At 38.3% G+C, this 144,179-nt stretch overlaps 4 protein-coding genes and 2 long non-coding RNA genes across 9 annotated transcripts; 4 read left to right on the forward strand and 2 right to left on the reverse strand.

The window, feature by feature from the left end:
* Positions 1 to 16,185: 16,185 nt before the first annotated feature.
* Positions 16,186 to 21,802, reverse strand: LOC110805682 (mediator of RNA polymerase II transcription subunit 11). 3 transcript variants are annotated; one of them, XM_022011307.2, is made up of 5 exons: positions 21,283 to 21,798; positions 19,627 to 19,832; positions 19,396 to 19,512; positions 18,405 to 18,594; positions 16,186 to 16,564 (listed from the first exon to the last, which is right to left on the reverse strand). In XM_022011307.2, exons 2-4 carry the CDS (start codon positions 19,687 to 19,689, stop codon positions 18,418 to 18,420), a joined length of 357 nt encoding a protein of 118 aa, XP_021866999.1. In that variant the 5' UTR covers positions 19,690 to 19,832; positions 21,283 to 21,798; the 3' UTR covers positions 16,186 to 16,564; positions 18,405 to 18,417. The 3 variants fall into 3 exon arrangements, with proteins under 3 accessions (XP_021866999.1, XP_021867000.1, XP_056699817.1); XM_022011308.2 differs by lacking the exon at positions 21,283 to 21,798 and adding an exon at positions 20,577 to 21,220; XM_056843839.1 differs by lacking the exon at positions 19,627 to 19,832 and having other exon boundaries at positions 21,283 to 21,802.
* Positions 21,803 to 27,367: 5,565 nt separating this feature from the next.
* On the forward strand, positions 27,368 to 28,153 carry LOC130471683 (uncharacterized). The gene has a single exon (XM_056841945.1). It carries the CDS (start codon positions 27,368 to 27,370, stop codon positions 28,151 to 28,153), a length of 786 nt encoding a protein of 261 aa, XP_056697923.1.
* Positions 28,154 to 48,034: 19,881 nt separating this feature from the next.
* Positions 48,035 to 50,366, forward strand: LOC110805684 (uncharacterized). Its single transcript, XR_002538078.2, has 2 exons — positions 48,035 to 48,448; positions 49,666 to 50,366. It is a non-coding gene; the product is annotated as an uncharacterized lncRNA (long non-coding RNA).
* Positions 50,367 to 57,366: 7,000 nt separating this feature from the next.
* On the forward strand, positions 57,367 to 65,461 carry LOC110805679 (transcription termination factor MTEF1, chloroplastic-like). The gene is made up of 2 exons (XM_022011305.2): positions 57,367 to 58,719; positions 64,867 to 65,461. The coding sequence occupies exon 1, from the start codon at positions 57,503 to 57,505 to the stop codon at positions 58,682 to 58,684; it is 1,182 nt and encodes a 393-aa protein (XP_021866997.1). The 5' UTR covers positions 57,367 to 57,502; the 3' UTR covers positions 58,685 to 58,719; positions 64,867 to 65,461.
* A 4,466-nt stretch (positions 65,462 to 69,927) lies between these two features.
* LOC110805683 (transcription termination factor MTERF2, chloroplastic) lies at positions 69,928 to 74,154 on the forward strand. Of its 2 annotated transcripts, XR_008918469.1 has the most exons (3): positions 69,928 to 71,215; positions 72,894 to 73,049; positions 73,766 to 74,154. XR_008918469.1 is itself a non-coding variant. In XM_056826466.1 (2 exons), the coding sequence occupies exon 1, from the start codon at positions 70,010 to 70,012 to the stop codon at positions 71,180 to 71,182; it is 1,173 nt and encodes a 390-aa protein (XP_056682444.1). In that variant the 5' UTR covers positions 69,928 to 70,009; the 3' UTR covers positions 71,183 to 71,215; positions 72,894 to 73,389. The 2 variants fall into 2 exon arrangements, 1 of the variants encoding a protein (XP_056682444.1); XM_056826466.1 differs by lacking the exon at positions 73,766 to 74,154 and having other exon boundaries at positions 72,894 to 73,389.
* A 34,546-nt stretch (positions 74,155 to 108,700) lies between these two features.
* Positions 108,701 to 109,158, reverse strand: LOC130472455 (uncharacterized). Its single transcript, XR_008932737.1, has 3 exons — positions 109,029 to 109,158; positions 108,855 to 108,923; positions 108,701 to 108,768 (listed from the first exon to the last, which is right to left on the reverse strand). It is a non-coding gene; the product is annotated as an uncharacterized lncRNA (long non-coding RNA).
* Positions 109,159 to 144,179: the final 35,021 nt, after the last annotated feature.

The following is a 144,179-nucleotide window of genomic DNA, read 5'->3' on the forward strand; positions in this document are numbered from 1 at the left end:
CCTCGTTTCGTGTTTCTGTTTTTTTTTTGTGTATTGTGAATTGAAATTGGGCTTTATTTTCGGATTTTCAGCAAAATGGCACACTTGTATGAGGATGGGTTTGCTGATCTTAGGATTAAATTAGGTGGGGAATTTAGGGACTCAACATTTAAAGGCAGGCACATTGTGGAGTATGGGGGGGGGGGGGGTTGTGTTTACTTAAAACCATATGTTTGTATTCAAAACAAGGGAGTGAGTGGGCTTAGACAGATTGTAATCGAGGGGTTCAAAGTCTCTAATCTACCTATACCATCGGATGTGAGGATGTTTTACCAGATGAACGGGCGGTCATTAACCACTGGGAAGGTTGAAATTAGCAATGAAGAGGACATTTTAGGAGTTTTACAGACTAAGGACATACATGGGTATGTTGAGATTTTAACCTTAGCAACATTTGAGCGACCCCAATTACCACCACTTCCTGTAACTCCGTTGTATAGAACCAAACTTCCCGGGTTTTCAGATATTTTAAGAGGGGAAAGGAGGCCCAGAACCAATCTGATCAACCCATTCAGACCTCCTTCCCAAACTGCCCACCCAATTGAACCCACCACACACAAATCAGCCCAACCCAATATCTCTTCCTTACTGAAATCAGCCCACCAAAAACATTCACAGTATAGAGCAAGGTTGAGTGAAGATGAGGGTTGCAGCAGCCAAAACACAGGGTTTGATTTCAGTGGTATAGGGGGGAGAGTGAAATTGTCTGCTAGGAGGAGCATTAGAAAAAGTGCAGCAGTTGGTTCTTCTTCCTCCAGTTGGGCAGAAGCTGCTGTTGTGTTGAGTGAAGAAGAGTGGTTAGCTAGCCTATCCAACAAACAGCCATCTCCACATCCATCTCCACAGCCATCTCCACAACCATCTCCCCAACCATCTCCAGCTGAAAACACACCCACCAAGACTCCAAAACTGAAAAGAGTTGCACAGAAGAAGAAGAAAGGGGAGAGAGGGAAGAAGGGTAAAGCTAAGAAGAGGTTGTTTGAAGGATCATCTAGTTTAGATCTGTCTGATTTGGATATAGATTGGGTTGCAGGGGAGGAAGAGATAGGCTTAGATGATGATGAGTCTTTGTTTTTGCAAACACAAGCCAATGATGATCTGTTTAGGCAGCTGAGACAAAGTATTGGGGGGAATGCTAACATTGGGGATGAAAGTGTTCAGAGGAATTTCAGAGACCTAGAAGAGCTTGAGGTGAATAACCAAGAGGAGGTTCATTGGGACAGTGATGAGCTGAGGAGTGTTGCTGGATCTGATGATGATTCAGATGTTGATTATTGCACTTTCAACCCAGTGGTAGACTTCAAAAGGGACATTCAATTGAATATTGGGCAAAGATTTTCTTCAGTTGCTGTGGTTAGGAAGGCAATTAGGGCACATGCTGCTGAGAAGAAATATGATTTTTACTACCTTCACAATGAGCAAAAGAGGTTAACTGTCCAGTGTAGGAATAGGTGTGCTTGTCCCTGGGACAGTGTTAAAGGTAGGAAACCTAACTGTGATTGTCCAAACAAATGCCCTTTCAAAATCCATGTGAAGATGTTGCCACAAACTGATTATATGCAGATTAGAACAATGAATCTGAGGCATACATGTGTTAGGACTACAGTTAATAAGAGTGTGAAGTCTGATTACCTATGTGAGAGGTATTTGGAGACTTGGAGGTCAGATCCTCATTGGAAATTGAAGCAATTCATGGAAAGGGTGATGCTTGATATGGGTGTGAAGATAGCATATTCAACAGCTTGGTTGGCAAGGGCTAGAGCTAAGTTGGCTATGTATGGTTCATCAGCTGAGCAATATGGTAGAGTGTGGGAATATGCCAGAGCATACTTGAAATTTAACCCTGGCAGCAGCTGTTATGTGTTGGTTGATAATAGTTTAGGGCCTGAGAAGCCCCTATTCATGAGGATGTACTGCTGCCTAGAGCCTTTGATGAGTGGTTTTAGGAATGGATGTAGGCCCATTGTTGGTTTAGATGGGTGCCACTTGAAGGGGGCTTATCCAGGTCAGATATTGGTGGCAGTTGGGAAGGATGGGAACAATAATATCTTCCCCATTGCTTGGGCAACTGTTGAAATTGAGAACACAGAGACATGGTGTTGGTTTATTGATCTGTTCATCAGGGACTATGATGGTGGAAATGGTGAGGGGTTGACATTTATGTCTGACAGAAAAAAGGTAAAGTATTTTGATTATGGTGTTTTTATTTATTTAATTACATGGACATTTAGGTTGCAGAAACTAATTCTAATTACATTTTGTAGGGTTTGCTTGAAGCAATTAAGACTGTGACTCCTCAAGCTTCCAACATATTCTGTGTGAGGCATATATGGGCAAATTTCAAGCTCAATTTTCCATATGGGCACATATGGGCAAACTTCAAGCTCAATTTTCCAACAGATTCTGTGTGAGGCAGATTCTGTTTTGGTGATTTTGGATGATTTGGGGAACGTAATCGTTCCCGAGTAGATTTTCACTAAAATTAGATATTTAGAGTCTTTTTCGTTCCCGATTAAGTATGTTTTGGTGATTTTGGATGATTTGGGGAACGTAATCGTTCCCGAGTAGATTTTCACTAAAATTAGATAGTTAGAGTCTTTCTCGTTCCCGATTAAGTATGTTTATATGATTTTTGCAGATGGACTTTGAAATTGCCATGGAGTCAATCAGATTCCTTGATGAGGATGCTTATTGCTACCTAGATGACATTCAACCAGCTCATTGGTGCAGGTGGGCCTTCATGACTGAACCCAAGTCTAACATGTTGTTAAACAACTTGTGTGAGACTTTTAATGCAGTCATCAAGGAGGCAAGAGACTAGCCAATTCTGACTCAAATGGAATGGATGAGGAGGTACATGATGAAAAGAAACAATGACAAATGGGAGGCTGCAAAGAAAATGCAAGGAAGGAAGCTAACCCCATACATAGGAACTGTTTTTGATGGGTTGGAGAAGTACAGCAGGGGCTGTATTGTGCAACAAAGTAGGGATGATCAATATGAGGTGGAATTAGGCAGTGATCAAGTCACTGTTGATTTGGCAAAGAGGACTTGTTCCTGCTTCTACTGGGATCTGACAGGCATCCCTTGTGTGCATGCATACTCCTGCATCATGGACAAAAGAGCAAATCCAGATGACTATGTACATGAGTACTACAGCTTGGATACCTACCTAAAAGCCTATCAGAAGCCAGTGAAAGCAATGCCTGGTGCTAAGTTCTAGGAGAAAGTTAACCTTGCTGCACCAGCACCACCTAGGTATAAGGTACAACCTGGTAGGCCCAAAGCTAACAAGAGGAGACTGGAAGCAGGGGAGAAACAGGGGAAAGGGAAGAAGGCCAAGGGAGACCAACCTACCCAAGCTGAGCATCCTAAAAGACCTAAGAAACAGAACAAGTGTGGGAAGTGTGGTGGGCTAGGACACAACAGAACCACTTGCAAGAGCACTGGTCCATCTGAAAAGCCAGCAAACAAAGGGAAGGGTGGTAGGCCCACATCCAACACTCCATGGGTTGCTGAACAGAGAAGAAAGAAGGAAGAAAGGGTACATAAGGCTGCTGTGGCTGCAGCTGCATGTGCAGGATCTTCAAGTCAGCCACAATCCCAAGTAACCCAATCACAACAGTCTCAACCCCATCAGCACCAGACTCATACTCATCAGCACTAGTCACAACCTAGGGATAAAATGCCTATCAGGAGGAACATAACTTCAGATTTGTAATTTCTAGTGTGTAGTTAGTAGCATTTGAAGAAAACAATGTCTTTAAGTGTACTTTTAGTGTTTTTTGAACAACCAAACAAATGGAGGTCTACTTTTAACTTAGTATTATGACAAGTAATGATAAGTAGTTGCTGCTGGTATTGTGTTCTTGTTCTTGCTGTTGCTGTTGTACTGTTTTAGTTGCTGCTCCTATTGTGTAGTTGTTCTTGGTGATGCAATTGTGTTGTTTGTTGTTGGTGTTGTTCTTCTGCTATGTTTAGCTGCTGGTGGTGTTCTTCTTGCTGCTGGTATTGTTGTTCTTGCTGCTGCTTTAGTTCTTCTTGCAGCTGGTGGTGTTCTTATTGCTGCATCAGTTCTGAATTGGCAACCCAACCAAAGTTGACTTAGGTTGACTTTGATCAGTCAACTTTGGTCAGTCAACTTTGGTTGGTAAGTTGTTGCTTAGGTTGATTTTAAACATGTTTCACTTTTAATTGTTGGCTTAAAGTTGACTTAAGTTAACAAAAGTTGACTTAAGTTGACTTATGTTCGTAATAATTCACTTTTAATTGTTCAATTCAACTCATTCTCGAGTTGCAATGACTAAATCTTTGATCGTTTACAATTCTTTCAAGATTGATCATTTCTTTTCAACCATTATTTCAATGTCGAATAATTGACGGGATTAGGAGAGGCCATACTCAATTTGAAAAGTTTTGAGTTGACGGAGTTTAGACCTAAAAGAACAGAAAAATGACCAGATTTACGACAATTGTAGCAACTTATTGTTAGGTTATGATACATATGACATTACATAGATCATGCGGAAACAACCATTAACCCAGGACAACATATTATTTACACATAATCATATAGCATAATTTAGATGCATACTCTTTGTTGCGTGCCCTCCCTAGCTGCGCCCGAACCGAACAAGAACAAGTCTTTAGGACTCCAAGTGTCGTCCCTCCGTAGATAGTCCACAGCACGTCCGGATCCGCCTTAAGATTGACCAACTAGAATCGCCCTTAAGGTACTAGAAAATTTCGGCACTTTTATGAGCAAGATGTGTGTTTTAATTTTCTCTCAAAAACTCACTTTTTGAATACTTTGAAACTTGTTATAAATTGTGAGCCCTAGCCTCATATTTATAGGGGTATGGAAAGGGAATCGAAATCCTATTCAGATACAAATTAATTAAACCTAGAATCCTACAAGAACTCTAATTTAATTAATTTATCAAATAGAATTAGGAATTTAATCATTAACCGAACTCTGCATGTTTTAGGAAACGTGCACGAACACAAACACTTGCACACACACGCACGGCAGCCACGATGGGCCCCCATGCGTGCGCGCGAGCAGCAGCCCACGCAGCGCCCGCGCGCGCTGCGCGCTGCGCGTGCTGTACACGCTGTGCGCGCTGCGCAGCCTGCTGGGCCTGGCCTTGCGCTGGGCCTGGCGTGGCTGTTTGTGCGGCGCGCTTGGCTTGCTGGGCGATGGCCTGGCTTCGTGTTGGGCCTCGTCCGGCAGGCCTCGTCCGATGCTTATTCGTACGATGCGCTTCTGATTAAATTTTCCGATTCCGGAATTCATTTCCGATACGAACAATATTTAATATTTCCGATTCCGGAATTAATTTCCGTTTCGAACAAATATTTAATATTTCCGTTTCCGGAATTATTTTCCGATTCCGGTAATATTTCCGATTCTGACAATATTTCCGTTTCCGGCAATATTTCCGATTCTGGCAATATTTCCATTTCCGATAATATTTTTCGATTCGTACCATGTTTCCGTTTCCGGCAACATCTACGACTTGGATAATATTTATATTTCCGATACGATCCATATTTCCGTTTCCGGCAATATCATCGTTTCCGGAGTATTCATTTCTTGCCTGTGACGATCTTAGCTCCCACTGAAACCAAGATCCGTCGGTTCCGAATATTCATAGATGGAGTATTTAATGCCATTAAATACTTGATCCGTTTACGTACTATTTGTGTGACCCTACGGGTTTAGTCAAGAGTAAGCTGTGGATTAATATCATTAATTCCACTTGAACTGAAGCGGCCTCTAGCTAGGCATTCAGCTCACTTGATCTCACTGAATTATTAACTTGTTAATTAATACTGAACCGCATTTATTAGACTTAACATAGAATGCATACTTGGACCAAGGGCATTATTTCCTTCAGTCTCCCACTTGTCCTTAGGGACAAGTGTGCATTTCCTAATTCCTTTGTCGCTCGATGCTTGCTCTTGAACATAAGGTAAGAGTTGTCATCCTTATTACGTCCAGAGGTGTTCCTCGGTTTCAGAGTTCAACTGATCAAATAAACAGATAATCATAGCCTATGATTCATCCGAGCACGGCCATGCATTTCACAGTTTCTAGCTCTCCGAGTGGCCTTGTACAACTTTTAAGCATCTCATCCCGATTTATGGGAGGACAATCCCAATCTTGCGATCTTGAGATTAGACTTCGTTTGATAGGTGATTACCTGAGCGTTGCCTTTATAGCCTCCTTTTACGGTGCGACGGTTGGTCAACGTCAAAGCAACCAGTTCTCAAACAAGTAATCTCAAATCACTCAGGTATTGAGGATTTAGTGTCTAATAATTTAATGAAATTTACTTATGACAGACTTTCATCTCTTACAGTAAAGTTTCATAGGTCTTGTCCGATACTAGTCTTCCCAAAGTAAGTATCTATGCAAATGATTATGACATTGCCATGTCCACATAGTTCAAGAAACAGAACTACTAGTCATTTTGCATTCTAATCGTCTAACGTTTTCTATGCGTCCAATTTTATAGAAAACTCCGATTAGGGACCATTTTCAACCTTTGACATTCAAGTTCACTTGATAGACATTTCTTAGTCACAGGACTGGTCCTGACAGTCTATCTTGAATATATCGTCAAATTGAAGGGACTCATGATTTAATACTAAACCAAGATTAAATGGAATATGAAAATACATTTCATATATGATAAATGTTCAACCCCAATGTTTTATAACCATGGGCCTCAAACCCATCTTCTAAAACAATTCATGGAATTCAAAGCTATGCTTGATTTCCAGTGCTACAACGTGAGTGTTGCTTCTCACTTGTTGCATAGGTTTAGTTATCATGCTTTGCCAATCTTAATATCCTTTTCATTGAATGTTCTTCGAGATATGATGATAAGATCTTTTCGAGTTTGTTTATTATGTGATCTAGTCTTTCTTACTTCGATGGTGGTTTTACTCACTTTGCAATGAAGAACCATCAAGTTAGCAGACGTTTTTCTTGCTTCAAGAGTGGTTCTACGCATTTTTCAATGAAGAACCATCAAGCCAGCAGATAGGTGATCTACCCAAGTTCAGTGAAGAACTTTAAACAACCCTGTTTTATTGCTTCTTAGGCAATAATCACTTTTACTTCAACTGTTTAGGTTGCTAGTGATGCTTTGTTTGGATTTGCTTATCCAAGCAGTTCACAGATATGTGGAAGACTTTCCAGCTATATCTTAGAACATATTTAATTTCCCACGCAACAACTCATGGTCTTCAATCCATGTTGCCATTTCAAAACACGATGCTCTTTAGCTCGTCCTTGTCAATGGTTAACTCCAAAGGGTCTTGCTTGATCCTTTGCCAGTGTTTATGCGTGTAGCATCAATATTTAGCATATCTTTATTTCCTTGAATCAAGAAGTAATCCTATGTACCTTTTCAGGTACCATAAGTTTTTCTTGATCTCAATCTAATTGGTCTTCACTTAGATCAATAGAGATTGGTATATGTTCGTCATGCCTAAAGTCATACGATACGTTTTTGGCGATCCTTATATTATATCACACATGATAAATTCTTTTGTAGAATAATTCCTAATTGAATTCTATTCATGTAACTTTAGCTCATTCAATTTCAGTAGATACTGAATCCAGCTAAATTCTTTGACATATAATATAGGTGAAGAATCTCATTAGATTCTTTGATGTTAACTTAGTAAATGCTTATACATAGTTCAAACATCCTTTACTTAGATTTATTCACATGGGTCGAATATCTCCAATGGAGACTTTCGTGTTTGATTTAGTAAATGCCATTACTTAATCCAAAATAATATCATAAGATCTTTGTAAATAGATCTTAATACCCAGTATGTACTAAGTTTCGCCATGGTCCATTATTGATGAATAATTTCAAATCTAAGTCATTAGCATTTGAATGTTATTTCACAATAGAGAGATATGTGTGTGATACACATAGGACCAATTAAGTTTTAAGTACTCCCACTAAACTTATATATCTATAAGAATCATGTATATTTTATGAAACTAAAATACTTATTAGTTTCACTAAAATACAGTTCCAATTCCCAATTGCTTGCTTAAATCTGTACTTAGATTTTATAAGCTAGCTTTCCTTTTCAAGCATTTATTTGGATCCACAAACTCTATGACATACCATGTACATATTATATTCCATCATTTGATTGAGGAATACGTTTTGTCATCCAATTGCCATATGTACCAATATGCAATCATTGCTTGAATTATAGACTTAAGCATTACGATTTTGCATGAGGTTTCAACACAATCCATGCCATGAATTTGCTTGTAACCTTTAGCAACTAATCTAGCTTTGTGTGTGAACACAATTCCATGTTTGATGGTTTTTATCCTTAAAACAAACTTGCAACCAATAGGTGTGAAACTATTCTTACGAATCAACAAAATTTCAATTTTGTCATCAAAACATTGAGTATGTTTTATGGCCTCTAACCATTTAAAACATTTGAGTCTATATATGGCCTCTAACCATTTTAGGGAATCTGGGTTTCGTCATAGCTTTCTTACAAGTCACAAACTCATTAATCTACATGATAATAGTTTGACTGTAAGTTGTAGGTTTCTTCACTATTTAATAGAAGAATCTCATAGTTTCATTGACCTGATCTCTATGTTTCTTCACTATCTAATAGAAGAATCTCATAGTTTCAGTGACTTGAATTCTATGCCTACTTGGGTATAGAACATCAAACAATAGAATATCAATAGCCACTTGAAAGTCCTTTGAATATTCTGTTCTCCTTGAAGCACTTGTAAAGTCTTCTAAGAGATATCTATTCTTTAAAGCCACTTCTAAAGTCCTTAAAGAATAAGTTCGGATTTTCTGAAGCACTTCGAAAAGCCTCCGGAATGTCCGTTTATGTTTGTTGTTCGCCTCGAAAACTTTCGAGGTCTATTTTCTCCCACTTGTCATTTTGGAAACGAATCTCCAAAAGGACATTATTTCGAGCAAACAAACATTATGTTCTCAAAAATTCGTGGTAGAAACAATACCCTTGTGTCTCATTTGAATAAATCACAATGAAACATATATCTATACTTGGGCCTTAGTTTGTTGAATAACAAACACTAAGCTCCCACTGAGTTTAGGAACTCTTTAGATATATTATGAAAAGATATTCTGAAATTACTTTTCAATAGCTTTGACGAATTTGGTTTAGTTTGGTGGTAGTTGAGCATTTTGTTTTAGAAATTATAGGAAAAGTCTTTATGATTCATCATTGATCGAATCAAGTACTAATTGACTTCGATCATTCCAACGTAGATATGCCATATCTTATGGACCTAGATTGTGAAATTATAACACACAATCATTGATGATCATATTTGGTCTCAAGTAATCATCAACATGATCTAACCTAGATCTTTATGATTTCTTGCCAAGTGGATTTTATACTTCTGAATCTTTGAACTAGCCAAACAGATTCAAACTTATATCAAATTGAGTAAATAAACCTATATTCACTCAAATCTGTGTGAAATAATAAAGTCATAAAATCTTTCTTTAGCTTTGAACTCTATTGTCTAGGCGTTCTAACAATAGTTCATATCTTTTGTTACTTTCAACAAGTAAGACTAGCTGTCTTAAAATGATCTAGAAATCAATCAACTTTCAAAAGTCCATCAAAATAGAGCTTATGAATGTTAACTTGTTGATATGGTCTAAGCAACAATGCCAAAGATTAGTGGAACTCAAATCAAAGGATTGATTTGAACCTAGTAAAGTTCTTTAAAGAGTTGTTTGTTTTAATCAAGCATATTGACTCAACCTGTAATTGACCATTTCATTCAAATAAACAAACAAACATTGTTTTTGTTTTTCTTGAATGTGAGTCTTTCTGTGTTTGAAAACAGAAATTTAGGTATGTTGATTATGGAACAAAATAGCCATTAAGTTCCAGCCTTTGAAAGGACTTAAAACAAACTTAGATGACCCTACAATTAATGTAGCATTGCCACGCTTCATTTCCCACTTGTAGGTCATTAGTGTATCCTAGCTTCCATTGTTTGAGTTATTACCGAAGTAAGAACCTCAAGCGGTATATGATACCAAGGAAGTTTGATTGCTAGGTCACTTCTCTTTAAACATAAACTTATAGGTAGAAACGGAATCGTAAATTCCTTTCATTTGTTCCTCGTTTTCCTATTTCTTGTACCTTTTCTCATAGGCTTAAGAATTAAATTCTTTAGTGTTGACTTTTATACTTTGTTAGACATGTCCAATGTCACCAACAAGGTTCTTTACCATTTTAATTTATGTTGAATATTTTGTTTCAACTAGATGATCTTACCAGAAGCTTCTAAAGTTCTCTAAGCATCGATCTATTCGAATGTCTAGGGACTAGACTCATTCGAGAATTAAATGGACAAAGATATTAGGTTGTTAACCATTGGTAAAGCTGAGCGTATTAAACTCAATGCTTCATGATTTCAAAACTACAGTGTATTTTGAATTCACAAGCACCAATTGGTTTGCCATTCGATTTTGATATTCGAGAACAACCATAAAAGTCGATATAAGAAACGTACATTTTAAATTGCTCACTTTCTCTCTTTTCCGTGAATCGTTCTTGGATTCACTACCAATCGAGGAAATTTACTGTTACCTTTCTAAAAGGATTTATTGCAGTGCAAGATATTTAATTATAAACAATAATTAAAACATACATTGAAGCATGCAAAGTCTAAACATTTATCATGAATAATAACTTGAAATTAAAGCAACCATGAAATTCAAACAAGTTATTAGCATTTTATTCGATTTTATTGTTCCGGCAGGTGTGAATAAAATGATTCCAAGATCCTAAAATCATTGAAGAACTAAGCACAGTTTGTCGACTTAATCCTAAAACATCTTAGGTAAGCAAAAGCCTTTTGCTAATAGTCTAGAAACTATTCTTGGTTGATAGGTACGTCTAAGAACTTATTAGGTAAACCTATCGATTTTGCCACGACATAAAAGGACTCCTTACTTATATCGTTGAGTTTCACCAAAACTAACATGTACTCACAATTATTTGTGTACCTTGCCCCTTTAGGACCAATAAGTAACACCTCGCTGAGCGAAAACTATTACTAGATTGATGTAAAGGATATCCAAGCAAGTGTATATTTTGGCATGGCACCTTTTAACTCAATTTTTAAGTTTGGAACTTAAGGCTCTTACTATGTTGGTTAGATTTTAAGTGAACTAAAATCCTTAATCATGCAACATAATCAAGCTTTTGATCTCATGCATTTTAAGACATATTTAAAAGCAATAAATAACTTAAAACATGCATAAGATAAATGTGATCTAGTATGGCCCGACTTCATCTTGAAGCTTTGACTTCAAAGTCCGTCTTGAAAATCTCCGTGGGAGGCACCATTTTCTTCAAATAGGATAAGCTATAACTAATTACAACTATTTGATGGTACGCAGACCATATTTGAATTGAAAAACAACTTTGGTACTTTAGACCAATTACATTCAAATTAATGGTACGCAGACCATATTTTCTATCCTATTTGGGCCATACTAGTCACTTCATAACCTGCAAAACAGTACATATACAATATATACCATTCACCCATTCATTATCATGAATGGCCCACATAGCTGGTTAGTAAAACACATTATGCATCACGTAAACATTTGCAGCAATTAATCAAGGGCACCAATAATCTACCAATTATTCAGTCCTTATTAATTCTAATCAAGTTGTTTTAACCTTAAGGATTTGTAGACCTAATCAAGAGTTTATGACTAAAAAGGGCTCCCACTTCAACAAATTAATCATAATTACAAATTAGATTGCATAATTAACAAGACTAGGCATTCAAACTTGTTAAACATATGCAGTAGGTCAATCAAAAATTCAAGATTTATCAACAAGAATCGCAAATATTTAATTTAACATCTTAAATTTACGAAATTTTGCATTCGAAAAACTAAAACCTTCGAAAAGTCATAGTTAGGCTTCGAATTTGAGAATTCTGGGTTCGGCAGAAAAATACAATTTTAGTCAAAATTTTAGAATGCCTTTTACATGCGGAATTGACACAAAAATCACTCAATTCGGATGAGTAACGAAGAAACTGCCGAAAAACTGCGTACGTATAATTAAATAAACGCAATTTGCAATTAATTAACAATTACGAAAATTAATCACCCCTTTTAATTCTTGCAAATTTGTAATATTTAACCATGTTCATGCAATTTAGATTATGAAAATAATAAGGGGCTCGTGATACCACTGTTAGGTTATGATACATATGACATTACATAGATCATGCGGAAACAACCATTAACCCAGGACAACATATTATTTACACATAATCATATAGCATAATTTAGATGCATACTCTTTGTTGCGTGCCCTCCCTAGCTGCGCCCGAACCGAACAAGAACAAGTCTTTAGGACTCCAAGTGTCGTCCCTCCGTAGATAGTCCACAGCACGTCCGGATCCGCCTTAAGATTGACCAACTAGAATCGCCCTTAAGGTACTAGAAAATTTCGGCACTTTTATGAGCAAGATGTGTGTTTTAATTTCTCTCAAAAACTCACTTTTTGAATACTTTGAAACTTGTTATAAATTGTGAGCCCTAGCCTCATATTTATAGGGGTATGGAAAGGGAATCGAAATCCTATTCAGATACAAATTAATTAAACCTAGAATCCTACAAGAACTCTAATTTAATTAATTTATCAAATAGAATTAGGAATTTAATCATTAACCGAACTCTGCATGTTTTAGGAAACGTGCACGAACACAAACACTTGCACACACACGCACGGCAGCCACGATGGGCCCCCATGCGTGCGCGCGAGCAGCAGCCCACGCAGCGCCCGCGCGCGCTGCGCGCTGCGCGTGCTGTACGCGCTGTGCGCGCTGCGCAGCCTGCTGGGCCTGGCCTTGCGCTGGGCCTGGCGTGGCTGTTTGTGCGGCGCGCTTGGCTTGCTGGGCGATGGCCTGGCTTCGTGTTGGGCCTCGTCCGGCAGGCCTCGTCCGATGCTTATTCGTACGATGCGCTTCTGATTAAATTTTCCGATTCCGGAATTCATTTCCGATACGAACAATATTTAATATTTCCGATTCCGGAATTAATTTCCGTTTCGAACAAATATTTAATATTTCCGTTTCCGGAATTATTTTCCGATTCCGGTAATATTTCCGATTCTGACAATATTTCCGTTTCCGGCAATATTTCCGATTCTGGCAATATTTCCATTTCCGATAATATTTTTCGATTCGTACCATGTTTCCGTTTCCGGCAACATCTACGACTTGGATAATATTTATATTTCCGATACGATCCATATTTCCGTTTCCGGCAATATCATCGTTTCCGGAGTATTCATTTCTTGCCTGTGACGATCTTAGCTCCCACTGAAACCAAGATCCGTCGGTTCCGAATATTCATAGATGGAGTATTTAATGCCATTAAATACTTGATCCGTTTACGTACTATTTGTGTGACCCTACGGGTTTAGTCAAGAGTAAGCTGTGGATTAATATCATTAATTCCACTTGAACTGAAGCGGCCTCTAGCTAGGCATTCAGCTCACTTGATCTCACTGAATTATTAACTTGTTAATTAATACTGAACCGCATTTATTAGACTTAACATAGAATGCATACTTGGACCAAGGGCATTATTTCCTTCACTTATTTGCCTCTTCATTACTCCTAATTAAAACAGAACGGTAAGACAAACATATTCATTCAATGATTCCAACGATATTACATTTCCGTCCATCAATTAAACGCAATCAATTCAACCATCGTTACACTAGATCATTCAATCATACCATCCTACATTCGGATCACTAACGACACCACTAATTCAAAAACTACTTGAATAAAATCACAACACCAAATACAATAACTACAAACATTAGGCAAGCCACGAATAACAAACTTTGATCTGCTCCTCCGTTAAGAATGTGCTTTTCCGGACCATTCATGACCCACCTTTTCGGGTAGCTCAACTCATCAAGCTTTTTTTCATGTCATTCATCTCAATTTGCATCAATCTTTTCTCCAACAACAGATTCCTTATGACATCCCTCTGCCAGAAAGTGCTCTCCAAATCAGTCCACCAAAAATACGAGCATCTCCGTGTATCGGTTTCTCGATCATAGAATTTGCAACCAAGGAATTTTCGACCCGGATTTTCGTGGGTCCAAGAAGTCAGCCTTGCCACAGGAGCTCCGCAATAACAATACTCTCGTGGACCATCAACCTGCAACAATCAATTGAGTTAAATTCCCCAAATTGCAAAACCCCCAAATTCAACAATTAAAAACCCTAATTTTAATTAACCTGTTTAAGCACGCGAACCATGTTGGTTTTTGGGGGAAAGTGCCGAAATTGGATTGTTGATGAATTGTACTTGATAATTTGTGAGAAAAATTGGCGAATTTTTGAGAATTTTTTGAGGTTGGAGTGCAACAATGGAGGTTCAGATTAAAAGGAAGAAGAAGAAAGAAAAAGAGGAGGGAAAATGAATATGGCCGTTGGTTGTGGGCCCCAGTAACGGAACATTTGACAGACGTTAGAAAAAGGTGGTGAAATCTAAAGTTTTGAAGATATAAGGTGGTTTTTAAAAAAAAAAAACATAAAAGGTGGTTATTTCAAAAATGTGAACTTTAAAAGGTGGTTTTATCCAAAAAAATCCTTAAAGTAACATGTTCATGTTGCCGCATTAAAGAAGCAATTACGAGAAACATAAACAAACATGTTCTCAATATTCGACAAAATCACCGACAAACAATTATGAAATTAATACCTTGCGCGGTTATTCAAGTTGTTGGTGGTTATTGATCGAGTATACAATCAATCAAGTCAAAAACAATTACAGCCAATCCAATGAACATGTAAAACAATTACTCTTACCAAAATCATGCGTGTATAATAACAAATATAATGTGTGATCATAGAACTAGTTTAAAAGCAAATCAGGAAAAGGAAAGTAAAGACGAGTAAATACCAAATAGTATAATAATTAATACGTAGTGATACTAACCGATAACGATGATTCTTGTAATTATTTTCTCATTTGTTCAATCGTGGTTTCCTTTGATTTCCATCAACGATTATCAATGGTGCTGATAACGTGTTATGAAATTAGGGAGAAAGAGAGAGAGGAAGAGAGAAACTAACTGTCGGTTATCATTTTATTCCAATCAACATAATATGTACATATACATGTATTATATAGGATAAGGATGCTAGGGGTATAATGGGCATCCACAATACAATACATTTATAACAAGGTGATAATTCTTAAAGTAGCAAATTTATTGGGTTGTATTCGGCAAATTTTCCTTATGAAAATACTAGTAATTATTTTTCCACATTTCAGCGTACAAACAAACCGCTGTGGGCTTAAAATTAATTTGGTTAATAGGGGTCACTTGTTCAGTTCCCAAATTCTTATATGAGACTGTCCTCACCATCAACTGATGGTAAGACCAGTTCACACTTGCGAATTTAGGTATGTTACTTCTATAGTTTAGACATGTTACTTTTTTTTTTTTAAAAAAAAAAAAAAATTTAGAGGAGGTACTTTTTTAGTTTAGGTCTGTTACTTTTTTTTATATAGTTTAGAGGAGGTATGTTACTTCTATAGTTTAGATCTGTTACTTTTTTTTATATAGTTTTAGGGGAGGTACGCTATTGGTTTCGCGCTCGTCACACCATCAAGTTGATGGTGTGACTGGTCTCACAGGAGACGCGCTGTGTTCAGTTATCCGAAACTAATGTCTCATTTTGATTTCACAAATTGGTTGTTCACATAACACTTGTCAACACATCTTTAATAAACTCTAGTAACCTCTTTTGACTTCTTACAACCTGAAAAAACATAACAAGCACTGACAAATCCAAACGCCACTAGATAGATAGAGGAGGAAGCAATTGTAAACCTCCCAGATACTGTTAACTAATACCATTGTTCCTCCAAAAAGCTTATTGTTGTTTAGTGTCAGTCTCTAATCAAGAATATCATTGCTAGGTCTTCTAAGGTGGTGTCTTATATCGGAAGAATTCAACTTATCAAGTATGTGTTGTAAGCCTCCCAAGGTTTTGAGAGATTTATCATGATTACTTTTGCCAAATAAAAGAAAATATTGAATTTGTATATTCCTGCATAAATTTTGAATCAATAGTACAAAATTGACACTAATTTCTGAGTCGCCAACAATTCACTGATATGTCAGATAACTACCCCAATAAAATGGGTAATGGAACTGAAATACCTAACATAAAAGGGTACATACAGTAATAATAAGTCTGAAAATAGAAGATTCAGTCTAATCTACAAATCTACAATTGTGTCGTCTGTTCCCTGGAACCAACTGGTTTTCTTCATCCATACAGCATTCTTCCTTGCAAACTGTAAGAAAGAGATCTGCAATCTTTCCATCGTAGCACGCAATGTTTGAATGAATGTACTTGTGCACTTCCAGCTTCAATAGTCTTCCGTCTCTTGCATGCCTACCTCGCACAATAAAACAGACGAAAAAAATTGAGATCAATAACTAGCCCCAAGTACCAAACAATAAAAGCCATCCAATCTCCAGGAAAACCAATGCACTAGAATGGGAACTAGGGACATATGCATGTGTCTAGATAAAACATGGGCTACACAAACAGCACAACATCATTAGAGAGCCACCAAGATGCAAGGAATAACGCAAGATTCCTTAGAGGGCCATCTTTAATTACATGCACTTCTTCTGATGTCTAATAATATGAGGATAGAGCAGCTTTCCCAGGCCAATCAATCAACACTGAGTTGGAGGTGTTAAAACCGTAAAAGTGATCATACAACAAATATCTCAAGCCTAATATAGTAATATGTGTTGCTGAAGACTATCCAGGTGAGGCCGTGAGGATCACAAAGTTGAATATATAATTTTAATGAGAAATTGGCTAAGGCAGTCCTGGTCCGAAAGAACAACACAAAACCTTATGATGATCTCTTTAAGAAAGTTACTAGTTCCAATTGCACAAATTTTATGTTTCATTATCCTATCACAAAAGGAGTTTAGAAAGTTACTCCCTCCGTCCCGGAATACTTGACCTGTTTTCCTTATCGGGCCGTCCCTTAATACTTGACCTGTTTCTAAAAATGGAAATATTCTAACAATATTATATTATTTCTCACTCCACCCCTATTAACCCACCTACTCCCTACTCCATACAAAAAATAATTAAAAATTCAACCCATACTCTCCCCAACCCCACCTCTTAACCCACCTCCCACTAACTACATTAAAATAATACCCCACTATCAACTACTACCTATTAAAATAAATAAGTCAATTCAAGTACCTTAAACTCTGTGCCGGTCAAACCGGGTCGAGTATTCCGGGACGGAGGGAGTACATCGTAGCTGGAAAATACCAAAGCCAACCATCATGTATTCAAAGTAAGTCTAACTGTTGAACTAAGTCATAGTTACTAGATTCAAACAGTACAATAGCATCAAAGTTCCTTTTTTATGAATTTTCATACTTCACAACTAGTGTTTAGCAAAGGCGAAATGGTAAATGAAAAAAAATTGGCTACCTAAATTTTGGTTAAGCTGTTAGGTACTGTGAGGTATGTGACGCTTACTAATGTATTAATTCTGTTAGGTACTGTGAGGTATGTGACGCTCACTTGTTGTTCTTTAGCCCATGCCAAGCACCTCTATAACTACAACCAAGGCAAAATCTATAGCTAACTTGCGGAGTATTTATTTAAGCAAACAAAAGTTGCATGCAAAACACATTCTTTGTAGTCTGAACAGAAATTGTGATCCCAAATTTGATTTAGTATCTGTTATCCTCTCCAACTTTTTTCTTACATCAATCACCATTTATATGATTGAATAATTCAATCCAAGATAATACCATGATTCATAAACTTAGAATAAACGGGGATTCAATAAACAACTTTGTCTTCGTAAGGCCACTGACTAGAGAACTAAGCTCAGTAAACTTTTCAAATTTGTGGATTTTAAGTTTTAACAATGTGAACATGCAGACATGTATCAATTTTTAGGCCTTCTGAAGCAATATTGCTCAACTTTTAAATACATAGCTGAATATCTGATAGCTCGATAATGCTGATACATAGAAGATTGCTAAATACTTCGTATAATCGTATATCATTAACATGACACTGCAACAAAGTACACTTGGCAATGCAGGACTACACAGATATTGCAACAGCAACTAAAATCCAAGTGATGTATCGATGTACGTCATAACCTAACTGATCAGTACATCATCCAAACTCAAATAGCCCGGAAAGCTCATATAGAGGTCAAAAAAACAAAGCAGCTTACCTTTTGGTCCTCGTTACGCAGAACCTTGATATTGATCAATAATCTCCTTCATCTTATCAAGATGAGAAAGGACATACTCGAGCTTCTTGCAAGAAATCTCACTTGATAATCTTGCACTGTAATCACACTTCTCAAAGGGTCGATACTCGCATGCACTCTTAATCTCTTCACGCAACGTCACTTGGATATCCTACTTACACATGAAAGCAAAGGAATTCATTTAGATTCTCAACATTAGCACCACTAGAAGATGAGCTTATCGTCCTAAACAACTAAATAGGATTAACTCTTGACATATGTTCCCTAAATGGTCACTTTGTAAAATGAATGAAATCATATTTTACCTAATGTCATACATCTAACCTTCCCCTCCCTCGCAATCAGATTAAAGAACACAGCGCAAATGCGCAAACGAACTACAAATCATGTCTAACCAAATTTTCCCTGGCCGAACGAAATTCGAATCTGGTAGGCGATGAAACAAAGAGGGAAAGAAGGTATAATCGTCACCGGCAACACTAACAAGCTCAGAGAAAATGCCACAAAATTATAAGTCTGTTTTCTGTTGGAACATAAAAACCCCAATTCAAATCAATTCTTCCAGTAAAAATCCTTGTTCATGGTCGTTCAAATTACGACAACTTTTGTGTAAGACCGCCTTACCGAAAATACCACTTTAATTGCTTAACTAATTGGTTACATTGCTTAACTAATTAGCTCCATTGGTTAACTAATTAGTTCTAGTGATTAACTAATTGGTTCTGTTGCTTAATTAATCAGTTCCGGTGCTTAAATAATTAGTTCCCGTGCTTAAATAATTAGTTCCCGTGCTTAACTTATATGACACCAATGCGGTCTTACCTATATAAAATTTTGTATTCAAATTAGCACAAAAAATAGTAAGAAAATTAAAAAACCTAATTATCTTTCGAGTTATGTAGATATAGAAGAATTAAATTAAACCAACGTATAAAAGTTAAAAAAATGAGACCTTAATTAGTTGCATAAACTCCCGACAATGGTTGTTGAGCAATTCCTTGCGAGGCCCAGATGGATTCGCAAGTTCATCCATTACTGCTCCAGCTAGCTCCAAAACCCTAACTACTCTCTGCATTTGAAAAAATTATTGTCAAAAAAATCATAAAATTGAGGTAATTCGATTTTGATAAATTGAATGAATTAGGGCATGAAAAAAATTATGAATTGGGGCATAAAAGTTTACCTTTTCCACATTTTGAAGGCGTTGGAGCGAAGTATTTTGACTCTGAGGGGAATCCACATTCATGGCGCCCTCTTTCTCTCTCTAAATCAGGTTATTGAATTCGCACCAAGGGAAGGGGAGAACGACAGTGAAGTCTCGTCCAGTAAATTGAGATTTGAGACAAGTATACCAAAATATGGACTCGGGTGTGCAATGCTCACTATGCCCTATTGTTCATACCAAAAGAACATATAGTCAATGAACATATAGTTCAAATCCATAGAACATATAGTTTAAATATTTCACTAGTACATGTACATTGAAAACGTTCTCAATGTTCATTAGATTTTCAATAAATGTTCAACAGAGTGTACAATGAGCACTGTGCACCCGGGTGTATAATCTAAATTGGGTTGTTTGACTAACACTATATAGCTATATTACTGTATAGTTAACTTGATTTCAGGTCGTAGTAACTCTCTTTTTTCTCTCTCTATGACGTCAGCTCCTTCCCACCGTGAAACCTCATCGGAGAAAAAAGACCAAACTGGTAGAGCAACGAAGAAATCAAAAAGGAAGATCAATCATCTCATTTTCAACAATAACCATCCACCCGAAAATTTGCCACCACAAATTGCTCAACCAAACCCACCGCCTCCTAAACCTATCGGTTTTGCTGGTAACTCAAAGGGTGTTTCATTTAGGGACATGGTGGCCACAGATCAAATTCAACCAATAACAGACGCAATTGATGATGAGGGAGACACGTCGGATGATGACCTCCCCCCTGAAAACATTATTGATGACCCGAGATGCCCTGTCATCCTTCTGTCAAAAGAGGAGAAGCAAAGACTCCGCCGGCCATGGAAACATGCTCTCATTATCAAGATGTTTGACAGTAAAATTGGATACATGTCACCTATGAAGAGACTTAAAAAGAAATGGGAGTTGACTGGAGGTTTGGTACTCACTGATATTGGGCACGAATACTTCATAGCCAGATTTTCCAATTTGGGAGATTACAACCATGTACTCACTCATGGACCATGGATGCTCGATGACAACTACCTCACGATTCGTAAATGGGTACCCAACTTCATCCCGGATGACTCTCCAATGAGATTCCTCACAGCATGGGTACGCAGTGGCGGAGCCAGGATTTCACGGATGGTGGGTCACCATTTTACGCCGCTCACCATACAATCATAAATCAATGTTTAAATTTAAAAAAAAATATTAATACTTAAAAAAAAAATCAACTATTTAAATATCAAAATCAACAAATTCCTAATTCCTCAACAATTCAATTCAACAATTCAATTCCTCACAAATTCAATTCAATTCTTAATTCCTCAACAATTCAATTCCTAATTCCTCAACAATTCAATTCAATTCAACAATTCAACAATTCAATTAAATTCAATTCAACAATTCAATTCCTCACAAATTCCCAAATATCACAATTCACAAATTCACAAATTCACAAATATCACAATTCACAAACAATATGTAAATAATCCAAATTCACAAATTCACAAATATCACAATTTACAAATTATCAACGTATTACAATTCACAAATTCACAAATCAAAATTCAATTATTATCAACATATCAATAGTGTAAAATTTATAGGTTTAATAATTAAAAATTAATGTTTAATAATTAAAATTATTACCTAAACTCAAATCTGAAATCCCAATTCACGATTCAAGACTCACAACTTCACAAGCCTAGGCAGAAGACACTGTCACACTGCTCGACGCCTCGACGGCGTCTCGCCGGCTCCTCCTCGAGTCCTCGCCAGTCGCCTCCTCCGCTCCTCCGTCGCCCGTCGGTGCTCCGTGCTCGGCTAGTCGCTGCTTCTCACTTCTCGGCCCCTCCTCTTTCTCTGTACTCGACGGCGAAGCTGCTCTGCTCGGTTCTTCTTCCCCGAATCCCCGCGACGACCACGGACTGTTCTGCTGGCTGCTGCGGTCTGCGGATGAACAGATCTGGGTTCGGTCTTCGGTGGTCGGAACTCGGATGACCTGGTGGAGACCCGTGGAGTGATGGGCCGGTGGCTGGTGGGCCGGTTGCGAGTGGCTGCGTCGATTCGTCGAAGAGAGAGGTTAGGACATTAGGTTTTGTGTTTCAGTGTTTTGTGTTTCAGAGAGAGGGATAGAGAGCGCGTCATTTTTTTTCAAAATTAACTTTTTTTTTTTTTTTATATATATATTAGTGGGTCACGTGACCTAGGTTGCCCAAGCCTAGGTCCGCCACTGTGGGTACGCATTCCACACCTCTCTGTGGAATACTTTGATAAAGAATTCTTACAGAAGGTTGGAGGGAAAATAGGGAAAGTATCAAGAATTGACAACAACACAGCTCTGGCTCAACGGGGACAATTCACACGTCTAAGTGTGGAATTGGACCTCTCAAAAACGTTGTTGTCAAAGTTTTGGCTGAAAGGTCGAATCTGGAGGGTTCAGTATGAAGGGCTAATGATGATCTGTTTTCAATGCGGCAAAATTGGACACCAAGGGGAACAATGCTCATCAGAAATTGACAAAGTCATAGAAATTGATCATGCTCAGGAGACTCGAATTGACAAACACCCGGATGTCATGACCCAAACAATCATCGAAGAGCAGGGTTTTGGGTCCTGGATGATGGTTAAAAAACCACCACCCAGACTGTAATAGCTCCATTTTTAAGCAACTCGTAATTAATTGATAATATAATCAGCTTAACTTATCTTAAATTGTGTTTTAAAATATTTGAGGAAATGGGTTTAAGGAATACAAATTTAAGATAGACTGATTAGTGTTTTAAAGATATTTGATATTGTATCAAATCTTAATATTTTAGTTAATGTAAAAAGACTATTTCACCCTTGAGTCCTTGTCAACCTTCCTCCCTTTCCTTGTATTGGTGTCAATCAAAGAGGAAGACACCAATCATCCATGCTGTCAACTCCTCCATGCCCCATATTTTATGAGTTAGTTTCTTAATTTGTCATCTCAATTAGAAAACCCAAAACCCCATCTCATCTTGTCTCTCCTCTAACTAATTACTTTTCAATCGTGACTTCTTCTTGATCAAATTACTCCATCATGCGTTCATGTTTTGCCAATATCTTGTTCATGAAAGTGGTAGCCCTTGAAAAATTAATCAGTTTAGGCTCAAGAATCACTCAATTTGGAGCAATATTCCAAGAGATAATCCCTTCTGAAACTGACTGTTGCTGTTGTTGTTGTGATGCCAGCACCAGAACCTGTTTCTGTTATTTAGACAATCTTCTGATCATTTTGAGCTTCTGTTCTCTGAAAAAGAACTGTATATCTCTTCAATCTGATGAATTTAGGCTCAAGAATTACTAAAATCGGAACCCTGAGCTAAGAGATACGGTCTTCCGAAGCTGACAGTTGATGCTGCCAACGTGTTGTTGTTGTTGCCCCTCTTCCTTGTTACTTCTCACTTCCCCAACTTCTTAGTTGTGTTGTTGTATTCTAAAGGGCAAGGTATCATTATTGTCCTATACTTTATTTTGTTAGTTGGGTTTAAAAAGCCTTGAAATTCAGTTTTAGTCAGGAATTAAAATAGTATTTGACTATGAGTTTCAATTCTTATTCGATTTTTGTGAGTCAAGTTATTGATTTCGTGGTATTGGTTGTGAGGTAAAGTGTTGGTGATTAATTTATGAAGTTAAGGATAAAATTGGAAGTCAAGATTATGAGTCATCTTTGGAGATTAAAGTATGGGATGTGTTCTGGAAGATTGAATTCGGATTTAAGCGATCGATGGTAATCGAGAAATGAGATTCTTAGAGGTTTGGGTGTGACGATTGAAGGTACACATTGTCCATCCATTTTGCTAAAAGTTGGCTTGCGTTTCCTGGATTTTAAGAATTATATGATTTACATTTGAGAATAAAATTTTGATTTATGTTCAAGTACAATGTTGCTGTGATTTGGAATTTGAGATTTCGGAAAGAAAGTATGAAATGTACATTTATTTTAACATTTCAAAGAACTTCCTATTTTGTTTTCAAATGTGAAATATATGATTGATATGAATGTGTGAATTGTGAAAGCTTGACTGTGAGATTTGTGAAAAGTAACGTGTGTCTTGGTATATGATCGGTGTCAGATTTTGTTGAAAATAGTTATGCCTATATAAGAATGATAGATATGGGTTGTGAAGTTATTAGTCATTTGCATTACGGAAAGCTATGGGCAAGCCTATGCTAGTGTAATTATGTTGGTATGTTTGATAAATAGTGTTTGAGCATCTTTCTAAGTATTCGAGCTATGGTGTGACAAATTTTGAAATAACCTACGGAGTACATGATTAGAAAATCATGAGTACGTGACTCATATATATTGACCTATTTTCGGGATTAATAAGGTTTATCAAGAACTACCAGTTGAACCATACGTGAGAGATAGATTTCTTTTGTACTCTTTGTTTTCTTGAACCATTATTTGAGCCATAAAATTTTATAACAAGATCTACAAATTATTTTTATGAGACTATTATTTTCTTTATTTATGTTATGATTAAAGTTATCGTTAAATGATAGTTTCACCAATATACCAGTTATTGTATGATTCTAGTCCGAATATGACGAAAATGATTGGTTACAACGAAAAACACTTTTTGAACTAAGTTTTATGATTTGAGTAATCATAGGAAGTAAACTAATTGATCTTCTAGAATCTAGTTTTTGAACTACTCAATATATTATGTATTTTAATTAATTACTTGATTTTCGAATTATGAAGTATGGCCTATATTTAGCAAGTTATCCTTTATCGAGTTGGGAAGCTCAACATTTTATTAAATTATTTCGTTTGAGATCTTTATATGGTTTTTTGTAAAGAGTATGTTTGAATTTGAAAGACCAAGATTATTCTTTGAATAAGATGAAATAATATATTTATATTTCAACACGATTAAATTGTGGATTTATATATCCGTTTTATACTTTAACCCTAATGAGAATTAGTTATAAGATCTATGTGATAGAGTTTTGTATGTAACCGTGTGCGATTGAGCATGAAGTTAAGTTTGACTAGTATGGATTGAGCTATTAAGCTTGGTTGGGTATAGTATTTTATTGAGAAGTCAGATTCATTTAGGATTACTTATAAGTGATCAGACTTTATGAAAATTACGCATTAAAAAGGTATGAGATTATTATGCTATTGTGATTATAAGCTAATGGTTTGGAGGTGTGATCTTTGTGTTACAAGCCAAATTGAATGTGCAATTGTGTAATTGAGATTAAGGATTTTGATGGATTAATAGTGATTTGAAAATTTGAGCTGGAGAGTATGATTTGTGATAAGTTTAAGAAATATGATTTACCTTGAAATATAATTTATATTCGAGGGTTGTTAAGAATATTGGACTTTATATATATACCATGTTCAAAATTGTTTTTCAAGAATTACGTATACGAAATTTGTGGAAAGTTTTGAGTAATTCATTATGATATTTAAGCGAATATTTTGGACAAATTTATCACTTTGTATAAGTATGGTTTGTGCCAAGATTTTCAATTGTGTTTAAGATTTCAGATGAGGTTTTGTTGTGATACCAGACTTTGAGTAAGTGTGAGAATATATATTTTCTCAATTTATTGGATAAGTTTTCAAATGTGTTTTTAGTGGGGAAGAAGCCGTTAACAACGGTCATGAACAACACTTGTGTATTTGTGTGTGATTTGTGTAAATGCACAACTGTGCATCTGTGTAAATGTACATCTGTACATCTGTGTGGGGACATGTCCTAAAGTCTTGCAAGCATGTGTGAAAAGGTTGGTGACGACCCCTAAAAGTTTGGAGACTATGGTTATTCAACCCGTCTCTATTCGTATTCTCTTCCCCGGATTAGTATATATGTTTGAAAAAAATATATAATGTGTCTAATTTTGCTAGAAGTAGCAATTGTGAAGCTTGTCAATGTGTGTGTGATTTGAAATGTAAATAATTTGCTAGAAAAAGCAAATATCTCTTAAATCATTAATTTTGTGCAAGCTTTGAATTCTAAAGGATTTCTAAGAAATACATGTTGATATTATTAGTTGATATTATTTCCAAAAAAAATTATCGAGAGCAATCTGTATTTGAGTTCATTGTTTTCAAAAGGAATATATATGTGCAAGCCTCAACATGAGATTTTGTTCATGTTGTATTAGGGAATGGAGAATTAGTCTTAGTTGAGTTGTGTTAGTTGCTTAAGCTCGGGTAGACTCTGAGATACAAGTTTGAGAATATATGATGCATTCATTCTCAAAACAAATGAGATTAGTTATGCTGAAAAAATGGATTTGAAGACTTATGAAAATATAAACCGTGCGATCTTTGGAAAAACACCTGGTGACTGAGTGCAAATCTTTTCTTAATTTATTTATCAATTATAAACACCAAAGTTATGTTCAATGTTTCATGTGCTTTAAATTATTGCAATTTGATTACTGAGCTTAATTTGAATATGATTTGATTCGTATTGAATCGGTTTTATCTTTGAATTAAATAACTCATGAAATTATGTTTTAAACCACTAAAATGAGTTTCAGGTTGCGCAATGTGTACTCAGTTTCCCTGAATTTGTTCTTTGAACGTGTCCTAGTGGGGGCAGATTCCTATTCGTGATTTTGCAGGTTTAGTTAATGCTCGAAGTTGAATAAGGGATCGCGAATGCGAAAAGGGATATGCTAGCTGAATTACATATATAAGGTTGTAATAGTTTTTGTATGATTATTCTTTAGTTAAATATGAAGAGTTATTGAAAATTATGGATTAATTCCTTGTGGGTTAAGAGCTAAGTTTGATCAATGCTAATAAGTAATTCTAGTTAACAACTCGTTAAGAATGGGTTGTTATACAGACGGCGGCCAATTAGACCGGAGAAACAACAATCTGTGGTCGGCAAAGAAACTTATGTAAAGGCTACAAATCAGGGGCAACACGATTCCAATCAAAAAGACAAATCTAGCGGATTGAGATTTTCGCTATTGGGGGCGAATTTCTTGTCGAATAATGAGGATAATACAGGAAAATCAAATCAATTAGAGGCCAGTGATGTGGAGTTAATTTCTTCCAATATGGTAACTGTTGATTCGGGCAAGACTTCCCAAGACCTCAATATTCTGACCAAGGAGAATCCCTTTAATATTGGTACATCAGCACAAAATCCCAGTATTCGTGCTCAATTTTTAGGAAACGCAAAGCAGTGGCAAACAATTAGGAAAGTTAGTAATATTCCCTCAAAATCTATCCTAAAAGACAAGTCTAATGAGATGGTAACTGAATCACACACAAACAAAATCCTTGTAATCCAGCCAGGCAAAGAAAATACCCCATTGATATTCAAAGCACACAAAGAAGTAAACCAAACTCTTTCTCTCGCTGCCCTTGACAAAACAAATTTGCCTTCCCCTCACATAGTCACTTCAATCTCCCATGTCTCACCCACCCCCAACCCCAATCACACTTTGGATTCCCCCGGAGAAAATCATTTGTGCAGGATACCCGATGACGGAACCATACATGGGCATAGCCGACCCCCTGACACACAAGATGGAGGTGGAGATACACTCATGGGTGGCACCGATGCAGGTGAACCCAGAGTTGATGATAACTCTGAAACTGCCAATTGACATTAAGATTTCCCTGCGCCATATTTACCGTGCCTATAAGTCTATGTTCCCAGATACAACTGATCCTATGAATAATACACACAACATTGATATTAATTCATTCCCCATAACGTGTATGGTGTGGAATGTGCAAGGGGCCGGGAGTCGGGAATTTATTTCGGTTCTCAAGGAAGTAATCAGATTACATAAACCAACTGTGCTTGCTCTAGTAGAGACTCATATGGGAGGAGAACAAGTTGTTCGAATAGCAACGATGTTAGGCTATAGTGGCCACACCCGAGTGGATGCGCAAGGGTTCAGTGGGGGGATTTGGGTATACTGGAAACCTGAACTAGTGACAGTTGATCCCATTGAACAAAGCAACCAATATATAACCATGATAATCACAAGAAGAGGGGAGGAGCCTTGGTACCTGACTACGGTGTATGCTAGCCCAGACCCTTCCAACAGACAAGATCTTTGGCGGGACCTCACTGACTTTGCTTCGAGAAACAACAAACCATGGCTCTTGGCGGGGGATTTTAATGAAACTAGAGCAGGATGGGAACGTAGCTCAAGTTGTGCCGAAACAACAAGGAGAAGTGAACGATTTAATCTATGGGTCGAGGACACTCAACTAATTGAAGTTGAGTTTTCTGGACCATCACACACATGGGCACGAGGCAACACAATGGAGACCCGTCGAAGTGCAAGACTAGATCGAGCATTATGCAATGCTGAGTGGGGATTATGTTTTGATAAGGCTAGAGTCAAACATCTGCCTGCTCTACAATCTGACCATTGCCCCCTTCTGATTTCCTCTAATGGTTTCGCTCCAATATCAGCTATTAATCGCCCATTCAGATTTCAAGCCGCGTGGTTAAGTCATGAGAAATTTGCTGAATTTATGACAGAAAAGTAGAATGTGTCTGCTCCTTTAATTCCACTTCTCAACTCCATCTCTTCTGACCTTCAATAGTGAAACAAAGAGATTTTCTACAATATTTTCTGAGAGAAAAAGTCCCTTATGGAACGCATCCAAGGAATCCAAATATCCCTCTCAATGGGTCGCAACTCGAGCTTGATCAAGTTGGAGGCGAAACTGCGACGTGAACTTGATACTATCCTAAACCAAGAAGAAACCTTGTGGTATCAAAAAGCAAGAGTTGATTGGCTACAAGACGGAGACCGAAACACAACTTTTTTCCACCTAAGTACTGTAATTCGAAGGTGGAAAAATAAAATTGTTGCAATCAAAGACAGTAATGATCAATGGGTTCATGATGCGGCCCAAGTTCAACAACTAGTTGTGGATTACTTTGCTAATTTATTCAAGGATGATGGGCAAGAAGGAGAGCATGACATACCTACAGGAGTTTTTACGGAGTTTTCGAACCAGGATTGGGACAACCTAAATCGCCCCTATACAAACACTAACATTGATTTTGTAGTTCAACACATGGGATCACTCAAGGCTCCTGGTCCAGACGGATTTCAGGCATTTTTTGATCAAAAAAATTGGGCCACAGTTGCACCCAATGTATATTCCATGGTCAAGAGTGTGCTAGATGGGAAAGGATTACCTGCTTCCTTAAATGAAACCTTCCTGGTTTTAATTCCTAAGGTAGATAATCCTGAACTTCCATCCCAATTCAGACCAATAGGGCTATGTAATGTCACCTATAAAATAATCACAAAGGCTATTGTCAACAGAATCAAACCCCTGCTGCCCATTCTTACCTCAAACACACAAACAAGTTTTGTTCCGGGTAGACAAATTACAGACAATATCGTGATTGTGCAAGAGGTTCTTCACACCATGAAGCATAAGCAAGGTAGAAAAGGTTTCATGACAATAAAGATTGATTTTGAAAAGGCATATGACCGGCTCAAATGGTCATTCATTCGAGACACACTCACAAAGATGAACTTCCCTCTTCGAATGATAAATGTCATCATGGATTGTGTGTCTTCTCCTTCGATGAGAGTTCTCTGGAATGTGGAGCAAACTGAAGCCTTCTTACCTTCTCGTGGCATCCGACAAGGTGACCCTTTGTCACCGTATTTGTTTGTACTATGTATGGAGCGACTCAATCAGGTTATTGAAGAGGCAGTTCTTGGCGGAAAGTGGAAACCAATCCATGCGAGTATAGGAGGCCCATTGTTGTCTAACCTCTTTTTTGCAGATGACATAATTCTCTTTGCTGAAGCTTCAATTGAACAGGCAACCATCATCCGAGATTTCCTAGGGAGATTCTGCAGTGCATCAGGGCAGCGAGTAAGCTTGCAAAAATCTCAGGTATACTTCTCACAGAACATACCTTCAGAGACACAAGTTGCCATCAGCGACTCCCTTGGCATGGACTCAACTGACGACCTTGGATGATACCTTGGTATGCCAACTTTAACTGGTAGATCACAAGAGGGACGTATGCACACCTATGCGAGAAAATAGATAGAAGACTCACAGGATGGAAGTCTAAGTATCTTTCGATGGCGGGCCGCATTACACTTGCTCAATCAACTATTTCAGCAATTGCCAATTACTCAATGCAGACTGCAAAAATCCCCAGAATAGTGTGTGACAACATTGATAAACGCACGCGACGCTTTATCTGGGGAGGAAATGAGGACAAGAATAAGGTGCACCTCCTTTCCTGGGACACACTACAATGTCCAAGAGAAATGGGTGGCATAGGCATCAAGTCATCTCGTCAAGCAAACTCCGCATTCTTGACTAAACTTGGATGGAGAGTACTAACTGAACCAAACTCACTATGGTCACGTGTGCTACGTTACAAGTATTGCAGAGGTAGATGTGACATAGATATGTTTCACCCTACGACAAACATGGTGAATGTGTGGCGAGGCATAACAGACAATGTGCAATGGTTGAAAAAGGGGTCATCAGTGGCTCTTGGAAATGGCCTGAACACTTTGTTTTGGGACCATTGTTGGGCTACTGATGAGCCTCTACGCTTGGAGGCTACGGGGGAGATCCCACCAGCAATCGAAGGAGCAACAGCTCAGGAACTTTGGGATAGTAACGTGGGGTGGAAATGGGATTTGTTTGCCCATCTAATCCCTGCTGCCTCACTGGGAAAAATTGCCTCTCATAAGCTAATTGTTGATGAAAATGCAGGTGATCTCCTTTACTGGAAGGGCTCGAAAACAGGAGGTTTTTCAATCAAATATTTTCTACGTATAATGAGGGATGATGAACTTACTCCTAGTTGTCACATGTGGGATTTGGCGTGGAAAGCTCCTGTGCAACAACGAGTGAGAGTCTTTCTCTGGTTAGTGCTTCATGACCGCCTTCTTTGCAACTCCAACAGACTGAAAAGACAGCTCACAAATGATCCAAGGTGCAAGAGATGCACTCGAAATATAGATGAAACTATGCTACATCTACTAAGGGACTGCCCATCAGCAAAAAATGCATTTGGAAGAGTGTAGGAGGTCTGGCACTCCATCCAGAATTCTATACTGGAGATCTCCAAACCTGGGTTACTCGTAATCTGAAGGTGGATGGACTGTTATGCAATGAAAAATGGATAATGTGCTTTTCCCTCACCTTGTGGTGGAATTGGAGATGGAGAAATTGTGTAAGCTTTGGGAAAAGCACTGAAATTCCCATAGACACTGGTGCTTTCTTGCGAGCCCGAGTTACAGAAGCATACCAAGCTAGGTATGGGAATGAAGATAATAACCCCCACACTGCAACAACCAAAAGAGAAATCAACATCAGATGGCTAGCACCTCCCCCGGATTGGTTCTGTCTAAACACTGACGGAGCTTCAAAAGGCACCCCAGGAATAGCAGGTGGAGGGGGGGGGTCTTGCGTGATAGCAGAGGAGTGTTCGTTCGTGGATTTGCAGCTAGCTTTGGTATCTGTTCAGCCTACAAAGCAGAAGTGGCAGCAGCAGAAATTGGCCTTATTATGGCCAAAGAAATGGGAATTCAAAGGCTAATATTGCAGATGGACAACAAGGCTTGTATAGAGGTGTTAAACAATGACGACTATCAAGGAGGGGAATGCTTCTACATGCTACAACAATACCGCCACATCATCTCACATTATGATTCTAATATCCGTATCTTACATTGTTATCGCGAAGGAAATAAGGTGGCCGATAAGCTTGCCAATGTAGGTGTCGTCCAAGAGGAAAAAATAGTCTATTTCAATGTGCCACCACATAAAATAACTAGTCTTATCCACGAGGACATCATGGGTGTCACTACACCCCGTTTGGTTGTTTAATTTTCTCTTTGCACGAGGCTAGCCTCTCATATGCACCAAAAAAAAAACTAACACTATAATTTGACATTTGCATTTAATGTTTTATCTTGTGTATTTCTTCTCTTCTTTTAAATGGCTCGCTTAATTTGTCATTTTGTTCCTTTACCATGTTTTTTTGAAGGAAAGCCACAAAGGCAAGTTAGTTTTCATTTCTCGAAAGATCAGATGCTAACAAAGAGGAAATACAAGGTGGGTAAGAATTTTCCCACACCTGCCTTCCTAACCTCCATGGCAAACAATGGGCAAGCTCATGCGCTACCCTGTTCCCTTTTCTACCTACATAATTCCAATCTACTACCTCTAACAAACTACTGACATGATAAATATCCTCAAGGATTAAATGAAAATGACTATCTCCCCTTTCTCGTACCCGAATTGCGTTCACCAAGTTCAAAAAATCACTCTCCATTACCACCCAACGGTGTCCATACTCCACCGCCACCTGTAGCCCCATAAGAGCGACCTTTGCTTCCCCTATCCTCAGGTCCCATCGGTCCGCCACCATCCAAACCCCAGCTAGCCTGACTTCCCCCACCACATCACGCGCAACCACCCCCACAGTCGAGCCTAAGCCATCCAAACACCCCATATCTGTGTTAAACTTGACCATTCCCTCTTCAGGTAGCGACCATTTCCCTGGCGAGTGCCCACTAACCAGCATGCTCTCCCCCTCGTCATCATGAATTTCCGCCATCAGCTTGTTTACATACTCAACCGAGCGATGGGGATCACACACCTCCCCTTCGAACACCCACCTGTTCCTCGCATCCCATACAGCCCAACACAAGGTCATGAACCTCCCATGTTCAGTCCACGGCAGCCTCTCCAAGCAAGCTTCTCCCAACTCCGCAAAGCTGCGCCGCTAACATCCCAAATGAGTCTTGCTATCACACACTCTTTCAAGCAATGCAACTCGGTCTTGTCCTCTACCCCGCATATACCGCATAGAGGTGTCAAAGAAACTAGCCGGCGGTGGAGCCCCTTCATGGTCGGTAGCGCACCTCGGAAAGCTCTCCAGAAGAAGATCTTCACTCTAGGAAGCGTGCCAGAGTTCCAAATTTTATTCCATAACCCCTGCCTTCCCGTCGACGAGGAAGCCACCATCTCTCTTCCTTCCTCGCAGAAGACAACCCTGTATGCCGATCTCACTGAGTACACACCGTTTTTCTCGAGGTCCCAATATAACGAGTCGTCAGGCAGCCGCGCGATAAGCGGGATGCTCAGAATTTGGTCCCTCTCTAACGGAATAAACAGTTGGTTGAGCAGTTGCACATTCCAGCTTGCCGATACCAAATGGATCAAATCGCATACCCTAAGACCTTCGCTAGCCTCGCCCCTAGGAGAGATGACCCTCCCACTTTGTGTGCCTGGTATCCAGGCGCTTGACCAGACCGGGATTCGAAGACCATCTCCCACTCTCCATTGAACCCCCCTCTTCACTACCCAACGAGCTCCCCAAATCCCCCGCCAAGTATAACTCGGATTGCTACCAAGCTCCGCCTCCAAGAAGGTCCCATACGGAAAGTACTTAGCCCGCAACAATTGGGCTACCAGACTGCCCGGGTGTTGCAATAATCTCCACCCTTGTTTGCCGAGGAGAGCCGCATTAAAAAGTTTAAAGTCTCGGAATCCCAATCCTCCTTCGGCTTTCTGGCTACACATCTTCCTCCAAGCTACCCAATGTATTTTTCTCTCCCCCTTCCGCTGTCCCCAAAAGAAATTGGAAACCAAAGAACGCAATTCGTCACAAAAAGAGTTAGGGAATTTAAACACACTCATCGCATAGGTCAGAATAGATTGGGCCACTGCCTTAATCAGAACCTCCCGACCCGCCCTAGACAAAGTAATCCCTTTCCACCCTTGAAGTTTCTTCCACACTTTCTCGCGAACCCCCTTAGTGAGAACCTTTTTTGACCTACCCACTACCGTAGGGAGTCCGAGATACCTATCATGAATGTCGACCGCTTTGACGCCCAATAAGCTAGCTAGCACGTCCCGTCGGTCCACCAAAACGCCCTTACTAAATGATACTGTTGTTTTGTCAAAGTTCACTAGTTGCCCAGAAGCTAGCTCATACACCTTCAACACCCTCTTAATCACGTCCACCTCCTCTGCATTGGCCCGGGCGAAGATTATGCTATCATCTGCAAAAAACAAATGGGATATCACCGGAGCAGACGGAGCAATACGAACCCCATACAGATTACCCTACTCGACCTCTCTCCTCAGAAGACCCGATAAGGCCTCGGCACACAAAATAAACAAATATGGGGATAATGGGTCACCTTGCCGCAGTCCCCTAGAAGGGCCGAACTGTTAGGTTATGATGCATATGAATAAACATAAATCATGCGGAAAAACCATAAAGCCAGGAAACATATTATTAACACATAATCATTTAGCATAATTCAGATGCGTACACTTTGTAGCGTGCCCTCCCTAGTTGCGCCCGAACCGAACAAGAACAAGTCTTTAGGACTCAAAGTGTCGTCCCTCCGTAGATAGTCCACAGCACGTCCGAATCCGCCTTAAGCTTGACCAACTAGAATCGCCCTTAAGGTAGTATGAAATTCGGCTATTATGGGGCAAGAGAGTGACTGATTTTTCTTGAAAATCTTACCTTTGAATACTTCAATTCTCTCTGTAAATATGTGACCCTAGGAACCTATTTATAGAGTTTATGGAAAGAAATTATAATCCTATTAGAATTCAAATCTATTTAATTATAATCCTACTAGGACTCTAATTAAACAAACCTTATCTATTAGGATTAGATTTAATCATATTACGAATCCTGGTAGCCTTAGGATTCCGAGTAACACACACGAGTGGCAAATGCAATGCACGCAGGCCTTACGGCCCACGCACAGCACACAGCCCACTCGTCGCAGCCCCTTGCTCAGCATGCGCGCTCGCCCAAGGCCTTGGCTGGGCCTGGCCTTCGCGTTGGGCTTGGTCTTGGCTTTGGCGTGTGTTTGCGTTTTGGCTTGCTGGGCGATGGCCCGGCTTCGTGCTGGGCCTTCGTCTGGCAGGCCTCGTCCGATGCTAATTCGTACGATACGCTTCCGATTAAATTCTCGATTCCGGAATTCATTTCCGATACGAACAATATTTAATATTTCCGATTCCGGAATTAATTTCCGTTTCGAACAAATATTTAATATTTTCGTTTCCGGAATTATTTTCCGATTTCGATAATATTTCCGATTCTGACAATATTTCCGTTTCCGGCAATATTTCCGATTCCGGCAACATTTCCATTTCCAATAATATTTTCCGATACGTACCTTGTTTCCGTTTCCGGCAACATCTACGACTTGGATAATATTTAAATTTCCGATACGATCCATATTTCCGTTTCCGGCGATATCATCGTTTCCGGAGTATTCACTTGCTTGCCTTTGACGATCGCAGCTCCCACTGAAACCAAGATCCGTCGATTCCGAATATCCATAGATGGAGTATTTAATGCCATTAAATACTTGATCCGTTTACGTACTATTTGTGTGACCCTACGGGTTCAGTCAAGAGTAAGCTGTGGATTAATATCATTAATTCCACTTGAACTGAAGCGGCCTCTAGCTAGGCATTCAGCTCACTTGATCTCACTGAATTATTAACTTGTTAATTAATAGTGAACCGCATTTATTAGACTTAACATTATATGCATACTTGGACCAAGGGCATTATTTCCTTCAGTCTCCCACTTTTCCTTAGGGACAAGTGTGCATTTCCTAATTCCTTTGTCGCTCAATGCTTGCTCTTGAACATAAGGTAAGAGTTGTCATCCTTATTACGTCCAGAGGTGTTTCTCGGTTTTAGAGTTCAACTGATCAAATAAACAGATAATCATAGCCTATGATTCATCTGAGCACGGCCATGCATTTTACAGTTTCTAGCTCTCCGAGTGGCCTTGTACAACTTTCAGCATCTCATCCCGATTTATGGGAGGACAATCCCAATCTTGCGATCTTGAGATTAGACTTCGTTTGATAGGTGATTACCTGAGCGTTGCCTTTATAGCCTCCTTTTACGGTGCGACGGTTGGTTAACGTCAAAGTAAGCAGTTCTCAAACAAGTAATCTCAAATCACTCAGGTATTGAGGATTTAGTGTCTAATAATTTTAATGAAATTTACTTATGACAGATTTTCATCTCTTACAGTAAAGTTTCATAGGTCTGTCTGATACTAGTCTTCCCAAAGTAAGTATCTATGCAAATGATTACGAAATTTCCATGTCCACATAGTTCAAGAAACATAACTACTAGTCATCTTGCATTCTAGTCGTCTAATGTTTTCTATGCGTCCATCTTTATAGAAAACTCCGACCAGGGACCATTTTCAACTTTTGACATTCAAGTTCAATTGATAGACATTTCTTAGTCAAAGGAATGGTCCTGACAATCTATCTTGAATATTTCGTCAAATTGAAGGGACTCATAATTTAATACTAAACCAAGATTAAATGGAATATGACAATACATTTCATATATGATAAATGTTCAACCCCAATGTTTTACAACCATGGGCCTCAAACCCATCTTTAAAACAGTTCATGGAATTCAAAGCTATGCTTGATTTCCAGTGCTACAACGTGAGTGTTGCTTCTCACTTGTTGCATAGGTTTAGTTATCATGCTTTGCCAATCTTAATCTCCTTTTCATCGAATGTTCTTCGAGATATGATGATAAGATCTTTTGAGTATGTTTATTTTGTGATCTAGTCTTTCTTGCTACATTAGTGGTTCTACGCATTTTGCAATGAAGAACTATCAAGTCAGCAGACATGTGATCTACCCAAGTTCAGTGAAGAACTCATTAATATAAACAACTCTGTTTTATTGCTTCTTAGGCAATAAGTACTTTTACTTCAACTGTTTAGGTTGCTAGTGATGCTTTGTTTGGATTTACTTATCCAAGCAGTTCACAGATATGTGGAAGACTTTCCAGCTGTATCTTAGAACATAGAAATTAATATTTGATTTCCCACGCAACAACTCATGGTCTCCGATCCATGTTGCCATTTCAAAACACGATACTCTATAGCTCGTCCTTGCCAATGGTTAACTCCAAAGGGATCTTGCTTGATCCTTTACCAGTGTTTATGCGTGTAGCATCAATATTTAGCATATCTTTATTTCCTTGAATCAAGAACTAATCTTATGTACCTTTTCAAGTACCATAAGTTTTTCTTGATTTCAATCTAGTTGATCTTCTCTTAGATCAATAGAGATTGGTATATGTTCGTCATGCCTAAAGTCATACGATACGTTTTTGGCGATCCTCATATTATATCATACATGTTAAATTCTTTTGCAGAATAATTCCCAATTGAATTCTATTCATGTAACTTTAGCTCATTCTAGTTTCAGTAGATACTAAATCCAGCTAAATTCTTTGACATATAATATAGGTTAAGAATCTTACTTAGATCCTTTGATGTTTAACTTAGTAAATGCTTATACATAGTTCAAACATCTTTTACTTAGATTTATTCATATGGGTCGAATATCTCCAATGGAGTCTTTCGTGTTTGATTTAGTAAATGCTATTACTTAATCCAGAACAATATTATAAGATCTTTGTGAATGGATCTTAATACCCAGTATGCACTAAGTTTCGCCTTGGTCCATCATTGATGAATAATTTCAAATCTAAGTCATTAGCATTTGAATGTTATTTCACAATACAGAGATATGTGTGTGATACACATAGGACCAATTAAGTTTTACGTACTCCCACTAAACTTCTTATATATCTATAAGAATTATGTACATTTTATGAAACTAAAATACTTATTAGCTTCACTAAGATACATTTCCAATTCCCAATTGCTTGCTTAAATCTGTACTTAGATTTCATAAGCTAGCTTTCCTTTTCAAGCATTTATTTGGATCCACATATCCTATGACATACCATGTACATAGTTATTCCAACATTTGATTGAGGAATAAGTTTTGTCATCCAATTGCCATATGTACCAATATGCAATCATTCCTTCATTTATAGACTTGAGCATTATGATTATGCATGAGGCTTCAACACAATCCACGCCGTGAATTTGCTTGTAACCTTTAGCAACTAATCTAGCTTTGTGTGTGAACACAATTCCATGTTTGATGGTTTTTATCCTTAAAACCAATTTGCAACCAATAGGTGTTTAATTAATCTATTCTTGCAAATCAACAAAATTTCAATTTTGTCATCAAAACATTGGTTATGTTTTATGGCCTTTAACCATCTAAAACATTTGAGTCTATATATGGCCTCTAACCATTTTAGGGAATCTAGGTTTCGTTATAACTTTCTTACAAGTCACAAACTCATTAATCTATATGACAATAGTTTGACTGCAAGTTGTAGGTTTCTTCACTATCTAATAGAAGAATCGCATAGCTTCAGTGACCTGAACTCCATGTTTCTTCACTATCTAATAGAAGAATCTCATAGTTTCAGTGACTTGAACTCTATGCCTACTTGGGTATAGAATATCAAACAATAGAATATCAATAGCCACTTGAAAGTCCTTTGAATATTCTATTCTCCTTGAAGCACTTGTAAAGTCTTCTAAGAGATGTCTATTCTTTAAAGCCACTTCTAAATTCCTTAAAGAATAAGTTCAGATTTTCTGAAGCACTTCGAAAAGCTCCGGAATGTCCGTTTATGTTTGTTGTTCGCCTCGAAGACTTTCGAGGTCTATTTTCTCCCACTTGTCATTTTGGAAACGAATCTCCAAAAGGACATTATTTCGAGCAAACAAACATTATGTTCTCAAAAATTTGTGGTAGAAACAATACCTTAGTGTCTCATTTGAATAAATCACAATGAAACATATATCTATACTTGGGCCTTAGTTTGTCGAATAACAAACACTAAGCTCCCACTGAGTTTGGCAACTCTTTAGATATATATTATCGAAAAGATATTCTGAAATTACTTTTCAATAGCTTTGACGAATTTGGTTTAGTTTAGTGGTAGTTGAGCATTTTGTTTAGAAATTATAGGAAAAGTCTTTATGATTCATCATTGATCGAATCAAGTACTAATTGACTTCGATCATTCCAACGTAGATATGCCATATCTTATGGAGCTAGATCGTGAAATTATAACACACAATCATTGATGATCATTCTTGGTATAAGTAATCAACAACATGATCTTACCTAGATCTTTATGATTTTTTGCCAAGTGGATTTTATACTTCTGAATCTTTGAACTAGCCAAACAGATTCAAACTTATATCACATAGAGTAAATAAACCTATATTCACTCAAATCCATGTGAAATAATAAAGTCATAAAATCTTTCTTTAGCTTTCAACTCTATCGTCTAGGCGTTCTAACAATAGTTCATATCTTTTGTTACTTCAACAAGTAAGACTAGCTTGTCTTGAATTGATCTAGAAATCAATCAACTTTCAAAAGTCCATCAAAATAGAGCTTATGAATGTTAACTTGTTGATATGGTCTAAGTAACAATGCCAAAGATTAGTGGAACTCAAATCAAGGGTTTGATTTGAACCTAGTAAAGTTTTTATTGTTAAAGAGTTGTTTGTTTTAATCAAGCATATTGACTCAACCTATAAATGACAATTTCATTCAAATAAACAAACAAACATTGTTTTTGTTCTTCTTGAATGTGAGTCTTTCTGTGTTTGAAAACAGAAATTTAGGTATGCTGATCGTGGAATAAAATAGCCATTAAGTTCCAGCCTTTGAAAGGACTTAAAACAAACTAGATGACCCTACAACTAATGTAGCATTGCCATGCTTCATTTCCCACTTGTAGGCCATTAGTGTAGCCTAGCTTCCATTGTTTGAGTTATTGCCGAAGTAAAAACCTCAAGCGGTATATGATACCAAGGAAGTTTGATTGCTAGGTCACTTTTCTTTAAACATAAACTTATAGGTAGAAACGGAATTGTAAATTCCTTTCATTTGTTCCTTTGTTTTCCTATTTCTTGTACCTTTCCTAATAGCCTTAAGAATTGAATTATCTAGTGTTGACTTTTATACTTTGTTTAGACATGTCCAATGTCACTCCAACAAATTTCTTACCATTTTATTTATGTTGAATATTTTCTTCAATTAGATGATCTTACCAGAAGCTTCTAAAGTTCTCTAAGCATCGATCTATCCGAATGTCTAGGGACTAGACTCATTCGAGAATTAAATGGACAAAGATATTAGGGTGTTAACCATTGGTAAAGCTGAGCGTTTAAACTCAATGCTTTATGATCTCAAACTACATTGTATTTTTGAATCCACAAGCACCAATCGGTTCGCCATTCGATTTTCATATTCGAAAACAACCATAAAATTCGCTAAATGAAACGTACATTTTAAATTTCTCATTTTCTCTCATTTCCGTGAATCGTTCTTGGATTCATTACCAATCGAGGAAATTTACTGTTACCTTTCTTAAAGGATTTACTGCAGTGCAAGATATTTAATTATAAACAATAATTAAAACATATATTGAAGCATGCAAAGTCTAAACATTTATCATGAATAATAACTTGAAATTAAAGCAATCATGCAATTTAAACAAGTTATTAGCATTTTATTCGAATTTATTGTTCCGGCAGGTGTGAATAAAATGATTCCAAGATCCTAAAACTCATTGAAGAATTAAGCACATTATGTATTTAGACTCAATTCTAAAATCTTTTAGGTAAGCAAAAGCCTTTTGCTAATAGTCTAGAAACTACTCTTGGTTGATAGGTGCGTCTAAGAGCTTATTAGGTAAACCTATCGATTTTTCCACAACATAAAAGGACTCCTTACTTATATCGTTGAGTTTCACCAAAACTAACATGTACTCACAATTATTTGTGTACCTTACCCCTTTAGGATCAATAAGTAACACCTCGCTGAGCGTAATCTATTACTAGATTGATGTAAAGGTTATCCAAGTAAGTGTTATTTTGGCATGGCACCTTTTAACTCAATTTTTAAGTTTGGAACTTAAGGCTCTTACTATGTTGGTTAGATTTTAAGTGAACTAAAATCCTTAATCATGCAACATAATCAAGCTTCAATCTCATGCATATTTAAGACATATTTAAAAGCAATAAATAACTTAAAGCATGCATAAGATAAATGTGATCTAGTATGGCCAGACTTCATCTTGAAGCTTCAACTTCAAAGTCCGTTTTGAAAATGGATTGGAAACTTCGTCTTGAATTTCACCGTGGGAGGCTCCATTTTCTTCAAACAGGATCAGCTATAATTAAACTAATTACAACTATTTGATGGTACGCAGACCATATTTGAATTGAAAAACAAATTTGGTGCATTAGACCAATTACATTCAAATTAATGGTACGCAGACCATATTTTCTATCCTATTTGGGCCATACTAGTCACTTCATAACCTGCAAAACAGTACATATACAATATATACCATTCACCCATTCATTATAATGAATGGCCCACATAGCTGGTTAGTAAAACACATTGTATGCATCATATAAATATTTGCAGCAATTAATCAAGGGCACCAATAATCTACCAATTATTTAGTCCTTATTAATTCTAATCAAGTTGTTTAACCTTAAAGGATTTGTAGACCTAATTAAGAGTTTATGACTAAAATTGCTCCCACTTAAACCAATAAATTCATATGCTTTACTAATTTTAAACATAAAATTGTATTTCTAGTCTAACCGGAAACATACAAATTTAATTAAAATTTAAAGCTCATATAAATTTATAATTGAATCCATTTATTTAATTTATTTTTCAGTTGAATTAAATGAATTTAAATTAATTCAAGGTTTAATTTTAGTAAAATAATTAGTATAAATAAAATTTATAATAATTATAATATTCAAAATTAAAATCCGAGAAAACAATTTAAATTATCAATTTTAAAATTAATTAAAATTATTTCCGAACTGAAAATCTCAAATTAAAATTCAAAACGATTCAATCGTAACACGACGAGCACTTGAGCTTGCGCCCAAGTCCCATCGTGTGAACGACTGGTCGCTGCACAAGGCACACATAGCTCCACGCAACACGCAGCCACAGCCCACACGCACACGAAGCCATCGCTGGCCACGCTGCGCGCAACCTCTGTGCTATGTCGCGCCTGCTGATGCTTTCCCTCGCGAGGCATCGCTTGCTGCACGCGAGCCATCGCTCGCTGCGCGAGGCAGTGCGCGCTGTGGTGCAGCTCGCTTGCTGTCCACACGCGACTGCTCGCTTTGCCCTGCCCCTCGCCCACGCCCATCACATAGCACACACGGCCAGCACCTTTGCTTCGCGCGCGCGCCATGCTATGCTGCTCGCTGCATTCGTACCGCACGGGCGACGAGCTCCCTTGCTCGTCATCGCGTGCCCGCACTATACAACACCCCTTAAGGGTAACACGAAGCTTCCTTTGCATTGTGCGTGCAACATTTATGAGCATTTTCATAAAAATTTAAATTTTTAATTTAAAATTAACGACAAATTAATAAATCATATTAATTTCATAATTTTAGGGCGAAAAATCGAAAATTTATTAATCAATTAATTTCCGATTAACATGGATTCAAATCTAGGTCATAAAAATTTAAAATTTAACATAAATTAACAATTTTTATGGTGGATTTTAATCATGGATACCTAATTAAATTATTAATTAATTATGAAAAACAAATCAATTCTAAATTATTCGAATTTCAACAAATTAATCATAATTACAAATTAGGTTGTATAATTAACAAGTCTAGGCATTCATAATTGTTAAACATATACTGTAGGTCAATCAAAAACTCAAGATTTATCAACAAGAATCGCAAATATTCAATTTAACATCTTAAATTTACAAACTTTTGCGTTCGAAAAACTTAAACCTCCGAAAAGTCATAGTTAGGCTTCGAATTTGGGTATTCTGGGTTCGGCCGGAAAAAAAAAAATTTGTCAAAATTTTAGAATGCCTTTTACATGCGAAATTGACACAAAAATCACTCGATTTTGTTGAGTAACGAATATTCTGCCGAAAAACTTCGTACATATAATTAAATAAACGCAATTTGCAATTAATTACGAAAACTAATCACCCTTTTAATTCCTTGCAAATTTGTAAAATTTAACCATGTTCATGCAATTTAGATTATGAAAATAATAAGAGGCTCGTGATACCACTGTTAGGTTATGATACATATGAATAAACATAAATCATGCGGAAAAACCATAAAGCCAGGAAACATATTATTAACACATAATCATTTAGCATAATTCAGATGCATACACTTTGTAGCGTGCCCTCCCTAGCTGCGCCCGAACCGAACAAGAACAAGTCTTTAGGACTCCAAGTGTCGTCCCTCCGTAGATAGTCCACAACACGTCCGGATCCGCCTTAAGCTTGACCAACTAGAATCGCCCTTAAGGTAGTATGAAATTCGGCTATTATGGGGCAAGAGAGTGACTGATTTTTCTTGAAAATCTTACCTTTGAATACTTCAATTCTCTCTGTAAATATGTGACCCTAGGCACCTATTTATAGAGTTTATGGAAAGGCATTATAATTCTATTAGAATTCAAATCTATTTAATTATAATCCTACTAGGACTCTAATTAAACAAACCTTATCTATTAGGATTAAATTTAATCTACCCTAGGCACCTATTTATAGAGTTTATGGAAAGGCATTATAATTCTATTAGAATTCAAATCTATTTAATTATAATCCTACTAGGACTCTAATTAAACAAACCTTATCTATTAGGATTAAATTTAATCATATTACGAATCCTGGTAGCCTTAGGATTCCAAGTAACACACACGTGTGGCAAATGCACCGCACGCAGGCCTTACGGCCCACGCACAGCGCACGGCCCACTCGTCGCAGCCCCTTGCTCCGCATGCGCGCGCGCCCAAGGCCTTGGCTGGGCCTGGCCTTCGCGCTGGGCCTGGTCTTGGCTTTGGTGTGTGTTTGCGTTTTGGCTTGCTGGGCGATGGCCCGGCTTCGTGTTGGGCCTTCGTCTGGCAGGCCTCGTCCGATGCTAATTCGTACGATACGCTTCCGATTAAATTCTCGATTCCGGAATTCATTTTCGATACGAACAATATTTAATATTTCCGATTCCGGAATTAATTTCCGTTTCGAACAAATATTTAATATTTCCGTTTCCGGAATTATTTTCCGATTTCGATAATATTTCCGATTCTGACAATATTTCCGTTTCCGGCAATATTCCCGATTCCGGCAATATTTCCATTTCCAATAATATTTTCGGATACGTACCATGTTTCCGTTTCCGGCAACGTCTACGACTTGGATAATATTTATATTTCCGATACGATCCATATTTCCGTTTCCGGCGATATCATCGTTTCCGGAGTATTCACTTGCTTGCCTTTGACGATCTCAGCTCCCACTAAAACCAAGATCCGTCAATTCCGAATATCCATAGATGGAGTATTTAAAACCATTAAATACTTGATCCGTTTACGTACTATTTGTGTGACCCTACGGGTTCAGTCAAGAGTAAGTTGTGGATTAATATCATTAATTCCACTTGAACTGAAGCGGCCTCTAGCTAGGCATTCAGCTCACTTGATCTCACTGAATTATTAACTTGTTAATTAATACTGAACCGCATTTATTAGACTTAACATTATATGCATACTTGGAGCAAGGGCATTATTTCCTTCACGAACTCCCCCGAAGGTGCCCCATTTATCAAGATCGAGAACGAGACCGAAGAAATGCAATGCATGACTCTTTCAATGAACTGATTTGCGAACCCCATTTTCTCCATTACTGCGCCCAGAAAGACCCACTCCACCCTATCATACGCCTTTGCCATATCCAACTTTAGCTCCATTGAACCCGAGCTACTCACCGAATTTTTCATGTAGTGAAACATCTCGAACGCTACCAGAATATTATCCGAGATTAGACGACCTGGAACGAAGGCACTTTGATTTATTGAGGTGATATCCAGAAGAAACAATTTCAACCGGTTTGCCAGTACCTTTGTTATAAGCTTATAGACCACATTACACAAACTAATCGGCCGAAAGTCCCCCATCCGTTCCGGATTTTTCTTCTTCGGGATGAGCACTATAAAGGTCTTATTAATGGACTCCGGAATCATCTCACCTCCCAGAACCGCCAAGACCAATGAGGTTACCGATGGACCCACAATATTCCAATATGTCTGAAAGAATAGCGGACACATCCCATCTGGGCCTGGAGCCTTTAGCGGGTGCATTTGCTGCAGAGCAACGAACACTTCCTCCTCTGTATATTCAGCACACGGGAGCTCATTCATTTCCCCCGAAATCCGTCTCTCCACCTGTAACGCCCCGACCTCTAATTCAATAATTAACACATAATTAGCAGCGGAATTAACCTAATTGGTCAGGGCATTACCTGCCGTAACTCCCTCTTGGGAATTACAAGGCAACCATCAATCATAAGATATTAAATCCCAAAAATTAATATAATAATCTTTAATATTACCAAAATAAAGGTGCATAAATTACTAAAAGTCTTTAATTAAACTATTAAAACTTAAGGCATAAACTAGGTGGGAATTATTAAAGTGAAATCCTCGCCACTACTCGTTCCCATCGTTCCCAGCGGTACCTAAAACAGAAAACAAAATAACGGTGAGCCGAAGACTCAGTAACGAACTATTCTAGCAACGTAAATTCATTTCAATTCATTTTATTTAATAACACAGGGAGAATGGAATAATGTAAAACATTTTATAAAGTCCTTTATTTAATTCATTTTCAACTTTAGGGTGCACATGCTAGTCGTGGCAAGTATGACATGGTGGAACGTCTTCCACGATGGACCGCTGTCCATAAACATGGGGCCTTGGCCCGAAAACATGAGAGCCTTGGCTCAATGGGCGGATGCCCCATGGGTACATGCATGACCGAGAATCGTAACCTGTGAACATATACTGCCAAACGGAATAGGAATTTCACTTTCATTTATCATGTTTCGTTTAATTTTACATTTTAGTCTTTTTACTTCAGTTGAAGTAACATAATTTCTTTGGATCATAAGATCAAACATCCTTTCTTTCCTGGTTTCTTATAACCAGCATTTTATAAGAAATTCGATCAATGATCATAGCATTTTATAATCAATCATAAAATAAGGAATAATTCCATCAAATCATATTATAATAAATTATTCAATAAAATCATATTTCATTTCCCGCAATTCATAAAACATGTCAAAACATTCATTTGATAAATCAATCATATGTTGTAATTTCATAATCACATTTATAAGGGAATTGCGGGTACTAGCAATAGCCGTTACCTCACTTCCGCGATTTGCTAAGGGTTTTCGTTGGTTCGTTCGTCCTGAGCTCCGAGTCCAATTTCTTTAAAAATATTAAATAATTGGATTAGTACCAAATTGATAAATAATTTAACTTAATAATTTCGAAACTTTATAATTAACCAATTTTCTAATAATAATGTTAAAAATAATATATAATTTCATAGTTTTAATGAAAATATAATTAAACGCCAATTTTAGTGAAGAATATATAATTAATTGAAATTTCAATCGAAATATATATATTTTCCTTAGTTAATTTGCACGAAAATCTTATTTAGATTTTGTCCTTGATAAATCCATTTAGTAACTGATTTTAGTTAAATCGATAATATACTTTAAAATCAATAGTTTATAAAATTATAGATTTATAATTAATAAATTTTATAATAAAGAGTTTTAATAAAATATACTCTTGAAATTTAATGAAACTAATAAATTAGGAAAATCTGAAATCATGAGTTGGTTTCTTACCCAAGGCCCAAATTAATTTGGCCCAATTGATTTTGTGGGTTTGAGGGAGGATAAGAATCAGGTTTCACAAAGAAACTGATTCCCCTTTTTTTTTTTTTAATAGCGCACGAACAGGGCAAGGGGAGGGGATGAAACAGGGGAGGCGGAGCAAGGAGGGCACGAGGAGGAAGGAGGAAAGGGGGGGTGAGGCGTCTGGCTGGGCGATGCAGCGCCGGAAGGCGACGGTGAGGGCGGTGGTTTGCGGTGGTGGTACAAGCGAGAGAAGGAGGGAGTGCGAAAATGAAGGGGAAGCAGGGGAGGGGTTGTGAGGGAGAGTTCTGGCGATTTTTGGGCGGAGCACCGGGGGTTTGTGTGGCGGCGGAGGTTGGTGTGTGGGTTGGTGATGGTGGGCGGTGGTGGAGTGCGATGGGGGTGGTGCTGCGAGTTGGAGAAAGGAGCAGGAACAGGGGAGGGGCAGGGCGTCGCGAAGGGAGGAGAGAGAGCAGGGGGAGGTACGGTGGGTGTGCGGTGGTGCTGGAGGGAGACGGTGGTCAAGGTGGTGGTTGGACGGAGGTGGCAGTAGTGGTGGCTGGTGGTTGCAGTGGTGTTTGCGGTGGTGGTTCGAATTAAGGAAGAACAAGGGGATGATTTTTTTCTCAGTTTTGTGAATTGATTTTTGGTAATGAAATTGATCAGAAATTGAAAGAAATTTGTAAGTTTTGTGAAGGATTCTAGAAGAGGAAGGCCTTGGGGCTCAAGAAAATGTATGGGGACTGATTTGAGGGAAGGTGGGATATGCGTGGGAAGCAAGGCAGTAAAGCAAAAATGGATTTTTTTTTTTTTTAATTAAATCCACAATATTTGGCAAAAATTCAGAATTTGGAATAAAATGTTTAATTAAAATAATTCCTTAAAAATAAATAAATTATCGTTAACGAAAATAAATAATTCGGTTTATAAATTTATCGTTTAAAATAATTCGTAAAAAACGAAATTCGATTATTCGTAATTTAATTAAAACGAAATTAAGTTGATAAATATTTTTAGTTTTAATAAATCGAGTTTAAAATTTTCGGGGTATTACACCACCCCCTCCAATGCAGCCCCCAAGCTTTCAGGCTGAGAGGAAGCAAATAGGTTCTCAAAGTAGAGTTTGGCCGTCTTCATAATCTCACTATCCCCCTCCCTCCTTGTCCCTCCATCATCCACCAAAAAAGCTATAGAGTTCTTCCTTTTGCGCTCGGTGGCCTTACGATGAAAAAATTTGGAATTACGATCTCCCTGGAACAGCCATATCGCCCTCGACCTCTGCCTCCAATACACCTCCTCGTGGTGCGACAACTCTACAATCTCCCTAACTAGCTTTCGACGCTCACTCACCTGAGCCTCTGATCGACCCCCCTTATTCATCGCAACCAGCTTCTTTCTTTTCTTTCTTATCTCTTTAAACACTTTCCCGAACTCCTAGTCGCTCCACTCCGACAAATCCGCCGCGCACATAGCCAGCTTTTGTTCCACCGTCGGCCCTCCTAGAATCCAAGCAGTCTCCACTACACCCTCACACGCTTCATTCTCGGACCAAAGTTGTTCAAACCGGAGGATTTTCCGCTTCCGATCCCCATCACTCTCCGAAGCATCCATCACCAGTTTAATAGGGGAGTGGTCAGACCATTCCTTTACCATGTTAAATAGCTGTTGCACTCAGATTTACATACCAAAAATATTAACGATAAATGTCAAAGAGTAGTTTTTAGTAAACAAACTACAGTAGCTTTCCTGTCAGACCGCCTGACAGCCACGCAGACGGCCGACTTCCTCACGCGCACGTGATATCACGCGCAGATATAAAATAAAATTCTCTCTCCTTCCATTTTTCATTTCGCGTTTCTGCGTCTTCCTCCTTTCATCCCTCAGGTTTCTCTTTTCTCTCTCTTCCTCCTCCCACCTTATTTTCTCCCTCTTCTATTCCTCCTTCCATCACAAGAGAAGCCATACATCAGCCGCCGTCTCCATAGCCTCTCCACCGCCGTTAACCTCGCTGCCGCTGCCCATCGATCTCGTCGCCGACATATCTCCCCTATCAAATTCGTCAGTGATCTCTCTTCCTCCTCAAGCTCAAGCTCAGCGACGATCTCCACCGTCTTATTATCTGACATTATCATGGTAGAGTTTTTTTTATTTTGATTTTGATTTAGGCTTTTTTATTTTAGGTTTTTTATTTAGGTTTTTTTCATATTCACACTCAAATCGCAGATCTAGGGTTTCGTTCCTTCGCATATATCTTAGGTCTCTTAATTACACTGATTTAGTTGAAATTATTCATTCGATTATGCATGAAATTGTTGATTAAATTTACAGTTTAGTTATCTCTTGTTTATTTTAGTTTTGATTTGTGGTACTTTAGTATGTGGCATACTTAGTTATGAATTAAATTAGTTAATGATTTCTCATATTTAGTTATTTTTTTGTTGCGTTTAGTTTTCAGTTATGAATTAAATTAGTTAATCAATGGTCATGTTTAGTTAAGAATTTGCTTTGTTTAGTTAAGATTTGTGGGAGTTGTACATCAGCTCCACCAAATTTGGATGTGCAAAAGCGTGATCGGGTCTGTTATCCTTATCTTTACTCGAGCCAATATCTTGTTCTTGTCCCCCTTCATGGCTTCAAGTCATAGTGTCTTACCACTAAACCCAAGAATATGCATAGTTGTATCATAAGATGGCCAATTCAGAAAGCCACGTTGTGACAGAAGTTGCAAAATGACTATAGTGCCTGGCATTAGCTAGCTAGTTAGGGGATTGATTTATTGTGTAGTGAATAATTCTTTGTTTATATATTCTTTGAAACTTTATTGATTCAACTCAGTCAAGGGAGACTCAAAACTAGATACGAGTGTTCATAAAATTGCAAGTCAGGCAAAATACTTTTATAGTTTTGTGATTCAAGTTGTGATTTGGGGTTCTTTAGTTAAACTTTTGTTGTATTTAGTTAAGAAGTAGGTTGCTTTAGTTTTGATAGTTAAATAATTTTATAGTTTTGTGATTCAAGTTGTGATTTGGGGTTCTTTAGTTAAACTTTTGTTGTATTTAGTTAAGAAGTAGGTTGCTTTAGTTTTGATAGTTAAATAATTTTATAGTTTTGTGATTCAAGTTGTGATTTGGGGTTCTTTAGTTAAACTTTTGTTGTATTTAGTTAAGAAGTAGGTTGCTTTAGTTATAGTTACCAAGCTTATCAACTACCTTGTGGAACTAATCCGATTTGTTCTGTATTTCATACGATCCCCTTGCTTCCCTTCAATCATTTAACCTACCTTTCTTTAGTTAGTGAGGTATTATATTAGTCATACAGTAAGAGAACTTTTACACTGAATTTGAATGCAGGGATCTCAGGAAACATGAAATCAAGAGTGGAAGACTATGGATCATGCTTGAATCTCACAACTTGAATCACCCCTGGCTCATCTTGCTCAACCCACTCCGTTTCAAGCTCACTTGCGTTGTTAACTGAGACATCATCTCTAGATGAGGTGGTTCTCAACACAGGTTCAGCTTTAAAGGGCTTGCCCACTGTGCGGATGTTGTTGGAGTGGTATGTGATTACCACTTTGTAGTTGAAGAGAAAGTGTAGCTAAACGATTGAGATGGCTATGGTAGTGGACCAGTGGTGTTGTCTTAGATACAAAGGAAATTAGCATCGTGAAGGGTCCTGATTTCAACTGTTGCACGGTTGCCCTAGCCCATGTTTGTGTAAGAACCTTCTTAAATTGTGATCTTTTGCTCGAGGAGGATAAGCACGTGAAAAAGAATTGACATTTGATATTCAATCATGGGTAGTTTTGAGTTTGTTTTTCCTTGGTTATTATGTTATCTTTGCGTTCTTATTAAATGCAAATATTTATTTTCTTGTAAACACTCTGTTGAATGTATCAAGTATTTTCAATATCAGTATTGGTCCTATTTGAATCAAGGGAGCACAAGAAACATAGTCAAAAAAATGCAGATCAATAGGTGTTGAGAAAAATCTGTTGTTATATATTGTACATATATTACTCTTATTAAATATATGCCCTTTTAGTTAAGAATCGTATTGTTTTAGTCATACTTTTCTTTAGTTAAGAATAAAATAATATACGGAGTAGTTACATTTAAGTTAATTAATGTTTTAGTTATACTTTTGTTATATTTAGTTGAGAAATAAAATTATTTAGTTGAATTTTTCTCCATTTTAGTTTTATTGTTTTATTTATAATTAAATTAGTTTTAGTTAAGATTAATTTGTTTTAGTTATGATTAAAGTTTTTCGAGTTAAGCATAATTTCATTTTAGTTAAGAAAAGTTTGGATTTAGTTAAAATTAATATTATTTTAGTTAAAACGAAATTATTCTTAAGTGATTGGTTCCTTTGTTTAATTTATTGGTTCCTTTGCTTAACTAATTGTTTCCATTGCTTAACTAATTGTTTCCATTGCTTAACTAATTGGTACAGTGCTTAACTAATTTGTTCCATTCCTTAACTAATTTGTTCCATTGCTTAACTAATTGGTTCAATTGCTTAACTAATTGAATTTTAGGCTTAACTAATCGACTTTCATACATAACAAATACTTTCTTTATGTATGCAAACTTATTGGTTCCTTTGCTTAACTAATTGGTTACAGTACTTAACTAATTCGTTTAATTGCTTAACTAATTGGTACAATGCTTAACTAATTGGTTATATTGCATAACTGATTGGTTTCTTTGCTTAACTAATTGAATTTTAGACTAAACTAATTGGTTCCAGTGCATAACTAAATGGTTCAAGTGATTCACAAATACTTTCTTTATATATGCAAACTTATCGGTTCCTTTGCTTAACTAATTGGTTACAGTACTTAACTAATTCGTTTAATTGCTTAACTAATTGGTTATGTTGCATAACTAATTGGTTTCGTTGCTTAACTTATTGAATTTAGACTAAACTAATTGGTTCCAGTGCATAACTAAATGGTTCAAGTGTTTCGCTAATTGGTAACATTGCTTAACTAATTGATCATATTGCTTAACTAATTAGTTTAAATGTTTAACTAATTGTTTCCACTACATAACTAATCGGTTTAGTGCTTAACTAATTTGTTCCATTCCTTAACTAATTTGTTCCATTGCTTAACTAATTGATTCAATTGCTTAACTAATTGAATTTTAGGCTTAACTAATCGACTTTCATACATAACAAATACTTTCTTTATATATGCAAACTTATTGGTTCCTTTGCTTAACTAATTGGTTACAGTACTTAACTAATTCGTTTAATTGCTTAACTAATTGGTACAATGCGTAATAATTGGTTTCGTTCTTAACTAATTGAATTTTAGACTAAACTAATTGGTTCCAGTGCATAACTAAATGGTTCAAGTGTTTCGCTAATTGGGTACATTGCTTAACTAATTGATCATATTGCTTAACTAATTAGTTTAAATGTTTAACTAATTGTTTCCATTACATAACTAATTGGTTCAGTGCTTAACTAATTTGTTCCATTCCTTAACTAATTTCTTCCATTGCTTAACTAATTGGTTCAATTGCTTAACTAATTGAATTTTAGGCTTAACTAATCGACTTTCATACATAAAAATACTTTCTTTATGTATGCAAACTTATTGGTTCCTTTGCTTAACTAATTGGTTACAGTACTTAACTAATTCGTTTAATTGCTTAACTAATTGGTACAGTGCAAAACTAATTGGTTATGTTGCATAACTAATTGGTTTCGTTGCTTAACTAATTGAATTTTAGACTAAACTAATTGGTTCCAGTGCATAACTAAATGGTTCAAGTGATTCGCTAATTGGTTACATTGCTTAACTAATTGATCATATTGCTTAACTAATTAGTTTAAATGTTTAACTAATTGTTTCCATTACATAACTAATTGGTTCAGTGCTTAACTAATTTGTTCCATTCCTTAACTAATTTCTTCCATTGCTTAACTAATTGGTTCAATTGCTTAACTAATTGAATTTTAGGCTTAACTAATCGACTTTCATACATAAAAATACTTTCTTTATGTATGCAAACTTATTGGTTCCTTTGCTTAACTAATTGGTTACAGTACTTAACTAATTCGTTTAATTGCTTAACTAATTGGTACAGTGCAAAACTAATTGGTTATGTTGCATAACTAATTGGTTTCGTTGCTTAACTAATTGAATTTTAGACTAAACTAATTGGTTCCAGTGCATAACTAAATGGTTCAAGTGATTCGCTAATTGGTTACATTGCTTAACTAATTGATCATATTGCTTAACTAATTAGTTTAAATGTTTAACTAATTGATCATATTGCTTAACTAATTAGTTTAAATGTTTAACTAATTGTTTCCATTACATAACTAATCGGTCCAGTGCTTAACTAATTTGTTCCATTCCTTAACTAACTTGTTCCATTGCTTAACTAATTGATTCAATTGCTTAACTAATTGAATTTTAGGCTTAACTAATCGACTTTCATACATAACAAATACTTTCTTTATATATGCAAACTTATTGGTTCCTTTGCTTAACTAATTGGTTACAGTACTTAACTAATTCGTTTAATTGCTTAACTAATTGATACAGTGACTAACTGGTTATGTTGCATAACTAATTGGTTTCGTTGCTTAACTAATTGATTTTTAGACTAAACTAATTGGTTCCAGTGCATAACTAAATGGTTCAAGTGATTCGCTAATTGGTTACATTGTTTAACTAATTGATCATATTGCTTAACTAATTAGTTTCTTTACTTAACTAATTAGTTCCATTAATTAACTAATTGGTTATATTGCTTAACTAATTAGTTTAAGTGCTTAACTAAATTATTTTCAATGCTTAACTAATTGGTTCGATTGCTTAACTAATTAACTCCAGTGCTTAACTAATTGAATTTCATACTTAAATAATTGGTTCCGTCGTTTTAACTAATTCGTTCCATTGCTTAACTAATTAGTTTCATTTCTTAACTAATTGAATTTCAAGATTAACTAATAGGTTTCGTTTTTTTTAACTAATTTGTTCAATTGCTTAACTAATTGGTTTAATTGTTTAACTAATTAAGTGGTTCAATTCCTTAATTAATTAGTTCTAGTGTTTAATAATTAATTCCATTGCTTAACTATTTGGTTCAACTACTTAACTCATTAGCTCCAACACTTAACTAATTGGTTCTATTATTTGACTAATTAGTTTGATGGCTTAACTGATTAGTTTTAGTGCTTAACTAATTAGTTTTAGTGCTTAACTAATTGGTTGCTTTTTTTAACTAATTGAATTTCAAGCTTAAAAAATACTTTCTTTACATTTGTAAACTTATTAATTTCATTGTCTAACTAATTGGCGCAAATGCTTAACTAATTGGTCACAGATCTTAACTTATTAGTTTTGGTTTAAAAAATACGTAACTAAAACTCAAAAAATCTTAACGAAAACCAAGAAAATCGTAACTAAAACTATTTTATTTCATAACTATAAATTATTCTTAACTAAATTTAATAACAGTATAACTAAAACAAAAGATGACTTTTACGCAAACAAATGTAACTAAACTATTTTATTTCATAACTAAATATGCCAAAAGTATAACTAAAACGAAATAATAACCCATTGAATCAGGATGACTTTAATGCAAACATCTCCGTAACTAAACTATTTTATTTCATGACTAAAACGAAATAATTTTCAACTAAAACCAATTAAATCATTACTGAAATAAATAAAATAAAATTGTTTTAATTTACAATACAGAATAAAATCATATTAGAGCTTGTAAAACATGAATTAGAGCATATCAAGCATCCAGGAGATGGTTTGGGGGGGGGGGGGAAGCTGTTATGCAAGTGTTAGCGTGGCACAAGCTGCAGTTGCTGGCTTACTGTTTGCTTCCCTTATCTTGTGGCAGCTTCCAGTAACAAGCTGCAGTCACTGCACCGTTGCTCCTCCGCGAGCAACAGCAACAACAACAACCATTGATGCAATGCCATATTGGTTGAGCATCTGTAAATACACTGATAAATGCTTGTTGCTGATAAAAAATAGAAGGAATTGATGCAAGGATGGCTTGCAGCATCTGAGTGCAGTTCATCCGTCCTAGACTCCCCTCTATCACCTCTTCCACGGACACTAAAGCCTTCTCTGAGTCACTCTGATCATCTTGTTCGTCCATGAGGACAGACACACTACAGTAAAGCTCAACAAATTCAACAAATAATGTTTTTTCTCAATGTAAAATCCAAACAAATAAGTCTGAACTAAAAAACTCACAAGCACAAACTATGCAATCAGTTTATTCTAAAGGCTTAAAATAATCAGGACAACAACATAACATCAGCAAAAAGAATAACAACACCAACTGAAGCAGCAACGCCAAAAGCAGTCAAACATCGCTGAGCAAAATTCACAAATTAAGCACCTCACTCACTCTCACCATAATCAACATCTACGACATCCATATCCACGCTGCTAATCTCCTCGCCATTTCAAGATCTCCGTGGAAAGGGACGGAGCTCACGGTGGAGAAGCGAAACCTCATCCGACATTTCAAGCCTCACTCTCCAGAATTTCAGAAATCCTAGACCTACATGAGTTTTTTTATGCAATTAAACAATGCAGATAACACAAATAATTACTAATTAGGCTTAAGTTCAAAATTCATGCTAAAACAGAAAGATAACAACATAAATACTTCATAAAAAACAAATTTCATAGTTAGGGGTTTGAGATAGAAATCAATACCTCAAATTCGAGCGAAATCGAAGAGAGATGCCGGAGATTTATAGGTTAAGCGAAGGCGATTAAAGATTCGACCACCGCGGAAGGCGAGGACGCAGACTTCTCCTTCATGTCTTTCCTTCGCCGCGCTGCTCACTGCTTCCCTATCCCGTCGGCCAGCAGATTCTTTCGCCGCCTCTAATCCCCGCGGCTCTCCGGAGATCTTGATGGAGATGAGGAGGAGAAAGAGGATGGAAGTTGTCAGACGCCATGGGAGGAAGGAGAGAGAAAGTTGCATTTGAGGTGAGAGAGACAGAGGCGGAAGGAGAGAGAAAGCGTTTGAGGTGTAGGTGAGAGGGAGAAATGGTTTCACTCTTAGAATTTACGGAATTTATATGCGACCCGTAAAACAACCCGCGACCCACCAACTGACCCGCGACACACCCATGGATTGGGTGGTCTGACGGTCAGACGGTCGTTTTAAAACATTTGTAAACAAACTAAGCTTATTTTTTTTTGGTGTAAGAGGGGGGCAAAGCCCCAAAAGAAACAGCCACAAAACAAACGAAAACAAACAGAAAGTCAAGCAACTAAACTAACAGCAATAAACTACAGCAACTCCAGCAGCTCCTATAGCTCGCTCAGACCCTTCCCCGAGCTAGCTCCGGGACTAATCTTGGCCGAGCTACTCCACTAATGTCCTCCAATAAAACGGCATGAAGATCCTTCGGGACCGCCTCTATCATAACCATCTTTTGCTCCGCTCGAACTCCTAGGTTAGCTAGCCAATCTGCGGCCCTATTCGCTTCCCTATAGCAATGCCCAACTGTGATTTCCCACTCAGGCCGGGCAATAAGAGCTTTGCACTTTCGAACGATGTGAATATATGGAGAGTTGGCTGGACTTTCTTCCACCAACATACGAACAACAACTTCGGAGTCAACTGTGAGTTGAACCTTTCTATGACCACCATCCCAAGCTACCAAGAGACCTCTCATTACAGCTAACAGTTCAGCTCTTGTACAGGTACAGATTCCACAATTCATTGCAAAAGCTTCATGAAGTTCCCCCCGAGAGCCTCTAATGATACCCCCCGCACCTGCTTGACCCGGGTTTCCCTTAGCAGCACCATCTGTATTTAATCTCACCCATCCCTCTCTTGGACCAACCCAACCTACATAAATCTCCTGCTTTCTGCCTTTAAGTGGTATAGATCCCCATATAGGTCTTTCCATAGCCCTCTTTATTGTCCCTACTCTAGCAAAAATAAAACTGACTTGGTCAATTGGGATACTAGGGGAAGCACTGAAGCATCTCTCGTTACGCCACCTCCAAAGCCACCAACAAGTCACTACAAACACTCTTGGCCACGCATCTCCCCTGCCAGCCCTTCTTTCCTCCATATTATGCAAAATTCATTCCTCAAAACTCATGTCATTGGTGATATTTCTAGCATCAAAACCCAATTTTTGCCATACGACAATAGCTGCTGGACATCCCCTTACAATATGTTCAGAAGTTTCCTCAACTGCATCACATATCTTGCATCTTGGATCATCTGTCAAAGTCCTAATAAACCTGTTACCATTTGTCATTAATCGGTCTTGGATGAGCAACCACATGAATAGACGCACCCGTTGTGGAACAGGAGCTTTCCAAATTAATGCCCACTTTTTACTTTGATCATCTTCTGTTTCCTCTACATTTCTAATAATATTGAGTGCAGAACTGATAGTGAACCCCCCGGACGGAGAGCCATTCCAATATATTTCATCAATAGCTTCCTCATCCTCAACCAATTCATGTGAGACTATTTCCTGGAGCACAGAATCAGGTAGATACTCCGCGAAAAGTTCAGTTCGCCAACCAATATTTGGGTCCCATAATTCTTTTACTGTCATATCTTGGATATTTAGAGGAGGCTCTCGACTAGTAAGAGTCAGAAGAGGCTCCTTTGTTGCCCACCTATGATGCCAAAAGAATGTCTTTGACCCATTGCCTACTGCCATGTTCAGACCTTTTCGAATAACATCCACACTACTGAGAATCCCACGCCACGCATTCGAAGCATTGGTTTTATCTTTAAACATATCAATGTCACATCTGTTATCACAGTACTTAGCTCGAAGGACTCTCGACCATAGTGATTGAGGCTCAGATAAAACTCTCCACCCAAGCTTAGCCATAAAAGCCGAGTTTGACTGTCTCATTGAACGAATTCCTAGACCTCCCTCTTTCTTAGGTTTGGTAACATTTTCCCAAGCTACCAAATGCACCCGCCTTTTGCCTTCATGTTCACCCCACAAGAAACTACGGGCTCTACGGTCAATATCATCGCATGTAGTGCGAGGCAACAAACTAAGCTTATGAGATAGTTAAACCAATTCTATGTAAAAGTAGTGTTTCATCAAATTTCATTTAGGAAAAGATAAGTAGAGGGGATTGAAAACTGGATCTTTACAGTTATCAATTTTAGGTTCTCTCCCGCCATTGAAATGCTCAAGTTTGGGCGCATCTGCAGTCATGAACTCCAAGCTCTCTACTTCATCCATGGATTCTTCCGCCGTTCACTGTATTCAACATTATCATCTTCTTCGTTGGTATCTCGACAATCGTTGCAATTTCTCCTGGCTGATTATCTAGGGTTTCCCAAGAATAAACCCTTTTCTTCCACCAAACTATCGCGGTTTCTTGAAGTTCAAGAGGCGAAGAAGGTCAGTAACTCTGATTTCTCCGTTAACGTCGATTCAGTTGTTAATTTTTTTAAAGAAATTGGATTGGAACAATCCCAGATTAAGGAGGTCATCTCTAAAGAGCCTAATATCTTATGTGCTAAAGTTGATAAAACCCTAAAACCCAAAATTAAGCTTCTACAGGACCTGGGATTTTCTAGGTCTGATTTAGTTCATGCGATATTGGCTAATCCTAAAATATTTAACCGATGTTTGGGTCCTGCAATAGATGCTTTAAGGGATGTTGTGGGTACTGATCACAACGTTGTTAGAATCCTGAAACGATCGAATTGGCTTTCTTTTTCTGCTATTGCTAAGAATTTGATTCCCAACGTTGAACTGTTGCAAAATTATGGAATTTCTAGTGACAGTATCCGGCATTACATCATTCAACAACCCCGACTCTTTGTCAGGAGGACCGATGTTTTTCAGGATCTGATGATTAGAGTTGAAGAGAAGTTTGAGATTCCTCGCAACTCTCCCAGCTTCTTGCGCGGTCTCTACCTGGCTTGTTTTAAGGAAGAGAGTTTTAAGGCAAAATGTGATATATATAAGAGTTTTGGATGGACTCAATCTGATGTCTTGACACTAATTGGGCAAATTCCTTTTTGTTTGGGATTATCTGAATCAAGGATCAAGGAGAAGTTAGATTTCCTTATGACACAGCTGGATTATGACCCTGCGTACTTGGCATCGCATCCAAATCTAATGACTTTTAGCCTGGAGAAAAGATTGGTGCCTAGACATAAAATGTTACTTTTTCTGAAGGAGAAAGGTTTGCTGAGTCGGGATTACAGTTTTTATACTGTTGCTTGCTGGGGTGAGGCCATGTTCGTGAAGAAGTTTGTTGAACCATTTAAGGGTTATGTACCCGAAATCCATCAACTTTATCTCAGCAATGGAGCTGTTGTTCCACCAATTTCAAGAAAAGCCAAATCTCTTTGATAACATCATTGAACTCCTTTTGCTTTTGATGTTGGGTGAGTGAGTATTCATATTGCAATGCGACTAATATTTGTTGTTCACTAGAATAATCATCATTCTCTTTTCATATGTTCCTTTGCTGTCTTTAGTTTTGGTGGGAAAGGATTGTTTAACACTACGTATGTGTGTCTTTCGTACTGTGTGTGTTTTCTTTAAGTTGTGATTTGTTCGGGAACATGCTCAGAGTCCTTTAGCCGGAAGGCATTTCTTTTGGTCTCTTATTATTTGATGTTCAACATTCTCCTGCTTTGTCATGTTCCCAAAAATGTGTAATTAGTTTTAACTGATTTATTAGTTTGATGACTTGATCAGCTTTTTTTGGCAATTTTTTTATATTGATTAAGCATAAATAATAGAACCAAGCTCCAAAACAACTAGACTTAGTGGTGGAAATCCCCCACCCCCCCTCCCCCCAACCTTTTAGTAAGGGTTTGGGAAACCCCACAAGGCACCTAAGTGAAGCATTTTTTCATATTTTCCGTACTTCTACGACCGACATTAAACAAAATCTTATGACCTACTCACATTGATCCTCTTTGTTGTTGAAGGTCTTGGAATTCTTTAGCAGCCATATTGTATAAACTGTTTCAATGAATACCATGCTCTGCACCTTGCACCTTATCAGTATCCTTACTGCTTCTGCTTTCCTGTGTTTCCACCTGAACCTCCTCTATGAAACTCAGAATGTTTCTGAATATATCCACATGCTGCAAAACAGTCTGCCATATCTGACTTGAGTAATCACAGCTGAAAAAAATGGTGCTCTGTTGTTTCTAGGTTCTGACAGAATGAATCAGTCCATCAGTACTTATGTTCCATTACAGTAATCTCTTCCTTATTGTAAACCTATTCTGAATGGTTGACCACACTATAAATGTGCTTTTGGGTTTGCCTTTCTGTTACAAATAAGCCTTCTCCATTCTACTTTTGTGCCTACATCTCTCAAGTAGTCAAGTGAACATACATTTTCTGAATCTTAAATTTCTCGGACTGAACAAACTTCTCACCACCGCCAGCACTTTGTAAAAGATCCCTATTATGCAAAAATTTCCTCAAGGACCAGGATAATCCATTAGGAACGGGAATAGTCCAAAAGTCTTTTTCCTTTATGTAGTATATATGTACCCTTTTACCCACAATTTGTTGTGTTTCATGGATAAGACCCAACAATGCTTAAGGGCAGCATCAGAGTTCCAAACGGTGAAACCTTTAATGTTCCAAGTTCCAACCCTCCACAGCTTTTAGGTAGACACATTTGTGCCCATGAGATTGGAGCTTTGCCCGACCCTGAATCACAACCAGTCCATAGAAAAGCTCTACAGATCTCTGTATTTTTTTCATCACCTTCTTGGGCATTACAAATATTTGACACCAATAGAGTTGTATGCCAAAGAGTACAGATTCAACAAGGTGCATCCTTCCAGCATATGATATTATGATAACATCTTTGCAGCGCAATTTCTAATCTGGCAACTTTTTTTTCAATTAGAGGTTTACAATCTGTATAACTCAACTTCTTGTAGTGAAAGGTACACCAAGGTACTTAGGGCCCGCCTGGATTGGGTTTAGTAATTAGGGGTGTACATTTTATGGGAAGAATAATTACAATTGGAATGATTTGGGGGATAATTTTCCAGAACTTATATTTTTGTTGTGATTGGCATGAAGGTAATAGATACCCCTGCCATTCATCTTTTCAGAAAATTTTCACACAATATGCAGATAGCAGCAATTGCGTATTTGCATTTCATTTATTTTATTTTTTTTAACCATGCATTGCGACAATATGAGAACAGATCTTAGAACTTTTAATCGAATCTCATGTGTTTTTTTGTTTTGTTTTTGTTCCAAATCTAGCAAAAAAACCTGAAAATATGATTTATTTTTGTAAAAAAACTTCAGCAAAATTGGTATATAATCGAAAGTCAGCGTATTGTAAAATTAACTGAAAATTAAAGTAAATTTGATAACATAATGAATGAAGAATGAATGTCAGATTGTCAGGTAATGAAGCTTGAAGAACTTTTCCATGGAGGAATGGGATGAATAATGATTGAGGATGTGAGTATGTGACGCATGTGAGAGATAATGAATGGTTGGGCTTTAATTTTGGGAGAAAAGTTACTAGGTGAATAGTTACCCTAAGGGGGGGTAGGGTAGTACATTACCCTCATAATGGGGGGAATTTTTTCTGGCCTTATTAATTCACCCCAATCCAGGCATAAAAACAAAGCCCATGTTTATTATCCCATTAATTGTTACAGCCCATTTCCCCCGATCCAGGCGGGCCCTTAAAGGGAAAAGAACCTCTGGAAATACCAAGACTACTGATGATGATATCTTCTTCAGAGGGGTGAATGCCATCTAAGTATACATCGCTCTTGCTCAAATTAGCAACAAGACCAGATGTAGCAGGGAACTTATTAGAAGTATCAAAAGTGATTTCTATTGAGGGATAATCTGCCCTGGAAAACATCAATTGATCATCCGCAAACATCATGTGAGAAAAGGAGACATAGGGTCACCCATTTTCTTGCACTTCAGGTGGAACTTAAAGGTAGCCTAGCGCCGAGAAAGGTATTCCATCTTTAGTGCAAAGAAAAAGGAGACCTAGGGTCACCCTACCTCAAACCCTTCTTTACGGGAATAGGTTTAGAAGGGAACCCATTAATCAAGGTAGAATAAGATACAGTTTAATCCAATTCACAAACATTGAAGGGAAACCCAATTCATGTAACATGGCTTTTAGGAAAGGCCACTCCAGAGTCCAGAGTCCAGAGAGTCATAAGCTTTCTTCAAGTTGACCTTGATCATGTATCTCAGAGAGCTGTTCTTTCTAGAATAACAATGAATCAATTATGAGGCCAGAAGGATGTTATCAGAAATAGCCCTCCTCGGGATGAACCAAGCTTGAGCAAGGTTAACAACCCCGCTAATAACATCTTGCATTCTTGTCGTAAGGATTTTGGAGATGAGTTTGTATACAACTGAAGAACATGCAATCTGCCTAAAATCCTAAGCATTCTGGACTTGGGGATTAAAGTAACTACTGTATTGTTCACCTGCTTCAACATAGTTCCCGTGTCAAAAAAGTTCCATCACAGCATCATTAACACCCTCTTTAATTACCTCCATGATTTCAAAGAATAGGCTATTCAGACCATCAATCCCCGGGGCCTTATTGATGTCTATTCCTTTCAAAGCAACATCAATTTCAGGATTAGTAACTGGCCTAATCAAACTATCAGGCTTATGTGCATTCAACTGATTCCTTTGCCTAACCACCTCGAGATCAATGCCCTGGAGCTTGGATGCGTCAATAACAATCAAAGATGTATAAAAGTTCCTGATTTCTTCTTGAATGGCAGCCTCATTATATAGCACATCATGCTATTTTCAGCATTTTTTTCACTTTCATAGCCCTAAAAAAAAACTTTGAGTTAGAGTTACCCATTTTGCAGCCACTGAATTCGAGATTTATGTTTCTATGCACTCTCTTGAATTGCTAAGATAGTCCTCATTTGAACTAATTTCCCTTTTTCCTAAGTCTGCAGTGCCAAATCTGTGAGTAGTTCAGAGCCAGCTGCTCGTGAATTGTGTCCAATTCAGTACGATAGTTTCCATTGTCTTCCAATTAGCAAATTCCCCCTGATGGAGAATTTTCAATCCGTTCTTGACGTGCTTCAACTTCAGCCATAGTTGAAATATTGCAGTACCCATAATGTCTTAGCTCCACCCTTCTCTAACTGTCTGCATAAAATCAGGATGATGTGCCATGTAGTTGAAAAAATTGAAAGGACAGCCTCCCTTTTTAAGCTCCATTTTGTAAGTCATTATCAAAGGAGAGTGGTCAGACAATCCCGGGTTCAAATATTCAACAACTGAATGTTTATAGGAAGTAAATCAAGCTGCATTTCCATGTGACCTGGCAATACGAAAGTTGATCCTTTTCTCACCATGCCCTTTAGTGTACCATGAAAAGAAGTGACCACAACTCTTGATTTCTTCCATATCTGTGTGTACCAAGAGATATTCAAAGTCATTTGTTTCTTTTGCTGTTACTGAATTGCCATTTATCCTTTCCCAGAAAGTATAGGACTGAATTGAAGTCCCCTATTATGAACCAAGGCCCGGTAGTAGTAGCAGCTAACTGCTCCAAATCCCTCCATAAGGGTCTTCTAGTTTCAATGTAATGCAATCCATAGACAACCGTAACAGCAGCAGTGAAGTTGCCACTTTTAGCAGAGTATAGAACTTGATCAACTTAATGCTTGAATGGTCTTTTTAGCACAAAATTACACAAGAATGGGTAACTTACTATCTCTTGCTGATGATAAATTAGAAATCGTCCTGGAAGTTAGACTATTGTGATCCCTCTGGATGGAAAGGCATCTTTGGCAGTTGAACTTTTGTAATGAACCAGTTATCTGAGGGGTATAAATGTATAATCGAGGTAAGTTGGGGGGAAGTGGAATAAGAAGACTATAAATGGGAGGTAGGAAGGGTGGAAGGATTTTGTGAAGAATTGAGAAGTTGTTTTAGCTTTTCTTAGTTAGCTTCTGGAGAGAGTCGACTCTATTGAACACTTGACATCTATCTTTCATTTCCTGTTATTACAGCATTGTCATTACAAATCACCATTCTTTGCTCTTCAATATTTTCTTCATTGTTCACAACAGCTTTCTGCTTATATGATGAGAAACTATTCCAAAGCCCTATTGGTTAGCCACTTAGGCTTGTGTGGTCAAGTTAATGGCTTTGAAAATGTCCAACTCTAACAGATCCTTCACTGTTATTGTTTTGGTATAATTCGTTTGAGCTTGAACCTGATGAGGATGAGAAGATGAAGTCAATAAGGAAAGAGCTGTTAAGTAAACTTTTCCTAGTAATCTTTGCGTTGCTTGTATTTATCGGATCTTCTTTTCTCAAGGCAATGTCATGGGGAGACAACTTCTCAAGAAAACTTCTCAACTGGTTCTCCATTAAAAAGGAAGTAAAAGAAGGCCTAATTGCTCCCTAAACTAGGCTAATCCATTCTATTCTACTTCACTCCAGCTGCTTCCCCTATTCTGATCGACAAACCCAGCTGCAAATCTCTCTCCAACAGTCCAACAGCGGCCAGTGGGAAACTAACAAGACCCAGCAGCAAACCCTTCTCCCTATCAGCTTTCAATTCTAGATTTTATCTTCAACTTGATATTGTGGATGTGGGTGAAATGTAGGGGTGAAGATGGATGTTCAGTTGTTTTTTGACAGTGTTCGTTGGTTTACGGGGTTAGGGCCAAGGTGGATGAGTAAGGGAGGAGAAAGAGAGAGAGGATGAAGAAAAGATTTAAATATTTAACAAGCTACGAGTCATTCGGGGTCATTATGAGAAGGCACTGTCCATAGTTGAAATTATTAGTTTCTTATTCTACCAGAAGACAGCAACTACGTAAATGTGAGGTATCAAAGTTATTACTAATCATTCATCATATCCTTTTCTTTAACTTTAGAATCAAATGATTGAATTAAGGAATGAAGATGAGAGTTTGGCTTTTTTTATTTTGAGGGAAGATGAGAGTTTGGCTTACTGTATGTGTGTGCGATGATTTGTGTCTGAGCATGTGTACTTGCTCTCTTGTTTACTGATCCAATGGGATCCATATCTTGAGAACCATACTAAATATATCGGGCTACGGGCTACGGGCTACGGGCTACCTATCCCCGTGTCTCTAATTGCAAGAACTCTGCATAGTATGAGGTAGGAGGATCAGATAGATGTGTAATAGAAGATAGAATCCCAAAGGACACCTGATTATGCAATAGAAGGTTGCCTTTTCTATCTTCTAACTTCTAAGTACTACTTTTGCCTGCCGTGTTCCTGCTGGGAGTATATTAAGTGCATAACAGTCAATAACTTTGTTCCCTTATCTTCATCATCTGGTTTAGTTTTACGTGTTATATCAGGAAATCATTTGTTTTCTGGTAGAATATTTGAATAGAAAATCATGATAGAAACTAATTTATTCCCGTCTTCGGTCTTACAGTACGTTTGGTTTACTTTTACGTGTTATTTCAGGACATCATTTGTTTTCTGGTAGAATATTTGAATAGAAAATCATGATAGAAACTAATTTATTCCCGTGTTTTCGTTCCTACAGTACGTTCTTGGCAATGGCATTCTCTGGTCAATAGCTCACCTTGAATGACAACAATTAGGGAAATATCGAAGTCCGATACAACATCGTGTGCGATAACAGGTCACCAATCAGAATCCTATTCATCATGTATCAGTTCCATAACAGTGAACAAACAGCAGATTTGTGGAGATATTATTGTATCAATATTGGGTGTCCTTTCCTCAATTCCCACATCTTTGGTTGTGTATAAGTTGATTAAGTTGGTGAATATTTCCTGACATAGACACGCAAATGCAGACACAGAGAGAAATTTGTGAGGTATCAGGAAGGGTGAGCTGTCCAAGGCTGTGTATGGAGTTGTAATTGAATGATACGTAGTACAAGAGAGAGAGCACATGGGCGATTTTGAGCACATTGGAGTATCTCTAATCCACGAGTTTCCTTTATTCCCATTATCTACTTGTCTTTGTATCTTGTTATTTTCAGTAGTTGGACACAATTTTAGGTTTTATATTCTTGCAATTGTAGTCCATGGACCATATAGTTGTAGTTATTCATGAATATTTGTAATAGTTAAATTTAAGTTATGCGACATCTATTATCTATCTATTACTTATATACTAAAAGAGACACTAGGAATGACACGTGTTATTTCCTTGTGCGATTTTTTCCCGCCAAAATATATATATATTTTTTTTTACTTTTTTTAAAAGATTTTACTTTGCATATTTTTTAAGGAAACTAAAATAAAAATGAAATAAAATACAATTGAATTACCATTGATAGAATATGCATTTATTTTGTAAATATTATGTATTAATTAGATTCCTAATTAATATTCTCATATCACGCTATTGTACAACATATAGTTTGTATATATACTTATGTCCTTCATGAACCGACCCGCCACCAGATTGCTAATATTTTTACAAAAGGTCTTCGGTGCGTACTTTTTGATGATTTTCGGAACAGCCTCAGCGTACGACAATCTCCCGCTTCGACTGCGGTGGTGTTTAAGAATATGCAATTATTTTGTAAATATTATGTATTAATTAGATTCCTAATTAATAGCCTCATATCACGCTATTGTACAATAGATAGTTTGTATATATACTGACAATACACAATCAATGAACGTCAGGGGCATTATTTCTCACAACCATAAATGTAACTACATAGTACATGATATATTATTGGAGGAAAAATGAATCAATATTATTTTCTCCTTTACAATTTGATTTTATTTATGTATTGTTATCACATTTTAATTAATTTATGTCATATTGAAGAATTGATTTCTGATGTTAGTCTAATAATAATACACGGTGAGTACGAATGTTAATTAAAATAATAATAATAAGTGGTAAGTATACAACTATATAATCCTTAACTTTTTACTCCGTATTGTACTAATATGCATATTTAGCTTATTTGGATATTTATTTTATACATTATGAATTCATACTTTTTCATATATTCTTTTTACTTTCACGTTTTGCTAATATCACAAGTCTTTTATTTAGATACTATTGAAATAAATAAAATATTTTAGTAATAATCGTGCGTTGCACGGGACCTAACCTAGTTGAATCAAATAAATGTTTCCTTCATCAGAACTATGGTCATTGAATAGATCTTACATTGCGTTTATAAGGCTGGAACCTGTATCGTTTTCAGTGAGAGGGGTAACAATTTGTTATAGCCACGAGCATGATTTCTATTTGATTTATATTTTATGTGAGTGTGCTTGGGAAGTTCATGTGTGTTGAGGTCTTGCATAAAACTTTATCAACAAAAGAATTCCATAGAAATCCACTACAAGAGAATGAGAAACAAAATATAATAATATTAAGGTCCTGTTTAATTCACCTTATTTCTCCTGATGTGAGCTTATTTTTTCTAATTTGATATTAACTTATTTTTCCTGATCTGATATGAACAAATTTTTTTATCTACTATGAACTTTATTTTTTTGATCTGATATGAACTTATTTTTTCTGATATGATCTAGTCTAATCTGATATGATCTGATATGATCTGATATGATCTGATACGTTCTAATCTGATTCTTAAGAATTAAGATTTAAATAAAAACCTACAATAATTAGTAATTAGTTTAATTGTTAAATGATTATAGTCATAATCAATATTACTATTAAATTACATTACGTTCAAATTTATAATATATTATCATAAATTACTCATTATTGATTTGACTTTGCTCATGATTCAACTCTTCTTATTTATTTAGACTTTAATTAAGTTCTTCATCTAAATATTTTTTTATTAAAAAATGAAACCTATTAACATGAAATATTGTAATAAACAAATAAGATGAAAAAGACGAAACATGTACCTATTGTATTAAGATGAGTTATTTTATTAATACTAACATGAAATATTGTATTAACGTTAATATTATCACTAATATTGTTCTTGCGGGAGCCTCTTTGAATCAATGGGGTAATGATAATGATTGTACTAATATTTTGATCTGGACATGATGTGAGCATATTAGTTATGAATTTATGATCATATTAGTTCTTATCTTGACATACTCTGTCCCACATAACTCGTTACACTTACCTTTTACAAATTTTTAGGTGGTAAGTGGTTGTTTGGTTAATTGTTATTTTATTGACAAAGTACATGTGATAGGAGTTAGTGTGTGGGGTATTTTTTTTAATTGAATGAGAGAAGGGGGTGAGGACCAAACTTTTTTATTAGGAAAAGAGAGACAATATAATAATTCGGGATCATCCTAATTTTAGAATTGTAACATGTAATGTGGGACAAGCGATAAAGGAAAGTGTAATAATGTGAGACGTAGGGATCTGAACATGATATGGACATATTAGTTCTGATCTTGACATGACCGGTTCTCATATGGACTTCATGTGGACTTTGATTCTGATCTGGACATGATCTAGACTGATCGATTATGGCATGGACATAATCTTGACTGTTCAATTGTGATCTAGACATGATCTGGACAAGCTAGTTCTGATATGGACATGACCTGAATTACCGGTTATGATCTAGACATGATCTGGAAAAAGCAGTTATGACCTGGACAAGATCCAGACAATTCGATTATGACCTGGACAAATCAATTCTGATATTGACATGATATGTACAGATCGATTTTGATATGGACAGATTGGTGCTGATCTGGACTTGATTTGGACAAATCGATGTTGACAGGACATGATATGGACAAATTGGTGCGGATCTGGACATGATCTTGACAGATCATTGTTAATCTTGACATGATTTTGACAGATTAGTGTTGTTCTAGACATGATCTAGACAATCAATTATGATCTGGACATGATCTGAATATAAAAGTTACGATTTAGACATGATCTGGATAGAACCATTATGAGTTGGACATGATCTGAATCTTCTTGTGTTGCCTCTTTGTATCCCCAAATACAGTTCCTTAATCAGTATCCATAACTTTAAAAGACACTTATATATTGATCCTACACTGAAAAACGTAACAATTCATGGCATTGTCCCAACACAAAAGGAAAACATAGAGCTTGCATTCAAAGGGACAATAACTCAAATGAATTTAAGCAAATGAAAATCAGCAGAAGGTAATAATAGAGATAAATTCTGCCATTTTGGAAATATCAATGAATAGTAAACTTACAGGACATGAGATAGGAAAGACCCACAACACATATTGAAAGAATGACGATTCGCTTCTTAGCTTCTTCCACCAAGTCACGAGCAGTCACCAACTGCCCCTGCGAGTTCATTTCTCACTCCTATTTTATCATTCCAATCAATTCCTCAGTTCAATTCAATATTCATCATCTTTCAACTTAATGGAATAAAAAAATCGCCAAATGCTGAAAAATTCAAGCAATTTTGTCATAATCAAAACCCTCGATTATAACCAATAATTAATCAGCAAAAACATGATGATCAATCTAATAATGCCGAAAAGATGATTAGGGCAAAAGGCGATTAAATCGAAGACAAAACAACAAATTTGGGGGAAAATGGGGAAATTTGATGATCCAATTCAACACGCGGAACAACTAATTCATACTTTATTGGAAATTTTTGTATTTTTACTACCTTACAAATACACCACTTTTGTATTTACTACCTTATGAAAATATTATTTTAAATTACTAACTTAAACTTCCAATTCTTTTTATTTACTACCACTTTATAGGTTTCTCATTTTAAAATTAAGATATCTTTTTCATTTCTTAATCGTTTAAAGTGATTCAAAGTTCAATATTTTCCTTTTTTTTATAGGGATTTTACTGAGAAAGATATTTCAAAACAATTCGTTTGATACTTCATAAATATTTTAAATTTTTACAAATAATATTTAATTCGTTCTACCTTTTGCAAAAGGTTAAAATCAAGATCCCTATGGAATCCTTACACATAATGACATAAATGGGAAGAATGTGTTTTGAATCATTTAAAATGATTAAGAAACTAAAGAGATATCTCAATTTAAAATGAGAAAAATGTAAAGTGGTAGTAAATACAAAGAAATTGGAATTTTAAGGTAGTAATTTAAAATAAAATTTTCATAAGGTAGTAAATGCAAAAGTGGTGTATTTTTAAGGTAGTAAATACGAAAAAATCCTACTTTATTTCATGAAAACGCAAACAAAGAAGTCATCTCCAACATCAAATTTCCGAAAACCCTTAACCCTAAAATTTGCGCAACAGAAGTTTGAAAAATCGAAAAAAATAGTGCGATTGTCATTACATACCTTACATGATGCGCGAACCTAATAACACGAAATTCTAAAGCTTTTGGGTGATTGAAGGACGCAGTTATGATGGATGGATGAGGAAGAACCGGGGGGAGAGAGAGGAAGTTTAGGAATAGCTTTTTTTTTTTTGAAATGTCGAAAAGAAGGAAGTGGTAGGGATGAGTTATGGCACCCAAAAGTAAACTAAGGGCAAAATAGAAAATTCATGCTAACAGAGAATATTTTGGATATTAAGTAATTTACGAGGAACATTTAGTAAATTTTTAAAACTCGACGGATACTTGGTGAATTACGCTAAAACTTTGGGTTCATGAAAAAATGGTTTATTACAATCCCAATGTTTATAATGATTATATCCTTGTTTGGTCCTAGAGCGTTAACCACTTAATTTCCCTCGTTGCAAACTTGCAATGCTCAAATTTGGGAGCTTTTGCAATCATGATGTCCGAGCTCTGTACTTCATCCATGGCTTCTGCCATCGTTTACTCTCAACATCACCATCTTCTTCATCGAAATCTCTCCAACCATTGCAGATTCTTACTAATCTAGGATTTCAGAAGAAAAAATCACTTTCTTCCACCAAACTCTATCGATACCTTGAAGCACAAGAGGTGAAGAAGGTCAGTAATTCCGATTTTGCCGAAAATGTCGATTCTGTTGTTGATTTCTTTAAACAAATTGGATTTGAACAATCCCAAATTAAAAAGGTCATCTCTTATGATCCTCGGCTTCTGAGTGCTAATGTTGATAAAACCCTAAAACCCAAAGTGAAGGTTCTTCAGGACCTGGGGTTTTCTGGTTCTGATGTAGTTCATGCAATATTGGCCAATCCTTTAATATTAAACCGTCGTTTGAATCCTGCAATTGATGCTTTAAGGGAGGTTCTAGGTAGTGATTACAATGTTGTTAGAATCCTGAAACAATCGAAATGGATTTCTTTTGCTGCTGCTGCTAAACATTTGGTTCCCAATGTCAAATTGTTGCAAAATTATGGTATTTCTAATGACAAAATCACGAAGTACATGCTTCAGCAACCAAGAGTGTTAGTCAGGAAGACGGATATATTTCAGGATATGTTGATTACGGTTGAAGAGAAGTTTTGTATTCCTCGCGATTCTTCCAGTTTCTTGCCCGGCATCTACTTGGCTTGTTTTAAGGAGGAGAGTTTTGAGGGTAAATGTGATATATTTAAGAGTTTTGGATGGGCTCACTCTGATGTCTTGACATTAATCAGGCAAAATCCTTATTGCTTGGGATTATCTGAAGCAAGGATCACGAAGAAGTTGAATTTCTTGATGAAAGAGCTAAGTTATGAGCCTGCTTACGTGGCAGCGCATAATCAAATGATGAGTTACAGCCTAGAGAAAAGAGTTATTCCTAGGTATAAGATGTTGGTTTTTCTCAAGGAGAAACGTTTGCTTACTCGGGATTACAGTTTTTATACTGTTGCTTGCTGGAGTGAGCCTAAATTTCTGAAGAAGCTTGTTGAACCATTTAAGGATGTTATACCTGATATCCATCAAGTTTATCTTAGCACCAGAGATGTTGTTCCACTGACTCAAGGAAGAGCTGACACTCTTTGATTATGTTGAACTTCTCTTGTTACTAGATGTTGGGTAAGTGTACTTGTTTGGATGTGCTTGATATCTTTTCACTAGAATATCACAGCAGAATTTTGCTTTAAATGAATAACTTTGATATCACTTTATGTCATTTGCATTGTTACATATCTTAGTGATTGATTTATAATTTCCTTTGTGTGTGTGGGGGGTGTGGTGGTAATTTACTATGTTTCGAACAGTGTTAACATTCGAGTGAAGTAACACTGTCCATTTGCGCTCTTTGGTAGCGTTTCGTCACTTTTTAGGTTTATGCGTTCCTAACAAATTCTATCTTGGTTTTTTGTGGGCAAGGGTTGTATAAATTATGTGTTTGAGTTTCATATTGTGGTATTTGTTCTACATAGATGTGATTCTTTGCTAAACACAAAAACTGAGATAGACTGGATATGTTTGAGTTTCATATTGTGGTGTTTGAGGTCAATGAGTTCCTTATAAATTCTATCTTAGTTTTTGTGGGCAAGGGTTATGTATAAATATGTTTTAGAGTTTCTTATTGTTGTGTTTACACCGAGTAGATGTAATTTATTGTCAAACATGCTCGGATATCTGCTTATTTGAAATTTCTACAGACAGGTCCCAGAGGCATGGCTGTTTTTATTGGTCTTTGTCCTCTTGTTATCTTTGGTATATCCAACATTCTTTTTCTCTGGTCATGTTTTCACATATACTCCATATGTAATTAGTTTCAGCTGACTACTGTATCTTAGTTTGGCCAGCTTGTTGCTGGAATTTACTGCCAATTAAGCGCAGCATTACTCAAGACCGGGCAACTTGCTATTTCTTGAGGATGAAATTATTAAAATTTATCCTGGAAGTAGATGGCTTTTGTAGTCTCGACTCGTAAGGGAATCAAAATATAACAGTTTACCCTTCCATGTACAAAACTTTAAGTCGGGCTGAAGAGACTTGTTTGGGGTTTGGGTCGAAAGGGCATTTTGAGAGTTGAACTTTCTTCTCATTTGAAGAGGAACAATTGCAAAGCTCAATTGGTTAGTATTGTGTGGTCAAGCTATCATGAGGACTTTCACTTTCCTAGTTTTAGTTAATGCCTTTGAAAGTTTGAAATGTCTGACACTCAAACTCTCATTGATCATAGTTGTTCCTGTCTGCATGTTATTCATCTGAGCTTGAATCTGCTGGGAGTCTTGAATCTGCAGGTTGACTAGTTACAATAATGGCTTTCTCCCAGTTTAAAGACTGTTCAAGTAAATTGGACTGTCGTTGTTCTACCATTGTTCCTTTGACGGTGTTGAGCACTTTATTTCAACATCGTTTTCTTTTAGTACATCGAGTATTGTTATTCCAATTTAAACTTCTCTGTTGTTATATCTGCCTAAGATAGTTCCTGATTCCACCTAACTAGTTGAATCTGAATTGTCGTAGCTCTCCAAGTTGAAATTTTATTCAAAATTGGAGTGTAACTCATCAATCATGTCAATTTCTGTAATAAGCCATAGAGCCATATAATTGGATGGACATGAGCTTTTGACTCACTTTATATGAGTTTGTGCTTGCTATTGTTTACTGGTCCAGTGAGACCACAAAAGGCCATAATAAACAGAATTTACAGACTGAGTTATCTCATATTTCTTGAGAACCACTTTACATGTGCAAGGCAATGGAAATCTGATGGGACGACTGATAAGGTGTTTTCTCTATGTTTTTGCATCAGACGACTGCTTCATCGTTTGCGGGAAGAAATGCGGTTGTCAATTCTCAATTATTTGGGCTTGACTGACTCGACTCTCGACTCTATCGTATTGAGGAACTCAGGATTCTGTACAATTGTAGAAGTTGCAGTCCCTTTTTTTCCTTTAGCAGCTGCAAGGTACTTAGGATTCATCCTTTTTGTCGTGTTGGCTGATGAAATAGGTCTATAGATTTATTAATATGGAAAACTATTGCTATGATGCATCCATATCTTTTGACCTTGTTTGTTTATGCTTAGAACTCCCTAGGCATTATTTAACAAATTATCAAGTATCAATTTGTCCATTTGTCCATTTGCTAAGTCTGCAACTGCTATCTTTGAGATTTGGCTTCAAGACGAAACAAAATCATTGCAAGTTGTTGCTTTTGCTTAGTGATGTATACAAAGTGTATATCGTTAACCTCTAGCATGCTTTTGAATTATGATACGATGTATACCGTTAAAACTGGCTTGAAAACCTAGCATAGTTTGCCTGCAATAATGTCTGATTGTAAAACATCTCTGATACCAAAGAAGCTGTGTCTTGAGATATTTCTCTTAACCTCTAGGTACCTATAATATGCCAATCCGTGGACTATGGACCATGGTGCACATAGAGCATGGTGCACCATGTGCACAAAAAGAACACATGTGCATAAACAAAAGAACATGACACTACGACAAAAGAACATGCAATATAATATATAATGTTTTACTTTTTTGTTATAAGAAATCACAATTTATTAAAAATATAAAAAAATATATGTCCATGTTCTTTTTACGTAACCATACGTTCTTTTAATTATATACTAATGTTCTTAAGGTGCACCATGGTCCACCTTGATAATATGCAGATGATGGCTAAGAAGTACCAATGTTTCTAAAGAAGCATGAGGCGCACAACAGTGGATTGACAAAGATTACAATAAGCCTGAAAGAGTGCTTACTTTTCAACTGGGAAGTAAAATTTATTCTGGCATAGGTGCAGAAGCTGTGTGTACATTGATACAGGAGATAGAATTTGTGGCTGTGTAGCCTATGTGGTCGCCTACTAATTTCAAATTCTGAATGATCAGAATAGGAAGAGATTCCTCTGTGCTTTGTACTTGTAACGAACTGCACAAGTAGTTCTTGTCTTCTTGATTCTAAGGGCTTCAGACTTTGCTTAGATTCCATATTATCTTTTGTAAGAGCTTTGAGTTCTCTTGAAAGTTAAGAGTAGTGAAATTGTCTAATTGTCTAATCTCAAGGAAAAGTAGTGAATAGTAGTGAAATTGAAATTGAAATTGAAACTGAAACTGAAACTGCTAAAACAAGATCTATTGCATGGTGGGGGTGGTGGTTTGAAACCGAAACGAAGGTAATAGGGAAGAACTCTATGGTTTTCAATGGTGAAAACTTAAAAATGGAATGTTTTGATTTTGCATATTTCTGAACTGATTGAGGGAGCTATTTATAACAATGGGATGGTTCATATATGTAATTGGTGGTCTTAATTGCAGAATTTTTAGATGACAAATGTAAGAAAATAGAGAAAAGTAGGTGATGAGTAATGAAATCTAGTGAGTTTAGGTGAGTGAATCAGCAAGGCTAGAGCTAATAGGTGATATAGATGGCAACCTCCTTTACACGACAGAGGAGAAGAGAAAGAAGAACTGACTTGGTTTACAATGGAGTCAAAGGTCATTTTGGTAAATGTGGACAAATTTTCAGAATTTATTGCTATTTTCGGAATTGGTAAAGAAAATGGAAAAATGACTTTGAGTAAGATTAATTTCCAAAATACTTCTTTTATTAAAGTGCTAATAAAATAAATTTAGTTTTCAAATAAAATTTGTCGTAAATAAGAATCTTTTATAAATTACGAAATATAATTTAAAATGTGATTAAGCTCGTAAATATGAAATTAATTTATAAAATCTGAAAAATATATCGTGTAACAATATTAAAAATTCAAGCGAAATAAAACTTCGTTAATTAAAATAAAGTTCGAAATTAGGATTTAAAACGATTTTAAGCTAAATAAAAACAATTAAACATAATTAATCAAATTTTTAAAATTCGGGGTATTACATTTCTAGACAGAATAGGGCCCTTAAAAATTAAAATAATGTTTCAACTTACCACTCTCTTTCTTAGGATTCGGTGTTACAACAAAAAGCCCATACTGGATAGAGAAAGTCTAGTGAGAGAAAGTCTAGTGAGAGAAAGTCTAGAAGAAAAACCAAAATTTACCACTAACGTTTTCTCAACAGGATCCAGGGCATGGATCCTCAGCAAAAACCACCAGATGATGCATGCATGATTGATGTACCAATTACGGAGCAGCAAGAAAAAGGAATTCAAGACCCTCACAGAATTAAACCAGTGCAAACCTTTAGAGAAGCGGTTGCGCAGTCCTCACAATGGTTTTCAGAGGCGAAAAAGATTATAACCACTTCTATGAAGTGGGGAGAGCATGAAGAAATACCACCACAGGAAGACATGACCGTGCAATTTAGTCAAATCACTTTAGAAAGGCTAAGGTCACCATGGAAGTTAACATTAATGGAAAATGTTTAGGAATCCAAATTAAGCCAAGTTATATGGAAACAAAAGTACGATCGATGTGGAGAACGAAAGGAGCGTTGGAGATAATAGATATTGGACGGAATGTTTTTCTGTTCAGATTTGCTCAATCGGATGATTACGAAAAAGCTCTTTTTGGAGGACCTTGGTTTATTATGGACCATTATTTGATGCTAACTACATGGAAACCGAATTTCAGGCCATCAATTAACAATTTTGACAACATGTCAGCTTGGGTCCGAATTGATGAATTACCAGTTGAATATTACGACAAGGAAGCCTTGTTTGAAATTTCGAGGCATATCGAAAAACCCATAAGGGTGGATTAGGCGACGGACAAGATTACGCGGGCGAGGTATGCAAGAGTTTGTGTTGATCTTGACTTGTCTAAACCACTGGTGACACGTGTTTGGGTGGGGGGCCATTGGCAATCCATCTTGTATGAAAACATTTCTACGATTTGTTTTGCATGTGGCAAAATAGGACATGTTAAAAGTATGTGTCCAGGTATGGAACCCAGGCCCAATGTTAACGGTCATATGGAGGAAAATAACACTTATGAAGAAGTGGCTACTGGGTTGGAGACGGGGGCTCATGACCCTTTAGCGAAACCAAACGCATCTTGTGAAGGCCCATGTGGTTCGTTGAATAACCAGATTACTTATGGGCCATGGATTACAGTTCAGCAAAAAAGGGGTCTTAGGCCCAACCGAGGAAAACAAAGAGAGGGGAATTCAAAAATAAATGAGTATAAAAGAGGAGGAACAACAAAAGACGCAAACCAAAAGACGAACAACAATCTAGTAATTCCAAGAATTCCAATTGGCCAAGCTGGGAACCAATGGAATGAGCGGCATATATCGGCAACATCAGTTTCCAAGGTTGGCAATAATGATGGCACAGTAAAAAATAAGGAGGAAGGCATGGGAGCAAAAGTAGTAGAGGAAGAAGCCGTACACTTGTCAAATAGTTTTGAACACTTGGCTGATGATGATGATTCAGCTCCTCCCATTAGCACTCAAAATGTTAATTTAAATCCTGTGGTAAACCAAGATAACAAGGCACTTCAAAAAACACTCAGTGCACAAACCTTTCCACCTTCTTCAACTCGTCTTCAACAAGCTTCACCTAAAAAGCAGTTTCACAATGAGCAAGGAGAAGGACCATCGTGCATGCATGTCACAATCAATGAATCAGAGGGAAATCCCGAAGAGGGGGAGAAACAATTGGATTCAAAGGGGACCGAGATTTCACAGGAGCAGGGAGGAATCGCAGCAGATGGAAGGAGAACTACAACAACTCCAATGTCCATTGACGCAATCACAAACACTTCAGTTGTTTCCAGAAGAGATGGGGATGCTTGCATGTTCTACGGAGAGAAAACCACGGATGATGGAGGCAGATTTACACTACCAGAGTTACAGAAGGCCAATAAACCCGATGCGCAGCCCGACACCCAGGCCCAGGCTCGAGATAGTTCCTCCAGAAACTCTGACTCTTCTAGTAACGGGAATTCAGCCGGATTTCAATCCGATCAACATGAGGCCTATGGTCATTCCTCGAGTGCCAAGCGAAGTAAAAATAGTGCCCTTGCAGTTAGAAACCCAAGGCCAAGACATGGGAAGGGAATTTCGCCATACGGTTACGTACGTAACACAGAAGGACGTTGTAGGGGTGCAGGTGCAAGCAAGATATTACCAGCACCTATTGGATCCTATGAGAATATTCACATACATCACTCCGATTCGGCTGGAGGATGTGGGGATGATGGGGGTATCGGAGCACTGGCGGGATTGGGAGGAGTACTTCCGACCACCGAGGCCGGGAACGAAGGAAGTATCTAGTGTGTGGTTAGAAGTTAGAACAACCAATTCCAAGTTTAAATATGAAAATCTGCGTCTGGAATGTTAGAGGGGCTTCGAGGGATGATTTTATCCCACATGCATGGGCAGTAATTGATGATCAGCATCCTTCAATTTTGATATTGTTGGAAACGAGGAGTGATGATTACAGAGCACAAGAGGTCATGAGGTCTTTACGGTTTGATGCTACAAGGTGGTTTCTCCAGTTGAACGACGGGGAGGAATTTGGCTCTTTTGGAAAAACACGGTGGATCTGGTGTTATTTACAGCCGACATTCATCAATTTCATGGTTTATTTCACTTTAAAAACATAAAACCAGAGGTATTAGTGACAGGAATGCATGCACCAAGCACTCCAGGACCTCGCCATCAATATTGGAGGGAGATGAAGGATAATCTCCCGCCACCAAGTACACCATGGATGGTGGTGGGGGATCTAAATGAAGTGACAACTCAGGCGGAGAAAACTGGCGGACGACCATTTAGACCGAGTCAATGCAAGGACTTAAACGATTTCAAAGACGCAGCGGGTTTAGTGGATGTGGGCTACAATGGTTGTCCTTACACATGGACAAATTCAAGGGAGGGGCTTCACTTAATCAGGGAACGGCTGGATCGTGCAATGGTGAACTCTCCATGGTTGCAGCTGTTTCCACAAACTAAGGTACATCATTTACCTCGAACACATTTTGATCATGCGCCTTTATTAATTTCGTTATTTGATCCTGTTGTTCATGGCAAATTCCCTTTTAGATGCAAGGAGGTGTGGATTGAACACCCTCAATTTCGTGATTTTTTTGTGCACAATTGGACTTTAAATGGCAATGATTTCATTGTAGGCAGAAATTCTTTTTTGGATAGTGTTAAGAATTGGAATAGTAATGTCTTTGGCAATTTAAAAAATAAGAAAAAACGATTGATAGCTCGCTTAAATGGAATTCAAATTGCGCTTGCTAATCATCATAGCAATTTTCTTTACAATTTAGAAAAGGAGTTACTACAAGAATTAAAAGACATTTTTAAAAAAGAAAGAATAATTTGGGCACAAAAGGCTGGTCTAAATTGGAGAAAATACGGTGATTATAATACCCGTTACTTTCACATGGTGGCAACCGTTAGGAAAACGCGAGGAAAAATTTTAACTTTAAAAACTGAAAATGGGAGTTGGATTACTAATAAGGACGACCTCAAAATGATGGCAGTTAATTTTTTTAAAACCATTTTTACTACCCAACACCTTCTAAGTACTTGGAGCCCGACAATTACTAGGACTACTATGGCCCATAACATAAGTTTTAGTTATCTTGAAAGACCAATAACCAAAGAGGAAGTCAAGCATAACTTGTTTCAAATGGACCCTATCAAAAGCTCAGGCCCAGATGGTATCCAGCCGGTTTTTTTCCAGAAGTTTTGGGAAGATTTAGGGGATTGTCTCACTACCTTTTGTGATGGGTGCTTCAAGTCTGCTGCGATCCCTCATATAATCAATGAGTCTTACATTACTCTAATTCCAAAAGTTGATAATCCTGAGTCTATGTCTGACTTCAGGCCCATTGGGCTTTGTAACACCATTTACAAATTAATCACTAAAATTATATCGAGTCGAATCTGTTCGATTCTTTCACAAGTGATTAGCCCGTTACAATCAAGTTTTATTAAGGGGCGAGGAATAGAGGATAATGTTATAGTAGTTAAGGAGGTGGCTTATCATTTTCATAAATGCAAAAAAAGAAATAATATAATGGCGCTAAAATTGGATTTAACTAAGGCTTATGATAGCTTAGAGTGGAGCTTTATTCGGGATACCCTACTTTATTATCGTTTTCCTCAGAACTTAGTGGATTTAATTATGAACTGTATTTGCACAGCTAATATATCTGTTCTATGGAATGGAGAGCTTACGTCTAGTTTCACTCCCACTAGAGGAATACGGCAGGGTGATCCGTTATCCTCGTACATTTTTGTCCTTTGCCTAGATAGGTTGTCAATTTTAATTGAGGATCGGGTTAGGGAGGGGTGTTGGAAACCCCTAAAAATATCACAAACTATTCACCTTTCCCACGTATTTTATGCGGATGACGTGTTTCTTTTTGGTAGTGCCACTACGGATAATATGGCAACGATTATGGAGACCTTAAGAGAATTTAGTTCTATGTCGGGATTGCAAATTAATATGAGGAAATCTTCCCTTATTTTTCCACTACGCACGAATCATGTGGTTCGACAATCCATTGCCTCCCTTTATGGTTTTACCCATAGTAGCAGTTTTGGAAAATATTTAGGCGTAGATATTAGGCCACATAAATTAAAAATTGAAAATTATATGGGGCTTTTGGATAAAACGCTAAATAAAATTAAGGGGTGGAAAGCCAAGCTCTTAAATATGGCTGGAAGGTGTACCTTAATAAAATCTGTTCTAAACACTTATCCCTTATACACTATGCAAACATCTCTCCTTCCTGTTAGGGTAATTCATCTGATTGAAAAACAAACTAGGAAATTTCTGTGGAATAAAGTAGACAGGACTAGATATATTGCACGTATCTCCTGGGACGTTGTGACTAGACCAATGGGGATAGGGGGATTAGGAGTAAGACGTTTAAGGGACTGGAATATGGCATTCATGGCCAAACTAGGATGGAAAATTTTAACGGATCATAATAAACTTTGGGTTAAGATTTTCAAGGACAAATACCTAAGAAAAACTAATTTCATGGATTGCATTCCCGGGTCACATCAATCACCGATGTGGAGAGATATCCTAAAAGGTCGACCATTATTAAGTAAAGGGTTAAGGGTGGGAATAGGAAATGGAGACACCACGTCACTTTGGTACCATCATTGGGTCGGGGAGGCCCCTCTTTATAAACTAACCACACGGGAGATTCCGGAAAGAATTAGCCACTGGTTTGTGAGGGACATAATTAATAATGGATCCTGGAACATTGACAAAATTAAACAATTCTTGCCCTCACACATTTGTAATCTCATTAAAAGTACTCCAATCTCTAAGAATACAAGCACTAAGGATTACATTAAATGGATTCACACTAAGGATGGAACCTTTTCAATCAAAACAGCTTATTCCCTCTCCTTTCAAAATTACATTGCTCCCTCTTCTCCTTCCTCCAGCGTTCACTGGAAATCCTTATGGAAGATTAAAGTTCCATTTAAATATAAAATGTTTATTTGAAACTGCTGCAATGAGATCTTGCCTGTTGCTCAAAAACTATCTTCAATTTTAATGGTAATTTCACCAGTTTGTGTTAGATGTTATCATGCAGCAGAAACGCATCTGCATTTATTTAGAGATTGCTGGGAGTCTTCCATAATTTGGAGTTATATTTTTCAACGTTTAACTTTGGCCTCTGCTATAAATCTACAACTGCTTTTCAACTTGGATTGGGTTCAATGGATTTCCTATAATTTAAAACAGAATCACAGTTGGAAAGTATTGTTTAGTGTAGCCATGTGGCATATTTGGATTACTAGGAATAAAACAGTCTTTGAAATGAAAGTTGTAAAGCCTTTTTCCATTTTCAATGCTTTGTTCATGGACCATGCATCCATTTCTCATACTCTTCAGGGGAAAGAAAAGGCTGCTGATAAAACACCTAAACCAACTTGGTTTCCACCAACATATGACTTTTTGAAGCTCAATGTGGATGGCAGTTGGAAGGAATTAAATGAAGCAGGTGGGGGTGGGGATTTTAGGGGAGTTTCTGGGAATTGGTATATGGGGTTCTCCAGCAAATATGATGTAGCCACACCTTTAGCTGCTCAGCTCTATGCAATTAGAGAAGGATTAACTATGGCAGTGGACTATGACATTCAGAATTTGGAGCTGGAAACTGATGCAGCCATTTTAGTGAAACTTCTCAACAACTTGGATGACACATATCATCATGAGCTCTCTCCAGTTATCAACGATGTTGCATGCCTGATGAGCAGGTTCAAATCCATAGAATTTTGCCACATTCCACGCAGCAGCAACAAAGTGGCTCATTGTTTGGCACAGTATGCATTTTGCATGGCAGTTGGACATAAACTCTTCTTGAATCCACCACCATTCACCAGAGTAGCATATGAAGGTGATCTTGAAGCAATGAAGGCAATACCAGATCTGAATAAGGAGATAGCTAATGCAGAACAAGAAGTGAGAGTTGACATCTTGGATAAGGAAGCAAGTTCTTCAAGCCACCCACAAACAGTCACTACGCAGGTCATGTTTGGGACAATACCAACAACTGTTACTACAAGTGTTGCAAGTTTGAAGAATTCAGGCCAGGAAAGCAAGAGGAAGGAAGTGGTTACTGAAAAACAACATCAGAAGGAGTAGATCAGCATGAAGTTCAGCCATCCTCAAGCATCAATGTCTTCAACAGAGTTTATTACGGAGCTTAGGATGTTTTTGGTTTTTATTTTGATGTATTATAAACAAGGTTGTGTAGGTCTTTTGAGGGTAGAACTGGTTCCTAAAGTCCTAGGAGGAATGCCCTTTTGTAATTCAGATTAAGTAATAAATAATATAAGCCTTTTTTGCGTAAAAACAAAAAGCCCATACCATGCATATTAATTTATGATACGATATATTATATATAATGATATTCCATATTGGTTGTCCACGTTTGTTGATGTTATAAAATTAATAAGACACACACGCATATATAATTGAAGAACATAAAAGAGGAGACAAGGTAAAGACATAAACTTGAAGAGTTACAATGATATTGCACATTGTAGCAGTGGACTTTTTACCTTAAATATAAATAGAGTCCCAATCCTATTAATATTTATGATTTCTTTTTGACGAAAAGAAAAGGTTTATCTAGTTCATACGAGTAGTTAATTTTGATTACTCCTTAACCTTGAATATATACAGATTATATATAATGGGACATAACATAACTAACATAGCTAGTTTATTTACATGCATGAAAGTGATAACATAACATAACACAACCCCTCTGAAAATAGAGTTTTGCTATACATAATACACATACAAGTACTCTTGTAACGACAGTCAAATAAAATGTAAAATAAAATTTTTGGATACATGCTACACTACAAGAGCAGCGCGATTGTACGACTGAAATTTACGACTGCGAAGAAAATAGTCGGTAAAATTAAAATTTACCGACTAACTCAAAGTTAGTCGTTACATTTTTTAAATTTAACGACTACAACTATGTGGTCGGTAAATTACGACCAAAATTTATAAAACTTCCGACTACAAAGTAGTCGTGGAATAATTCGACCAAAACCCAAAATTCTAAAACATTTACCGACCACAGTTACCGACTAATTTTTTTACGACTACGTCATTTTGGTCAGTATTTACCAACTAAATTTTAATTAGTCGTTAAAATAGTCTTTTACCGACTACATTTAAGTGGTCGGAATTTTGCGACCATATTTTACTACCCTTTTTGTAGTCGCAAAATTTGAAACCCATATACCCAACAACATTTTGGTCGGTTAATTCACGACTTCAAACAAAATCAAAACAAAACCCCACATTCCCTCAAATCTGGAACCGGAAACAGGTGACCCACAACACTCCACCCCCGTTTCCGGCCACCCTTCGTCGCCGGCTAATTCACGACGTAGGCAACCGGAAACAGGCGACGCGCCGGGTTATTGACGACGCAGACCACCATCAACCGTCGCCGGCCTCTTGACGACGCGACACACTTCTTAGTCATCAACCACCACCGACCCTTCGTTGCCGGCTACTTCACCGACACAGACCACCCATCCGACGTCACCAGCCACCGCTTTCGTCACCAGCCACCGCTGACGCGACGTAGGTACCAAATTCAATTTTTATTTTTCGATATCTCAAACCCTAACCAAACTGCTAAACTGATAAACGGTATCTCTTTTAATTTTTTTTTATTAAATTTGCAAATTCTTTCCCATGTAGTTTCTTTATTATGTTGATTTTTTTTTATTTGATTTAATAGTTTGTGCTTAGTTTTTATTTGATTTAATAGTTTCGAAAGTTACTGTTGTTGAATTTGATTGGAGAATGTTTAGTAGGAAAGAAAAGAGTGTGGATTGGTTGAAAGAAAATTGAGTGTTGAATAGTGAAGATATTGATAAGAGTAGTAGGGCAACGTCTCCTATTATCTAGGATTTTTGTATAGTACATATTCTTAGCTACGGAAATGGGGGTGGTTTTTTCAGTCCCTCTCTAAAAATTGATAATCAGCTGCTTTGGGAAGTTTGCATCGACTTCTATGTTGGGAGCTCTGATCATATTTTTGTATATACTGTGACAGAAGTTTACTGAATACATTTAGGGTAATCTAGAAAGAAAAATAGGACAGAAATTGATACGGGAAAATGAGGTTAGTCGTTTACTGTTCTTTAGTTCTACGAGTAGTCATCGACTTCTATATTTTTTTCTAAATGTTTCGTTTAAACACCCATTTTCTTTGTAAAATTTGATATTGTCTGTAAGTTATGAGTTCAGAAATCTATTGATTAAGTATTAACTTTGTAGTGTTGAATAAGTTTTTTCCATTCATGGGTTTGTCAATTTTAAGTAGTGTTATAGCAACACGTGCTCATTAGTTTTACCCGGTTTCCACTATCACTATGGCAGTTTTAACATTATTTTTATTTAACTAATTACAATATTATCTATTGACAATAATAATAATAACACAATTTTATTTATTACTCCCTAGTTATGAACATATAATATATGATAGACTTGATGAGTAGTGTGAGATGTGTAGAATTTGATTAATTAGTAATATGTTTTTTGTTGAGGGTGTAGAATTTGGTATCATGAATAGGACGGAGCGTAAATGGATGTATGATAGACTTGATGGGCGCAATATTAAGCCCGAGTTTCTCAATGGGGTTACAGAGTTCATTGAGTTTTGCAAAGAGCATCCAAGTTGTGGTGACGGTGACAAAATAAGATGCCCATGTCCCCTGTGTGATAACAGACGGTTCTATGATGTTGAAACAGTTAGACTACATCTGTACAAGAAGGGTTTTGTTTGTAATTACTATGAATGGGTATGTCAAGGGGAAAGTTTTGGAGAGCCCGCCTCGCGTGTTCAAACAAATCCATACCGTGACATGGTTATCGATGCTATAGGAAATAATCAAGAACATATGTTGAACGAAGAGGTCGATGTAGTTGAAGAAGAGCCAAATGGTGAAGCCAAGAAGCTTATCGACCTTCTAAAGGCAACTGAAGATCCATTATATGAAGGGAGCAACCTATCTGTGTTGGAGATGGCATCAAGAATTGCAAGTTTGAAATGTGAATTCAACTTACAACACAGGTGTGTGGATGGGTTTGCTTCTTTGATGAATGATGCTATTCCAAATAACAACCAAATGGGTAGAACGTTCAATAGTACAAAGAAGGTTCTTCATGGCTTGGAACTTCCTCACGAGAGGATCCACACATGTCTTAAAGGTTGTTTGCTCTTCTGGAAAGCCGATGCACAATTAGACAAATGTAGAGTATGTGGAAGTGATCGGTATAGGAAGACTTCTAGAGGCAAGCTTGTACCGGTTAAAGTCATGATCTATTTTCCAATCACACCTAGGTTCAAATTAATAGATTATCCTAATTAAATAATCATCTAACTCTAGTTTGAATTAAAACACTAGTCATATCAAAAGCAATACAAAGTGAACGTTTACTATACATATAAACAAGGAAAATTTTCATTTCCCTTCCAATGTGGGACAAATAATCTTCCAAAAATAGTAAGTGCTTTTTTCACCCACTTTACATTATATGGAGTACTCCATATCTAATAGGTTGAACTTCGTTATTGTCAAGGGAAAAACTAGGACGTTACTAATCTTTCCTAATCAAACAAATTACTTAAACTAATCATTGAACACAAGTAAAGCGATAAGTAAGGGTCGAAATCCACAAGTCCAAAGCCCAATGGCTCAATACAACAACATCAAACCATTGTCCACTCAACATGGCTATTCAGCCACCAACAAGGCCCACGGCCCAACGGTAATAAATGGCCTATGGGCACATTTATTACACAAACACTATAAATAGGCCGTCAAGGCTCACACCTCAAGGTACGTCCATTTTCCTGCCTTAAGACTACTCTCTAGAGAACTTCTCTCTAGAATTCGAGCATCGTTCTTACTTAGGCATCGGAGGGGCTTTCCTCGGAAACACCCCCGAGGCTAGTAACTTTGTTATTGTGCAGGCGAATTCGGACACAACTCATTCAAGCTAGCAAGATCTTCCACACAACTCAAAAGGGCTTTCATACGAAGCCCATTGTTTCAACACCGGAACAATTTGGCGCCATCTGTGACATTCTTGCTGCAGCCGGTCTCAGCAGGATATACGACAAGGGTAGGTTTACTTCAGCTGGGACCGTGCTCAGTAAGTTTGGTCCCTAGTCTCTTCTTGATTTTCCTATTCCGAATTTGATATGTTTTTTCTGCAGAGTACGGGTTTAATCGTCTTGCTCCTGAAATCCTTGGCTTTTCTTTGGATCTTCGGACCATCTTTCACTCGTGCCCCGATTATAAGTTCGGGAAAGGGAATCCGCGTAATCCTCGTTTGAAGGATTACGTGTTGTCGTCTGTAGCTGCTGCCTGGATCAACGAGGTTCGGGCTGATCCTTGGGATTCTGTCTCCTCGCCGGAAGCCGTTTCAGTAAAGGTTGTGCTTCGTCCTCTCCAGACAACTTTGGATTTGGTATGAATTCCGTCTTTCGGCCTTATTGATTGATTTCTTTATTTTAACTTCGGCTGACCGTCGGCTAATGTAACACCCTAATAATTCCTTGCTTTTTATAAAACATTTTCCAACTTAAAACACAGGAATTACCAAGATATTACCGCCACCGTGATAACGGCTAAGGCTATGTACCAGAATTACGCAGCGGAATTAACTAACTTTCAAACATATTAAATAAATAGTTAATGGTCATTAAAACAAGTTGGAACCGTTGAGGCCCAAACTAAAACAAACCATTTGAAATCCATTAACTGAAATAGTAATAGTAGTAGTCATGACTAAAAATAGAAATAGAGTTTATAAAATACGGAAGAATAAACTCTCAACTCGAATCCCATGATAACTTCTCCCGTAAGTTATCTCTACCAACCTGCTTTATTGAAAATCTACTCCCCAACAACGCAAATGCAACTGATGGATCATCATAGGGTCATTAAGGCAAAGGCCATGACCAAAAGACATGAAGCATGAAGTCAGCAAAAGCTGAGTACGAACAAGCTAGAATAACATTCTATCCTAACATGCTTCACTCGACAATTAAATAATCCACATGCAAAAGCCATATAATAAACAAGTAAACATGGAGACAAGACTCGACACGAGACACGACTGTTAACTCACAGTTTAATAAAAAGTAGCTTCAAACGGGTAAAGTAAGGTATCCTCAAAAGGAAAGAAAGGGTGATGGGAGCCAAACATAAACCAAAATAAGTCGGGCTACTACCGACAGTCGGGCCATACCGTCAGGAATTCCAATGCACAACGGCATAAAAGAGAATGAAACAACGTCTTGTATCATTCTAGGAGTACAAGTTTTCCGGCAAGACTCCCCCCATTGTTCATACTCAAGGTATATACGTTCCAAGAGTTTTGAAGCTCTTTGGGTTACACTTTACGTTAATTAGTATATTATGTTCAAGGCGACTCAAGACACAACATACAAACAATTGAACAATTAAACAATTCAACAATGACTCTTTAATATTTTACTTCTTTAGGACTTGTGATCAAACAAGACTCAAGTGAAATTACTCCCATTGTTCCTTCTCAAAAACACTGTTTGAGATAACCCGACATTGCCTATTAACAAGCGGGGTGTGCCCTTAGCACGAATTGTCCTTAATTCAATTCACATAGACTCTCTAACATATTCTACCCCTTTGGTAGAATATATATTGCTCACTGGAAATATTCGACTGGCTCAATAATTATGCTAGACATCCTGTACTATAGCATAATAATAATAACAACTTGCATGCGCACTACCCATACATGCAAACCAACTTGAACAACATGCTTGACACAATTCAACGATTATAAAAGTCCATAACATGATAGTTCAATAGAATCTATAAAGCATAATTCAATTCATAACATGCTCGTTCACATAGATTCAACAATAACAATAACATGCTTGTTCTCAACATTAAACATGAATTTATAATAACATATTCATTCCCAATCGTCAAACATGAATTTCCAACATATAAGTTCACATGATTCGCATTCAATACACTTCGGTGGTCACCCTAGTTTTGTACATACCTGGAATACCTAAGTACGGGGGCCACTGTGCGAATCACGACTCACTAGAAATCAACTCCTATAAACAAAACAAGAGAACTAAATTATTATCCATTTTTACTAAATTTCCAGCAACTGTTTAAGAAACTAAAACCCTTAGTTTAATTAAAATCATTCATTAATTGGTAATTTAATAGTCTCAAATAGTCAACTCAAGTCCTAGCATAAAAACATTGACTTTTTCGCTTTAAAACCCTTAAAAACCAACCTTTTAAAGCTTATAAACATTCTGAAAATTTAGATTGGTTCCCATAATTTGAATTGTCATTAAATTATGTAAATCAATCGCTCAATCAATTTGAAACCAAAACCCTAACAATGGTTTAATCCGAAAACGTGTTTTGACTTCAAAAATGAATACTTTATGAACATATAAAATCTGAAAATTACAAAACCAATCATCAAAACCAATTTCTTTAATTAAAACATACTACTAACCCAATACGGTGTTCATAACCGTTTTAATTAATCTAAACAATCCAATAATTAAACTTAATCACAATAAATAAATCAATTTAAAACTGAAAATTAATATTTTTGAAAACATAATTTTTATTATCCCAATTCAACAACACACACACAACAACAATTAATTGTGTTGTATGTGTGTGCGTCGAGCAATCAACGCAACAACAACGACACACAACAGCACCGCACGCACCGCAACACAGCGCACGCAAGGCGACGAGAGGGCGAGGCTGCGGGGCGGGCGAGGCACACAACGCACGACACACACAGCAGCGTGGGCTGCGCTGAGGGACGAGGCAAGGAGAGGGCGAGGGCACGAGCACGCAGGCACTTGGTGTGCTACGCTGCGGCTGCGAGGCTGGGCGCGCACGGCACGACGCGAGGGCTGGGCACCACACACACGGCACACTCGTGCCTTGGGATGCAAGGAAAGGGTCGGACGAGAGGGGTGTGTGGGTGTGCCGCAAGGAGGGAGGAAGTGAGGAGAGAGAGGGAGTGCTGAAAATTTTTGTGAGGGTTTAATGAGGGGGTCTATTTGTTAGGTTATGATACATATGACATTACATAGATCATGCGGAAACAACCATTAACCCAGGACAACATATTATTTACACATAATCATATAGCATAATTTAGATGCATACTCTTTGTTGCGTGCCCTCCCTAGCTGCGCCCGAACCGAACAAGAACAAGTCTTTAGGACTCCAAGTGTCGTCCCTCCGTAGATAGTCCACAGCACGTCCGGATCCGCCTTAAGATTGACCAACTAGAATCGCCCTTAAGGTACTAGAATTTTCGGCACTTTTGAGCAAGATGTGTGGCTGAATTTTTCTCTCAAAAACTCACTTTGAATACTTTGAAACTCGTTATAAATTGTGAGCCCTAGCCTCATATTTATAGGGGTATGGAAAGGGAATCGAAATCCTATTCAGATACAAATTAATTAAACCTAGAATCCTACAAGAACTCTAATTTAATTAATTTATTAGAATTAGGAATTTAATCATTAACCGAACTCTGCATGTTTTAGGAAACGTGCACGAACACAAACACTTGCACACACACGCACGACAGCCACGATGGGCCCCCATGCGTGCGCGCGAGCAGCAGCCCACGCAGCGCCCGCGCGCGCTGCGCGCTGCGCGTGCTGTGCGCGCTGTGCGCGCTGCGCAGCCTGCTGGGCCTGGCCTTGCGCTGGGCCTGGCGTGGCTGTTTGTGCGGCGCGCTTGGCTTGCTGGGCGATGGCCTGGCTTCGTGCTGGGCCTCGTCCGGCAGGCCTCGTCCGATGCTTATTCGTACGATGCACTTCCGATTAAATTTTCCGATTCCGGAATTCATTTCCGATATGAACAATATTTAATATTTCCGATTCCGGAATTAATTTCCGTTTCGAACAAATATTTAATATTTCCGTTTCCGGAATTATTTTCCGATTCCGGTAATATTTCCGATTCTGACAATATTTCCGTTTCCGGCAATATTTCCGATTCTGACAATATTTCCATTTCCGATAATATTTTCCGATACGTACCATGTTTCCGTTTCTGGCAACATCTACGACTTGGATAATATTTATATTTCCGATACGATCCATATTTCCGTTTCCGGCAATATCATCGTTTCCGGAGTATTCATTTCTTGCCTGTGACGATCTTAGCTCCCACTGAAACCAAGATCCGTCGGTTCCGAATATTCATAGATGGAGTATTTAATGCCATTAAATACTTGATCCGTTTACGTACTATTTGTGTGACCCTACGGGTTCAGTCAAGAGTAAGCTGTGGATTAATATCATTAATTCCACTTGAACTGAAGCGGCCTCTAGCTAGGCATTCAGCTCACTTGATCTCACTGAATTATTAACTTGTTAATTAATACTGAACCGCATTTATTAGACTTAACATAGAATGCATACTTGGACCAAGGGCATTATTTCCTTCAGTCTCCCACTTGTCCTTAGGGACAAGTGTGCATTTCCTAATTCCTTTGTCGCTCGATGCTTGCTCTTGAACATAAGGTAAGAGTTGTCATCCTTATTATGTCCAGAGGTGTTCCTCGGTTTCAGAGTTCAACTGATCAAATAAACAGATAATCATAGCCTATGATTCATCCGAGCACGGCCATGCATTTCACAGTTTCTAGCTCTCCGAGTGGCCTTGTACAACTTTTAAGCATCTCATCCCGATTTATGGGAGGACAATCCCAATCTTGCGATCTTGAGATTAGACTTCGTTTGATAGGTGATTACCTGAGCGTTGCCTTTATAGCCTCCTTTTACGGTGCGACGGTTGGTCAACGTCAAAGCAACCAATTCTCAAACAAGTAATCTCAAATCACTCAGGTATTGAGGATTTAGTGTCTAATAATTTAATGAAATTTACTTATGACAGATTTTCATCTCTTACATTAAAGTTTCATAGGTCTTGTCCGATACTAGTCTTCCCAAAGTAAGTATCTATGCAAATGATTATGACATTGCCATGTCCACATAGTTCAAGAAACAGAACTACTAGTCATCTTGCATTCTAATCGTCTAACGTTTTCTATGCGTCCAATTTTATAGAAAACTCCGATTAGGGACCATTTTCAACCTTTGACATTCAAGTTCACTTGATAGACATTTCTTAGTCACAGGACTGGTCCTGACAGTCTATCTTGAATATATCATCAAATTGAAGGGACTCATCATTTAATAAACCACAAATTAAATGGAAAAATGAATTCTTTTAATTTATTGTGAATGATTAACCAATAATGTTTTACAAAGATTTAAACTCTAAAACTTTAAAACATTAAACAGAGACATCAAAGCCATTCTCCAATATGCTTGATTCCCATAGCTGCAGTGTGCGAGTTGTGCTTCGCCTGCGGCAGAGGTTTAGTTAATGGATCTGATATGTTGTCATCAGTTCCAATTTTTCTTATCTCGACTTCTTTTCTTTCAACGAACTCTCGTAGAAGGTGAAATCTACGAAGTACATGCTTGACTCTCTGGTGGTGTCTAGGCTCTTTTGCCTGTGCAATAGCTCCGTTATTATCACAATACAGGGCTATTGGTCCTTTAATGGAGGGGACTACACCAAGTTCTCCTATGAACTTCCTTAGCCATATAGCTTCCTTTGCTGCTTCATGTGCAGCAATGTACTCCGCTTCAGTTGTAGAATCCGCAATGGTGCTTTGCTTAGCACTTTTCCAGCTTACTGCTCCTCCGTTGAGGCAGAAGACAAACCCAGACTGTGATCTAAAATCATCTTTGTCGGTTTGGAAACTTGCGTCCGTATAGCCTTTAACAATTAATTCATCATCTCCACCATAGACCAGGAAGTCATCTTTGTGCCTTTTCAGGTACTTCAGAATATTCTTGGCAGCAGTCCAATGCGCCTCTCCTGGGTCTGACTGGTATCTGCTCGTAGCACTGAGTGCGTACGCAACATCCGGGCGTGTACATATCATAGCATACATTATTGAACCAATCAATGATGCATATGGTATCCCATTCATTCGTCTACGCTCATCAAGTGTTTTTGGGCACTGAGTCTTGCTTAGAGTCATTCCATGAGACATGGGTAGGTAGCCTCGCTTGGAGTCCGCCATCTTGAACCTATCAAGCACCTTATTGATATAAGTGCTTTGACTAAGTCCAATCATCTTTTTAGATCTATCTCTGTAAATCTTGATGCCCAATATGTACTGTGCTTCTCCTAGATCCTTCATCGAAAAACATTTCCCAAGCCAAATCTTGACAGAGTTCAACATAGGAATGTCATTTCCGATAAGCAATATGTCGTCGACATATAATACTAGGAAAGCAATTTTGCTCCCACTGACCTTCTTGTATACACAAGATTCGTCTGCGTTCTTGATGAAACCAAAGTCACTGACTGCTTCATCAAAACGTATATTCCAGCTCCTGGATGCCTGCTTCAATCCGTAGATTGACTTCTTTAGCTTGCATACCTTTTTAGCATTCTTTGGATCCTCAAAACCTTCAGGCTGTGTCATAAACACAGTTTCTGTTAAAACGCCGTTTAAGAAAGCAGTTTTGACATCCATCTGCCATATTTCGTAATCGTAATATGCAGCAATTGCTAACATTATTCGAATAGACTTTAGCATTGCAACTGGTGAAAAGGTTTCATCGTAATCCACACCGTAGACTTGCCTGTAACCTTTTGCAACCAATCTAGCTTTGAAAACTTCAAGTTTCCCATCCTTGTCCTTTTTCAGTTTGAAAACCCATTTGCTTCCAATGGCTTGGTAGCCATCTGGCAAATCGACCAAATCCCATACTTGGTTTTCAGACATGGAGTCTAATTCAGATTGCATGGCTTCTTGCCACTGCTTGGAGCTAGGGCTCGTCATAGCTTGCTTGTAAGTCGCAGGTTCATCACTTTCAAGTAATAGAACGTCATAGCTCTCGTTCGTCAAAATACCTAAGTACCTTTCCGGTTGAGATCTATATCTTTGCGATCTACGCGGGGTAGCATTTCTAGATTGACCATGATTCTCACCAGATTCTTCTAAAGATCTCTGAGTTTCATCCTGAATGTCATCTTGAGCATTCTCTAGAGTTTGTTGTTCGACTCGAATTTCTTCGAGGTCTACTTTTCTCCCACTTGTCATTTTGGAAATGTGATCCTTCTCCAAAAAGACACCATCTCGAGCAACAAACACTTTGTTCTCAGATGTATTGTAGAAGTAATACCCCTTTGTTTCCTTTGGATAGCCCACAAGGATACATTTGTCAGATTTTGGATGAAGTTTGTCTGAAATTAATCGTTTGACGTATACTTCACATCCCCAAATCTTAAGAAAAGACACATTTGGAGGCTTTCCAAACCATAATTCGTATGGAGTCTTTTCGACAGCTTTAGACGGAGCTCTATTTATAGTGAGTGCAGCTGTATTTAGTGCATGTCCCCAAAATTCTAATGGAAGTTCGGCCTGACCCATCATTGACCTGACCATGTCTAGCAAGGTTCTGTTCCTCCGTTCTGACACACCGTTCCATTGTGGTGTTCCAGGAGGAGTCAATTCTGATAGAATTCCACATTCTTTCAGATGGTCATCAAATTCATAGCTCAGATATTCACCGCCTCTATCAGACCGCAGTGCCTTAATCTTCTTGCCTAATTGATTCTCTACTTCACTCTGAAATTCCTTGAATTTGTCAAAGGATTCAGACTTATGCTTCATTAGGTAGACATAACCATACCTACTGAAGTCATCAGTGAAAGTGATAAAGTAGCTGAAACCACCTCTAGCATTTGTACTCATTGGTCCACATACATCTGTATGGATTAAACCCAATAGTTCATTTGCTCTTTCTCCAACTTTAGAGAAAGGTTGCTTTGTCATTTTGCCAAGTAAACATGATTCGCATTTACCATAATCCTCTAAGTCAAATGGTTCTAGAATTCCTTCCCTTTGAAGTCTTTCTAAGCGTTTCAAGTTTATATGGCCTAATCGACAATGCCACAGATAGGTGAGATCTGAATCATCTTTTTTGGCCTTTTTGGTATTTATGTTATATACTTGTTTGTCGTGATCTAATAAATAAAGTCCATTGACTAATCTAGCAGATCCATAAAACATCTCTTTAAAATAAAACGAACAACTATTGTCTTTTATTAAAAAGGAAAATCCCTTAGCATCTAAGCAAGAAACTGAAATGATGTTTTTAGTAAGACTTGGAACATGGAAACATTCTTCCAGTTCCAAAACTAGCCCGGAGGGCAACGACAAATAGTAAGTTCCTACGGCTAATGCAGCAATCCGTGCTCCATTTCCCACTCGTAGGTCGACTTCACCCTTGCTTAACTTTCTACTTCTTCTTAGTCCCTGTGGATTGGAACATAAGTGTGAGCCACAACCTGTATCTAATACCCAAGAAGTTGAATTAGCAAGTATACAGTCTATAACGAAAATACCTGAAGATGGAACGACTGTTCCGTTCTTCTGATCTTCCTTTAGCTTCAAGCAATCTCTCTTCCAATGCCCCTTCTTCTTGCAGTAGAAGCATTCGGATTCAGAAGTGGGTTGACTGACCTTCCTCTTTACAGATTTGGCGCCAGTTTGCTTAGTTGGGCTGGCCTTGTTGCCACCTTTCTTAGCATTCCTCTTCTTTCCAGATTTCTTGAACTTGCCCCCACGCACCATAAGCACATCCTGCTTATCACTTTTGAGCGTCTTTTCAGCGGTCTTCAGCATACCGTGAAGCTCAGTGAGCGTTTTGTCCAGACTATTCATACTGTAGTTCAGTTTGAACTGATCATACCCGCTATGAAGAGAATGGAGGATGGTGTCTATAGCCATTTCCTGAGAAAATTGCTGATCCAGCCGACTCATATTCTCAATGAGTCCAATCATTTTGAGAACATGTGGACTTACGGGCTCGCCTTTCTTAAGTTTGGTCTCAAGAATTTGCCTATGAGTCTCGAATCTTTCGACTCGAGCCAGATCTTGGAACATGTTCTTCAACTCACTGATGATTGTGAAAGCATCTGAGTTGATGAACGTTTTCTGCAGATCCGCACTCATGGTGGCGAGCATTAGACATTTCACATCCTTGTTGGCATCAATCCAACGATTGAGGGCTGCCTGAGTGACCCCGTCGCCTGCAGCTTCGGGCATCGCCTCATCCAAGACATACTCCTTTTCTTCCTGCATAAGAACTATTTGCAAGTTCCTTTGCCAGTCAAGGAAGTTTTTCCCGTTCAACTTCTCCTTTTCGAGAATTGATCGAATGTTGAATGAATTGTTGTTTGCCATATTAAAAACTACAATTGAAAAGAATAAACAAATAAATAACCATTCACAGTTTCTCTTAATAAACTTAAATTCTAGCATACATGCATAATTCAATGTTTATTAAGCATTTTATTCAAATTATGTGTTCCGGCAGGTGTGAATAAAATGATTCCAAGATCCTAAAATCATTGAAGAACTAAGCACAGTTTGTCGACTTAATCCTAGAACATCTTAGGTAAGCAAAAGCCTTTTGCTAATAGTCTAGAAACTATTCTTGGTTGATAGGTACGTCTAAGAACTTATTAGGTAAACCTATCGATTTTGCCACGACATAAAAGGACTCCTTACTTATATCGTTGAGTTTCACCAAAACTAACATGTACTCACAATTATTTGTGTACCTTGCCCCTTTAGGACCAATAAGTAACACCTCGCTGAGCGAAAACTATTACTAGATTGATGTAAAGGATATCCAAGCAAGTGTATATTTTGGCATGACACCTTTTAACTCAATTTTTAAGTTTGGAACTTAAGGCTCTTACTATGTTGGTTAGATTTTAAGTGAACTAAAATCCTTAATCATGCAACATAATCAAGCTTTTGATCTCATGCATTTTAAGACATATTTAAAAGCAATAAACAACTTAAAACATGCATAAGATTAAATGTGAACTAGTATGGCCCGACTTCATCTTGAAGCTTTGACTTCAAAGTCCGTCTTGAAAATCTCCGTGGGAGGCACCATTTTCTTCAAATAGGATAAGTTATAACTAATTACAACTATTTGATGGTTCGCAGACCATATTTGAATTGAAAAACAACTTTGGTACTTTAGACCAATTACATTCAAATTAATGGTACGCAGACCATATTTTCTATCCTATTTGGGCCATACTAGTCACTTCATAACCTGCAAAACAGTACATATACAATATATACCATTCACCCATTCATTATCATGAATGGCCCACATAGCTGGTTAGTAAAACACATTATGCATCACGTAAACATTTGCAGCAATTAATCAAGGGCACCAATAATCTACCAATTATTCAGTCCTTATTAATTCTAATCAAGTTGTTTTAACCTTAAGGATTTGTAGACCTAATCAAGAGTTTATGACTAAAAGCGCTTCCACTTAAACCAATAAATTTATATGCTTTATTAATTTTAAACATAAAAATGTATTTCTAGTCCAACCGGAAACATACAAATTTAATTAAAATTTAAAGCTCATATCAATTTATAATTGAATCCAAAAGTTTAATTTAATTTCAGTCGTATTTAAATTAATTCATGATTTTAATTTTAGTAAAATAATTAGAATAAATAACATTTATTATAATTATAATATTCAAAATTAAAATCCAAGAAAATAATTTAAATTATTAATTTTAAAATTAATTAAAATTACGTGAACTGAAATTTTCAAATTAAACATTCAAAACGATCTTTAATCGTAACGCAAACACCCTACGCGTTGCACGCCCATGGGCCGCACGCACACAGCCATTGCTGGCCATGTGCGCGCAGCCCATGCGCTCGTCGCATAGCTGCTGCATCCCCATCGCAAGCCTCCGCACGCATTGGTGCTCGCTGCGCGCGCCAGCGCTCATCGCACGCGAGCTATCGCTCGCAGTGCGCGCGCGACATCGCTCGCTGGGCGCGCGACATCGCTCGCTGGGCGGGCGACATCGCTCGCTGTGCGCGCGAGCAATGCTGGCTGTGCGCGCGAGTCCTCGCTCGTTGTGCGCGCGAGCAATGCTGGGCGCAGTGCTCGTGGCACGCGAGCTTGCGCTCGCTGCGCGCGAGGCTGCGCGCTCTTGTGCGAGGCAGCGCGCGTTGTGGCGCAGCTCGCTTGCTGCCCACACGCGACTGCCTTGGCTCGCCCTTCGCCCATGCCCATTCGTCCATTGCTCGTGGCACACGACACAAGGCAGGGCTGCTGCCTTGTGCTCGTGCACTACGCCCTTGCTCATTGCATTCGTGCCGCACGGGCGACGAGCTCCCTTGCTCGTCGTCGCATGCCCGCATTATACAACACCCCTTAAGGGTAACACGAAGCGTCCATTGCTTCGTGCGTGCAAGTTTTATGAACGAATCGCATAAAAATTTAAAATTTATATTTAAAATTAATGACAAATTAATAAATAATATTAATTTCATAATTTTAGGGCGAAAAATCGAAAATTTATTATCCAATTGATTTCCGATTGTTATGGATTCAAGTCTAGGTCATAAAAATTTAAAATTTATCATAAATTTACAATTTTTATGGTGGTTTTTAATCATAGGTTTCTAATTAAATTACAATTAATTATGAAAATCAAATTAATTCTAAATTATTCTAATTTTCAACAAATTAATCATAATTACAAATTAGATTGCATAATTAACAAGACTAGGCATTCAAACTTGTTAAACATATGCAGTAGGTCAATCAAAAATTCAAGATTTATCAACAAGAATCGCAAATATTTAATTTAACATCTTAAATTTACGAAATTTTGCATTCGAAAAACTAAAACCTTCGAAAAGTCATAGTTAGGCTTCGAATTTGAGAATTCTGGGTTCGGCAGAAAAATACTATTTTTGTCAAAATTTTAGAATGCCTTTTACATGCGGAATTGACACAAAAATCACTCAATTCGGATGAGTAACGAAGAAACTGCCGAAAAACTGCGTACGTATAATTAAATAAACGCAATTTGCAATTAATTAACAATTACGAAAATTAATCACCCCTTTTAATTCTTGCAAATTTGTAATATTTAACCATGTTCATGCAATTTAGATTATGAAAATAATAAGGGGCTCGTGATACCACTGTTAGGTTATGATACATATGACATTACATAGATCATGCGGAAACAACCATTAACCCAGGACAACATATTATTTACACATAATCATATAGCATAATTTAGATGCATACTCTTTGTTGCGTGCCCTCCCTAGCTGCGCCCGAACCGAACAAGAACAAGTCTTTAGGACTCCAAGTGTCGTCCCTCCGTAGATAGTCCACAGCACGTCCGGATCCGCCTTAAGATTGACCAACTAGAATCGCCCTTAAGGTACTAGAATTTTCGGCACTTTTGAGCAAGATGTGTGGCTGAATTTTTCTCTCAAAAACTCACTTTGAATACTTTGAAACTCGTTATAAATTGTGAGCCCTAGCCTCATATTTATAGGGGTATGGAAAGGGAATCGAAATCCTATTCAGATACAAATTAATTAAACCTAGAATCCTACAAGAACTCTAATTTAATTAATTTATTAGAATTAGGAATTTAATCATTAACCGAACTCTGCATGTTTTAGGAAACGTGCACGAACACAAACACTTGCACACACACGCACGGCAGCCACGATGGGCCCCCATGCGTGCGCGCGAGCAGCAGCCCACGCAGCGCCCGCGCGCGCTGCGCGCTGCGCGTGCTGTGCGCGCTGTGCGCGCTGCGCAGCCTGCTGGGCCTGGCCTTGCGCTGGGCCTGGCGTGGCTGTTTGTGCGGCGCGCTTGGCTTGCTGGGCGATGGCCTGGCTTCGTGCTGGGCCTCGTCCGGCAGGCCTCGTCCGATGCTTATTCGTACGATGCGCTTCCGATTAAATTTTCCGATTCCGGAATTCATTTCCGATACGAACAATATTTAATATTTCCGATTCCGGAATCAATTTCCGTTTCGAACAAATATTTAATATTTCCGTTTCCGGAATTATTTTCCGATTCCGGTAATATTTCCGATTCTGACAATATTTCCGTTTCCGGCAATATTTCCGATTCTGACAATATTTCCATTTCCGATAATATTTTCCGATACGTACCATGTTTCCGTTTCCGGCAACATCTACGACTTGGATAATATTTATATTTCCGATACGATCCATATTTCCGTTTCCGGCAATATCATCGTTTCCGGAGTATTCATTTCTTGCCTGTGAGGATCTTAGCTCCCACTGAAACCAAGATCCGTCGGTTCCGAATATTCATAGATGGAGTATTTAATGCCATTAAATACTTGATCCGTTTACGTACTATTTGTGTGACCCTACGGGTTCAGTTAAGAGTAAGCTGTGGATTAATATCATTAATTCCACTTGAACTGAAGCGGCCTCTAGCTAGGCATTCAGCTCACTTGATCTCACTGAATTATTAACTTGTTAATTAATACTGAACCGCATTTATTAGACTTAACATAGAATGCATACTTGGACCAAGGGCATTATTTCCTTCACTATTTATAGTTTTTCTCTCCCATGTGGGCTAGGTTATGGTAGTTTGAGTTGGGCTTATTACCGGGCTCAATTCATTAAATCCCTTGCAAGCTTTGTTGGGTTTAATTAAAACAAAACGACCGTGCTTTTAAGTTTATTAAATTCATTTTTGAAATAAGACCCAAAAATTTCCGATTAAATAAATTCCTTGAATTTATTTAATAAAATCCGGTTTTCGAAATAATTAATATTTAAATTAATTAAAATTAAAAGCACATTTAATTCTCATTAAATGAAATTAATTTATAAAAAAATACACGAAATGTTTTATAAATATAATATAATATATTTATAATTATTAGAAAAATACGAGGTATTACAGTCTACCCTCCTTAAAAGAAGTTTCGTCTAGAAACTTGGGCACGGAAATCACAATTTTAAAACTAAACTTGAGACTATTTTGAGACTTTAGTGCGCTTTCTTTGCAAAAAGTTTTAGTTGTTGTACTCTTTAAGTAATTCAACATGACAATAAACAGTGAAACTTCACTGGAAACAACGATTCAAGCATATCCTAAAGGATAAATTGGGTAAATAAGGTAAAAAGCGCGAAATTCTACCGCACTCTACCCCCCTTAAAGAAAACGAGTTACGGCCCCGTAACTCAACTAACCTCAGGAAAAAGCTCGGGATATTTCTTTCTCATTTCCTCCTTCGCTTCCCAGGTAGCTTCCTCAGACTCTTGGTTAGACCACAACACTTTTACGATCTTAACATCCTTAGTTCGAGTGCTACGCACTTTGCTATCAAGTATCTTGACAGGTCTTTCCTCAAAGGTCAAACTTAGGTCTAACTCTATGGTCTCCGGTTGTAGTACATGAGACTTATCCGGGACATACTTCCTCAACTGGGATATATGAAACACATTATGCACTCTATGCAAGTCCATGTGCAAGGTTAGTCTATACGCTACCTTCCCTATCTGTTCTAAGATCTCATATGGGCCTATATACTTTGGGCTAAGATTTCCCTTCTTCCCAAATCTCATTACACCTTTCATTGGTGAAACCTTTAGCAACACTTTGTCACCTATTTGGAACTCTTCATCCCTACGCTTTAAATCTGCGTAGCTCTTTTGGCGATCTTACGCGGCTTGGATTTTGGATTGAATAGTCCTAACCTGATTCATAGTGTCCTCTATCAATTGGGGACCTAGTACAACGGTTTCACTAATGTCACTGCAACATAGCGGACTTCTGCATTTTCGTCCATACAGGGCTTCGAATGGTGCCATTCCAATACTGGCATGATAACTATTGTTGTATGAAAACTCAATTAGATCTAGGCTATCTTCCCATCCACCTTGGAAATCAATCACACAAGATCTTAGCATATCTTCTAAGGTTTGAATAGTTCTTTCGGTTTGTCCATCTGTGGTGGGTGGAACGCTGTACTCATTTTCAATGTGGTACCAAAGTTCTTCTGCACACTTTTCCAGAAATTCGAAAGGAACCTAGAATCTCTATCTGATACGATATCCTTAGGAAATCCATGTACTCACTACATGTTTGATGTAATCTTTGGCAAGTTGTTCCATTTTCCAGGTTTCTTTCCTTGGTATGAACATTGCTGACTTAGTCAACCTATCGACCACTACCCAAATGGTGTCATTTCCACTTTTCGATTTGGGTAAGCAAGTGACAAAGTCCATTGAGATACAGTCCCACTTCCAACTCGGAATTTCTAAGGGTTGGACCTTTCCCTGAGGTCTTCTATGCTCAATCTTAACCTTCTGACAAGTCAAACACCTTGCCACGAATTCAGCCACTTCGTTTTTCATCCTTGGCCACCAATAGACCTTCTTCAGATCCTTATACAGCTTGTCACCTCCCGGGTGAAAAGAATATGGTGTATTGTGACCTTCTCTTTTAGTTCACCACACTTTTGAGGTACGCACCATCGTCCTTTATACCTCAAACTTCCATCCTCGTGGATCTTAAAATCAATCTCCTTTCCTTGCAAAATATTTTCCTTGATCCGCTCTAACTTAACATCACCAACCTGATTCTCCCTGATTTCATCAAATACTGACGACTGGATGGTTAAGGCATTCATCATATTCTCAAGGCATTCTCCATTCACTATTTCTAGATTCAGTCGCTGCATGTCCTTACACAGCTCGTTAGCAACTACTAACGCATTCACACCATGACTTGATTTCCTACTCAAGGCATCTGCGACTACATTGGCTTTCCCCTCATGGTACTGAATATTTAGATCATAGTCCTTGATTAACTCCAACCCCCTTCGTTGGCGCATATTTAGGTCATTCTGTGTGAAAATGTACTTCAAACTCTTATGATCCGTAAATATCCTACATTTCACACCATACAGATAGTGTCTCCATATCTTCAACGCAAACACTATGGCGGCTAACTCCAAATCATGGGTAGGGTAATTGGATTCATATGGCTTTAACTGTCTCGATGCATACGCAATCACCTTCCCGTTCTGCATCAACACACACCCTAAACCATTCTTAGAGGCATCACTATATACATCATAAGTACCGCTCTCATCTGGCAAAGTTAACACTGGCGCGGTTGTCAATCGCGTCTTTAAGGCTTGGAACGCTTCCTCACACTGGTCATTCCATTCGAACTTTGCTTCTTTCTTCATCAAGGTTGTCATTGGTTTGGCGATTCTAGAAAAATCTTGCACAAAGTGTCTATAATAACCCGCTAAACCAAGAAAACTTCGAATATCGGTGACACTCTTAGGTGTAGGCCACTCACTAACAGCTTTTATCTTTGCAGGATCCACTGTAACTCCTTCTTTGGATACAAATATCCTAAGAACGCAACTCTTTCCAGCCAGAATTCACACTTCGAGAATTTGGCATAACTGATTGTCTGTTAGGGTACTCAACACTGACCTTAAGTGTTCCGCATGATCCTCCTCATTCTTGGAGTAGACCAGAATATCATCTATGAAAACCACTACAAACTTGTCCAAGAATGCATGGAATACTCGGTTCATTAAGTCCATAAAGATTGCAGGTGCATTGGTTAACCCAAATGGCATAACTGTGAACTCATAATGACCGTATCTAGTCCTAAATGCAGTCTTCGGTATATCGTGCTCTACGATCCTCAACTGATGATAACCTGACCTCAAGTCAATCTTCGAAAACATTCCTGCTCCTTTCAACTGGTCAAATAGATCATCTATCCTAGGCAAAGGATACTTGTTATTGATTGTGACCTTATTCAGCTCCCATGTAGTCTATACAGAGTCTCATACTACCGTCCTTCTTCTTCACAAACAAGACTGGCGCTCCCCAAGGCGATGCACTTGGTCTAATATAACCTTTTTCTAGCAATTCCTCAAGCTGACCATTTAACTCACTCATTTTTGCTGGAGCCGTCCGGTATGGGGCTTTCGAGATGGGTGCAGTTCCGGGTGCTAAATCTATGGTAAAATCGATTGGTTGATTGGGCGGCATTCCCGGGATCTCTTCCGGAAACACGTCCAGGAATTCACTCACCACTGCAATATCCCCTGGTTGCTCTTTCATTACATGGTCTAGGTCTCTTACATTGCATAAGAAGACAGGGTTCCCTTTGTGTATTAGCTTCACGAGTTCCATCGCCGTGACGATTCCTACACTCCTAGGCTTCCCAAAACGGCGATACGATACAACCTTTCCTAGACTAGACTTCAAGTGAATCTTCTGCTTCTCACAGTCAATCTTAGCTTTGAACATGGCCAACCAGTCCATTCCCAAACTCACATCTAAATCTCCTAACTCAAACTCAATTAGGCTAGACAAGAATATGGTCTTGGCTATGGTTAAAGGTACGTTTCTATGGATCTTAGTGCATTTCACGATCTCACATGTTGGTATCGCTATGGGTACTTCTATCTCTTCACTAACTTCTCTAAGATACCCTTTGATATAAATGAATAAGTCGCACCAGAATCAAATAGTACTTTAACTAAAACGGAGTTAATAGAAAAAGTACTAGCTATGACGTCAGACGAGTTTTCGGCTTCCTGCCTAGTGATCACATTTAGCTTCCCTTGGGCAACTCCCTTGTTATAGCCACCTTCATTGGCATTTCCATTGACATTTCGGTTCCCATTTTGCTGATAGTTCCCTCCGGGCTTTCCATTACCCTGGCCACTGTTGCCATTGTTTCCACTCTGGTTACCTCTTTGGTTTCCGCCATTATTCCCTCCATTTCGGTTTTGGTTATTCCGGTTGTTGTTCTGGCGGTTGCCTTGGTTGACTTGGTTGGGTTTCCCATTCTTGGCCCAACACTTAAATTCCCTATGGCCTAGCTTCTCAGAAAACCTACAGACAACTTGGTTTCCATTACAGTCTCGACCTGGGTGATTAGTATGGCAACGTCTACACTCATAGACGCTCGTTCCACTCCCTGCAGACTGATTCTTATCTCCATTGTTACTGTGGAATTTGTTTCTGTTTCCACCCTGGTTTCCCTTGAACTGCAAATGGTTGTTTCCTTTGTTTTTCTTAAAATTCCCCTGATTCTGCTGGCCACCACCTTGGTTATGGTTACCAACATCCTTTCTCTTTTCACCAATCCCATTCTTTCTTTGCTGCAGACCATACAAATGGGCAGCTTTTCCATATAGGGTGTCAAGAGATGTAAAGGTCTCTCCAGCAAGCATTAGCTGTAAGTCCATAGTCAATCCACTCTCAAATCTTTGGGCTCTAAGCTCCTCCGTTGCCACCACTTCCGGTGCAAACCTAGACAACTCGATGAACTTCGAATAATACTCTGTCACAGACATACCATCCATTTTCAACTCGATGAACTCTTGAGCTTTCTGCTTCTTCAGGTATGGTGGGTAAAACTTGTTCCTTAAGGCTACCTTGAATGATTCCCATCCAAATCCAGGTGTAGCTCTCAAAGCATTCTCACATCTTTGCCACCATAAATCGGCTTCTCCCCTAAGGCAATAAACAACACTATTAACCCTAAGGTTCTCTGGGCAATTGACAGCTACGATAAGCTTATCGAACTCCCTTAGCCAGTTCTCAAGTACAGTTGGGTCTATCTCCCCTTGGTACAAAGGAGGCTTACTTTGGGCCACCTTCTTAAACATCTCACCAGCTGGATCAACTCCCTGGTTATTCCTATTCTGTGCTAAGTTCTGCACTACTTCAGCTAGTTGCCTTACCACGTCGGCAATTCCTTGGGTAGTCATTTCCCTTCTCCTGAATAAAACAAAAGACTAACTTTAACAACTGAGGTTGGACACTGCCTTACTATCATATTGCACTATCTAGTCATTCAATTGGTGCATAAACACAAAAAAATTCGGACCCTAAGCAGGATAGGCGCCTGTTTATGGGCCGCTTTTCCCCTTAGTCCGCATCACAAAGTTCAAGTGGTGAAAGATTGGACCACCTTGCAAGTACAATTTCATTGAAGAAATGCATAAAATTCCTTTCGCGATAATCGCTCAAAGATAGCATAAACTTAGAATTAAGGATATAAGAAGGAATTCTAGATTTTATTACTTCAATGGAAAAAAAATACATCCTTTGGATCGTACTTTATTCGGAAAACCACAAAACTGAACTACTAAAACCATAAATAGTAGTGTACTACTTTATTGCTTCACTAAATCTTAGTAATGGCTATTACAAAAGCTTAAAATGCTACTCTACTATCCAACCACCTCTACAAACTGGTGAAGAGTGCTCATGGTCTTCAAAGTCATCAAAGTCTTCCTCCGGATCAAACTCATACTCCATATCCTCATTGTTTTGCTGTAGCACACTGTTCACTTCATCATTGTTGATTTCAGGCTCAATTTCTGTGTCACTGGAGATCTCAATAGTGGGTTCAAGAATGATAGGATTAGGGTTCTCAATCTCAACAACATCATCATCACTATCCTCATCCATCTGAGTCTCTGTATCATGGTCTAATCCTGTAAGGTTGATGTTCTCTACAGTCTTACCATCATCAAAGCATTCCTCCACAAGTTCTATAATTGTAGTCATAATCTCCAAATCGTACCTCCATCTACCATCTGGAGTACCATACTTGTAGTAGTTAGGAATACCATTTTCCATATGCATATCCCGAATTCGGTTCTTAAGCTCTATGTATGGGTTCCTGGAAGGTAAGCAATGAATAACCATCTCTGCCATAACATCTTTCTTTCTTAGTTCAGGTAGGTTCTTCACTGTAGCAAAGTAATTGCAGGCAAACTCAATCTTCTTGACATAAATGTGTGGGGTCTCACAGTCTAGCTTCTCTAGGTTTCCAAGATTTGCGTACTTTGAAATCAACATCTTAACCCAGAAAGTTAACAACTACAAAGTCTTACTAAAGTGTTCCAAAAACAAAGTAAGTTTGTTGAGCCATACAATTTCAATGCACAAGTACATGCTTAATCATGAATCGTGATGCAATTAATCACATAAAGCAAAACAAAACATGATCAACTTTAATTAAAAGATTACAAGAATCAAGGCATAATCACATAAACACTTGATTTAGAAAGGCATACTTAAACAATATATACCTAGACAAATTATACCCTTCTTATTCTACCCATTCCTCACTTAGAAAAGAATAGAAAATTTTTCGAAATTAATTTAAATAAATAACTTCAAATATACACGAAATTATTAAAATTAAAATCGAAAATTAAAATAATTGATCGAATAATTTAATTAATTAAATCGATCATTTTTCAAAATTAAATAAATAATAAAAAACTAATTAATTAATTCGGAAATACAAAAAAAAATTAAATTTATTTATTTATATATTTTTTTTTGAAAATTTGGAAAAATCCAAAAATAAAATTAATTAATTTTTTTTTTTTGAAAAAAAGTCCGAAAATATTTCGGAATTTCAAAAAAATTCGAAATTTAAAATAATTCTCAAATGCTTGAAATAATTGGTATTTTGCTTTTCAAAATTTTGAGTACTCAAAAACAACATTTTGACTTTAGGAAAATAGTTTTTGAAAATCCTAAAGTTCCGCAATTGTAGTTTAAGGATTTACCACTTTGCACTATTAATTAATGCAAAGCAGCTCTCAAACTAGAGCTCTGCAAATACCACTTTGTAGTATTACTTACCAGAAAGAAGGACTGAAACTAAGCTCCAATATACCACTTTGTAACACCCTAATAATTCCTTGCTTTTTATAAAACATTTTCCAACTTAAAACACAGGAATTACCAAGATATTACCGCCACCGTGATACCGGCTAAGTCTATTTACCAGAATTACACAGCGGAATTAACTAACTTTCAAACATATTAAATAAATAGTTAATGGTCATTAAAACAAGTTGGAAACGTTGAGACCAAAACTAAAACAAACCATTTGAAATCCATTAACTTAAATAGTAATAGTAGTAGTCATGACTAAAAATAGAAATAGAGTTTATAAAATACGGAAGAATAAACTCTCAACTCGAATCCCATGATAACTTCTCCCGCAAGTTATCTCTACCAACCTGCTTTATTGAAAATCTACTCCCCAACAACGCAAATGCAATTGATGGATCATCATAGGGTTGTAACACCCCGACAATTCTCTCTTTTCTAAAATAACCTTTTAATATAAAACATAGAGAATTATCAAAGTATTATCGCCCGTGTGAAAACGTTACGGCTTATTCAGAATTTTGCAGCGGAAAACATAAAACTAACTTTTAGGTTCATAAATAATCTATTACATATTAGGTCCAAACCAATTAACTGAATTAAAGAAATACGAATAGTACGACAAATTTCAAATCCAAGTTAACAAATTAAATCACTTAATTAAACGAATAGAACTACAAGCTCTCTAATCCCGATCCCAATGATGCATCATCTTCAAACCTGTAGATGGGCAACGCTTATTGATCCTTAGAGACTGCTCACCAAAGATGGGTCATCACAGGATCAATAAGGCATAGCCATGATCAACACACACAAACAAAGCACGTAATCAGCAAAGCTGAGTACTACATACTAAAACAACAACGATCCTAGCATGATACTATCAAACCAACAACCCTAACATGATACTAATAAATATAAGTAAGGACAGGCAAAACATAATAAATTGACGATTATACTTGACTAGACTAAGCTAGGCTTAATAACCATAATATTATTTTAGTTGAAATAGCCAATGGACCGAGTTGACCATCCAGAAGTCTTCACTAAGGAAGACGAGGTACGGGCGCGACTCCGTAACCTCAGTGACCTGCGATATCGAGGAACGTTTAAATAAAAATAGGACACGGTGATCAATCCGGTCCCAGAAAAGGCCATGGGCTACCACCATGAACCCCAACTCCTGTTTGTCCGTCACTTCAGACGTGCACAGTCTAAAGCTATTGCTATTCAGTTTCACTTTACATGATTTACAAATTGAGATTCCGTAATGACTCAACCATTACATAAGACAGACAATTCACATTTGTTCACAACTGTTTTTATCTTGGAATTAAGTAAGTGATCATAAAAGCATCAATCAAGACTCATTCCAACTTAACCCACCTTTCCTTTAACCATGAGCAACCCTGTATATGGGCATAAAGTTTCAACTTACTAAACAAGGTCCTCCGCCCTTATAAAGTAGTGAAAAGATAGAAAGGGAACAACAACCAATTGATCCAACCCAATCATATAGAATAATCTAGTGTCCCCAACCAACATGTTTGTATCAAACATCCATACTAACATGTTACAGTTCTTATAGTGCAAAATAAGTTCAATAAGTTTGTCCAACAGTATTAAACATGCACATTCAATATAACCAAGTTCGTCCATAATATCAACATCGCCAAATTCAACAATAATATCAACATAACCAAGTTCAACAACAAGATTCAACATGGTTTCAACAATTAGCACACATTCCAAGCACACAGGTATGTACGTACCTTGTGTAAACAAACTGATAGGCCACTTTAACACTTTCAAAAGTCGCCTAAAGAGAATTCTCCGCCTAAAACAACCAACAAATAATCCCAATAAATTCCTAATCATTGACAACCATAAGAAAGCATTCTAAATGCATCCTAAACATATTTAGAACTTTCCCCAATATCAAAACTTAAACATTTGATTTCCTAGAATCATGATTATTGAATTAGTGATTGAAATTCGTTGAAAACTTTTGCAAACATCGTACTTTAAATTTTCAGCAATATAATTTCATTTAAAAGCTTCACCATGGTCAATCTACGTTCCTAGTATCTCAACACAACCAATTCAATGATCCATACTCAACCCATCATGATTAATAATCATAAAAACCTTGAATTTCATACTTTAAATAATCAAAAATCAATATTTCAATGTAATTAGATAATCTGAAAATTAATAACTTTATTATAAAATCCATATAATCTCAAATTTATAATTTAAATCACAAAAACTGAAAATTAATTCGTTTATAATCTCAACCCAAATCTGAAAATCATGTTCAAACCATAAAAATTATAAATTTATTATCAAGAACATAATTTAAATTAACAATTATAATTAATTAAAATAATTAGTTACTTAGGGTTTAAGAAATAACCAATTCAATAGGGAGAGGGGAGTGCTGGCCGGCGGACAGGGTGGCGCGGCTAGGCGAGGTGGCTGCGACCGGAGGTGGCTGCCGGCACAAATAAAACACGAATGAGCCATGAACGAAAACAGAAAAAAAAAGAAAGAAAATGAAATACAAAGGAGAAGGAAGACATTGGTCGGTGTGGGCCAGGAACGCGGCGGCGCAGCGACGCAGGCTGGGCGGCAACGTGGCGGCGATGACTGCCGTACGTGAACAAAAAGAGAAACAAGTAAGGAGAAGGAGGAAAACGGGAGAGGAGGAGCAGGGCAAGACAACCGAAAGAAGAGAGAGGAAGAAGGAGTTACCACGAGGGTCGACGGTGGTCGTCGGTGCAGGTGGTGGTCCGGCAGTGAGCGTGGTGCGGCGGCTGACAAGGGAGAGGAGAGGAGTTGCTGGTGTTGTGGGTGAGGTTGAAGGAGGATGGAGGGGTTTTGGTTTGCCTTGTTTCCACGTGAATTTGAAAAGAGAGAGGGAGTATTGGTTTGGGTTTAATTTTTGTTTTTGGTTTGGGCTTTTCCCAATTGGGCTAGGAGTAGGATTTAAGGTTGTTTGAATCCAAAATGATTAGGATTGTTTTCTAAATTCAATCGATCGTGTTTTCGTAATTCGAATTCGTTTTAACTTAAAATTCTAAAATCATTTTCAATTTCGTAAATCGTTGAAAATATTAAAATGTAATAAATAAGTATACGTGAATTATATATTTATTACTCAAAATTCCTAAATTCTAATTAAATATAAATAATATACGTTAAAATATATTAATAAAATTTATAAATTTACGGGGGATTACAAGGGTCATTAAGGCAAAGGCCATGACCAAAAGACATGAAGCACGAAGTCAGCAAAAGCTGAGTACGAACAAGCTAGAATAACATTCTATCCTAACATGCTTCACTCGACAATTAAATAACCCACATGCAAAAGCCATATAATAAACAAGTAAACATGGAGACAAGACTCGACACGAGACACGACTCTTGACTCACAGTTTAATAAAAAGTAGCTTCGAACGGGTAAAGTAAGGTATCCTCAAAAGGAAAGAAAGGGTGATGGGAGTCCACCATACACCAAAATAAGTCGGGCTACTACCGACAGTCGGGCCATACTGACAGTCGGGACATACCGACAGGACTTCCAATGCACAACGGCATAAAAGAGAATGAAACAACGTCTTGTATCATTCTAGGAGTACAAGTTTTCCGGCAAGACTCCCCCCATTGTTCATACTCAAGGTATATACGTTCCAAGAGTTTTGAAGCTCTTTGGGTTACACTTTACGTTAATTAGTATATTATGTTCAAGGCGACTCAAGACACAACATACAAACAATTGAACAATTAAACAATTCAACAATGACTCTTTAATATTTTACTTCTTTAGGACTGGTGATCAAACAAGACTCAAGTGAAATTACTCCCATTGTTCCTTCTCAAAAACATTGTTTGAGATAACCCGGCATTGCCTATTAACAAGCGGGGTGTGCCCTTAGCACGAATTGTGCTTAATTCAATTCACATAGACTCTCTAACATATTCTACCCCTTTGGTAGAATATATATTGCTCACTGGAAATATTCGACTGGCTCAATAATTATGCTAGACATCCTGTACTATAGCATAATAATAATAACAACTTGCATGCGCACTACCCATACATGCAAACCAACTTGAACAACATGCTTGACATAATTCAACGATTATAAAAGTCCATAACATGATAGTTCAATAGAATCTATAAAGCATAATTCAATTCATAACATGCTCGTTCACATAGATTCAACAATAACAATAACATGCTTGTTCTCAACATTAAACATGAATTTATAATAACATATTCATTCCCAATCGTCAAACATGAATTTCCAACATATAAGTTCACATGATTCGCATTCAATACACTTCGGTGGTCACCCTAGTTTTGTACGTACCTGGAATACCTAAGTACGGGGGCCACTGTGCGAATCACGACTCACTAGAAATCAACTCCTATAAACAAAACAAGAGAACTAAATTATTATCCATTTTTACTAAATTTCCAGCAACTGTTTACGAAAATAAAACCCTTAGTTTAATTAAAATTATTCATTAATTGGTAATTTAATAGTCTCAAATAGTCAACTCAAGTCCTAGCATAAAAACATTGACTTTTTCGCTTTAAAACCCTTAAAAACCAACCTTTTAAAGCTTATAAACATTCTGAAAATTTAGATTGGTTCCCATAATTTAAATTGTCATTAAATTATGTAAATCAATCGCTCAATCAATTTGAAACCAAAACCCTAACAATGGTTTAATCCGAAAACGTGTTTTGACTTTAAAAATGAATACTTATGAACATATAAAATCTGAAAATTACAAAACCAATCATCAAAACCAATTTCTTTAATTAAAACATACTACTAACCCAATACGATGTTCATAACCGTTTTATTTAATCTAAACAATCCAATAATTAAACTTAATCACAATAAATAAATCAATTTAAAACTGAAAATTAATATTTTTGAAAACATAATTTTTATTATCCCAATTCAACAACACACACACAACAACAATTAATTGTGTTGTATGTGTGTGCGTCGAGCAATCAACGCAACAACAACGACACACAACAGCACCGCACGCACCGCAACACAGTGCACGCAAGGCGACGAGAGGGCGAGGCTGCGGGGCGGGCGAGGCACACAACGCACGACACACACAGCAGCGTGGGCTGCGCTGAGGGACGAGGCAAGGAGAGGGCGAGGGCACGAGCACGCAGGCACTTGGTGTGCTACGCTGCGGCTGCGAGGCTGGGCGCGCACGGCACGACGCGAGGGCTGGGCACCACACACACGGCACACTCGTGCCTTGGGCTGCAAGGAAAGGGTCGGACGAGAGGGGTGTGTGGGTGTGCCGCAAGGAGGGAGGAAGTGAGGAGAGAGAGGGAGTGCTGAAAATTCTTGTGAGGGTTTAATGAGGGGGTCTATTTATAGTTTTTCTCTCCCATGTGGGCTAGGTTATGGTAGTTTGAGTTGGGCTTATTACCGGGCTCAATTCATTAAATCCCTTGCAAGCTTTGTTGGGTTTAATTAAAACAAAACGACCGTGCTTTTAAGTTTATTAAATTCATTTTTGAAATACGACCCAACAATTTCCGATTAAATAAATTCCTTGAATTTATTTAATAAAATCCGGTTTTCGAAATAATTAATATTTAAATTAATTAAAATTAAAAGCACATTTAATTCTCATTAAATGAAATTAATTTATAAAAAAATACACGAAATGTTTTATAAATATAATATAATATATTTATAATTATTAGAAAAATACGAGGTATTACAGTCTACCCTCCTTAAAAGAAGTTTCGTCTAGAAACTTGGGCACGGAAATCACAATTTTAAAACTAAACTTGAGACTATTTTGAGACTTTAGTGCGCTTTCTTTGCAAAAAGTTTTAGTTGTTGTACTCTTTAAGTAATTCAACATGACAATAAACAGTGAAACTTCACTGGAAACAACGATTCAAGCATATCCTAAAGGATAAATTGGGTAAATAAGGTAAAAAGCGCGAAATTCTACCGCACTCTACCCCCCTTAAAGAAAACGAGTTACGACCCCGTAACTCAACTAACCTCGGGAAAAAGTTCGGGATATTTCTTTCTCATTTCCTCCTTCGCTTCCCAGGTAGCTTCCTTAGACTCTTGGTTAGACCACAACACTTTTACGATCTTAACATCCTTAGTTCGAGTGCTACGCACTTTGCTATCAAGTATCTTGACAGGTCTTTCCTCAAAGGTCAAACTTTGGTCTAACTCTATGGTCTCCGATTGTAGTACATGAGACTTATCCGGGACATACTTCCTCAACTGGGATATATGAAACACATTATGCACTCTATGCAAGTCCATGTGCAAGGCTAGTCTATACGCTACCTTCCCTATCTGTTCTAAGATCTCATATGGGCCTATATACTTTGGGCTAAGCTTTCCCTTCTTCCCAAATCTCATTACACCTTTCATTGGTGAAACCTTTAGCAACACTTTGTCACCTATTTGGAACTCTTCATCCCTACGCTTTAAATCTGCGTAGCTCTTTTGGCGATCTTGCGCGGCTTGGATTTTGGATTGAATAGTCCTAACCTGATTCATACTGTCCTCTATCAATTAGGGACCTAGTACAACGGTTTCACTAATGTCACTCCAACATAGCGGACTTCTGCATTTTCGTCCATACAGGGCTTCGAATGGTGCCATTCCAATACTGGCATGATAGCTATTGTTGTATGAAAACTCAATTAGATCTAGGCTATCTTCCCATCCACCTTGGAAATCAATCACACAAGCTCTTAGCATATCTTCTAAGGTTTGAATAGTTCTTTCGGTTTGTCCATCTGTGGCTGGGTGGAACGCTGTACTCATTTTCAATGTGGTACCAAAGTTCTTCTGCACAATTTTCCAGAAATTCGAAAGGAACCTAGAATCTCTATCTGATACGATATCCTTAGGAAATCCATGTAATCTCACTACATGTTTGATGTAAGCTTTGGCAAGTTGTTCCATTTTCCAGGTTTCATTCCTTGGTATGAACATTGCTGACTTAGTCAACCTATCGACCACTACCCAAATGGTGTCATTTCCACTTTTCGACTTGGGTAAGCAAGTGACAAAGTCCATTGAGATACAGTCCCACTTCCAACTCGGAATTTCTAAGGGTTGGACCTTTCCCTGAGGTCTTCTATGCTCAATCTTAACCTTCTGACAAGTCAAACACCTTGCCACGAATTCAGCCACTTCGTTTTTCATCCTTGGCCACCAATAGACCTTCTTCAGATCCTTATACAACTTGTCACCTCCCGGGTGAAAAGAATATGGTGTATTGTGACCTTCTCTTTTAGTTCACCACACTTTTGAGGTACGCACCATCGTCCTTTATACCTCAAACTTCCATCCTCGTGGATCTTAAAATCAATCTCCTTTCCTTGCAAAATATTTTCCTTGATCCGCTCTAACTTAACATCACCAACCTGATTCTCCCTGATTTCATCAAGTACTGACGACTGGATGGTTAAGGCATTCATCATATTCTCAAGGCATTCTCCATTCACTATTTCTAGATTCAGTCGGTGCATGTCCTTACACAGCTCGTTAGCAACTACTAACGCATTCACACCATGACTTGATTTCCTACTCAAGGCATCTGCGACTACATTAGCTTTCCCCTCATGGTACTGAATATTTAGATCATAGTCCTTGATTAACTCCAACCACCTTCGTTGGCGCATATTTAGGTCCTTCTGTGTGAAAATGTACTTCAAACTCTTATGATCCGTAAATATCCTACATTTCACACCATACAGATAGTGTCTCCATATCTTCAACGCAATCATTATGGCGGCTAACTCCAAATCATGGGTAGGGTAATTGGATTCATATGGCTTCAACTGTCTCGATGCATACGCAATCACCTTCCCGTTCTGCATCAACACACACCCTAAACCATTCTTAGAGGCATCACTATATACATCATAAGTACCGCTCTCATCTGGCAAAGTTAACACTGGCGCGGTTGTCAATCGCTTCTTTAAGGCTTGGAACGCTTCCTCACACTGGTCATTCCATTCGAACTTTGCTTCTTTCTTCATCAAGGTTGTCATTGGTTTGGCGATTCTAGAAAAATCTTGCACAAAGTGTCTATAATAACCCGCTAAACCAAGAAAACTTCGAATATCGGTGACACTTTTAGGTGTAGGCCACTCACTAACAGCTTTTATCTTTGCAGGATCCACTGTAACTCCTTCTTTAGATACAAAATATCCTAAGAACGCAACTCTTTCCAGCCAGAATTCACACTTAGAGAATTTGGCATAACTGATTGTCTGTTAGGGTACTCAACACTGACCTTAAGTGTTCTGCATGATCCTCCTCATTCTTGGAGTAGACCAGAATATCATCTATGAAAACCACTACAAACTTGTCCAAGAATGCATGGAATACTCGGTTCATTAAGTCCATAAAGATTGCAGGTGCATTGGTTAACCCAAATGGCATAACTGTGAACTCATAATGACCGTATCTAGTCCTAAATGCAGTCTTCGGTATATCGTGCTCTACGATCCTCAACTGATGATAACCTGACCTCAAGTCAATCTTCGAAAACATTCCTGCTCCTTTCAACTGGTCAAATAGATCATCTATCCTAGGCAAAGGATACTTATTCTTGATTGTGACCTTATTCAGCTCCCTGTAGTCTATATAGAGTCTCATACTACCGTCCTTCTTCTTCACAAACAAGACTGGCGCTCCCCAAGGCGATGCACTTGGTCTAATATAACCTTTTTCTAGAAATTCCTCAAGCTGACCATTTAACTCACTCATTTCTGCTGGAGCCGTCCGGTATGGGGCTTTCGAGATGGGTGCAGTTCCGGGTGCTAAATCTATGGTAAAATCGATTGGTCGATTGGGCGGCATTCCCGGGATCTCTTCCGGAAACACGTCCTGGAATTCACTCACCACTGCAATATCCTCTGGTTGCTCTTTCATTACATGGTCTAGGTCTCTTACATTGCATAAGAAGACAGGGTTCCCTTTGTGTATTAGCTTCACGAGTTCCATCGCCGTGACGATTCCTATACTCCTAGGCTTCCCAAAACGGCGATACGATACAACCTTTCCTAGACTAGACTTCAAGTGAATCTTCTGCTTCTCACAGTCAATCTTAGCTTTGAACATGGCCAACCAGTCCATTCCAAAAATCACATCTAAATCTCCTAACTCAAACTCAATTAGGCTAGACAAGAATATGGTCTTGGCTATGGTTAAAGGTACGTTTCTATGGATCTTAGTGCATTTCACGATCTCACCTGTTGGTATCACTATGGGTACTTCTATCTCTTCAGGTTCTTTCAATCCTAACTTCTCTAAGATACCCTTTGATATAAATGAATAAGTCGCACCAGAATCAAATAGTACTTTAACTAAAACGGAGTTAATAGAAAAAGTACTAGCTATGACGTCAAACGAGTTTTTGGCTTCCTGCCTAGTGATCACATTTAGCTTCCCTTGGGCAACTCCCTTGTTATAGCCACCTCCATTGGCATTTCCATTGACATTTCGGTTCCCATTTTGCTGATAGTTCCCTCCGGGAGTTCCATTACCATGGCCACTGTTGCCATTGTTTCCACCCTGGTTACCTTTTTGGTTTCCACCATTATTCCCTCCATTCCGGTTTTGGTTATTCTGGTTGTTGTTCTGGCGGTTGCCTTGGTTGACTTGGTTGGGTTTCCCATTCTTGGCCCAACACTCAAATTCGGAATTTTGCTTTTCAAAATTTTGAGTACTCAAAAACAACATTTTGACTTTAGGAAAATAGTTTTTGAAAATCCTAAAGTTCCGCAATTGTAGTTTAAGGATTTACCACTTTGCACTATTAATTAATGCAAAGCAGCTCTCAAACTAGAGCTCTGCAAATACCACTTTGTAGTATTACTTACTAGTAAGAAGGACTGAAACTAAGCTCCAGTATACCACTTTGTAACACCCTAATAATTCCTTGCTTTTTATAAAATATTTTCCAACTTAAAACACAGGAATTACCAAGATATTACCGCCACCGTGATAACGGCTAAGTCTATTTACCAGAATTACGCAGCGGAATTAACTAACTTTCAAACATATTAAATAAATAGTTAATGGTCATTAAAACAAGTTGGAAACGTTGAGACCCAAACTAAAACAAACCATTTGAAATCCATTAACTTAAATAGTAATAGTAGTAGTCATGACTAAAAATAGAAATAGAGTTTATAAAATACGGAAGAATAAACTCTCAACTCGAATCCCATGATAACTTCTCCCGCAAGTTATCTCTACCAACCTGCTTTATTGAAAATCTACTCCCCAACAACGCAAATGCAATTGATGGATCATCATAGGGTCATTAAGGCAAAGGCCATGACCAAAAGACATGAAGCACGAAGTCAGCAAAAGCTGAGTACGAACAAGCTAGAATAACATTCTATCCTAACATGCTTCACTCGACAATTAAATAACCCACATGCAAAAGCCATATAATAAACAAGTAAACATGGAGACAAGACTCGACACGAGACACGACTCTTGACTCACAGTTTAATAAAAAGTAGCTTCGAACGGGTAAAGTAAGGTTTCCTCAAAAGGAAAGAAAGGGTGATGGGAGTCAACCATACACCAAAATAAGTCGGGCTACTACCGAAAGTCGGGCCATACCGACAGTCGGGCCATACCGACAGGACTTCCAATGCACAACGGCGTAAAAGAGAATGAAACAATGTCTTCTATCATTCTAGGAGTACAAGTTTTCCGGCAAGACTCCCCCCATTGTTCATACTCAAGGTATATACGTTCCAAGAGTTTTGAAGCTCTTTGGGTTACACTTTACGTTAATTAGTATATTATGTTCAAGGCGACTCAAGACACAACATACAAACAATTGAACAATTAAACAATTCAATAATGACTCTTTAATATTTTACTTCTTTAGGACTTGTGATCAAACAAGACTCAAGTGAAATTACTCCCATTGTTCCTTCTCAAAAACACTGTTTGAGATAACCCGACATTGCCTATTAACAAGTGGGCTGTGCCCTTAGCACGAATTGTCCTTAATTCAATTCACATAGACTCTCTAACATATTCTACCCCTTTGGTAAAATATATATTGCTCACTGGCAATATTCGACTGGCTCAATAATTATGCTAGACATCCTGTACTATAGCATAATAATAATAACAACTTGCATGCACACTACCCATACATGCAAACCAACTTGAACAACATGCTTGACATAATTCAACGATTATAAAAGTCCATAACATGATAGTTCAACAGAATCTGTAAAGCATAATTCAATTCATAACATGCTCGTTCACATAGATTCAACAATAACAATAACATGCTTGTTCTCAACATTAAACATGAATTTATAATAACATATTCATTCCCAATCGTCAAACATGAATTTCCAACATATAAGTTCACATGATTCGCATTCAATACACTTCATAAAGTCCTCTAGAGATGGGTGGTCACCCTAGTCTTGTACGTACCTGGAATACCTAAGTACGGGGGCCACTGTGCGAATCACGACTCACTAGAAATCAACTCCTATAAACAAAACAAGAGAACTAAATTATTATCCATGTTTACTAAATTTCCAGAAACTATTTAAGAAACTAAAACCCTTAGTTTAATTAAAATCATTCATTAATTGGTAATTTAATAGTCTCAAATAGTCAACTCAAGTCCTAGCATTAAAACATTGACTTTTTCGCTTTAAAACCCTTAAAAACCAACCTTTTAAAGCTTATAAACATTCTGAAAATTTAGATTGGTTCCCATAATTTAAATTGTCATTAAATTATATAAATCAATCGCTCAATCAATTTGAAACCAAAACCCTAACAATGGTTTAATCCGAAAACGTGTTTTGACTTCAAAAATGAATACTTTATGAACATATAAAATCTAAAAATTACAAAACCAATCATCAAAACCAATTTCTTTAATTAAAACATACTACTAACCCAATACGGTGTTCATAACCGTTTTAATTAATCTAAACAATCCAATAATTAAACTTAATCACAATAATTAAATTAATTTAAAACTGAAAATTAATATTTTTAAAAACATAATTCTTATTATCCCAATTCAACAACACACACACACACAACAATTAATTGTGTTGTGTGTGTGTGCGTCGAGCAATCAACGCAACAACAACGACACACAACAGCACCGCACGCACCGCAACACAGCGCGCACAAGGCGACGAGAGGGCGAGGCACACAACGCGCGACACACACATCAGCGTTGGCTGGGCTGGGGGACGAGGCAAGGAGAGGGCAAGGGCGCGAGCACGCAGGCACTTGGTGTGCTACGCTGCGGCTGCGAGGCTGGGCGCGCACGACACGACACGAGGGCTGGGCAGCACACACACGGCACACTCGTGCCTTGGGCTGCAAGGAAAGGGTCGGACGAGAGGGGTGTGTGGGTGTGCCGCAAGGAGGGAGGAAGTGAGGAGAGAGAGGGAGTGCTGAAAATTCTTGTGAGGGTTTAATGAGGGGGTCTATTTATAGTTTTTCTCTCCCATGTGGGCTAAGTTATGGTAGTTTGAGTTGGGCTTATTACCGGGCTCAATTCATTAAATCCCTTGCAAGCTTTGTTGGGTTTAATTAAAACAAAACGAGCAGGCTTTTAAGTTTATGAAATTCGTTTTTGAAATACGACCCAACAATTTCCGATTAAATAAATTCCTTGAATTTATTTAATAAAATCCGGTTTTCGAAATAATTAATATTTAAATTAATTAAAATTAAAAGCACATTTAATTCTCATTAAATGAAATTAATTTATAAAAAAATACACGAAATGTTTTATAAAATATAATAAAATATATTTATAATTATTAGAAAAATACGAGGTATTACAGCTAACGTTTTGGACCTGGCCCATTTTTTAGGGTCTTGGGACTGACGCTGCGCCGCGTGCCATTCCTTTAGTTTCGTCCCCGGCTCGGCTAGATGTCTCTTTATCTAGGAACCAGGTACTTTTACTTTTATTTTTGTCCCTTCTTTTCTTTGCTCTCCTTTGGGTGCTGATGTTTGCTTTTCTTTTTGGCCCAGCAGAAGAAGAGAAAAGATAGCACTTCGGTGAGATCTTCTCTGATTCCGAAGAAACAGAAGATTTCTCAAAGTTCGCCCTCTCCGAAGGGACATCTTCCCTCTCACTTGAAGAACCGACGATGAACTTACTCTTACCCTTGTTCTTCACCATGGCCGCAAAACCTAAATCTAGGGTTCAGATTGAGGGGTAGAAGAAAGAGCGCGAAAAAGAACGAAATTCACAAGTAAGTTACCTTCTTCCGAAGAGGAACTTGCCGACAAAGAGAATGAAGCAAGTTCCCGAGGATGAAGATCAACTGAAAGCCATAGATCTGAAAGAATCGAAAGCTAGAATCGCCGGGAAAAGAAAGAGTATTTGCGAAAGAAAGAGAAAGGAAATAAAGGTTTGAAAGGAGGAGTGCGCCCAGTATTTATAGAAGAGGAGGACGCACCAACTTCCTTCAAACCCACGATCTCCACTACTCGTAACAACTTCCAACACTTGTCATCAATTCATGAATTTAAACCACCTCTTTTTCGAAAAAAGAGAGGGAGTTTTTAGACTTCTGACATCTGGAAACCTGCCCATTTAATCTCAAATGGGCCGGGTCTGAGGGGGCGTGTTGTTTGGGCTCCCAATTGGATACCAATTGGCCCTCTAAGTCCAAAGCCCAATGGCTCAACACAACAACATTAAACCCATTGTCCCCTCAACATGGCTATTCAGACACCAACAAGGCCCACGGCCCAACGGTAATAAATGACCTATGGGCACATTTATTACACAAACACTATAAATAGGCCGTCAAGGCTCACACCTCAAGGTACGTCCATTTTCCTGCCTTAAGACTACTCTCTAGAGAACTTCTCTCTATAATCCAAGCATCGTTCTTACTTAGACATCGGAGGGGCTTTCCTCGGAAACACCCCCGAGGCTAGTAACTTTGTTATTGTGCAGGCGAATTCGGACACAACTCATTCAAGCTAGCAAGATCTTCCACACAACTCAAAAGGGCCTTCATACGAAGCCCATTGTTTCAACACCGAAACAATTAGTGCACTAGATTATTCTAATCAAACAATAAGATAGGTCGGAACGGGTTTTGAAAAGTAAACTAATCGACTAAAATTAAATAAACTAAACTAGGAAACCAAAGATACTAGTTCAGGGAATGGGGTCAAACAACGACACATCATGGATTGGATATATGAGGATTGCAAATATGGGACGAAACACAAGCACTACATGAATAAGCGTTGAATTCACAAATAGCTCCAACCACCTCCCGGTGCGCGAACAATTTCCCTAAGCATCAAGGATGAACTCTCATTCTATAATATCATGCCCGAGTTAAATTAAAGTCCTAATTCAACCAAATAGTCTATTTTAGGTCATTAATCTCTTTCCAACCCAACTAGACCACTCCAAGCAATCATGGAACACTTAATTGATCAAGTTAAATACAACATGTATTGGAAACGCTTAAACATATAATAATTTAATCATGAAAATCCCTAATTTCCAATCACAAACACCAAACAAATCAATGTTGAATTTTCACCCAAACCCTAACCAATAACTACTCCATAAACGTAAAAACAATAAATTTAAAGAATTTAACAACTATTAACACGAAACTAAACAATAATAACAACTAATTTAAACATGAATCATTAAACCAAACAAAAATAATTAAACTAATAAAAACAATAAATGAAGCAACAAAATAAGCAACAAATGAAGAGAGAAGAGTAATAAATGCTCATTGATTGATGGTTGATCTTCAAAATAATCACCCCTTGAAATTGAAAAGCCCCAATTTTCATTGATTTTTTCTCACTTTTTCTCTCTTAGAAACTAAGCTAATGAAAACCCTAAAACCTAATAAAAGAGAGAACTAAACTAATTATTACATGGTAATAAAGTTGGCCTTCCTCCAATGGAGTAAAGAAGTATTTATAATATAAGTTAATAAAAGAAATAATAAATACGAAAAAGGAAGAAATAACTGGAAAATCTATTTATAACTATACTAAAACAGGAGCCCCTAAAAGCAAGCCTGACACTTGTCGCGCTCTCATTAAAAATTTTCCCGCCCATTTTACTTCCCCTAAATTAATGACCTAATTATAATTAAATTATTAATTAATATTAAAAAATGCTAAATCGGATTTGCTGGTAAATAAAAAAGGGAGAAAAAATATCCTTACCATATGTTAAGGATTTGTACATAATTAAACAAATATTCTTATATTAGTAAAATATATAGATATAACAATATTGAGAATATAACTTTATATTCAATTGCACGGGTAATCATACCATATGTTCTTTAATAAAATATACCCTAACAATTAACCGGTTGACATGCATGCAGTTAATGTTGCCTAAAATACAAATTTTGAGAATAAGATACATATACTAATATGTACTACGTAATATAAACTTCAACAATTATACCAACTTCACACACTAAATATCTTTATATATGGAAAAAAGCATATTACGCAATATTGATACGTGCAATTAGGCAAAGACGAGTGCACATATCACAGAATTTGAAATTATACTGATTGACATGCTCCGTATATCAAATAGTCCATCAGTATATAAGTCATCTAAGACACACAATATAACCATACATTCAAAAAATTATAAAAACGTAGTTAATAGATTATAGATGTCTCATTCAATAAATATGATTAGTGATATAACTCCGTTTAAGGAGAATGGGAAAATAAAGGTCAAAATTATTCGTCTTTGGGAAAAACCAGATTACTACAAAAAAACTGAAATTAAGGCCATTGAAATGGTCTTGGTTGATGAAAAGGTATTTTTAATCAATTCGTATATGGCAACATATCTTGGTTGTAGGTTTTTGGATGTTGTTTATTATCATTCTCATTTTTTTTTTGCCACAGGGGTCTAAAATTCAAGCCATCATAAAAAAAATCTCTTATTGATAAATTTAAGAATCTTATGAAAGAAGGATCTTCGCGCATTATTGCTAATTTTGGAGTGGAATCAAATTTGGGGAAACATAGACCAACTATCCATACCTACAAAATTAATTTCTTTTACAAGACTATAGTCAAAGAATGTGGAGATGAAACACTACCCTTACATGGATTGGAACTTGTCTCTTTTGACAAAATACTTCAAAATGAAATTGATGACACCATTTTAGTTGGTATGATTTTTGACTTTATTTTTTTCGCATATATATTTTTTGAAAGGATATAATTTTTTTTCCGCATATATAGTTCATTTAGTTTGATTATTTAATCTTCATATTTATATGTTTACAGATGTTATTGGAGAAGTTACCGGAATCGGTGATATGGTAGATAAATCAACCACCAACATCCCAAACTGGTTTTTGCCACTTGAAATTGAAGATACGAAGTAAACAATTTAATTACCGTAATTTCCAAATTGATATTTTTATATTACATTTATATTTATATATGACATTCTTTTTAATTTTTTTTTCGAGAGCAATAACACATTAAAATGTGCATTATGGGGAAAGTATGTTCAACAAATGGTTGCCTATAAACAAGATGAAAGTCATAATGGACGCGTTATCGTTGTTATTCAATTTGCTCAAATCAAGGTTTTCAAAGGTAATAAATGTTGTACAGGAGTGATACTGCATATTACAATTATGTCGTTATATATTACAATAATGTATTCGATGTAGGCGAAGTTTCAATTTCAAATTCACTTTTTGCAACTAAGATACTGGTCAATGAAGACATACCCGAAATGAATGAGTTCAAGAAAAGGTATTATTTAGGAAATACTCATATTTTACCATATATTTTATTGTCACTTTGATGATTTGGTTTTTTTTTTTATAGTATTGCTGATGGAGATTGTCACTCATCAAGACTAACTCACTTGTCAATTCCAAGTTCGCATTCCATATCCGATGATTTTTTAGTATTGTCCGAACGTATACAATTGGATGAGATATGCAAACAAAATAAGGTAAAAAAAATATGAATTAACAAATATTTTCCTTATGTATATGTTTTAGATTTCTTTATGTAAAGGGGTGTTACAGAAATATGCAAACAAAAATAAGGTAAACAAATATAGAAATCTTTATGTTATATGGCAAAATTGTCGCGCACTCAGATTTTTTTTTTTACGCAATAACTCTAAAGGGAAATACTGTAGAGTTTTTGCAGATTTATTTTTACAGATTATAGAAATCTTTATGCAAAGGCAATACTGTTAAGAGCTTTTGCCTATAATGTATCTATAGGGCAAAAAAATATAGATTTCTATATATATCACAATTAAGAATAATGTTATTGCGTGAAAAGTTACTCTTTTTATAAATTTTGCAGGAATGTTATTGTGTGGTACTTGCGTCCATTATTTCTATAGAAACTGAAACCAAATGGTATTATAATTCATGCAAACTTTGTAACAAGAAAGTTTATTATGAAGGAGGTGGAAAGTTTTGGTGCTCAAAGTGTGATTCACATGTTAAATCTACACCACCAAGGTTACTTTTCTATAACAATAATTATTGTGTAATTAGTTTTTCTATGAGTTATAAATTATTTTATTATTTAATAAATAACTAATGATTTTGTTTTAGGTACAAGGTCACCGTAACAGTGGAAGACGACAACGGATATGGAACCTTTATCATTTTTTATCGAGAGATTTTTCAAATACTTCAAATATCAGCAGTGGATTTAAAAAATAAGTCTCACAAGGTAATTTATTTACTTATTTTAAATAATATATAATTTGGGTAAGATATTATTTTATTATGTTAGCATATTTATATTACCTATTTTACTAATATACACTTACATTGTATATTTTTTTTAGGATGATAAAAGTGATTCATTTCGCGAAGAACTTGAAGGAAATAATGCCCTTGGTCCAAGTATTCATTTAATGATAAGTCTAATAAATGCGGTTCAGTATTAATTAATTATACAAGTTAATGATTCAGTGAGATCAAGTGAACTGTATGCCTAGCTAGAGGCCGCTTCAGTTCAAGTGGAATTAATAATATTAATCCACAACTTACTCTTGACTGAACCCGTAGGGTCACACATAATACGTGAACGGATCAAGTATTTAAATGAATTAAATACTCCATTTATGGATATTCGGAATCGACGAATCTCAGTTCCAGTGGAGCTGAAATCGTCAAAGGCAAATTATGAATACTCCGGAAACGATGATATTGCCGGAAACGGAAACATGGTACGTATCGAAAAATATTATCGGAAATGGAAATATTGCCGGAATCGGAAATATTACCGGAAACAGAAATATTGTCGGAATCTGAAATATTACATATTTGTTCGAAACGGAAATTAATTCCGGAATCGGAAATATTAAATATTGTTCGAATCGGAAATGAATTGCGGAATCGGAAAATTAATAGGAAGCGCGTCGTACGAAATAAACATCGGACGAGCTTGCTAGACGCAAGGCCCAGCACGAAGCCAGGCCTGCGCCTAGCAAGCCCATGCGCGCAACACAGCAAGCCAAGGCACGCAGGCCCAGCCAAGCACCGCGCAAGGCCAGGCCCAACGCACAAGGCAGCTGGCGCGCCCAAAGCAGTGGGCTGCGCGCAGCGCTGTGGGCGAGCTGCTCCGTGCGCGCGCGTCCAGCTTCCCTCGTGGGCTGAGCGTGCGTGTGTACGTTGAGTTCGTGCATGCATCGAATCCTTAAGCGATTAGGATTAGATTAAAGATTAATTTCCTAAAGTTACTAGAGTTAGTTGTTTAATTAGACAATAACTTTATTAGTTTTAATTAATGTGTAATTCTAATAGGATTAGATTAATTGAAACCTAGTAGACTTCTAATTCCATTGTTCCAACCCTATAAATATGTGATGGTATTTACAATTTATGAACACATAATTTCAAGTATTCACATAGTTTTAAGGATTAAAACTAACGTTAATTTGCCACAAATTATTCGAATAACTTAAAACCTTAGGTGTAATTGTAGTGAATTAAATCTAAGGCGGATCCGAACGTGCTGTGGACTATCTACGGAGGGACGACATTTGGAGTCCAAAACTTGTTCTTGTTCGGTTCGGGAGCAGCTAGGGAGGGCACGCTACATAAGTATGTATCATAAATTATGCTAATTGTTATGTGGCAATTAATTTGGATTCCTGGCTTTATGGTTTTTCCGCGTGAAATGTATATGCTTTATATGTATCATAACCTAACAGTGGTATCACGAGCCTCTAATTAATTCCATAATAAATTAGCAAACATTGTCAAATTTCATAAATTTGCAATGAATTAAAGGGGTGATGAATTTCCATTTTTGTAATTAATTGCAAATTCGTGCGATTATTTAATTACATGTTCGCAGAATTTTCGGCAGTTTAGTCAATAATGGTCGGAATCGTATAATTTTATAGTGAATTTCGCATGTAAACGACGTTTTAAAATTTTGACTAAAATCAAAGATTTGATGCAGAACCCAGAATTCCCAAATTCGAAGCCTAACTATGACTTTTCAGAGGTTTTAGTTTTTCAAACGCAAAATTTGTAATTTTTAAGATGTTAAATTAAATATTTGCGATTCTTGTTAGTAAATCTTGAATTTTTTATTGACCTACTGTATATGTTTAACAAATTTAATGCCTAAGCTTGTTAATTATACAACCTAATTTATAATTGTAATTAATTTGTTGAAATTCGAATAATTTAGAATTTGATTTGTTTTTCATAATTAATTGACAATTTAATTAGGTATCCATGAGTAAAAACCACCATAAATTTGTAAATTTGGTAAATTTTTAAATTTTATGACACCTAGATTTGAATCCATGATAATAAACTTGATCGGAAATTAATTTGAATAATAAATTTTCGATTTTTCGCCCTAAATTTATGAAATTAATATGATTTATTAATTCGTCTATAAATTTAAATTAAAAAGTTTTAATTTTTATGTAATCCGCTCATGAATCTCGAACGCACAAAGCAATGGACGCTACGTGTTACCCTTAAGGGGTGTTGTATAGCGCGGGCATGCGACGACGAGCAAGGGAGCTCGTCGCCCATGCGGTAAGTATGCAGCGAGCAAGCGAGTGGCACGCGAGCACAAGGCAGTAGCCTTGCCTTGCGTCGAGTGCTGCGATGAGGCATGGGCGGATGGGGCGAGAGGCAAGGCACAAGCGAGCAGGCAGGCGTGCGCGGGCAGCAAGGGATGCCACGTAGCAGCGAGCGCTGCTGCGCCACATCGAGCGAGCTGCTGCTGCGCCTAGGCGTGGCTCGGCTTGCTGCGTCTAGGTGTGGCTGCTCTCGCGCCTTGCTGTGAGATCACTCGAGTGGGGCGATGCTGCCTCGTGGACTCGACGGGGCATGGGGCAAGCCCATGGCCTCGTCTTGACCTGATTGATGCGCTTTAATTTAATTTTGATTTTCAGTTGGAAAAACGATTTTAATTAAATTTAAAATTCGTAATTTAATTTTTCTCGGAATTTAATTTTAAATATTTTAATTATTATAAATTTTATTTATACTAATTATTTTACTAAAATTAAAACTGAAAATAAATTAATTAAAAGGATTCAAATAATAATTTATATGAGCTTTAAATTTTAATTAAATTTGTACGTTTTTGGTTAGACTAGGAAATACAATTTTATGTTTATAATTAGTAAAGCATGTAAATTTCATGTAAATTTGTACGTTTTTTGGTTAGACTAGGAAATACAATTTTATGTTTATAATTAGTAAAGCATGTAAATTTCTAAGGGGCATTGGACGAGAGATTGCTTGAAGCTTAAGGAAGATCAGAAGAACGGTACAGTCGTTCCATCTTCAGGTATTTTCGTTATAGACTGTATACTTGCTAATTCAACTTCTTGGGTATTAGATACAAGTTGTGGCTCACACTTATGTTCCAATTTGCAGGGTGTAGGGGGTTTTTTGATCTTTTTCCCGTTTCCTACAATGGGGGGTTTGGCATGCGGCGGTTCGTTTAGAGAACCGTTGAATTGTTTTTGCACCTCGAAGGAGTCGCCACCAAACTTATTTTAGGTCTCGTTTGGGAAGACAGCACAATGACTCTACTTTTTTATAAGGCCTTGAATCCTTGAAACGGATGGGTGAGATCCGGGCTCGGGAAAGAAAATGCTTATTCGACGAGCTTTAGAAATATTCAAGTACGTTGGCACAACATTGTTTCGAAAGTAAACCCTAAGATTAGACTATATGGGTTTGAAAATTAGAACAAAATAGAATTTCTAATTGTACGGTGGTCACTTTGCTTTAAAGATTGATTTAAGGAACCTAAGGCCGGTTTGTCCAAAAATATATTCGTTAAGCGTGATGTAACCTTTGTATTTTGTTGTATTTAGCATGTTGGTGACGAAAGCGATAAAGCACATAAAGCAACATCACAATACTAAATAAAGTGCGGAATTAGTAAATACAAGACCCCCTAGAAAAGGACTAGGGAGTAGGTCCACATTGCCTAGAAATGGACTAGGCAAGTAAAGGTGCGGAATTGAAAGTGCGAAATTGAAAGTGCGATATTGAAATTGCGGTATTGAAATTGCGGTATTGAAATTGCGGTATTGAAATTGCGATATTGAAAGTGCGATATTGAAAGTGCGATATTGAAAGTGCGATATTGAAATTGCGATATTGAAAGGTGCATAATTGAAATTTGTACTTGGGCACATGAGATTCGAACGCCAAGAGGCTCCTTAAAAATAAGTGCGCCCGACACGAATTCAAAGCCAAAAATCTCAACTTGGGAGAGGTTATTGAAATTGCGATATTGAAAGGTGCATAATTGAAATTTGTACTTGGGCACATGAGATTCGAACGCCAAGCGGCTCCTTAAAAATAAGTGCGCCCGACACGAATTCAAAGCCAAAAATCTCAACTTGGGAGAGGTTGCTCAACCCAAATGTCCTAGATTTTGCATATTGAACTTGAAATTAAAAGATTGAATATTGAAAGGTTTGAACTTGAAAAGATTGAAACTTGAACTTGAAATGATTGAAATTTGAACTTGAAATGATCCTAGTTTAGAGAGGTAGTTATGAACAACCCTAAACATGGTGGGATCTTTGAAATTTGAAAACTTGAACTTGTATATTGAAAAATGGAGTCTTGAATCTCAAAATACTAAATCTTTAAATGCTAAAAGGTGTCATCTTTGATTACTCCACACTTGAAGGTGATTTTATTTCAAAGAGATGAATGCAAACAACTTTGAACATCCTTGAATCTTGAAAATTTGTATTTTGTATTTTGAAAAAGTTTGTGTTTTTGAAAAAGCATGTATGATTGTTGCAAGTGGTGTTTTTTATGGCAAAAACACCAACTTGCTAATCATTTGAAATCAAAATAGCATGATTGATTGAAATGGGATTCGGATTTACCTAGTTAAGCTTAGGCTCGAGCTCCTGATTGCTCTTGAATTTAGGACTTTTTGTATGTGTTTTGAAGAGTTTTGAAGTTTGTATTGTGAGGAGTAATGTCGAAATTACGACGTTGTATGTGTTGTACTCCCCCTTTTTTCGATGTAAATGAGGGGTATTTATAGGAGGGGAATGGTGCAAAACGCCAGCACACACCAGCGCCTGGCGCCAGGCCAGCGTTGGTCGCTGCTGACGTGGGCTGAATGCCGCCAAAAAGGACGGAAAGATGCCGTCCTTGATTTGTCTTGTATGGGTGTACCTTCGTACGAATAGTACGGTTTTTGGCACGTAGTGTTTTCTTGTAGGTTAAGGCTTGAATTTGTGTCTAAAAACAAACCGTTCTCCGGTTTTTGAATTCCGGTTTTACGGGGCGGGCCCGGCATGCTCGGTTTTGTGGGTCGGCGCCCGAATTTGACTTGCCTTATATGATTTTGAGTGGAAAAGGCCTAGTAAGACCAATGGGATGGTTCACTAGTTGAGATTGAACTTGGATTTTGAAATTGGATTTTGGAAGTTGTATTTTGTACCGAGTTCCGGGAGGGGAACGACCTCGGGGATTGGATTTTGGACTTTGGATTTCGGAGGTATTCTTAGCAATTGGGATTTCCGCCTGGAGTTACTCCAATCGCCTAAAAAGGATAATGGTATCGTCATCATCCCAAAGGGGAGACACAAATTAGGAGTCTACAGAAGCCCCCTTTTGACTGAGCGTTCGGTTAGGAAAGCGCATGTCAAAGTATTTCGAAAGGGACGGAGAATGGTCAAGATGTTCTGCTATCAAGACCACTCTTTGTACGTCGGTACCTGCACAAAACAGGCGTTAGAAAAAGGATAGAGTCTACCTCGGTGCGGTTGGTGATGACTCCGATTTGTACTTGTACTTTTCTGCCTTCAGTTCAGGACGGAGCTTGGCATCGAAAATTTGAATTTTTGAATTTTGAATTTTGACACCCGGGGTTAATCCGTTGGGATGTGCTTTGCTGGGGATAAGAGCTTTTTACTGGCCCTTAAAATTTTGAATTTCGACTGACTTTCCCGGAGCTTGGTTCCGTTGGGAGTTGGACGTCTGAGTCGTTGTATTTTTTGGACTTTGTATTCTTGAAATGTTCATCTGTTTGCACTTGGAGCTACAAGTGTATACCCGTATTTTCGATGGATGGTTCGATACGACGTTTGATGCTTGGTGCGGAAGACCGTAGCAGCAAAGGACGTGCAATCAGCACGGGAGACCGCGCGCGCTGCAGACCTACGCATGCAGCAGGTCAGCGCACGACGCAGGGGCGGTTCCTGGCGCTGGGCTGCACTATTTAGTGCCCCTTGCCATGCCATTTTGAGGCACATTCACTTGAAATTTTTGCTTCTTTTCTCTCAAAGGTCGATTAGCTTCTCCCCTTGTTCTTGTTCTTGCCTTGTCCATGTAAGTTTTTCATGTTTTTGCTTATGAAATAACTCTAGGATTGCATGTAGTTTTGATTTTCTCGTACTTTGAAATGATGCTTGTATGCTTAAGCTTCTTGAATCTTGTAGAAAACTGTTTGATAGCCACTTGAACTTGAACTGTTGGAACTTGTACTTTTGAATTTTTGAACTTGTATCTGCTTTGGCATGAATAGCCTAGGCGTTGATGTAGAACTTCAATGCCTGCTTCGGCGTGGATAGCCTAGGCGTTGGTGTAGGAATTGTATACCTGCTTCGGCGTGGGTAGCCTAGGCGTTGGTGTAGAACTTGTACCTTGAATTAGAGGTCTACTGGGGATTTTGTTTTGAATTTTTTTTGACTTTGTTTAGGCTAGTATAAGATAGCCCCCAGTTTAGAATTTTGACTCTTTGTATGCTACTTGATTTAGTATGCCTCGTCACACTCGGAGAAAGCTCGCTGGGTCGTCTGTGGTTCGAGCTGCTGAGGAAGATGCTTCGGATGATGAAGCGGCTGCAATAAATGCGCCAGGTGGGGGTATGGTTCCCCGAGGTGCGCCTGCTTTCCCTGGTGCTGGTTGGTCCCCTTCCGACCTGGTGTTTCGGCCGGATTGGCACTTGTCTCAGCGGCCTCGCGCTGGCATGGTGAGTCTTGTACTGTGTTTCGAATTTGTACTTTGTACTTGTATAGGTCTTGAGCTAACTCGTTCACCTGTAGGCCGACGGAAAGCCGTTCCGTACTTACTGGTCCTTGGTGGAGGTTCAGAGGGCCTTTAAAGCTCTCCGTGCTGATGAGGAGGCTATGGGGATTTGGTCGCAGATGGGCCTGGCCGATTTCTGGCGCGCCATGGGAGGTTCCTCGAGGAGAACGGGGATTAAGAACCGTTTGTGGGATTTGTTAGAGCTGTGGTGGGATACCACCAACACTTTCCACATGGCATGGGGGGAGATCACTGTTACCCCTCTTGAGTTTGCTAGGATTACAAGTCTTCCTTTTTCTGAGAGGAATGTGACCTTCGATTCTGAGCTGACGTGGCGCTCGGCCGCTGCCAGGGACTTGCTCGGCCCTGTTGTTGATTTGTCAGAGGACGACTCTCACGCTTCTGTGACGGTGCTTGCTTGTGGATGCTATCTGTGGTGAGGGTGTGTCCGCGGAGCAGAGGGTTAGGCTCTTTCTCCTTATCTTGGTTAGCAGAGTGATTGCCCCGAGTAGGAATAGTCGGGTGCATATTAGCTTCTTGTCCGCTATGAGGGACTTGAGAGCTGTTTCGAGCTATAACTGGGGTGGTTTGGCATATAGCCACCTTTTGTATGAAATGGGGCGGGCCTCCCGGACTGCACTGGGGAGTGACCCGAGCATGGCTGCTCTGTGGAGCATGCTGGAGGTATTCGAGACTCCTTGTACTTTGTACTTTGTATTTGTATGCTTGTATCTTGAACTTGACTGATGTTTTGTTTGTTGCTTGAAAGATTTGGATCTATGAGCACTTTCCGACTTTGGTGCCGGAGCGTACTAGAGATGCGGCTTACCCGTATGCTGCCTCTTGGATAGGAGCGGTGCGCGTTGGTGCGTCCTTGGCGGCTTCTCGCAGTGCTTGGAGAGTTTTGCCTGCTGATAGGGTAATCTTTTGTACTGTTTTGCTTTCTTGTATTTGTATTTGTACTGTTTCCTGGGTTGTCTGCTTTGTAGGTGGTATGGCGTCCTTTTGCCAATGCAGTTGGACTTGTCTCGGCTGCTCGTGCCCAATTCCTGTCTGGGCGGCGGGTGTTGCTTCCCGGGCTGTACCGCCATATGTGGTATCTGGGGGAGCGAGTGTCCCTTCAACACAATTCAGGGGATAGACTTGTCCCCAAGGATCCGCTGGAGTCCATGCTGGCGTTGGATGAAGAGTTGGCCCGGCTATATGCGGAGGCTAGGGGTGAGGCTGTTTGCCGCTCTTGGAGGGAGTTTGTACACAGGAAGGGGAGCTATGACGACTTCTTGAGGAGGCTGGCTCCACCAGTACGCTTCGTATTGCCGGTGAGCTTTTGAACCTTGTATTCTTGTATTGATTGAATGATTGTATGATTGTATGATTGTATGTAGGAGGAGGTTGATCCTGAGGACATTCCTCATGCTGATAGGATCCTCCGCTATGAGAACTCGGACGGGGAAGAGGTGGTGGAGACCATTCCTTGGGCTTCTCCTCCGCACCGGAAATCATATGATGTTGTACCTGAGCATTATGCCCCTGTAAGTACTGTTGCATTTTGAAACTGTTTGTAACTTGTACTTGGATATTGATCTTGAATTTTGTATGCAGACGCCTCGGGTGAGAGTGCGTCGCTGGATGCTCTTGCTTGATTCTTGGAAGAGGCAGTGCGCCAAGCTGACCCGGAAGCTTTCTGGCCGGAACAGAGAGGTACCTCACTTGATCTTGAAACTTGTATACTGGAAATTCCAACTAGAAAATTGATTCTTGAAATTGTATCTTGTATAGGAGCGCCGTCGAGACCGTAGGGACTCTGTTGACAGGGAGCCTCGGGCGGAGACGTCTTTGAGACAAGAGGGACCAAGCTTTAAGCTGGGACAGGGGTCCGGTGCTGGTGCTCATCAGAGGCATTCTGATGTTGAGTGGGGAGCTTCCCCTTTTGTACATGTTGACCTCACCAGGCATTCATTCGGAGGTGCTAGCGGTTCACGGCCCTTTGTTCCTCCTTCCGGCTACTACTTCGGAGGAAGTGGTCCTCAGCCTTGGGGTGCAGGTTCATGGGATTGCTACGCGGAGATGGATAGGATGCGCCAGGCTCAGATATATGGGTCGTATCCGTATATGCCGATGCCACCGTCTTATCAGTATTCCTCTCCTCAGCAGGGAGTTCATCCTACCACTGGCACACTTCGTATCTCGGAGCAGGATCCTAGTACCCCTGGGACGAAGCCGGATCAGGAGATGGAGCGCTTTAGGAGGTGTGGTTCATATCACCGCTGATGATGACTCAGACTGACCCTGTATGGTAGCGAGTTCCAACTTGCCTGGGTTGATTTTGTATAGGCTAGTTGTATTGTGTTTGTATGGATTAAAACTTGAATTTTTGTGTGGTTTGTATGGTTTGTATGGTTTTGAACTTGAATTGGTTTGTAAAATTTGAAGATTGGCGTTTGTATGTTTGAATGCTTGAAATTGTATGCGTCGTGTGTGCCTTGAAATTTTGTAGCTATATGCATGCATGACAATTTTACGAAAAATTTTAAAAAAATTTGCCCATTTTTTCGGGTGTATGTACCCACTATAAGCCCCCACTTTGACTGAGGTGTTTTGGTTAGGAAAAGCGTAAGTCAAAGTATATTCAACTCTTGCTTATGCATATGCAGACTCGACTTAGGACGCCGATCTAGGACTAGAATGCTTGAATTTTGAAAAATCGACCCGAAATCTGCCCGAAGCGTTGATCCGGACTGCTTGAAATTGCGCGGCTTGCGACTTTGGAATCTTGAATAATGGAGGTTGTACTATGCTGTCCGAAACACTAAAGAGTGTGTACTCGGAGTCATAAGAGAGGACGGTGGCCTCGTCCTTAGATGCAGGCCCCTGGCGCAGGCTTGGCGCCTGGCGCCTGTGAGCTGTCGTGCAAGCCGACTTTTGTATAAATAGGGATCTTGTTGGATCATTTCTTGCATCAATCCTTCCCTGCTATCATTGCATACTGCTTCCTCTCGAAAAGAAAAGAAAATATGGTTGTGTCTTTTGAAAGTGCCTTGAACTCGTGGCTTGGTTCGCTAGGCAAGTTGGAGAAAAGGGAGCTTGATGGCATGCATCTTGGGGTGCTCGTCTCTTTCCGGTTTGTAAAATTGGACTTGCACTTCATTCTTGCTGCTCTAGAGGCTTGGGACCCGAATCATCATGTCTTCCGCTTTGGAAATAATGAGGTATGTCCCCTCCCTGAGGAATTTAGTGCCATATTGGGGTGGCCCTTGATGCTGGAGCCATGCATGCCTAGTGTTGAAGAACACTTTTTCTTTAACTTTGAAAGGTATTTGGGCCTGAAGCCCCCACTTTTGAGTGCTGTTGTATATGGCAGAGGGGTGGATTTGTCCCTCTTTGTCACCTACTTTGCTGGGCTTGATGTTCCCAAAGTTTTCCGCTTGAGAGCCTTGAGTTTTTGTATATTTGCTCGCTTTCTCTTTTTGAAGCAGGGGTTTGGCAATGGCGATGCCTCCCTAATTGAGATTGTAGAGCAGTTTGCTAATGGTCGGGACCCAATGCCGCTCGTGATTGGCGAAACATTGATGGGCCTTGACATGCTGAAGTCCGACCCCTCTTCATTGCCGTCGGGAAGTCCAGTATTACTCCAAGTAAGGATATGGAGTCTTCTTTGTATTGTTGAACTTGTACTTGTACTTGAATTTTGAATGTTGAATTTAGAAATGTGCTTCTTGTATACTCCCCAAGGTTTGGCTTATGGAGAGGCTCATGTTGGTGGCACCACCGGAGAACATGGCGAGCTATAATAGAAAAGGATTCACTGTGCGGCCCATGGTGTATGGCCGGCTTTCATTGGATGAGTGGAGATGCGCACTCTCTGGGATTAAATCTTGTATAAGGTGGGTAGTTCCTTGGTGGGGAATTGCTGCTATGAAACATGCCCTTGGTTCTACTGCTTTGAGGGCGCCAAGCCTCACAATGCTGGTCTTCTACTCGCCTGCTCGAGTGATGAGACAATATGGCTTGAAACAGGAGATCCCGGACTGTACTGAAGAGAACCCGAAACCTGTTGCGCTTAATGCGAATCGACTTGAAGTTTGTAGGCGGTATTGGATTGCCAAACCATTCTTGAGTATCCAGTTCCCACCTGAGCCAGTTGCTCTGTCTGCGGGGTACATTGTATGGATGAGAGGCCTAAGCCAGAGGGACATTTCTCTCTCCGGACCAGCTAGAGTCCGAGGTTCTAGAGCTAGACGTCCTGCATCAACTGACTATGAGGAAGGTGACGGGAGTGTGGCCCATCCGGTGCTTGACCGTTCGGAATCCAAAGGAGGTTCGTCGTCCTCCCGTCTTGGAAGGCTTACAAGTTCCTTCTCCCGCTGCTTGGGCAAGGGGAAGATTGATGATTGATTGCGGGAGGAGCCAGGGGATAGTACTCAAGGTGACAAGACTCAAGAGCATAGTCGCCCGACCCTAGATCTTTGTAGGCTAAATGTGTCTGAAATTGTATTTGAAGGAATTGTGTTTAGAATGTGTTTGAAAAATGTGTTTAGAACATGTGTTTAGGAAGTGAAAAGGGTTTTGAACTTTGCTTCACTTGATCCTGACTTTGTTTTGAATTTGGACGTTTGGAATAACAACAACAACAATTTGAGTTTTGAAATTTGATTTGATTTGATTTTTAGGATGCCCTTAATTGAGGAAATTTTGAATTTCTTTTTGTATTAAAGTGGCCGGGCCTCGAAATGAGGTTGCCTACGTGTCCCGTTAGGGAATCAGGCCGGACGTAGTTCTTACTACCTTACAAGACCTGAATTTGGAGTCTTAAATTTGAACATGGAACTTAGACATAGAACTTCTAGAGTTGATCGAGGTTGGTAAGAGATCTGAATTCTGTTCCGTCGATGTCTGTTAGTTCAACTGCTCCTCCGGACAGGATCTTCTTGACGATGTATGGGCCTGCCCAGTTGGGTTTGAATTTTCCCCTTGGGTCCATGATGCTTTTGAGAAGGGATTTCAGGACAAGCTCGCCTTCCTTGATGTTTCAGGTTCTGACCCTTTTGTTGAAATGTCTGGCCACTCGACGCTGATAGACTTGTACATGGTGAGCGGCTTGAAGTCGTCGCTCATCGAGCATGACCAGCTCGTCATACCTTGCTTGTACCCATGCAGCTTATGGGATTTTGCTTTCTAGGACTATCCTTAGAGAAGGTATCTCCAGTTCGATATGTTGTACTGCTTCCATTCCATAGACCAATGAGAACGGAGTTGCACTAGTTGAAGTGCGAATTGAAGTTCGATATCCCCACAATGCGAAATGCAGCTTTTGGGGCCAGTCCTTGTAATTGGTAGTCATTTTGGTGATGATGGTCTTGACATTTTTGTTGGCTGCTTCGACTGCCCCATTGGTTTGTGGGCGATAAGGTGAAGAGCGATGATGTTGAATCTTGTATTCGGTGAATAGATCTTCACACTCTCCTTGAAAATGGGTTCCCTGGTCACTGATGAACTCGTAAGGAACGCCATATCTGCATGTAATGTTTTCTTGTATGAATTGGGCTACTTGCTTGGAACCCAATATTTGAATGATCTGGCCTCGACCCATTTGGTGAAATAGTCGATGGTGACCAGTATGAATTCATGACCCCCGATGCCTGTTGGAGTGACTTTGCCGATGACGTCGATACCCCAGGCTAAGAATGGCCACGGTGATGATTGAGAGTATAGTAGTGATGGAGGAATGTGCTTCAGATTCGCACACTTTTGGCATGTGGGACACTTCTTGACAAAGAAGTAGCAGTCCCGTTCGAGGGTAGTCCAATAGTATCGTGCCCTGACGATCTTGAGAGCTAGCATTTTCCCATTCATGTGGGTGCCACAGACTCCTGCATGTATATTGTCCATGACTCTTTGAGCTTCGTGCTTGTCAACACATCGGAGATTAGGACCGTTAAGGGACCTTTTGTATAGAATGCCGCCTTCTATGACGAAATTGGCTGATTGTAGTTGTAGAGCCCTTCGATTCTTGCTTGAAAAGTATGGGGGATACTCCGAACTTTGTAGATACCTTTGGATGTCTGTAAACCAAGGTTTATCTTCGTCTTGCTCGACATGGTCAATAGCATGGACATATGCTGCTTCTTGACGGGTTTCAATTGTAAGTGGCATTTCAGCCATGCCGCTTGGAATGTTGATCATTGAGGCCAGTTTTTCCAGTGCATCGGCGAATTGAATCTCCTCTCTCGGAAGATATGTATAGCGGAGCTCTTCTATTTGTTCAGACAACTGCTCAAGGTAAGACTAGTATGGAGCCAGGCTCTCGCTCCTTACTTTCCATTTGCCAGAAATTTGATTGATGATTAGGGAAGAATCCCCGTATACTCGAAGTTTCTGGACGCCTAGGGCTAAGGCGGCTTCCAGGCCCATAATGCATGCTTCATATTCTGCCGCATTGTTTGTGACGTTGAATTGAAGTTTTGCTGATATAGGAATGTGTGTGCCGTCTGGGGCTACTAGAATTACTCCAACACCACATCCGTTCTGATAGGAGGCACCGTCAAAATGCACTGACCAACTGTCATTACTGGTCATCAAGATTTGCTCGTCGTGTAAGTCGTAATCTTCCTCTTCTGCCTCGACGGGACAGTCGGCTAGGAAATTTGAGACTGCTGAACCCTTGATAGATTTCTGCGGACTGTATTTGAGGTCGAATTCTGCTAGCATGACCAACCATCTGGACAAACGTCCGTTGAGTGCTGGTTTCTCGAATAGATATTTGAGAGGATCGGCTTTGCTGATCACATGTATTGTGTGGGAGAGCATGTAGTGCCATAGTTTCTTTGTAGCCCAAACCAAGGCGATGCTGAGTTTCTCGAGCTGAGTGTATTTGGTCTCGTATTCGATCAGCTTTTTGCTTATGTAGTATACAGCATTCTCCTTGCCTTCAATTTCTTGAGCAAGCATAGCCCCCACTGCTGAATCCGTTGTTGTGAGGTAGAGCCTGAGGGGAATCCCTGGCGTTGCTGGTTTTAGTACTGGTGGGTTGGAAAGGTAGCTTTTGATTGTTTCTAATCCATGCTGACAATCATCATCCCACACTTTGGGCTCGCTTTTTCGGAGCTTTCGAAATACTGGTTCACAGATCATTGTGAGTCTTGAAATGAACCTGCTGATGTATTGTAGTCTGCCGAGAAAACCCCGAATTTCCTTTTCATTCGTTGGTGGTTGCATCTCGAGAATTGCCTTGATTTTTGAAGGGTCAACCTCTATGCCTCGAGAGCTGATAACATATCCGAGCAACTTGCCTGACGTTACCCCGAATGCGCACTTTTGAGGATTGAGCCTCATGTTGTATTGTCTGAGCCTGTTGAAAAACTTTTGAAGTACTGAGGTATGCTCATGCCGTTCTTTGGATTTGACAATCATGTCGTCGACATATACCTCAATTTCCCTGTGAATCATATCGCTCATGATAGTTGTTGCTGTTCTTTGATAAGTTGCTCCTGCTTTTTTAGTCCGAACGGCATAACTGTATAGCAATATGTACCCCACTGAGTGATGAAGGTTGTTTTCTCCATGTCTTCCTCTGCCATGGGAATCTGATTGTAGCCTGCGTACCCGTCTATAAAAGAGAGTAAGGCATGATTTGCGGTGTTGTCGACCAGGACGTCGATGTGAGGCAATGGAAAACCGTCTTCAGGGTTGGCCCTGTTAAGATCCCTGTAGTCCACACACATTCGTACTTTGCCGTATTTCTTTGGAACTGGGACGACATTTGCGATCCATTCTGGATATTTTGCTTCTCGAATAAACCCGGCCTCTAACTGCTTGGAGACCTCTTCTTGAATTTTGAGGGAAACATCCGGTTTCATGCGACGGAGCTTCTGCTTGATGGGCTTTGACCCTGGAATAAGGGGAATTGTATGCTGACCGATGCTTCGATCAACCCCTGGCATATCATGATAGGACCATGCGAAGACGTCTACATACTTTGAAAGTAGCTTGATAAGGCCGTCCCGCTCTGATGGGGAAAGAGTTAAACCAATCTGAACTAGTTTTGAATCACTGCTGTTAGAAAGGTTGATTTTTTCTGTTTCCTCAATTATGGGAGTCCTGTTTTCATGATTTTCGGTAGCTTTTAGGAATTCAAAGTCAGTTTCTTGTGAAGCAAAGTTGTGTGGATTAGGATTTGATTTTGAATTAGGACTCGAGGAGTAAGTAGAAATTGAAGTGTTATTGAAATCAGCAATCATTACATCGACTGTTTTGACTTGAAGCTCGGACTTTAGAGGCACTTGATTGATGCAAGACTCTAGTTCTAGACACTTAGACTCATTGCTAGACTCGAAAATTGAAAGACAGACTCTGGACCTGGACAAAGACACTAATCGAAAAGATAGTTCTCAGGGTACTCCCAGACATCTGCATTGTAATCGTCATAATCCTCGAAGACGGGGCTGCATGCACAGATTTTCAGGGCTTGATCCCAGACTTGGTTCCATGTGATGTAAGGAAATGCGGCGAAGCTGCCCTTGCATGAAGTGTTGAGCCCTAAGAGAAACATTCTCACCATTTTTCCCTCTGGTAGCTCACGCTAAATTGTACGAGCAGAGATTGCCCATCGGTGGTAGTATTCTTGAATGCACTCATCCTTTTCCTGGCGTACAGCCGGCTTTTGCTTGATGAGAGTGTCTCGGAAGCTTGAACCTTTGAGGGTGAGGCAGGCAGGGCCATCTAGTATTTCCTCGAACCAAGGCTCTCCGAATAGTAGGTCGAAGTTAGTAGGCACATCGATTACTAGGAACTCAGCATTGTCGTAATAGGTGTCAAAGGAGAAAACCAGCTCAAGGACTCCCAAGACTTTGTATGTGACACCCTGGAGTTTGAAAGTTTGTTGGGCACTCAGCATGAGATCGTACTCGGAGAACCCTAAAGCTTTCACGGTGGTGAGCGGACATATGTTCTCTTGAATGTCGGTGGTTACCCTAGGTTCGGGGATCACCTAGTTTTGAACACTTGGAAGTAGATGGCAAAAGCTTAGAACCATAAGCTCGTAACCTGGCTTGCATATTGTGGAGATCAGATTGCACGGAAACTCCTCTTCTTCATCTTCGCAATCATAGGAGATGGCTTGTACATAGGGGTTTGCTTAGCCCCTGGGGGTAAGGGTAAAGTCTTGTTGTCGACCATGTTCTGGATCAAGTGTTTGAGTTTGTAGCAGTCCTCGATGTCATGACCCTTCCCTTGATGGTATTTGCAATGAGCTATGGGATCCCAACTCTTGGATCTTTTGTCAACTGGAGGATCGGGTGTTGGACCGATTGGTGCTATGACTTGTTTCTCGACCAGCCGATCAAATGCCTCATTGTAAGACATCCCGAGGTTTGTGAAGACTCTTTGGGGCCTGCCTTGATAGTTGCGCTGGTTAGCGTTGCTTTTGAAGTTGTTCGTTTTGGGACCTTGAGGAGCCTCTAGGGCGTTGACCTCATTAACTTTGTGGGTTGTCTCAGGTCTCTTCCCCTTCCATTTTTCAGTTTGTGGAGCTGGGGTTACGGGTGCTTTCATTAGGTCATCCTCTATGTCGACCCCGATGTCATAGGTTCTCTTGAAGCTTTCCAGACCTAGGTACTTCATGTGAGCATTGTACTTTGGAAGGAGACCGGCGATGAAAATCTTGACTAACTCTCTCTCGGATGGCCGGGTTACCATTTGGGATGTCATTTCCCTCCACCGGTTGAGGTAAGTAGTAAAGCCTTCCTGAGGCCCTTGCCTGAGAACTTCTAGTTCCCTTAGAGTAGTTTGCAGCTGAATGTTGGGCTGATATTGCTCCATAAATGCTCGAGCAACCGCTTCCCAGGTACTCTTTTGATGTTCCTTGAGTGAATAGTACCATTTCTGGCAGACAGGTTCCAGAGACATAGGGAATACCACTGGGTATAGCTCAAGTTCGACCCCCTTGATGGCCATTGTAGCTCTAAAGTTCTTAAGATGGTACTTGGGATTGTCAGTTGATTTGAACTTTGGAATGTCATTGGCGGAGAATTTGTCTGGCAGATTAGCCTTCCCCTTGAGGTTGTCCTCCATTGAGGTGTCAAAGTAGTTCTCTTGATTGGTAACCTTACTGACAAGGCTCTCGATCTTCTTGGTTAAGTCATTAGTGGGCGCACCCTGTTCCACGACACCCAATCGGTTGCTTATGCTCTCCACATTGGCACTGAGGTTGGCGAAAGCCGCTAGGAGTTGAGCGAGTTGTTCAGAGGAAGACATTTGGACTGTTCCTTGAATGGGGCTGGGAGTCTAATTTGTAGGAGATGATCTGGCTGCTTGCTCGACACCGGCTATGCGGGAGGCTAGGGCTACTGGAGTTCTTTTCAGCCTCTCCCCTCTTCGGCGAACCCACAGGATCTTTGGACTCCTAGTTAGGACACACCAGACAATCTTAGAACTTGGACTTCCCGACACATGATATGATATGCATGCAATGAATGAGACCTAGACTTGACTCTAAGTGTCACTCCGAAGATTCGGGATTTTGGATTTTGTACTTGTATTCGGGATTTGCAACCCGTTGAAAACTTTTGAGAGGAGCGTTCATTCTTTTGTGAAAGTTGGCTCTTGTACTAGAACTTGAAATGTCGAAAAAGAGTATTTCGATCTATTGGAAATTGGACTTATTTGAAGGGGATTTCAACCCACTCTAGGATATGGAAATTGGATTCGTACTAGGAAATTGAATTTTCAAGGGAGTTTCGACCCATTGGACTTGGAATATTTGAAGGGAATTTCAACCCGATTGAAAGGGATAGATTTTGTATTATTTAAAGGGAATTTCAACCCGATTGAACAATTGGACTTGCATTATTTCTGGGGACTTTCAACCCAATTGAACAATTGGACTTGTATTATTTCTGGGGATTTTCAACCCGTTGAAAATATTTGGAATGGGGTTTGTATTATTTCAGGGGATTTTCAACTCATTGGAATTTGGAATATTTTAAGGGAATTTCAACCCATTGGAATTGGAGTATTTGAAGGGAATCTCAACCCAATTGAAATTCGTATTATTTCAGGGGATTTTCAACCCGTAGATGGAATCTTGAACTTGTACTATTTCTGGGGAGTTTCAACCCGTCGAATTGGAACTTGTATTATTTCAGGGGATTTTCAACCCGATTGAATTTTGAGTTTGACTCGAAGTTTAAATTTTGAAATGGAAAGGGATGCATTTTGTATGTAGAACATGAAGCTTCGTATTTGGAAAATCCGGCATTATGTCGCCGTGGATTTGAGACATTGAATTTGGGAACTTGACAATCCGGCATCATGCCGCCGTGGACTTGGAGTGTAGGATTTGAAATTTGAAGGTTTGGAATTTTTGAACTTCGAGCTTAAGGTTTGAAATGCGGAATGGAAAATCGGCATTACGACGGCATGTATTTGGAATTTGAAGTTTTGAGCATAAGACTTGAAATTCGAAAGATTAACATGGAATTTGAGGTTTGAGAATTGGAGTTGAAAAGTTGGCGTTACGCCGGTCATGAACTTTGGCATTTGAACTTTGAGGTTTTGAGACTTGGAATTGGCAACTTGACTTTGATGCTTGAAGACTTGAATGTTTGAAATAGAAAATTCGGCATGACGCTGTTGGATTTGTGGTTTTTGACTTTGAAGTTTGAAGCTTGAAATTTGGACTAGAAAATCCGGCACTAAGGCGCCGCTGGATTAGGTCTTGACTTGGAACTTGAAACTCGAAATTTGGACTAGAAAATCCGGCATTATGGCGCCATTGGGTTGTGTTTGAAAATTGAAGTTTTGGACTTGAAAGTTTGAATTTGAACTTGAAGCTTGAAGACTAGGAAATCCGGCATTATGACACCGTTGGATTTGGACTTGAAAATTGAGGTTTTGGACTAGAAAATTTGGATTGCACTTTGAAACTTGGAATTTGGACTAGAAAATCCGGCATTATGACGTCGTTGGATTTGAACTTGACTTGGAGATTTGAGGTTTTGAAAATAGAAAATCCGGCATTATGACGCCGTTGGATTGCATTTTGAACTTGGAACTTGGATTTTTGACTCGAAAATCCGGCATTATGACGCCGTTGGATTAAATTTTGAACTTGAAAATTGGAATTCGAAATGGAAAATCCGGCATTATGACGCCGTTGGATTGAATTTTTGAATTTGAAAGTTGGAATCTTGACTCAAAAATCCGGCATTATGACGCCGTTGGATTGAACTTTGACTTTGAAACTTGGAATTTGGACTCGAAAATCCGGCATTATGACGCTGTTGGATTGAATTTTGAGTTTGGTATTTGTGCGTGAGGCGTGTTTAAGGGTTTTGAATCAAATGGAGTGACACTCCTAAAGACCCTAAAATCGGCGATTTAGATGCATGAGGTTTGAATGATGCTCCTAGGGGTTTGGTTTCCTAGTTGGAGGCTAATTGGTTTTGGCAAGCTAGAACTCGAGGTTAGCCATTCACGCGTGCAAAGACGCCCACACAATGCACAAGAAGCACGTTGTCACACTAATCATGAATATGAATGCGACATGCAAAGTTCTCAACCTAAGGTCGGTCTAAGTTTTTGTATGATGCAAGTGGTCGGCTTTGGGTGTCACAAGGGTACTTGGCTAAGAGACGGATCCGGCGACAAGCTTTCACGTTCCGCCTAAGGGAAGTGTGTGTCGGCAGACGACCTCCATACTTGACATCGGGAATGTCAAGAAAATGCCAAGTTTCGGTAGGCGCGGAAATGGTCACACACTTTGGTCGGGAACCGTATGGAGAGTCACCATTTCGTTGCCCCCCGGGGCTAGCCCGAATGTAGAACACATCCGTTTGGGCAAGGGTAGAAATTCATTTTGCACAATATGGTTTTCGAAAAATGCATGAATGCCTAGAAATTGAAATTGAAATCGTACTTGAATTTGTATTTGTAAAGCCCGTTTTTCGGCACTCGTTCACGAGGCTTGGGAGCGTCCTTCTAGATGCAAAAACAGACTAACTCCCAACACGAAAAGTTGAGAAAAAGTGGGCAACAAGCCACTGTGAGCCACTGTCCTGGATGCAGGCAGCGGCGTTGGGCGCAGGGGCTGCGCCTGGCGCCAATGCTGGCATCCTGTACTTCGGCAGATCAGTGGTTGGTTGCTCGAAATCTGCTCTCATTTTCGAAATTAAAATTAGAAAAGTCCCCAGCAGAGTAGCCAATTACTGTAGGGGGTTTTTTGATCTTTTTCCCGTTTCCTACAATGGGGGGTTTGGCACGCGGCGGTTCGT

The sequence above is a fragment of the Spinacia oleracea genome, chromosome 4, assembly GCF_020520425.1.
Source record: "Spinacia oleracea cultivar Varoflay chromosome 4, BTI_SOV_V1, whole genome shotgun sequence".
In the NCBI taxonomy this organism is placed as follows: Eukaryota; Viridiplantae; Streptophyta; class Magnoliopsida; order Caryophyllales; family Amaranthaceae; genus Spinacia; species Spinacia oleracea.

Bases quoted from the DNA above. Each gene is read 5' to 3' on its own strand.
- LOC110805679 (XM_022011305.2), top strand. From the start codon at position 57,503: ATGCTCAAGTTTGGGCGCATCTGCAGTCATGAACTCCAAGCTCTCTAC.
- LOC110805682 (XM_022011307.2), bottom strand. From the start codon at position 19,689: ATGAATGTGGATTCCCCTCAGAGTCAAAATACTTCGCTCCAACGCCTT. The intron at 19,513-19,626 runs GTAAACTTTTAT...TTTCAAATGCAG, and splicing joins GCCTTCAAAATGTGGAAAAG to AGAGTAGTTAGGGTTTTGGA. The intron at 18,595-19,395 runs GTCTCATTTTTT...ATGTGTAAGTAG, and splicing joins AGTTTATGCAACTAATTAAG to GATATCCAAGTGACGTTGCG.
- LOC130471683 (XM_056841945.1), top strand. From the start codon at position 27,368: ATGGTGTGGAATGTGCAAGGGGCCGGGAGTCGGGAATTTATTTCGGTT.
- LOC110805683 (XM_056826466.1), top strand. From the start codon at position 70,010: ATGCTCAAATTTGGGAGCTTTTGCAATCATGATGTCCGAGCTCTGTAC.